General features: G+C 35.5%; 21 protein-coding genes and 1 long non-coding RNA gene across 55 annotated transcripts; 7 read left to right on the forward strand and 15 right to left on the reverse strand.

The window, feature by feature from the left end:
* Positions 1-7,648: 7,648 nt before the first annotated feature.
* On the reverse strand, positions 7,649-8,088 carry LOC125221557. Its single transcript, XR_007176384.1, has 2 exons — positions 7,937-8,088; positions 7,649-7,790 (listed from the first exon to the last, which is right to left on the reverse strand). It is a non-coding gene; the product is annotated as an uncharacterized LOC125221557 (long non-coding RNA).
* A 6,967-nt stretch (positions 8,089-15,055) lies between these two features.
* LOC125218309 (capsanthin/capsorubin synthase, chromoplastic-like) lies at positions 15,056-16,753 on the reverse strand. The gene has a single exon (XM_048119949.1). It carries the CDS (start codon positions 16,651-16,653, stop codon positions 15,169-15,171), a length of 1,485 nt encoding a protein of 494 aa, XP_047975906.1. The 5' UTR covers positions 16,654-16,753; the 3' UTR covers positions 15,056-15,168.
* A 4,015-nt stretch (positions 16,754-20,768) lies between these two features.
* Positions 20,769-23,800, reverse strand: LOC125185323 (vesicle-associated membrane protein 714). Its single transcript, XM_048081847.1, has 4 exons — positions 23,421-23,800; positions 22,911-23,101; positions 21,384-21,547; positions 20,769-21,219 (listed from the first exon to the last, which is right to left on the reverse strand). Exons 1-4 carry the CDS (start codon positions 23,641-23,643, stop codon positions 21,126-21,128), a joined length of 672 nt encoding a protein of 223 aa, XP_047937804.1. The 5' UTR covers positions 23,644-23,800; the 3' UTR covers positions 20,769-21,125.
* Positions 23,801-29,816: 6,016 nt separating this feature from the next.
* LOC125221219 (NAC domain-containing protein 90-like) lies at positions 29,817-30,637 on the reverse strand. Its single transcript, XM_048123347.1, has 3 exons — positions 30,349-30,637; positions 29,987-30,270; positions 29,817-29,852 (listed from the first exon to the last, which is right to left on the reverse strand). Exons 1-3 carry the CDS (start codon positions 30,509-30,511, stop codon positions 29,817-29,819), a joined length of 483 nt encoding a protein of 160 aa, XP_047979304.1. The 5' UTR covers positions 30,512-30,637.
* An 8,255-nt stretch (positions 30,638-38,892) lies between these two features.
* LOC125219926 lies at positions 38,893-39,926 on the reverse strand. The gene is made up of 2 exons (XM_048122019.1): positions 39,762-39,926; positions 38,893-39,494 (listed from the first exon to the last, which is right to left on the reverse strand). Exons 1-2 carry the CDS (start codon positions 39,883-39,885, stop codon positions 39,094-39,096), a joined length of 525 nt encoding a protein of 174 aa, XP_047977976.1. The 5' UTR covers positions 39,886-39,926; the 3' UTR covers positions 38,893-39,093.
* Positions 39,927-42,485: 2,559 nt separating this feature from the next.
* Positions 42,486-46,803, reverse strand: LOC125223624. Of its 14 annotated transcripts, XR_007176747.1 has the most exons (6): positions 46,198-46,286; positions 43,559-43,637; positions 43,435-43,474; positions 43,172-43,298; positions 42,951-43,086; positions 42,486-42,862 (listed from the first exon to the last, which is right to left on the reverse strand). XR_007176747.1 is itself a non-coding variant. In XM_048126850.1 (5 exons), the coding sequence occupies exons 1-2, from the start codon at positions 46,750-46,752 to the stop codon at positions 43,581-43,583; spliced, it is 612 nt and encodes a 203-aa protein (XP_047982807.1). In that variant the 5' UTR covers positions 46,753-46,803; the 3' UTR covers positions 42,509-42,925; positions 43,172-43,298; positions 43,435-43,474; positions 43,559-43,580. The 14 variants fall into 14 exon arrangements, 11 of the variants coding, with proteins under 11 accessions (XP_047982807.1, XP_047982809.1, XP_047982806.1 ...); XM_048126850.1 differs by lacking the exon at positions 42,951-43,086 and having other exon boundaries at positions 42,509-42,925; positions 46,198-46,803; XM_048126852.1 differs by lacking the exon at positions 42,486-42,862 and having other exon boundaries at positions 42,931-43,086; positions 43,172-43,214; positions 46,198-46,803.
* Positions 46,804-48,292: 1,489 nt separating this feature from the next.
* On the reverse strand, positions 48,293-48,974 carry LOC125218461 (germin-like protein 9-3). The gene has a single exon (XM_048120132.1). It carries the CDS (start codon positions 48,972-48,974, stop codon positions 48,360-48,362), a length of 615 nt encoding a protein of 204 aa, XP_047976089.1. The 3' UTR covers positions 48,293-48,359.
* Positions 48,975-53,514: 4,540 nt separating this feature from the next.
* Positions 53,515-57,337, reverse strand: LOC125218325 (rho GTPase-activating protein 5-like). Its single transcript, XM_048119977.1, has 5 exons — positions 56,548-57,337; positions 55,169-55,289; positions 54,882-55,001; positions 54,442-54,672; positions 53,515-54,321 (listed from the first exon to the last, which is right to left on the reverse strand). Exons 1-5 carry the CDS (start codon positions 56,931-56,933, stop codon positions 53,755-53,757), a joined length of 1,425 nt encoding a protein of 474 aa, XP_047975934.1. The 5' UTR covers positions 56,934-57,337; the 3' UTR covers positions 53,515-53,754.
* A 3,211-nt stretch (positions 57,338-60,548) lies between these two features.
* On the forward strand, positions 60,549-65,795 carry LOC125223729 (proline--tRNA ligase, cytoplasmic-like). Its single transcript, XM_048127004.1, has 13 exons — positions 60,549-60,689; positions 60,893-60,995; positions 61,073-61,158; positions 61,460-61,552; positions 61,723-61,839; positions 62,111-62,298; positions 62,591-62,657; positions 63,557-63,679; positions 63,787-63,939; positions 64,527-64,811; positions 64,965-65,183; positions 65,261-65,354; positions 65,478-65,795. Exons 2-13 carry the CDS (start codon positions 60,926-60,928, stop codon positions 65,540-65,542), a joined length of 1,560 nt encoding a protein of 519 aa, XP_047982961.1. The 5' UTR covers positions 60,549-60,689; positions 60,893-60,925; the 3' UTR covers positions 65,543-65,795.
* Positions 65,796-66,431: 636 nt separating this feature from the next.
* On the forward strand, positions 66,432-69,480 carry LOC125185180 (double-stranded RNA-binding protein 1-like). Of its 5 annotated transcripts, none has more exons than XR_007170076.1 (5): positions 66,432-66,585; positions 67,294-67,476; positions 67,706-67,968; positions 68,090-68,887; positions 69,164-69,480. XR_007170076.1 is itself a non-coding variant. In XM_048081676.1 (4 exons), the coding sequence occupies exons 2-4, from the start codon at positions 67,344-67,346 to the stop codon at positions 68,816-68,818; spliced, it is 1,125 nt and encodes a 374-aa protein (XP_047937633.1). In that variant the 5' UTR covers positions 66,432-66,585; positions 67,294-67,343; the 3' UTR covers positions 68,819-69,124. The 5 variants fall into 5 exon arrangements, 3 of the variants coding, with proteins under 3 accessions (XP_047937633.1, XP_047937635.1, XP_047937634.1); XR_007170077.1 differs by having other exon boundaries at positions 69,167-69,480; XM_048081676.1 differs by lacking the exon at positions 69,164-69,480 and having other exon boundaries at positions 68,090-69,124.
* Positions 69,217-69,660, reverse strand: LOC125221220. Its single transcript, XM_048123348.1, has 2 exons — positions 69,528-69,660; positions 69,217-69,395 (listed from the first exon to the last, which is right to left on the reverse strand). Exons 1-2 carry the CDS (start codon positions 69,658-69,660, stop codon positions 69,217-69,219), a joined length of 312 nt encoding a protein of 103 aa, XP_047979305.1.
* A 3,643-nt stretch (positions 69,661-73,303) lies between these two features.
* On the forward strand, positions 73,304-75,546 carry LOC125185663 (probable calcium-binding protein CML48). The gene is made up of 5 exons (XM_048082230.1): positions 73,304-73,806; positions 73,944-73,990; positions 74,881-75,056; positions 75,156-75,174; positions 75,286-75,546. The coding sequence occupies exons 1-5, from the start codon at positions 73,425-73,427 to the stop codon at positions 75,391-75,393; spliced, it is 732 nt and encodes a 243-aa protein (XP_047938187.1). The 5' UTR covers positions 73,304-73,424; the 3' UTR covers positions 75,394-75,546.
* Positions 75,547-76,040: 494 nt separating this feature from the next.
* LOC125224431 (glucan endo-1,3-beta-glucosidase 14-like) lies at positions 76,041-79,088 on the reverse strand. 2 transcript variants are annotated; one of them, XR_007176876.1, is made up of 4 exons: positions 78,814-79,087; positions 77,123-78,153; positions 76,885-77,031; positions 76,041-76,233 (listed from the first exon to the last, which is right to left on the reverse strand). XR_007176876.1 is itself a non-coding variant. In XM_048127833.1 (3 exons), the coding sequence occupies exons 1-3, from the start codon at positions 78,854-78,856 to the stop codon at positions 76,972-76,974; spliced, it is 1,134 nt and encodes a 377-aa protein (XP_047983790.1). In that variant the 5' UTR covers positions 78,857-79,088; the 3' UTR covers positions 76,294-76,971. The 2 variants fall into 2 exon arrangements, 1 of the variants encoding a protein (XP_047983790.1); XM_048127833.1 differs by lacking the exon at positions 76,041-76,233 and having other exon boundaries at positions 76,294-77,031; positions 78,814-79,088.
* A 1,370-nt stretch (positions 79,089-80,458) lies between these two features.
* On the reverse strand, positions 80,459-82,226 carry LOC125218863 (ferredoxin, root R-B1). Its single transcript, XM_048120642.1, has 2 exons — positions 82,025-82,226; positions 80,459-81,031 (listed from the first exon to the last, which is right to left on the reverse strand). The coding sequence occupies exon 2, from the start codon at positions 81,018-81,020 to the stop codon at positions 80,565-80,567; it is 456 nt and encodes a 151-aa protein (XP_047976599.1). The 5' UTR covers positions 81,021-81,031; positions 82,025-82,226; the 3' UTR covers positions 80,459-80,564.
* Positions 82,227-83,575: 1,349 nt separating this feature from the next.
* LOC125224282 (60S ribosomal protein L10a-2) lies at positions 83,576-85,801 on the reverse strand. Its single transcript, XM_048127658.1, has 6 exons — positions 85,729-85,801; positions 85,551-85,584; positions 84,924-85,143; positions 84,453-84,618; positions 83,916-84,121; positions 83,576-83,840 (listed from the first exon to the last, which is right to left on the reverse strand). Exons 2-6 carry the CDS (start codon positions 85,553-85,555, stop codon positions 83,787-83,789), a joined length of 651 nt encoding a protein of 216 aa, XP_047983615.1. The 5' UTR covers positions 85,556-85,584; positions 85,729-85,801; the 3' UTR covers positions 83,576-83,786.
* Positions 85,802-88,296: 2,495 nt separating this feature from the next.
* Positions 88,297-93,189, forward strand: LOC125218634 (transcription factor TGA9-like). 4 transcript variants are annotated; one of them, XM_048120349.1, is made up of 11 exons: positions 88,297-88,325; positions 88,626-88,695; positions 88,894-89,091; positions 89,746-89,790; positions 89,947-90,006; positions 90,092-90,169; positions 90,370-90,418; positions 91,330-91,601; positions 91,679-91,900; positions 92,675-92,817; positions 92,907-93,189. In XM_048120349.1, the coding sequence occupies exons 2-11, from the start codon at positions 88,669-88,671 to the stop codon at positions 92,998-93,000; spliced, it is 1,188 nt and encodes a 395-aa protein (XP_047976306.1). In that variant the 5' UTR covers positions 88,297-88,325; positions 88,626-88,668; the 3' UTR covers positions 93,001-93,189. The 4 variants fall into 4 exon arrangements, with proteins under 4 accessions (XP_047976306.1, XP_047976305.1, XP_047976308.1 ...); XM_048120348.1 differs by lacking the exon at positions 88,297-88,325 and adding an exon at positions 88,399-88,539; XM_048120351.1 differs by lacking the exon at positions 88,297-88,325 and adding an exon at positions 88,399-88,539 and having other exon boundaries at positions 91,492-91,601.
* An 8,175-nt stretch (positions 93,190-101,364) lies between these two features.
* On the reverse strand, positions 101,365-103,389 carry LOC125185375. The gene is made up of 5 exons (XM_048081903.1): positions 103,204-103,389; positions 102,833-103,095; positions 102,318-102,529; positions 101,963-102,224; positions 101,365-101,877 (listed from the first exon to the last, which is right to left on the reverse strand). The coding sequence occupies exons 2-5, from the start codon at positions 103,091-103,093 to the stop codon at positions 101,554-101,556; spliced, it is 1,059 nt and encodes a 352-aa protein (XP_047937860.1). The 5' UTR covers positions 103,094-103,095; positions 103,204-103,389; the 3' UTR covers positions 101,365-101,553.
* Positions 103,390-108,640: 5,251 nt separating this feature from the next.
* On the forward strand, positions 108,641-113,410 carry LOC125222153 (protein ADP-ribosyltransferase PARP3). 2 transcript variants are annotated; one of them, XM_048124633.1, is made up of 18 exons: positions 108,641-108,746; positions 109,209-109,594; positions 109,708-109,903; positions 110,038-110,148; positions 110,238-110,295; positions 110,378-110,447; positions 110,562-110,757; positions 110,831-110,964; positions 111,038-111,275; positions 111,349-111,476; positions 111,558-111,634; positions 111,708-111,868; positions 111,948-112,157; positions 112,235-112,337; positions 112,423-112,505; positions 112,580-112,723; positions 112,825-113,004; positions 113,087-113,410. In XM_048124633.1, the coding sequence occupies exons 1-18, from the start codon at positions 108,741-108,743 to the stop codon at positions 113,156-113,158; spliced, it is 2,553 nt and encodes an 850-aa protein (XP_047980590.1). In that variant the 5' UTR covers positions 108,641-108,740; the 3' UTR covers positions 113,159-113,410. The 2 variants fall into 2 exon arrangements, with proteins under 2 accessions (XP_047980590.1, XP_047980591.1); XM_048124634.1 differs by having other exon boundaries at positions 110,583-110,757.
* Positions 113,411-115,664: 2,254 nt separating this feature from the next.
* Positions 115,665-118,608, reverse strand: LOC125218720. The gene is made up of 5 exons (XM_048120461.1): positions 118,285-118,608; positions 118,077-118,183; positions 116,756-117,260; positions 116,135-116,253; positions 115,665-116,058 (listed from the first exon to the last, which is right to left on the reverse strand). Exons 1-5 carry the CDS (start codon positions 118,543-118,545, stop codon positions 115,860-115,862), a joined length of 1,191 nt encoding a protein of 396 aa, XP_047976418.1. The 5' UTR covers positions 118,546-118,608; the 3' UTR covers positions 115,665-115,859.
* Positions 118,609-120,744: 2,136 nt separating this feature from the next.
* Positions 120,745-124,813, forward strand: LOC125221965 (protein SUPPRESSOR OF K(+) TRANSPORT GROWTH DEFECT 1-like). Of its 8 annotated transcripts, none has more exons than XR_007176445.1 (10): positions 120,751-121,331; positions 121,880-121,985; positions 122,183-122,381; positions 122,957-123,025; positions 123,114-123,188; positions 123,280-123,378; positions 123,500-123,655; positions 123,849-124,037; positions 124,110-124,217; positions 124,422-124,813. XR_007176445.1 is itself a non-coding variant. In XM_048124324.1 (9 exons), exons 1-8 carry the CDS (start codon positions 120,860-120,862, stop codon positions 123,972-123,974), a joined length of 1,302 nt encoding a protein of 433 aa, XP_047980281.1. In that variant the 5' UTR covers positions 120,751-120,859; the 3' UTR covers positions 123,975-123,984; positions 124,110-124,265. The 8 variants fall into 8 exon arrangements, 2 of the variants coding, with proteins under 2 accessions (XP_047980281.1, XP_047980280.1); XR_007176446.1 differs by having other exon boundaries at positions 123,849-124,015; XR_007176444.1 differs by having other exon boundaries at positions 123,849-123,984; positions 124,061-124,217.
* Positions 124,783-127,777, reverse strand: LOC125221964 (pentatricopeptide repeat-containing protein At2g27610). Of its 2 annotated transcripts, XM_048124322.1 has the most exons (2): positions 125,469-127,777; positions 125,133-125,340 (listed from the first exon to the last, which is right to left on the reverse strand). In XM_048124322.1, exons 1-2 carry the CDS (start codon positions 127,638-127,640, stop codon positions 125,263-125,265), a joined length of 2,250 nt encoding a protein of 749 aa, XP_047980279.1. In that variant the 5' UTR covers positions 127,641-127,777; the 3' UTR covers positions 125,133-125,262. The 2 variants fall into 2 exon arrangements, with proteins under 2 accessions (XP_047980278.1, XP_047980279.1); XM_048124321.1 differs by having other exon boundaries at positions 124,783-127,777.
* A 1,343-nt stretch (positions 127,778-129,120) lies between these two features.
* Positions 129,121-135,670, forward strand: LOC125222411 (protein HIRA-like). Of its 4 annotated transcripts, none has more exons than XM_048124995.1 (11): positions 129,121-129,685; positions 130,256-130,531; positions 130,684-130,935; positions 131,024-131,421; positions 131,535-132,522; positions 132,946-133,147; positions 133,257-133,497; positions 133,857-133,979; positions 134,307-134,421; positions 134,841-135,275; positions 135,376-135,670. In XM_048124995.1, the coding sequence occupies exons 1-10, from the start codon at positions 129,578-129,580 to the stop codon at positions 135,258-135,260; spliced, it is 3,123 nt and encodes a 1,040-aa protein (XP_047980952.1). In that variant the 5' UTR covers positions 129,121-129,577; the 3' UTR covers positions 135,261-135,275; positions 135,376-135,670. The 4 variants fall into 4 exon arrangements, with proteins under 4 accessions (XP_047980952.1, XP_047980953.1, XP_047980951.1 ...); XM_048124996.1 differs by having other exon boundaries at positions 131,024-131,139; positions 131,212-131,421; positions 134,841-135,670; XM_048124994.1 differs by having other exon boundaries at positions 134,841-135,670.
* Positions 135,671-136,025: the final 355 nt, after the last annotated feature.

Genomic DNA, 136,025 nt, shown 5'->3' on the forward strand with positions numbered 1-136,025 from the left:
CTGATATCGGTTCACAGTCCGGGAGCCAGTCAGAAGATCCGTGGTTTTGTACTAAAGATCTTCACGAGGAGAAGGCGGCTAGCTATCTTCGATTCTTTTGAGAATCGTCAAGGTATAATGGCTAAACCCTAAGAACAGCATGTTTTAGATTTCATTTAATTTAAAGCATGTGATTATTTGAGTTATGAGCATGATACGTGAGATGATTACGCGAATAGAATTTGTCTAAATAATCCGCTAAATAGATCTGATTATTATGTAATTGATTTATGAATGCGCTTCCGCTGCCAACCCCTTCACATTAGATCATTAATCCTATGACCCAGTTTTGGGCTGCATTTCTTGATTTAAATACATATTTATTTTGATCATCTCCCTATATATATATATATATATATATATATAGGGATGTATTCATATACTTTTCCCATCTTTTGTTCTTTTTCCTTCTTAATCTTGGCCATTCAATTTAAAGATCTAATGGCTGAAAATATATCCTGATTAATATTATTTTATTCCTTAATAAAATCGATAAGGGCCTTTATGGTATAGGATTATGATTCTGTTATGGTAGTTTCCATGATTTCCCCCCTCAATCTTCAACGAAAATACGTTTTAAAATTACAGAAATCTTTCTGGTCTTTCACCGTTTATTCTCTCATCATTCTCCATTGCAGACTTTCGTTGTCATACAATTCCTGGCGAATTTTTTTTTGGTTTTTTCTTCTCGTTCCCTCGATTTCTCTTTTATTATCGTTTGCGGCTTCTTCAACAATGGAAGAAGGTAATCTAATTTGCTTTTATGTTGATGATTAAACTGTTTAGAGAACTTGAAAACCGTTTGGGTGGACTTGTCATTCATTGCTAAAAGGTTTTCTTTGTTGATTATTATCCTTTTTTTCTTATTTTTGATATTAGGGTTTTATTTACGTTTTGTCTTGTTTGATTATTTTGCCCACGTTTTTATTTTTTCCCAAAGGGTTTAGCAATCATTCGGGCTAGGGTGTAGTACGTAGTTAGTGCCACAACCGATTCCAAATTGAACAATTGTAGCTAAGGTCTCAGTGGGTTTAGATATGGACACGGCTAGGGAGTATTTTTTTAACAGATAAACGTAATGTACATATAATACTGTGTAATGGTAATTATTGACTAATTAATGCACGATTTCTTATGTGTAATGTATCTGTTTGCTGAAATCCGTTTGTGGGGAGTTTTAGGTTATTGCACTAAGGTTTTCTTAGACTATTTGTTTATTGTTTTTATACAATATCAGGGTTTAGTTGACGAGTGGTCCTGTTTGCTTGTTTGGCTCACGTTTCAGTTATTCCCCAAGGGTTTAGCAATCCTTGGGGCTAGGGTGTACTACGTATTTAGTACCACAACCGTCTCCAAAGTGAGCGAGTTTAGATATAGTCTCAGCTAGGGTTTAGATATCGACGCGGCTAGGGAGTAGTTTTAACAGATAAACGTAATGTACATATATTACTGTGCAATGGTAATTATTGACTGATTAATGCGCGATTTTTTTGTTTGTGCTTTTATACAATGGTGGTTGTACCTGAATGTTCTCCAGAATTGAAGCCCGTAGTTGGTCAGAAGTTCCAATCACTAGATTTTGCTTCTGCGTTTTACGATGTATATGTCCGTGATGAGATGGGCCATCACGAATCTAGAAATTGCCCACTGCTTAAAGAGATGGCGAACGAGAAAGAGCTTCGTAAGGGCAAGAGGAAATGTTGATGTATTTTGTACCTAAAAAACTTTATTAGTTTTGGTTTTCGGTTTAGTCTTAGTATTCATTTCATTGTCTTAGTGTTATTAATCCTACCACTGTCAACAGTTTATGCATAATAATGTTACATTTTTAGTATGTTAATGTAAATTATTAGTAACGAAGTTGTACATTATTGTTTACAAGCAATTAACTTTATGTACGTAATTATTCGAGTACAGTTCATTATTAGACACATTTTGTACATTACACATAATAACATTGCATTATTAAACTGTTGACGTACATTATTGTACGCAATGACTTAACTTGGTGTACATTATAATTCTGGGACAGTTCATTAATAAGCACATCCAGTACATTATCCATTTAATTTCATCCATTATACAATTTCTATTCTTTTTGTTTTACATTAATAGTAAAATTCAGTTAAGGTATTCTACATTATTTTCTTCATTTTTTCACATTATTAAGCAGTACATTGACATTACTCGGTTCATTACATGCATTATATGTTTTGTGTCTATGACATCATACACTAGTACCAAAATATGCTTATATTAGCAAGAAGTTCCGCATACTATGTATGGTTCAAAACAGACCAAGCAACAAGTCGCCTTTTTTCCCTACCAACATGAGTTATCAAAAAGAAAACCCATAAATGTTTAAAGTAATATAAATAGCGTATCCAATGATTATCCATACGATCACTCCAGCGCCGAAACCCAGTTCATGCACGGCTTCCTTCTGCCGTGGAGTTAGGTTTTTTAAACAGGTAAGGAACTTGGTTGTGGTCCGTCGACAGTAGAGGTGGTCGACTTTCTTTCCCCTTGGCTTCCTAACCTCTGCGTCTTCACGAGAGGTACTAGTCTCGGCCCTTTGCTGCTCAGCCAACCTCTCCCTAAACATTCTAGTATCGCAAGTGGAAGAACATCATCCATCGTTTCGTCAATGTCTAACCTAGGCTGCTTCGCTGCTGCCCAAAAATCAATAATGTATTGCATTAATGCACGATACAAACTGTATAATGTACAAAAGAAAGCACATAATGCACCAATGAATATTACATTCTATCAACCATTGACATTTTATAAAACCGATGCATTTAAAGTAAAACAATAAACATAATGTAGACCACTCCCTACAATAATGTACAAATGCAGCAAATAATGTACAAACTGAATAATGCATAGTATTATCCAAATAATGTAAATAGTAGATGCTGTCTATTTCCTGCTACTAATCCATATATAGAATGAAGAAATAATGCATCAATTCCATTGAAATCATCCATTTAGATTACACACAACCAACAAATAATGATTTCTCTCATTGTGCACCAATCGTTTCATATGCACACCAATTCATGAAACACACAACAGTGACAATAATGCATCCTTTATCCATGGATACAGAGTTACAATGCGCGATTTCTCATCAATAATGTAGCAAACACAACGAAAAATGCATCAGAACATGAGAAACAATTATTAAACCTTCTGACTGTGTTGGTTGACTTTTGAATGGTCTTCCTCGCTTCGTCATTGATGTTTTGCAGTACACAGCAACGAAATCAGTTCAATTCCTACATCCAGTTAGACCAAAATAAGAGATATTACACAATAATCAACCAAATCGTCAATAATGGGAAGAATCGACCACACACTTAACACAAATTAGAAAATTGCAAGAAACCAAAACAAACATAATCGGACATTTACCACATACAACTCAACAATAAACTATAAAATTAACTAATTGACCGAACCCTAGTTCACACGCATACGATTTCATTTTTTTACCAGAAAAATTGATCCAAAAAATTTGTGCATTATTCGAAGAACGAAGTCAATCAATGACTATGCGGTCCAGAAATTGTCAAAAATCGACGCTTACAAGTGTTTTTACCCAAAAATCGAAACATCAAAAATCGAAACTTTAGAAACACGCCTGGTTGTCGAATGCGACGATCACCTTACTTTGGCGGACGAAACCCTCTTTTTGGAGATGACCGGTGATTTTTAATGGACGATTGCATTACTTCAGCGGATGGAGCCCTCGATTTGGAGATGACCGATGATTCTACCATGTTGTTACGGCGACAGACGATGGCGGAAGTTTCTTCTCGACATCAATTTGGGGCGGCTAGGGTTTTTTGTGGAGAGAAGAATTGAGGGAACGTGGTTGATGAGAGAGAGTAGAATGATGGAATGAGAATGGTATGTCAATTAGTTTTTCCAATAAATCCCATAATTATTGTAATCCAGTGTCTTTTTACTCTTATACCCTCATAATGCACAAAATATGACCAATAATGCAACACGGGTTCAGATTCTTAATCTTGATCTTGACCGTCCAAATCTCTAATCTAATGGTTGATATTATGAAGGAAATAGTATCTAAAGGGGTAAAAGGAGTTTAATGTTCCCCTATATATATATATATATATATATATATATATATAGGGTAGTGATAAAATGCAAACTCTAAATATTGTACAAACTCCAAACTATGATCTGGACCGTTAGGAAATATCAACAGATCATGAAATAATAGCAACAAAAAATGTCAACACAATGTCAACGGTTGATGTTGTGTTGAAATTGTGTTGACATTGTATTGATATTGTGTTGATATCGAATCTTGAAATTTTATACTGTGTTGACATTATGTTGATATTGTGTTGAAAAAGTTTGGAGTTTGTATAATATATGAGTTTGCATTTTATCACTACCCTATATATATATATATATATATATATATGAGTAGTGATAAAATGCAAACTTATATATTGTACAAACTCAAAACTCTTCAACACAGCTTCAACACAGTTTCAATACAATATCAACACAGTGTAAAATTTCAAGATTTTAATGTCAACACAGTATCAACACAATATCAACACAACATCAATCATTGACTACCATTGAAATTCTGTTGACATTATCCTGTTGATGCTTTTTTGTGATCTGTTGACATTTTTCAATGGTCCATATCATAGTTTTGAGTTTGTACAATACTTAGAGTTTTCATTTGATCACATTCCTATATATATATATATATATATATATATATATATATATATATATAACGAGAAAGAAAGGAGGTTAGAAGGAGAAATTTTCATCACCCGAAGCATCGGTGGCAGAAAATAACTTAGAGCGTTTGATCCTAACATCCCTGGTGAGGAATGAGTGATCGAGCGAATCCAACAACTGGTGAAGCTAATGGCTATCTGGACAAACTGACATGCCGACTAGGTGGAAGAAGGGAAGGGGAGGATTTGGAGAGTGTAGACTATTGGATTGACCTTAAACTTGTGGGGACAGATGCTTAAAAATCTGAACTAATTCATGCCTATGTGTTTTATTCTATTAAGTGTTTGTTTCTTTTGTATGTCAATAGGATGTCTAGGTCTAGGAGTTTTTTTTTAGTGTGTCGGTCAGGGAATAACCATGCATTGAAATTTGCCTTATTTCTCTTTTTCTTGTCTTTATACTTAAGGACAAGTATGGTTTAAGTGTGAGCAGTTTGATAAGGCTAATTTCATGCATTGGTTATAGGATAAATTTTGTAATTTCCTGGGTCTAACAAGGTTTTATAAGCCAGGTGTGTAGAGAAATCGCCAGCCCCAGAAAGAAGACGAAGATTGTCCTGGAGGAAGAAGCTGGCAGGAAAATGAGCGGAAGAAGGAGGAGTTACTAGACTGAGGAGCATCCGATTGGAGGGCAAAATGGGAATCACATGAACAGTCTAGAAGCTCTATCCACTATAAATAAGAGCATGCGATCAACGTGAAATCATCTCTCTCATTCCATTCGGCTCTTAGCTTAGTTTTCCACTTTTCTCTACACACACTTGAGGGGAAACATTCTGGGGAGGGCACTTTCAGATCTAGTTGTGGTGTAACACCGTCTCTGCGGAAGCGAAGATACAATCATTTACTGTTTTTCGTTTTACATTTCGTATTTCACCGAGTCTTCGCTGTTCGAAGCTCGGTTATGCTTTGTTATTGTTCGCTAGACACTTCGCATTTTGCTATGGATATTTCTATTTGGGTTTCAGTTATGATATTGTTTTTTATTTGTTTGCTTTGGTGGAGATTGTTGGTTGATTTGATTTTGGAGTTTGAATTGATTGGAGATTGTGGTTGATCGGTTGAATCTAGTTGAATCTGTGAAAATCGGAGATGGAAATGGTGCTTTATTGTTGTGGATGGCTTGGATCCGGAGTGGATGAAGCATCCGACGTATAGATCTGTTCGCATTTGCATGGTTGTGATGTTTTGAATTCTGTTTACTTGTTTGCCTCGTCTAGTAGTCATGGATCTGTGCTAGTTTTAGTCGTTTTTTATGTCCATCGGTTTAATTTCGTTAGCCCATGTTTCAATCTTTATTTGCTCTGTTTTTCATCGGTTGTTTCGTGATAAAAATTAGAGAAGATGATGTCGCTGTTAGTTAGTCCTTAGGTTAGTTAATTTGCAGCTTTTTCAGTCGTACTATGCCATTTTGGGGAAATGGTCCCCACGTTTCGCTTTTCGTCTGTCTAGGCTAGCTCAGGAAGTCGTTTACCCAGTTAAGTAATCCTTTTAATTGCTTTTAGTCATTATTCATGTCCCTGCCTAGATCTAGCTGTTAGAGTAGAATATTTCATTTACCCAGTCTAGGAATTAAAGCTCAACCCCAAAAATTGCGTGGCAGCAGCCAAAAATAGTTTCCAGGTCTTTGAACATGTTTTCTTACACATCCGTCTCTGTGGATTCGATCTTTGCTTCCCTGTACTAATCTCTTTAGCTATAGCGGGTTGAGGGTTTTGAAGGGCGAAGGAAGTGATTGTGTGTCCAACGACAAGTTACCCAAGATTCTCTGAGTTCCTAGACCCGGTGTCTAGTGGATTCTCTGGATCGGGAGATTTTATTTTAAACACATCTCGCTTACTCTTCGACTCACTCTTCAATCGTGTGCTGGGTGAGTCCAGTTTGATAATATCCTCCAGAGGTGTTCGAAAAAGGTTTTATTATCCAGAAACTCGGCCGGTTGGAATTTATTCCAGAATAATAAATAAAGATTTTGAACTAGACAACTCTTGGAAAAAGATATTAATTAATTAAAGTCAAATAGCAGACTTAAATTAATTAATGGATATATATATCTTAAACACGGGAAATAATAAATTAAAGAGGTAAAGCTCGGGATTACTCGTAATTTGGGATTGGACGGGCAGTCAATATTATTATTCTATAGTGGATGATAATAATATTCTTTTTGGGCTTATATTAAATTGGGTCTTAATTTAATTAGTAAGAGACCAACAGGTTTGGCCCAAGTCCAACCTCCATGGATCTCTAATCTGGCTCATAATAACTCTATATAAAAGGAGAATAAATAGAAGACTAATTCAATTGATTTTAATCATAAACTTTGGTGCTCCCTCTTTGGGAGTGGACGAAAAATCTATTTTTCACGTGACCGATATTCTGTCTTCTTTCTAGTCAAGTCCTTTTGATTCTAACAAGCTTTTCTGATCAGATTCTGAGTTCGGGATACAAATTAGAAGGTTCGTGGTTGAGTACGAAGAACATCACGTGGAGAAGACGCAAGCAATCGACGATTCTTTGGAGAATCAGATCGGTAATTCTAAACCGTAGAAATTCATGAATTAGGGTTTTGATTCCTTATTTGTGAATTATATGTGTTCTAGCATGCAATTCAATGTTTAGCATGTGATCAATTAATCCCATAATATGTCAAATAGATCCATATGTATGATTTATTTGTGAATGCATGACTTCCGTTGTGCAAGGGGTACCAAAACCCAGCAGCTTAGCCGTATCGGAGGCGTGTAAGTATTATAATTTCCATGGAATATATTGATAGGTTCTACATCACATAAATAGTGATTTAATTAGCAGACTGACAAGAGAAGGGATTTCATTATAACATAGAAAATCCGACTCAATAATCATCATATGCAAATACTACACTTGTGCTGCAAGAATGTATATGTAGGCCGGCATTTTTTATAGAGCCTGAATCTCCACATTATTTCTATAGACCTGCAAAAGAAGAAAAAACAACCATAAGTTATGAAGAATCACAACCACTCAAACTCGGGTCCTCTTTTACGCTGTTCGTTTTCATTGGAGTTGAGTAAAAAAATTATTAATATATACACAAGAAACAAAATGACTTGGTTCCTTACCATTTCAAATAATAACCTAAAAAGCAAGTTCCTCCTCAATAGAGACTCATGTAATCCCTATGTTCTAGCAACTTGCTCATGCTTAAAAAACGAAGGACAAGTAGGGACTTTGTTAAGTAAAATTGTCTATATTGACTTCAAATTTTAGAATAACAAACCAACATATCCTTCCTCTTTCTCCTTTCCTTGGCTTTTCATGGTTTTCTGTTGCGCATCTAAGGCCTGTCTTCCTCCATTGTCTCAACCAATTTTTGTAAATAAAAAAATGGATGTTACAGTTAATAGAAAAGTAGTATACAAAATTAATTTTGAGTGGCAGAACCTAGGCCCCGATTCACTCTTTTCCCAGTCACACACTCCAACTCTACTAGCACTTCTCCCACCTAACAAGACTATGAATTAAGCTCCATGAAGTGGAGATCGAGAGATAGAGAAGACGAAAATTTGGGAGAAAAGAATATTATTTTCTGATATATTTACAAGACAGAGAAAACCATCACCTTATATACTAAGGGTGTATGGTGTAGGTACATCAAGAGTATACAATAAAAACTCCCAAAAATGAGTAACAAATGAAACCTAATTAAGTGACAGTTGGCTCAAGTATCAGAAAGTATATGACTCTATATTTTTCATGCCTTATTCTAATAGGCCCCCTCAAGATGGACTATAAACGGTTGTGAAGTCCATCTTGGACAGCAAATTTTGAAAAGGAGAAGCAGCCAAGGGCTTAGTGAAGATATCAGCAAGCTGTAGAGTGTTGCTAACATGGACTGTTCTGATCACACCCTCAAGTATCTTGTCCCGAACTGTATGACAATCAACCTCTATATGCTTAGTATGTTCATGGAAAACAGGGTTGGAATTAATATGAACTGCCGCCTGGCTATCACAATATAGAGGAACTGACTTGGTCACCTCCAATCCAAAGTCCTTGAGTAAAGCAACAATCCACACCACTTCACAACAAGCAAGGGCCATCGCCCTATATTCTGCCTCCGCTGAAGATCTGGAGACTGTATGTTGCTTCTTCGAACGCCAAGAAATCAGAGAAGTGCCAAGAAACAAGCAAAAACCAGATATTGATCTTCTTGTATCAGGGCAAGCTGCCCAATCCGCATCAGAAAAAATGCTCAAATGTGGATCTGCCTTAGCAGAGTAGAAAAGACCGTGGCCCAAAGTACCTTTCAGATATCTTAGAACTCTCTCACTAGCAAGCATGTGCTCCGAGCACGGTTTTGACAGAAATTGACTAAGCTTGTTTACAGCAAAGGTGATGTCAGGTCGTGTGATACAAAGATACACAAGGCGGCCTATCAATCTTCTATAAGGAGTGGGATCTGGAAGTGGATCCCCTGCATCTTGATGGAGAGACTTGGTAGAATCCATGGGTGTAGAAGATGGCTTGCAGCCAAGTAGACCAGCATCCGAGACCAAATCCAAGGCATATTTGTGTTGAGAAAGAAACACACCAGATTGGTTTCTAGCTATCTCAATCCCAAGAAAATACTTAGGGGTGCCCAGATCTTTGAGCTTGAAGTGAGCTTGCAGAAAAATCTTGAACTCAGTAATCAGATCATTCTCACTACTAGCCACCAAAATGTCATCAACATAGATAACCACACCAAAGAACTTCCCATCTGCTGAATATTTATAAAAATAGGAATGGTCAGAAGCAGATTGAATCAGACCAAAACCAGCCAAAACCTGAGAGAACTTTAGGTACCACTGCCTTGAAGCCTGTTTAAGGCCATACAAAGACTTCTTGAGTTTACAAACCAGCTGACCAGATCCAACCGGTGGATTTTCAATAACCAAACCAGGAGGCAGAGTCATATATATCTCCTCCTCTAGATCACCATACAAAAAGGCATTGTTGATGTCAAGATGAGCTAATTTCCAACCTTTTATGGCTGCCAATGCTAACATTAATTTCACTGTGGTGAGTTTTGCAACAGGTGAGAAGGTATCATGAAAATCAACCCCAGCCTGTTGAGTGAAGCCCTTAGCTACCAAACGAGCTTTATACCTTTCTACAGTAGCATCAGCCTTGAACTTGATCTTGTAAACCCATTTACAAGATATAGGAATCTTTCCAGGAGGTAGGAACGTGATCAACCATGTATCGGTCCTAATCAAAGCCTGCAGTTCATCTTGCATAGCTAACACCCACTCTGGATGTTGTGCTGCTTGTTTATAGGTGGATGGTTCAGTAAGAATGGAAAGAAGAATGATGAATTTGAGATAAGGTTGTGACAGCTTGGCTAAAGAAAAATAGTTAGAGATTGGGTATTTTGAGGTGGAAGTTACTGAATTACAAATGTAATCAGAAAGGTGTGTAGGAGTGTGTATAATTCTTCCTGATTTTGACTGATACGAAGTAGAGGCAGAATCTGGATTATGGGAAGTATTTTGAGGAATGAGAGTATGGTCAGTATGAGGGGAAGAGGTATTTGGAGGATGAGAAATATCAGTAGGAAAGTGAGATGGTGACTGATGTGCAAGAGGAAATTCTGACTCATGAAATGTCACGTTTCTACTGATAAAAATTTCATGTGTGTCCAGGTTCATGACTTTGTACCCTTTATAGCCAGGAGGGTAACCAAGAAACAAGCATTTTACAGCTCTTGGAGTGAACCTGTGCTTGCTTTTATCCAATGTGGAAGCAAAGCAAAGACACCCAAACACTTTCAGATTGGAGTAAGTAGGATTCTTACTGAAAAGCACTTGGAATGGAGTGAAATTGTCTGGAAGCACAGAAGATGGAGTTCGATTTATGAGGAAAGAAGCAGTGAGTATACACTCCCCCCAAAACTCAATAGAGAGATGTGATTGGAACATTAGGCTTCTGGCTACATTGAGAAGGTGTTGGTGTTTTCTTTCCACTCTTGCATTTTGTTGCGGTGTTTCTACACAAGAATGTTGAGAAATAGTCCCATAGGATGAGAGTAAAGAGGTGAGATTAAACTCTGGGGCATTATCACTACGCATGACCTTGATTTTCTTAGAGAACTGAGTGTGAACAGTTGAGAAAAACTGTGTCATTACTGTATGGACCTCTGATTTTTGTGTGAGGAGAAAAGTCCAGACGAAACGTGAGAAGTCATCCACAATGGTTAGGAAATATCTAAATCCATTGTGTGTAGGAGTGGAGATGGCCCCCATACATCACAATGGATCAAATCAAAAATAGCAGATGACTTGAATTCAGAAATCGGAAAAGGAAGCTTCTTCTGTTTTGCTAGAGGACATATCTGGCAATTTGTGAGCTGAGTGTTTGTAGGAGACAAGAATTTAGACAAAACTTTGAGTTTATTCAGAGAAGGATGGCCCAAACGTTGGTGCCAAACATCAAGACTTACAACTGAGTTAACAGAAACATCATGAGAAATGGCAGATACATTATTCTGAGAAGTAGAAGGAAAACTGCTAACTGCATTACTTGGTGAATCAGGGAACTCAAAGATGTATAAGTTGCCAACACGGTTACCCCTCCCAATCACAGTCCCCAGTATAGCTTCCTGAATTTTGAAGCTATTGTGAGTAAATACAACAGTGCAAGAAGTGTGTTGAGTGAGAGCACTAACAGATATTAGGTTAAATGAGAAGGATGGCACATGAAGAACGGAAGAGAGTGTGATGAGAGAAGTGAGTTGGACAGTACCTAGGTGAGTAACAGGAGCAGTATGGCCATTTGGGAGGTTGACAGATGCATTAGCTATTGGAGAGGAAGAGGAAAAGAGAGATTGATCAAAGCAAACATGGTGAGTTGCTCCTGTATCTAAAATCCAAGTAGAAGATCTAGAGCATGAAGATGAAAAAGAATTTATGCAGGGTGAGAAGAAAACTGTACCAGAAAAATTGTTTAATGGCTGAGAGTGACTGACAGAGATGGAGTTGCTAGCCAAAGAAGTGGAGTTATGGAGGTGTTGGCTCTGCAAAAGACTGATAAGCTGTTGATATTGATCAATACTTGGGAGATTCACAACAGCAGATGCAGCAGATGAAGACAAGGGCAAAGGAGAAGCAGATACTGTCTCCTCCACAAAATTAACAGATTTATGTTGATTAGAGGCTGCATTTCCAAATGAGCAGTAGCTTGAGGTGCCTTTCCTCTGCCTTTGCCAAAACCTGGAGGAAAACCATGTAGGAGAAAACATTTCTCCACAGGATGATTAGTCTTACCACAATGAGAACAGTGGAATTTATTCATGCCTCGGCCATAAGAAGAAGTAGCATTAGCAAACGGCTGCTCACTAGGAACAGGAACAACATGAGCAGGAGTAGATATATGAGAGGAGAAGCTTGTACCATCAATGTGTCGTTGCCTCTCTTCCTGAATGACCAGAGCAAAGACCTTAGACAAAGAGGGAAGAGGAACCATAGATAAGATGTGAGATCGAATCTGAGAAAAAGATGGATTTAATCCAATGAGAAATTGCATGGTGCAGTCATGCTCTTGATGCTCATGCCACCGTGTAGCGCTACCACAATTACAACGACCACAGGTGCACCATGAGATCGGCTGAGTACTTTTGAACTCATCCCAAACAATCCTTAGATTTGTAAAATAACCATTGACATCAGAGGTGCCTTGAGAGAGAGACATCAGCTGTTGTTTCAACTGATAGATCCGAGCAGAATCACCGGTAGAAAATCGATCATTCAGATCTGACCAGATTGAATAAGCATCATCGAGGTACATAACACTCGAGCATATTTGAGGAGAAACAGAGTTGCGTATCCAAGAGATTACCATGCTATTGCAGCGAATCCATGGCTGATAGAGAAGATCTTCACGGCCAGGATGCAAAATCGAACCATCAACAAACACTAGCTTGTTTTTGGCAAGGAGAGCAGTGGTGAAAGATCGACTCCAAGCAGGATAATTAGAACCATTGAGCTGATGCGGAACAAGGATAGCTCCCGGGCTATCACTTGGATGAAGATAGTACGGACTAGATGTGTCCTCAGCTGGTGGAGGACGACCACGATCGCCGCGATTGTTCATCGGAGATCGGGAAGAAGATCGGAAAAATAGAGATGAAAAGGAAAATCAAAGAAAATCAGAGATAAATCGCGGAATAATTTTCACTGATACCATAACAAGACTATGAATTAAGCTCCATGAAGTGGAGATCGAGAGATAGAGAAGACGAAAATTTGGGAGAAAAGAATATTATTTTCTGATATATTTACAAGACAGAGAAAACCATCACCTTATATACTAAGGGTGTATGGTGTAGGTACATCAAGAGCATACAATAAAAACTCCCAAAAATGAGTAACAAATGAAACCTAATTAAGTGACAGTTGGCTCAAGTATCAGAAAGTATATGACTCTATATTTTTCATGCCTTATTCTAATACCACCCCCACCGATCACCTCCTGACCTCCTCCCAGCTCCCTCTGCACAAGCACCGCAAATTATAGCCTATCAGCCACCTGTTCGACGAAATGTCACTCACGTGACGTCATCCGGTACATAAATGAAAAGGGATAAGTTAAGTGAAATGACGTCGTTTTAAGGCTCAAAATACGATGCCGTTTCACTACTTGCCTTTCATGCCACATCGATATCTCGGCGTGTCAAGTCAGCTTAAATTTCATCCAATTCGGACAGATGGGACAATTGCGAATTTTCTAAACTTCGTGATTTGTCATTCAGAACAAACTTCGTAATTTTTCAGAAAATTACCCATTTAGATTTTTATTATTGGTGAGTGAAAATATTAGGACTTGGAACTTAACTTTTTCATATACTCCATTGTATATGAGCAAGTTCTGCCGCTACTAGTACTAGTAGCTATTTGTGAGGAAGAAACTTGCACAAATGCACCTTATCTCTTCTCTTCCTCTTGCAATAGGAAGTAAAACCTTCTGTTATGAACCGTGAGAAATGATCTCTTTCCCGCTCCTACAACTAAAGAATTGACATCATATAGTTAATGCATGAACATGGCATCTGGAAAAGATGCCTGGGAAATTAAACCTTTTCTTATGACAGAAAAAAAAGTAATTATAAAATATTATATATAAGGTATATAAGCTTGTAACCTAATTTTAGTATTTTTTTTCTTTTTCTTACTTTACTTTCTCTTACTTTATTTTGTCTACTTTATTCATTCTCTACTTTTTTCTCTCTCTTATTTTTTTTATCTATTTAGTTATCACACTCAATATCCATTTCTTAAACTCCGTGCCGAAAAGTTTCGCCTCAATTATGAGGGAACAGAGGGAGTACTTTGTAGTCCTTTCATCCTACACCATAAGCGAGCCACTTCTTTTGACACAAGATTCATAGCTTATTTATTATGAAACATCCCAAAAAAAAAATGTGACTCGATGAAGCGGAAAGAGTATTTTATTTTTTAGAATTATTTTTCTGGATATGAAGTGGAGTACTACTTTTTATTAAGACTAGAATAGGACTCTTAATTTTGTCTATATAAATAGAGTTTCTCTGTAATTGTAAATTAACCCATGAATTATATAGAGAAATTAGTGATTTGGTATTGTTTCCAATTTCCATGTAGATATATATCTTGCTTTATTAAACTGTATAAAAGATTTTTGCAATAATAACTTTTATATTTGTAATTGTCTGTATCTTTTTAAGATAGAAATAAAATTACTCTACAGTCTACCTAAGTAATTTATGTTTCAACATATCTTCATTTTCAAAATTATTGACAACTGTATATCGAATTGATTCTAAAACTTGTATTCAAATTCATATTCAAATTCAATTACAAACCAGCCGACCACTTCGATAAAATTGCGAGATTTTATATTTGTATCTTAATCCATACTAAAATAAATTACACCTAAACCAACATTAAAAAATGATTAAAAAGAGATTTTAACTCATACTATTAAAAATGATTACACCTAAAGCAGCCAACATTTAAAAATGCCTCCTCTGTCTAATGCACCAGTATCAAGCACGGACTAAGAGCTAGTTTCATAACAGCTAATTTTGCAAGTTGTAAAATTCAACAGATATACCTATGAAGATTTTATTAACTCACCTTGTCATTTATCTATCCAATTTCTATTTTATGGTTCCACTCCTCAATGACAAAACTCACCTGGCAATTAAATTAACACTATCTACATAGAACAAAACAAATTGTAAATTTCACACAACAAAATTCTGACTTTCTTGCAAGCATATATCACAAAACATTTGTATTAATTCAAAAACAAAAAACAAGTATAACCATAAGAGTTAGATGGCCTCAAGGGCCAACTTTCCGACCATTTTAGCCATGGGAACAGGGCATTTTGTGACCATGTCCAACTTAGTAGGAGCTGAAGCATGTCCAAAGAGTGACAACCCCAACGTAACAAGCTCACCAAGAGAGAGTCTTGAGGAAAGAAAACCATGCCACAAGTGAGGATCAAGCTCAAAGAAAGCATCAAAAAAGCTCCTAGTCCCATTCAAATCAAGCTTCAACAATGTCTCCATCCCAAAATTGTAGAATTCCCTCTGACACCTCCTCTCCAGAGGCCACAGCCCATCCCAAGCCCTCTGATAAAGGGCAGTTCCTCGGATCATCCTGGTGGAGCCGAGGCACTCAGCAATGGCCCTCGCAACCAGAGGGGCGAGCGCCATTGTCTGAGCAACCGTGTAGCCAGTTGCAGGATGCACAACCCCGGAGTTGCCCCCAATTGCCATCACACTCTGGGGCATCCGCGGGAGGGGCCCTCCCATCGGGATCAAGCACTTCTCATCCTCAATCACGGCCCTCACACGTATCCCCAACTGCCTCAGCCTCGCCACCATCCTACTCTTCACCTCTGCATACGACAGCACCGGCCTGCTCACCAGCGACGTCTCCTCAAGAAACACCAACTTGGAATCAAAAGGCATCGCATACAAGAAAGTCGGGAGTTTTGAATTGCTAGCGCGTAGCTGCGGCTCGTTTCCAAGATGAGAGTCCCTCCAATCCATCAACACCATCTTGTCCAAATCAAAGGGGTGTTCATCAACCTCAGCCAAGATGCCATGAGCAATCTGAAACCCGGGATTCCTCGGCTTGTCATACTCGGTAAAAGTACTACCAAAACCACTAGCATCGACAATCAAACTAGCCCTCAATTCAGTGCCATCGTCACACAAAACTGACGACTCAAACTCCTCGTGATTCACCTGCCAAACCTTAGCCGTGTGGAATCTCACACCATGTGTTGCACAATCAGACAACAACCTCAATTTCAAGTCTTTCCTATTGACTCTGCCATAAGCACGGTCCAAATACTTGGTTTTTCGTTCATCGATGTGAACACAAGTCATAGGCCACTTTGCATCCAAACAATCCTCTAATCCCAAGCTCTCAAACTCATCAATCCACACACCGTAATTGTTTGGCCACATGGAAAGAGGGGAAGGGTCGAGGCAGCATACCTTGATCCCGCGGCGGGAAACTTGCTCGGCTAGGCGGAGACCGGCCGGACCGGCGCCGATGACGATGACATCGAATTGGGGGCGATCAGCTTGGTTGAACCAGGGAATGTCGAAATCCAAAGACTCCGGTTTTGATTGGGGCTCCAAATCAAGAAAGCTGTTGAATTTGCTGCTTTGAGCGATTTGGCGATCTTTTGTGCGAAGGGTGTGAGGAATTGGATGCCAAGTCGGAGTCTTTGCTGGAAATGAACATGGGTTTGAAGTGGAGAGCAAGGGAGATGGGGTGAGCTTGAGAAGAGATGCCATTAGAGAGAGAGATGAGATGTCAGGCAAATGAAAAAGGTTCCTCGCCTAAAATCTAAATGCAACAGAATCACAAGAAATGAATGCTGCCAAAATGAACAGAAAGGATCCCACAAATTGACTAAAATTTGGGTTAAAATGGATTCTTAAGTTTGGCTATCCAACGAAATGGTGGGCCATCTTCTATACACCAACCCACATTTAATTATAATAAACATTGTATGCTTCGTCGGTATTTAGTGAACAAATGATGTAGCGATTAGGATCTCAAGTTTTTTATTCTGTGACTATAAATAAATTATATAAATAGCATACAAGGTTATTTGTAAATTCTTTTTTTAAACTAAAACACCCAACTTTAAAGAATCGTTTGCATTGTTGCCGTTTTTTTTTTTCAATATTGAAGAGTAGTTACTCGAATTCAATTCAATATGGGGAAATGAAATTGAAAATTGTTAGTCTCCATAGATACTTGGGAATCGTATACAATTTTGGAATCTACCCATTTAATATGATATTTATGTCACATGTATGACTTTTTTATATGAGTAGAGCTTAACAGGCACATTAGCCCGTCATAATATTAAAAAATTATTAAAATTATGCATAATTAATGTCAAATCATTGAAATTTATGCGGCCAAAGAGTAACAATTTTTTAAAAACTAATATGCCCTCAATTCTAAAATAGTTATGTAGATTACCTATTTAGTAGTACTTAGTAGTAGTATCTATTTGTATTCGACCAATAATCCTTCTCCATTTTTTATATGATGGGAAAATTAATAGAACCAACTCAAAGGCACGATGGAAAAAAAAAAAAAGACTTTCTCCTAATCATTTCCCGATGCCGGCATTTGAAAAACATTTAACCATACACTTTCGTTATGTAATTTAATTATTTTGATCAATTTTAACTATACTAATCTTTAATTATTAGTATAAGATTATTTAGTTACCAAACGTGCACTTATTTCTAATCAAACACGTATTTTAATAATTCGAAATGAGGTACTAAAAATTATTCAAATTATTTAATATGTATTGCATAGTTAATTTTGAAGTCTTAAAAAATATGCTCCTGATATTTCATTTCTATTACTCCATTAGTGATTATTTATGTTTAGCTTCCCCTTCACTTGTTTAAACTAATTTAAATTGTAAAATAACTTGGAATAAAATACATATAAATATAACAATATATTGATACAAACACAATTCAATTTTAATTATACTACATATTAATTTATGGTTTAGTTATAGTGAATAATATAGTTATAACCAAAACACATACTATAATATAATATTAATAATAAGTCAAAATAATTCAGATTTTGATTATTTATTAAATTTTAAATTTTATAACTATTCTTCAATATAAAATATATTTAACCTTGGTATTATATCACAACATACTCACTACTAAGGAAATGTAATGCCACGTGATATCTAAAAAGTAATTTTACTTAAACTATTTACATAATTTTTGAGCATGTGTGTCATCAATTTTTTGCAATAGCTTCATATCTGACATTGTTATGTAGAAAAGCAAAAAAGTTGAATTTGAGTTTGAAGTATGCTTGGAGAAATTTTCTACATGAACAGTAAGATTTGGTGTAAAGATTAGAGATGGTCTAAGTTTAAAAACATAATAAATATATAAGTTATAATTTTATAAGTTCAAAAAAACTCACAAGGTATAAAATGATGTCTGAACAAGTTTTAAAATATTTTGAAAATAAATAAATTGTAGGAGTATGAAATAATATGATTAATAATTTTATAAGTGTGAGACATTATATTTATAGATATTAAAAAGCGTGACACATTAAACTTCTACAAAATTGCAAGGAAGTGTTATAGTTATAAACAAATTCTCAATTTGAGTACTTATGTCCCACAAAATTAAATAATCTTTTATAATGTGTTTAGAGGTGGGATTCAATATCTACTAACAATATTTAATTTTTTTTTTTCTTTTTACCTTTCTGTTACCTTATCAATTGTACATTAAAAATTGTGTCCAACTAAAAGTGCATACTCTTGTGGGGTACGTAGGGGGACTATTATATAAAGAAACTTTCCTTTTTTTTCAATTTACTATTCTTTGTTGAATTATGCTGCAATCAATTTGAACTTAAGTTAACTGGATTAATCCCAAATGATAATTACGAAAAATAATTTTATAATTATAATCAATTTTAACTATACTACTACTACTATTTAATTCTATCAACAGAACTTTTTGTAATTAAAGACATGCAATGCAGTAAGCCGCAACAATCATTTAATCTGCCCATAATTAGATAAATACTATTAATTTATTAATTAAAATTTTAATTTTAACTAATTCTTGGTTCAAAATACAGTTATTCATAATAACATAAGTTACAAATATTATAATTAATAAAATTATTATTTTAATATTTTCAAAGAAGATTATTTCAATATTAAAAATATAATATCATATTTTGATATTATCAATTAATTATGTATATATATGCATAATATTGTAATATTATTTCATATATAAAAATAATTATTAATTATATGTATACTGATTAGTGTATACATTGTAGTATTATGTCACTGTTACTAGAAGTATATTCTATACCGTATACAAATATTGTTTTGTTTTATATTCATTTATTAAGTTACTAAAAAAATTGGACAAAATGAATTTTGATTTTTAAGCAAATTAGTGGAGTATAAAATTAATGAGTCCTTAATTTTTATTAATTCCATCTTTCTTTCACTCGATTATTTTTTTACTATTCTCTTATTAAGTAAATTGATATTCATTTAAATTTTATAATTAATTTAATAATCATGAAATTTAATAAATTTTATATTTAAGTGAACAATTTGATATTCAAATGGTAGATCCATACATAGTTGAAATAATTGGATGTTTTATTGATTTTATATTGAACTGATAATTTCAATTAACCTTAAAGTTGTTTGAAAAAGTACAACTTTTAAAAATAAAATTAAAAACACTATTATTAAGATTATATCATAAAGTATAATATAAATAGAAATAAAGGAATAGTAGTAGTAAAAAAAATAGAGTAACAAATTACGTCTAAAAAAGAATGAAATAAGTGAATTAAAAAGAAGTTACAATTAAAGAGAAAGGGTAATATTGCCAAATGAATTAAGCATTAAATGAGATAAATATTTTATTAATATCTAAAAACACCTATATTTACGGAAGCCAGCCACATTATGGTCACATAGACTTATCTTTTTTTATATTTCTCATTCACTACATCGACTGAAATTTGGAGTCTCTAATATGGATACTTTTTAATTAAATAGTACTATATTTAAATATTATAGCTTTCAAAATTTATTATCATATTGGAGATATTCAAAAAAATTATTTTCATATGATATTTGTAATTATTTATAAATTTATTGATATCTAACTTTATTAAGATTTAACTTTTAGTTCAATAATATCAGGTCAGACAATTGATTTAATCGGCCCAAACAATTGAACCGTGGAGCAATAGCATTGTTGATTTGCTTACCAAACCAATTTTTAAAAAGTTGTTTAAAACTATAGGAATAGATTTATCCGCTATGAATTTTAAAATAGATGTTGCATTAAATAAACAAGAGAAGATATAATAAACACGCCGCACTATCCATTAAAACCTCATGAGGCTCAACTAGACGAATAGTCAATTCAAATTTTAGTGTATGATCTGATGATAATTCATTATTATAATAATAAGAGTAAGTTTTCAAAAATACATAAACATGATACAAACGCAAAGGCCTACCTACTAATGTAAACCGTTGGATTGTCTTTCTGAAAGCTAAAATTCTGAAACCACAGTTTGCTACGGTGTTTTGCTCAAAAGCTTTCTATTTTGATTTTTTTTTATTACTAACTATACCCAGTAACAAATCTTCCACCCAATATTCAAGCATGCTCTCTCTACCTACAGTCTATAAGCATTGCCTATGCAAACATGCACTTGTCCATCTTCATCTATAGCTGACATTAAAAATTAGCTGCATATAAAACTCCCCTATAAAATTATTTGCACATACAATTGAAAGCCTTATATTTCAAACGTTAAAACACATGCATAGCTGATTCCCCAATTATGAAACTCCGCTAAGATATATTTCAACAAGTTCAGTTCCACCATATTCACAAACATGTAGACCTTTTACACTTCATTATGTTCTCTGTTATTTTATAAATACACGCAGCTGAAACGGAAAGAAAAAGGCCACCATTTTATGTAGACACGTGAAAGAGGAAGTAAACTGCATCACTGATATTACCATGCTTGTGCATCACACCACTTTACAGCCACAGCAGCAGAAATCAATTAAAATTATCTGGAAACGGCAGTTTCCATTTGCATTCCGACAGAAGCAATCATAAGGCACATGGAGTTTTTGCTGCCATGGTTTGGATATCAAACAGGAGCACCCAATGTAGAACACAACTGTTCATTTTGATCGGCAAGAAGGTAAAGTGATGCCTCCACATGCAACCGCAATTATGAAGTATAGAAGCAGAACAATCAAACACGTCAGCAAGGCCCTGTGAAGCACACAAGATTTTGAGTCAATAGCCATTGGCCACAGAGTTCAACGATCAATGATACATTTCCAATTTGCTTTTAAACAATTTTAACAATTCAGTCTGCACCTAAAACCTAAAAAAGAAGCGTGTAAATTTTTCAGATGATGGCACCGCAAACTTACAATAGCTTGGCATTCTTCATCCATAGAGCTCTACGAAGGCGCTTTGATTGTTTCCTGAAGTGGAATGCACTATCTTGCATTGTTGCTGTTTTGTCAACAAGAAGTTCAATCTTGTCACCTCTCTCTAGAATCTTCTCAATGTTGTCCACTGTGATTGTACGTACCTGAACCAAAATTAAGGTGTCATGTAAAGAAGTGCAAGAACAAGGATGAGGAGGACTGACGTACGGAACAGAACTAGAAGCATATAAGAATATATCTGTGTCGAACTGGCACATTGTATCGAACTGGGTTCACAAAATTAAGGTGCCATGAGAAGAAGTGCAATAACACAGATGAGGAAGATAAACATGCAGAACTTGAAGCATATAAGAGCTCTTTGGATTCATACGTATATAAATAGAAGCATAATGGAACTTCTCTGAATTCATATATCACTCCTAGAATCCTAGATCACAAACTATTAATATTGGATGACCATAGAAAAAATGCAAACAACATGGTATAGAAAAGAAATTGGGTTATCATTTAGACTAGATAAGTATAGAAGATTAGAAGCTAAATTTCAAACAGCTTGGACATCTGTTTATGTATATTTGACAAGTATTTAGAAATTTTGTGGATCTACCTTGACTACTCCAGCTAATTGTTCTGGATGAACTAACACTTATTTCCCATTAAGAACTTAAAAGAATGAAATCATTTTGCATTGACAACAGACATCTATAGAATTTATACATTCAACCACAAACTATCTAGAAAATGATCGATGAAGAAAGATAAAAAATTGAAGACATAAGTGTAAAAAGAAAACAAAGAAACAAGAACCAATGGTGTTGCTAAACAACTATTAGAAATGGGCCACTCACCCCTTAAAAGGCCTTATAAGGAGGAGGGTTATCCATACTTATATAGATGAGCTAGGATCATCACCAAGTCGATGTGGGACAAGATTTAAGAGTTTTATTAACAACTTTCCACATATAGGCACAAGTACATTTTTTTGCAGAAAAGGAGGAAAAATTGTACTCCATCACAAATATTGTTCTTCCCTAACTGTTTTTTCAGCTAGCAATATAAATTACTTACTGATTCTATATTATGCAGTACAAGATCAAAAAAATCAAATCCATAGCTGGGAAGGAATTAGCAGCAAAGCTACTATCTTTTGAAGCAATTTTATCAATCCAAAAACATCGTAATACCATCACCCATTTTTCTCCATGGCAGGTAGTAGAAATAAGGGCACATAATCATAATTGACTTGAAACAAGGACAACTGGAATATCCAAGTCAAAACGGAACACACTTCAGGACATATCTATCAGAATATACTAGGTGTAGACATATGAATCAAAACCTAAACCTGAATACTTAACGCAGTTAACATTCATAACAAAAATGCAGCTGGCTTTTCTACAACATATTCAAAACACACAAACACCTCATTTACATGGCAATTCAATAACGAAATACAGATACAGAATCTTTGCATATTTTCTTTTATTTATGAAGATAAATACTTGCCTCACTAACTTCTGCTCTAACACGGTTGAGCGTATCCGCACTCGGATTACTGGAGAAAAACTCCATTTGCTGGTGCAACACTCTTGAGAATTCATCATTCATAGCATATGCAGGCGCATAAGGAGCCACTCTCCCATAATTCTTCATAAACCTCATGTGAATATCCTCCAAATATGAGAACGGTATCCTTCCTGGATCAAAGCATTACAATAAGCAACCACCTCTCAAATTAACACAGAATTATAGATGCACATAAACCTCCTCATCACTCCATCGCATACTAAAAATTCAACTAATTCAACGCATCAATTTCATTGATCTACATACAGAAAATCATATAGCCCTGTGCAAATCTACAATACGTCATGACCTAGTGTAGTTCACAAAATTCAGCATCTACAAAACCTTAAAATCGATATGGAAGCCTAATTCACGACCTTAGCAGAGCCAGCGGCGCATTAAACTATGAACCAAAAAAAAAAATCACTCGATTTAGAAACAGAGGCTTACTCCCGAAGGTGTCGTTGGCCATACAGAGAAACGTGATGCCATCAGAGCGGAGGATGTGGAAGATGTAACGATCCTGAGAGAAGCACAGCCGCGACTCGGCCGAATCGGTCTCGCTGAGCTTCTCGAGTATCCGCCGTACCACAGCGCCAGTGTTCCCCGTCACAGCGCTGAACTCCGCCAGCACCGTCGTCCCACGAGCTACCACGCCATACAGAATCGCCATCGCCAAATTCCGACGGAACTCTTAGTTACGCGTTACTCTACTGATTGCTGCGCTCCGACGCAGAAGCAATGAGGATTTCGATCGAGTCAAAAGAGGAAGAAGGTGCGGAGGGTTTTGATACAGTTACAGAGGGCTGTGACGGAGAAATTTTGTTATTTTATTATTTAGATTTAAGATTTTAACCACATTGATTTATGCCATATTTGTAATGAAAAATAATCACTTAAATAAAATGATTAAGCCCGATACAATAAACAATAGGATTGGATAGTATTGATGGGCCTCAGTGAAAAGCCCAACAATTCTATTTATTAGCAATACGAACTTTCATTTCCAGTATAATTTGTGAAAAGGTAATTCAAATTTAATGAAGTACATGTAGTTTTAATATATATAATTAAAATATATAAATATATATTGTCGTTATGGGTCATATTCTAATGCTTATAGCACCCTAATCCAAAATCAAGACCAAATCTCAACCCTTAGATTTTAAAATGAGTAGATGAGATTAAATCTTACGAATCTAAATAAATAGTGGACAAAATATCAACAAAGGGGTAATATCGTCATTATGTTATCATATGATAATTTTCTTGAATGTTTTTTTATATCAACATAGTGTCTTACAAATATCAACAATATGACATGAGAATATCAACACTAGTACAAGAAAATATCAACACATATTTATTGAGATTTTTACATGGTTTTATTGAGATTTTTTGATGTATTTGTTGATAAAAATCTGGTTATCAACATTTACGAAAACTAAAATTAAAAAATATCAAATTTCATCATTCGAACGTCGTCGGAACATATGCAATTGGAATCTCGTTGGGATCCTTATAAAATTATCTTTAATTTGATATATTTTTAGCGAAAAAATAATTTAAATCGAGATAGTTACGTAAATTTAAAGTTTTAATATGATTTTAATGAGAGGGAATTGACATTAATACCCTCTAATTTTATTTATTAATTTTCTTAATTAAAAATATAATCCATGTGGCATTATTTCAACCACTAGATCTTCTAATCTAATGGCTAAAATTTAGTCTTAGTTTGGGATTGCTAATTAGTTAACAATTGATCACTCCCCTTGTCGTTATATACCGGATATGCGGTATATATCCGATGTTAGGTACATACCTCATTTTCGGTATACACCGTATGTTCGATATATCGCGGAATACGAAAATCTATACATTTATCGTATCAAAATCTAACGTTGAGGTATCATACTATAAAAAAAATTGTGGTTACCAAAAATTTGATTTTTTTTTTTTTTTTTTTTTTTTTTTTTTGGTAAGGTAAGTGAATATTTCATTATTTTTACCCAGTTGTATTCAAGACCGTGGATTCCCTAATACTCTAGCTAATTTTTGTCTTCGAATTATGATCGGAATTTGTTTCATTGCTTTCAATATCATGGTTTTTGTGGTACTATTTAGAGTGTTATGTTTCTCAAAAAGTTGGAAATATGTAAACCTTATTTTTATTTGTTCCATATCCATATAAACAAATATAGATAGCACTTTCCCTTTCATAGTTGAATTATTATTTTTTATTTGTGATGTTTGTAATAGTTTAATAGTCCCTATGTTTATAAAAACTAGTCTAATTTTGTTATTTTGGAATGTCTATAAAAATATTTCCTCCGTTCCTAAATAATATGCAAATTGGGTTCGGCATGAGTTTTAACGCAAAATTGATAAAGTAAGAGAAAAGTAATTAAAGTATTATTAATGGGAAATAAGTCTCATCTCATTAGAGAGAAAAGAATTTTCAAAATTGGTGTATTTTCTTGTGGGACTAACTAAAAAGGAAAGAGTGCATATTCTTGTGAGACGAAAGGAGTAGTTCCATTTCTATAAATGGAAAGTCTTTTGTCTCATACTTTACTCACTCTTTCTTCTCTCTCGTATACTTTATCTACTTTTTCTTTATATCTCTCTTACTTAATTTACTTTTTCTCCAAATATCTCTTACTCTACAAAATTTTGGTGATAGTTTTTTTTACATAGATAGAGTTTGGATGACAAATTTTCGGATGAAAAAAATGTTGGATGTTGGTGGTAATACTTTTATGTAAAAAGATTGAGCTTTTATAAAATAGAAATCCAACTTTAAAATACTCCTCCATATCTAATAATTTAATGTCTTAATCTACTTTATTCCCATCTATTTTACATACTAAGAGCATCCCCATCCGTGCTCTTAGCTAAGAGTACGGAAGTAGGTCCGGACCCACTTTTACTCCTTATCCTTAGCTAAGAGCACAACATCCACATTCGTGCTCTTAGCTAAGGACAAGCTCAAAAGTCCTACCATTCTATTATTCAATTTAAATAAAAACATTTCTACAATATTAAATTGCATTAAAAATTTAAAATTACATAATTAAAATCCCAAAAAATAAAAATTACATAATTAAAATCTTAAAAAATAAAAATACATAATTAAAATCCTAGAAAATAAAAAAATGCATAATTAAAATCCTACAAATTAAAAATTACACACGTAGAAAACTAGTCCTCTATCCCCAATTGCCTCTTGAGACCCCGGATCATTTGCTCATGTGTTGCAAGTTGATCCGGAGTCATCTTAGACATATCGTCCAAATAGAGTTGACCCAAGAGGGTCCACAACGTGTTGTTCGAGGGTGGAGGAGGCATAAAGGGAGCGGGGGCGGGGGCGGATGGAGTCGAGGCGCGGCGGCGGGTGGTCGCCTTCTTCTTTCCTTGCGGACGGCGGGAACTGCTCGGGCCAGCGTCGGGGCTACCCAAGTTAGTTCCGGCAAGTTGGGTAGCCACATCATCGAAGGCGCCGTCGGATAGGGCTACCGACCTCGACCGTTTGCTGGAGGAGCTGGAGGAGGATGCTACTATGTCGCCTCTATACTTCGGATGTAGTCGCCCCTCCTGCCAACAATCGAGGTACTTGAACGCTTTGAACTCCATGCGTTGGTAGGTCGCCAAGGCGGCAGTGATGATGTGGAGCTCGCTCGTGCCGTTCCCCGCCGACCGTTCTTCCTGGAGGTAATACCCGTGGAACTTACCGATTGTCTCGTTGCATCTGAAGAGGCAATTGCGCACCATACTATCATTGCGATAGATGGTTCCCCCGGGCCAAGTTTCATTGTAAAGACGAGTGATGCGCCACCAATACGTTTCTCCGGTTTGGTTCGTGCCAACTTCCGGATCTTCGGAGACTGCCAAGTAGGCTTTGAACATCGCCATCATCTCACCTGGAGTGTACGGGGTGCGGGTGCCACGAACAGGAGGAGAAGGAGTAGGAGTAGAGCTGTCGCTCCCTCCCGATCCATTCGGGTGCCCACCCGACCCGGAGGCGTTTTGGCCGTGCACCGGGTACGGACGGTAGCCACCCGGAGCTTGCGAACCTTAGGTTTGAGGAGGGGCCGTAAATTGCATTTCCGGACTAGGGAATGAGTCGGAGTCGAACCAATCGTGGTTCCAACCGCGATTGCCGGAGGGGTGATCGCCGGAGCCGGACATTGTGTAGTGTGGTGGGAATTTAGATGAGAGAATATGAGAAAAAAGATGAGAGAATGTAGATGATAGAATAGATGAGAATGTGATTTTTTTTGTGTTGAAGTGGGGGTATTTATAGATGAAAATGTGAATTTTGGGGAAAAAAATTTGAAAAATAAATTAAAAGTGGGTAGAAAACGGATATAATTTTTTGGAAAGTGGGAAAATATTTTTTTTATTTAAAAACATTTTTTTAAATAAATTTTAAATTTAAAAAAAAAAAAAAAAAAAAAGCGAATCTACCAACGGCTATGCCGTTGGCCAATAAGAAGACGTCACGTAGGGCTGCTCAGCGGCACGGACGGATGGATGCCGTTTTGAGCACCGCTGTGGATACTCTAAACATCTCATTCTTAAATTTCGTGTTGAATTTACACACTAAGGCTGTGTTTGGTAGCTTTGTTTCGCCTAGTTAAGAAAATAATTTGGGTTTATTTGTGTGTTTGGTAGTTATGTTACCAAACATAGTAGCCCGTGTTTTGTATCCGGCCCGCACAAAGCCCAACCAAAATCATATGTTTTAATCATATTTATAACTACCCAAAATCCTATGTTATTTATCATGGAAGCCTAGTTAATTGAGCAAAATACAATTATACCCATCAAAATGTCTAATCCTAAATCAAAACTAAAAAGAACGCAGACACCATTCTCTCTTCACAGCAATAGCGATAGAGAATTCTTCCTCAATCTGCCTCCCTCCATTTCTTCCGGCGACTCGAATTCTTCCGGCGACTCAAAAACTTCCGACGACTACATCTCTCCCGTCGGCAGGAATTTCTGAATCAAGGTTAGGATTTTTGTATAAACAATAATGGACAGCCACTGCATCAACAGTTTCTTCATTCCTAAAACTAACTAAACCAAAGAGCATTTGAATACATAAAGCCTACACTGCATTTGAATACATAAATCAGCAAATTAAATTGGAGAAGAATTTCTGAACAAATAATTAATGTTCAACAAGTTTAAAGCAGTATTTCAATACATAATATTGCATAGTTTGATGACGTGAAGCTATAAATCCAATTAACGCAGGGGTTTGTGATTTGGAAGCAGTAAATCGATAATTTAAAAAATGAAATAAGCCATACTTGTTTTAGACACATATGAACAAAATAACGAAGGGTTTGTGAAATGGAAGAAGCAATCTATAAAACTGCTTAGGGGAGCATTAAATCGACAATTGAAAAATGAAATTAGCACACTTGTTTTAGACGGAAATGAGAAAACTCACCGGGTTCTTTGTGATTAAGAATGAACGATATAATACTGCTCAGAAGCAAAGAACTTGTGGTGATAATCTGGGAGCGGCTAGGGAAACATGTGATAGTTTAGTAATTAAATTATATTAATGAGGATAATTTTGGCAATCATAATTTTAATCCTTGCTTATGACTTGTTGTACCAAAGACTACAATAAGATAACTCAAAATTATCTTAATCTACCAAACACCCAATATATGTAAATTAACTAATCGAAACTATGATTACTATCATAATGGTATCATGTGTAGTCGAAACATGACATAGCTACCGAACAAGCCCTAAATATCTCATTCTTAAATTCTTGAACGATTTGAACATTAAATATTCTTATACATTAAACATTAAAAAAAATTTATCTACATAAACTAATAATTCTTTTAATGTTATATTCTTTACTATAATTGTTAATTATAATTATATAATTTTATCATTCTCTAAATTTTAATAATACTTTACTTGTCACTAATATTTTTATTTCCATATAAGGTTCATTATTTACTATAAATAATTATTTTTATAGTATATATTTAATTTATATACTCTATTAATATTAATGAATATTCTTATCTAAAACTAAGTAATGATTCGTATTTAATTATAATATTATTTTACCACATAAATATTTTTGAATTAATATGAACTTTATTTATTTTAACAAATGAAATATTAGTTTTTTTATCCACACTAATTAATAATTTATATATTTGATATTTACTGAATTTATATTATTATATAGAACTAATTATCTATAAGGTTTAATGTTTTGTGATATATTATTAAGTGTATTTTATAATTTACTAAATTTAATAATCCATCCGTTCTTTTATAGTTGAGTCATTTTTCTATTTCGAAAAGTTCCTTCATAGTTGAGGCATTTCCATATATAGTAACATTTTTCTCTTTCTTAGTTTACTCTAGCTCTTACTTTATTATCTCTACTGTATTCACTTTTTACTTTATTCTCTCTCTTAATATTTTATCTATTTGTTTAACACACTCAACATCCCTTCTTAAACCCCCTGCCGAAAAGTTTAACCCCAACTGTGAGGGAACAGAGAGAGTATATTTTTTGTATTATACTCCTTCCGTCCCATAAAAATAAGTGCAATGGGTATGACACGAGAATTTAAAAAAAAATGGTAAAATAAGAGAGAGGAGAAGAATGGTAGTTGAAATAGTGTTAGTGGATAGTGGGACCTATATTATTAAATTGATATAATTTTCCAAAAATGGAATGCACTTTTTTTTGTGGGACAGACAAAAATGGAAAGTGCACATATTTTATGGGACGAAGAGAGTATATATTTAATTATGTATATTTGTAACAGTAAAATGGTTCAACTAATTGGTTTAGAGCATCTCCAATGCACACATTTCGTGCCTCAACTGTAAATAAAAATAATATTGTTTGCATTAGTGTTGTAGACAAAAATATAATATGAAAAAAATAAATCTTTCAAAAATTTGGTGATATTAAGCGCTAATGCCCATAAAAAAATGAGTAAGGGAAGAGTTGATACCATGGGCATGGAAGTAGTGAGATCTTCTTTAATAGCTCTATATTCATTCATTTTCCACTTAGTCTTTCTTCCGGTGGGCGCCTTCCCCTTGTAGAACACCATGCTCTTCTTCACGCCGATCACCTTGTTCTCCGACGAGTACACATAGCTCGGCGACCCTGTCGCTTTCCAGTAGCCGGAGGCGGTGGTGCGGCTGGGACGCCCCCCACGCACCTCCCTCTCCTGTCGTGGCATGAAGAAGAACCACTGCTCCATGTCACCATGGCATAGCTCCCCGCAATGTGCTGCAAAATTAACAATAGTACAATTTTTTTTTAAAAAAATAACGAAATGTTGCGATGATGTCATTGAATTAAATGTACATGGGAGTTGCCACGGATCAAGGCGGTAGATGTCGAGGATTGGTATGACGCGGTGAATGTTGCTGGTTTCATCATCTTCTAATTTAAGCTTGTGGTGAAGATAGAATGAGATGAGCTCTTCTTCTGTTGGGAAAAATCGAAATCCTGTGGCCAATTCTTCCATATTTGTGTTTTATTTTTTATTTTTTTTGCTGATTTGGTATGTTGGGAGTTGCCTGTATGAGAATGAGATGGTTATTAAATAGGTGAGATTATTACCGTGTTAAATTGGAAAATAAGGTGATAGTGAATCTTGCCACGCGGTGTGGGAGAGAAAATATAGATACTGCTGTCCCATCATATTTTTAGATTTAAATTTGCAAGAATTTGGTTTTGGTAAATAATGAATCGGTCAACGTAGGTTATCTCCTACGGCGCCCTTCCCGTTCGCCCGTCGGGGACGGGCGACCCGACGGGCGCCATAGTGGGCGGGAAGGGCGCCCACGCCCGTCCCGAGTGCCCCTGCGATGAGCTCGCCCCTCCCGTCGACGGAGCGAGTGGGACTGGCGCCACTGTGGCGAAGGTCGCCCGTCCCAACTCGGACGTCCGACATATTTTTTTTTTTTTTTTTTTTTTTTTTTAAACTCTATAAATAGGGCTCCTCCAACGTCATTTCATTCACAGCACTTGTGTTGACAAGTTTCTCTCTCTAACCTCTTTTTTCAATTATCTATAATGGCGAGTAGTCGTGCGGGTGGTAGTGGCGGAGGCGCTAGTGATAGTGATGGCTTTAGCGATGATGAATTGGATCTCGCTCGCAGTGCAAGCGGCGATTGATCGACGGATCCTTTCGGATGCATCGTCCTCACGAAATGTACGGCCGCAATCGGCAACCGGCGTACGGGGGCCCCGACATGTTCGACAGGCCCCTCCACATGGGAATCTTCGCCGTCCGGTCGTTTGGGGTTTTACGGGCGTTAGAGCGATATTCGGGATCGATCTTCGACGTCCGGGCCCGAAGACGCAGCTGATTAATAGCAGGGTCGGTGCACGGTTCCCCGGGATGTTCAAGACGATCGTGTAGCCTTTGGGGTGGAGGAACCGCCGTCCTTGGAAGGGGATACCCTTCCGCTTCAAGCCAAGCATCCACGTTGATCCTTGAAGGCGTGGACACCGGGGGTGGATATGGCTACATTTTGGAGTAGCCGGCGAACAACGGCCTCAACGCCCTCCACGTCGCCCTTTTCAACGATAAGGGGCAATGGCATTGGGCCCGCCATCTTCATGCTAACGGCAACCGGCCAACATGGATACTATTTGGCGGGTGGGATATACCCAAACCGCCCGTCCTCTAAACGATGGGGAAAATGCCTTAACCGCTAAAAAAATGTTTTACTGCAACAGCCAATATCAATTAGGCCTGTCAAATTGGGTATCTGCGGATACCCGATCCAAAAATTTCAGGTACCCGATCCCGAATTTCCCAAAATCTAATACCCGATACCCGATCCGAAAATAATTTCGGGTACCCAAATACCCGACTCGGATATCCAGTCCCGAAAAATCGGGTATCCAGTCCCGATTGTGGATTTTTAAAATATTTTTTTAAGAAAATTAACTACAAAATTTTAGAAATATAAACTTTTAGTTTGAATTTAATACAAACTTGAAGTAGTTCGAGTTTTAAGATGAAAAAAAAACTACTACAAATTATTAGAAATAAAAAATTCATAAGTTATAATTTCATAATATAACAATAAAACGATTTCATTTTGGACAAATAAACTTAATTATATTTTGAATATTGATCTAAACGACGTTAACTTATTCAAAATGTATTTTTATTGTCTTACTATCACACTTGATTTTGTCATATTAATTTCAGTTTTAATCATCATAGGACAGATGCCAAAGGTTGAAAAATTACTACTCCGCATTTTTATTCTAATTCGGAAGGTTATGAATTAATCAGAAGACAATAAAAAAAAAATACTTAAATGACAACTATTACTTTATAAATCATGTTGCTTATTACAATATTATTGAGATGAGAAATTATAGGAGTCTGTATCAATATAGTCAAGCAGAAATTCAAATTTACATTTTTTCAAATAATAATAAAATAGATACATAATTTTTTAAATTTAAAAGAAATTAAAAAAATCGGATAATTCGGATAATTTGGATATACCCGATCGGATATCGGGTTACCCGATACCCAATAATCCAAAAATCTTATACCCGAACCCGATCCCGAAACCCGAAAAATCGGGTATCGGGTATCCAATCACCTGATATTTCGGGTTTGGATATCGGGTATCCAATTCCCGATATCCATTTTGACACCCCTAATCAATGTTATTTATTTGGAATATTGGCATATAATATCACGAAACTTTTAAAAAATTGGATTTTTCCCATAAACTTTAAAATTGACAAATAATATCACAAACTTTACCCCTAGTTTGTTTTTTTCCCACCAATGAAAAAATTCTCACAAATAATATTATGATACGAATTTGTTTTCGTAATTTCTCGACAACAATTTTGAGAGCTTCAAGTTTTTCAATCTTTGAAAATAGTTTTTCTTGAAGCACACCCTACAAAATTGTTCTTCAATCTATTAAATAACATGAATTTTTTCATTCATGGGAAAAAACAAACCGGGGGTAAAGTTCGTGATATTATTTGTCAATTTTAAAGTTCGTGAGAAAAACCCAACTTTTTGAAAGTTTCGTGATATTACATGCCAATGTCCCTATTTATTTTTATGGAATATTGGTCTCTAAAATTATAAATTTTGATCAAATTCTGGTATTTATCATAAATTTGAAAATTGGACTAAAATATCACAAACTTTACTTTCCGTATGTTATTTTCAAAACTGATCCAAATAAGATATTTTCGGTAAAAACTTAATCTACGTCGGCAACCACGCAACGTTTATGATATTTTATATACCACTTATTAAGTCCGTGACAAGTAGGATAAAAACCCACGTAGAAAGATACATTAATTTAGTTGTGCCACGTATGATTAAAAAAAAAGGCACATACATTAGTAGGATATGAAGATTGATAGACCAAAATATGTAAAGTTTGTAATATTTTAAATCAATTTCAAAATTTGTTAATGCCAAAATTTAGCCAAAGTTTATAATTTTAAAGATCAATACACTATTTATTTTTTGTATGATTGAATTTTTTGCCAACAGTTATATACTAGTTATATATATAAAAAACAATAGGGCTATATTTGTTGCATAATTTTTTGTCAAATTCTCATCAAAATTATACTACTCAATATTAAATCAACAAATATCCATTTATCAAAGTTTCTTTCATCCGGGTAATATTTTTTCCTTATTTTCATTAGACGATGTTTTTAAGCGATGAAAAAGATGAACTGATGTGCTAAGGAATGTATGTGTGCATATATATATATATATATTAAGGGATATTGGCATCTAATATCACGAAATTTTCAAAAAGTTAGATTTTTCTCACGAACTTTACCTCCAGTTTGTTTTTTCCCATGAATAAAAAAATTCCCCCAAATAATATTATGATACGGATTTGTTTTCGTAATTTCTCGACAACAATTTTGAGAGCTTCAAGTTTTTCAATCTTTGAAGATAGTTTTTCTTGAAGCATACCCTCTAAAATTGTTCTTTAATCTATTAAAATAACATGAATTTTTTTATTCGTGGGAATAAACAAACTGAGGGTAAAGTTCGTAATATTATTTGTCAATTTTAAAGTTCGTGAGAAAAATCCAACTTTTTGAAAGTTTCGTGATATTAGATGTCAATATCCCATATATTAAACATATGTAAACTTTTCTTTATAATATCACTTTTTCAATGGGTTTAGAGTTTAGACTAATTGTCACTTTCTATTTGCGAAGAAAATAAGTACACGACGAAACACACAAACACAGCATTTATGTTAATTAATTGTATATTTAATTAGACTTTTTTCAGATCCAGTACTTGGACAGTTGGACTTATAAAACGAGAATTGATTATCCAAGGTTACTAATTAGTCATCATTGCAGGATAAGTTTAGTTCAAAATCCACTCGTTTGTAGCTACTTAATCGATTGTCAACCATTATGGTTGAACTTGGTGAGGTCCGCAATGACGAGTACATCACATAATCGCAAAATTTGATTTAGAGAAGCATGCAATTTACGTAAACCTAAGGGATCATTTATTTATCGAGAAAATTATGTTATTGGGAATTATAATTCTTGGGAATAAAATCTAAGAAATGGAGTATGATTTATGATAAATTAAATTTTTATGTTTGGAAATATTATGAAAAAATTAAGGATTTTAAACTTATATTAATTTATTAAACTTAATTAATTGATTGACATAATAATTGAATTAACTAATTAACATAATAATAGAAATAAGATTTTTCAATTTAAAAATAAATTAATAAAATACAAATTAAATTAGTCGAACTATAACTTTTATATTATTTTAAAATTTGGTTAATAAGTTACCGATCGATAATCATACGGTATTGTGATTCATAATTTTAATAATTACATTAATATTTATTTAATAATTTATCAATTGATGATAAATAATAAATATAGTAACTATTATTACAATTATAGTTACAGTTATTTATTTTTATTATCACTATTAAGTAGTATCAAAAAAATTAAATTATAGATTTTCTTAATTAATAGTGGTAGTAATTTATAACAAATTAATAATAATAATAATAATAATAATAATAATAATTTTTATTCAGTATTCATAATTATTATAATTACATTTTTTTATCTTAATAAATTATTAAAACAATAATAACAATTAAATTCCGCATATGATCATGATGTCAATATAGTATACTAAATATATCAACATAAGGATATGTATGTCAATATAATTTAATATTAACATTACATATGTATTATATTAATTTATTATGCTTGAATTATTGATATCAACTGTATCGTCGAAATATGTGAAAACGACTCAATATGCAATTAGGATATCATTAAGTAAAATATTTTTCGGATGATTACCTTTAGTTTAATACTCCATGTGTTAGTGAATTTTTTAAATCGAGATAGTTATATGAATTCAAAATAAATAATGCAAAACATAGAGGTATAAATTTTTTGTCAAGATTTTGAAAAGGCTTTTCAAGCCAACTTAAAAAGCAAGCCAGTTAACATTCATATCTCTGCAATAATATTTTGTTCTTCGTTTTGATACTCTGGGGAATAGCTACGTAGATAGTAAATATTTTAGGTTGAAATTATCCAAATAGTTAAAGATCATGTTAAATTATTTAGTTTTGGATAGCTAAATTATAACTAATTAGTTAGTACTTTTTTAGGTGTATATATTAGATCAGGGGTGTGGTCAATTGCTAACTTTCTTAAGTTGCTAACTTGTTAACCCATCAACGCAATGTATTAAAAATGTCAACACATGATTTTATTGAACTTCAATATAATGTGTTGATATTATGTGTTGACATTTTAATGTCACCGTATTGACTTTTTAATACACTGCATTGATGAGTTAGCAGAGTTAGCAACTTAAATAGGTAGCAATATAACGCACACGATCAGATCAATTATGTAAATAACTTAATTTTTTGTTTGATAAAATATTAATTTGTATTTATGTTTTAATTGTGAATGGATAATATTAATTAATAGAAAATCAATAATTACCAAATTATTACCTATGAATATGAGAGAAGGATTTTCTTTATTTAGAAGTTAAAATATTAAACTTGCTGCTCCACAATTCGCTTTAGATGAGGGTAAATGTTTGAGTTAGGTAATCTAGTTTTATTTAGTGCTTAATTATTTAATCGAAGATAATTAGGTAAACTATTTATTTAAAGTCATGTTTTTGTAGATTTGAACTCAAGATCTTGGTCTTGGAATTAACCACTTTACTAATAGGTCAACTCACATAATAACTCTTTCTCTTCGCTGTATTTCCTAAATAAACATGTTCAACTTTGTGGTTGATTAGGTTCACTAATTAACTTGTTATAGATTAAAAACTCTTTTAGTTTAGTAATTTTATATTCATACTTACACTGATGACTGGACGACTTGATCGGTTGATCCAAAATATCATGTATATTAACATGCACTGAATACCAAAATTACGTAAATAAATCTTTATATAGATTAAATGATAAAAGATGTGCATTTCAAAATATGAAGAATAGAAAATAAGTGCTATGATGCGATTGTATTTAATTTTAATTATTTGAATATTATAGTTTAATTTTTATAATATTGTTTATATTTAAATAGTATATTATTTTTAAAAGTTCTTTTTTTCAATTTTAAAATTTAAAATCTTAGCTGGAGTGCTGGACGTCCAAATAATTTACCGTTAAATATATACCGTCTTCGTTCTAATTCAAAACATCAAGAAATAAAAAAAACACATACGAATATTAAGTCAAGTAGTCAATAGAAAGAGTCATGCTGCAGTCTATAGATAAGTTAAAGAGTCATGTATATAACTTCAATATTGGTTCATAAAATTAATAAGAAAAATGAAAAAAAAAAAAAAGGAAATTGAATGCCACAACTATAATAAAACCAATTGAAAAGAGGGATAATAAGACGCGACTTATTCAACGACGACAGTCATAAAGTACACCTTTCGTTGCATAAAGTACATGCTCCACACTATTGCTTGTGATTCATTATTGTGGCTCCCATTTTCTCATAGAATTGATAATTGTTTGTTCAGAGACTAACATGCATGAAATAAGATGTTTTCCATTTACCGACATCATAATCCTACATATCACACAAGCCACACCATATCACACGTACGTACTACCACTTCTTCAAATCCTTGACTATTGGTTGAAATAAAGATAACTTGCCAATTAAGATTGTAGAAGGAATGTAATAATAGTAGTCTTCGTCCTAAGTTATTTACATTGTATTTTATTTTAGGTCATTCCATTTTACCACTTTGGATTATCCACAATTAAAGAACCATGTACTTTTTTCATGACTCAATAGACTCCACTTTCCACTAATTTTTACACATATAATCCATTATAAAACTAATAAGAGTATTAAAAATGGATCCAACTATTTACTTTTCTTCACAAAATTAAACAATTTCTTAAAATCTATGTCAAGTCAAAATGACTATTTAAATGATGGACGAAGTGACTATTAACACTGAGGATACACAAATGAATGGTTTGATCACTTGATGGATGCGAGTGATGTTTCTTTGTGTTTTAGATCCTTCGGGATCATTTCTTGTGTTACTAACAACGCTTCTTTAAGTGTGCAGGATTATTGAAGAAGATGAAGACTCAAGTTCTGTGTTGCACTTGAATTTAGTCTAGGATTCTTCAATTGTAACCTCTTGTACAAGATTAGTGTGTAATTTTAGTATCACTCTTGTATTGGCTTGTATCTCTGAGATTAGCCATCTCAGACCCAATTAATAAAAAGAGGTTCCGGTAATTAGTGAATCCTAAGTGATCTGATCCCTACCATTATTATAATTTTGTATTTGTAATGATTGATTATTGTAGGATGAAGTGTGGGATTATAACTTAAACACAAATGATATAGTTTTTTTCTTCTTATTATTATACAAAAAATGCACAAAATTAAATATAAAAACATCAATTACTATAGTTTTAATGGGTATGTTTGAAATATGATATTGTAGATTGAAGTTTGATAAAAAAAAACAAAATCAACCCAATTTTAAGGTCGTAAAATAAATCTGATATCACGTCCCTAATAGTGTAAGTTAAATATTTAATTAAATTAAATTATTGATTTTAATCATGCCTTATTAGTTATTAATTCAACTAAAAGCGTCCAAATTATAGGACACTCAATGTAGCATGTCATTTCATTGTAAATGTGTATAATCTGGGCCTTATTTATTTTCAGTAGGAGAAGCAGCATTTGAATTAGCAGTTTATTTGGGCCTCTCCAAAAGAGTATACTTCAATACCCGGCAATTTGGCCCATACTATGTAAAAAATAGATATAAATAAAACTTCCACTATAGTCTATCCCTTATAATTTGTAACTATTTGATCCGACACAGATTTTAAGAAATGTAATAGAAAATAGGTTTAAAAAGTTAATGACATGTGGGTAGTACTTTTATATAGTTTTATAATAAAATGTGGATGAGAATAAGTTAGTAGAATATGGAGTTCACTACCAAAAATGATAAAAGTGAAAGGTGATAAATTTTTAGGGACAAACGAAAATGGAAATAAGTAATAAATTTTCAGGGACGGAGGAAGTACATCGTAATGTTATTTGTGGTTTAGTCCGGAGTGGACATTAAAGTAAATCGAACCCTTCTATGATTTTCGTTTTATTTTATTTTTTTCTGAAACTTGGGTTGTAATTTTTACTATATAATTATAAATAACCATTGAACTACAATTTTCAATTTTCTATTTATTTTTTATCTTAATTTTACTAATTTGTCATTAGCCACAATTTAAAGCTAAGGTTGGAGACAATATCGAGAAACAACATAAAAAATTGTAGTAGAAGAAAGAATTGAAGAAGCAAACCACTTTATAAAAGCAGCTACAAACGTCCTACCAGCACAGAAACTTATTGATCATATCTATAACACACAATCAAACACACTCGTCTTTCTCTGACTCAAGCACTTAAATAAACAAACATATGAAAACAACAAACAAACCTGTGTTTCCTTGTCTTAATTATGACAAACACACTAATAATAGTAATTAATTAAGGAATCCCAATTATTGGGATAAATGGGACGTAATAGCTAGATGGTGCTAGACCCCACTCTCTTGGCAAGGGCACATCCACAGTCTTGGAGGAATCAAATCCATTGTCTTTGCCTCCACACCTCCCCTTTGCAGGGCATGCTTTGTAGAAGGTGAGGGGTGTGGCGGTAGTGAAATGGCCTCCCTTTTCCTTGGCACTGGTAATTGCAACGACGGAGTCCTTATTAGATATGTAGAGCTGGTGGGGCCCTCCCATGATCTTGGCCATGCAGTTGGAGGGAGTTGCGGTGGCCGTCTCTGTCCCGTCCGATGGAAGGTCCGTCGTGAAGACGCCGTCTTCCTCGGTGTAGGCCATGGCCAGCTTCTTCACTTTGTCACATTTCACCAAAACTTGAAGTCCTAGTTAATTAGACCAAGAGAGAAAAATAATTACTAAAATGTATGGTTAGTTAATTAACAATAACATAGTTGGTGTTGTCATGTGAAATATAAGAAGTCGCACATCAATCAAGTATAATGACCGTTTTAGTATATTTGTGCCCACTTTAAGCACTTTTTTTATGATGATAGGAATTAGGAGTGTGATAGTAGTAAATTTCATTGTTTATAGAAAACGAAATAAAAATAGATGAACGAATGAATATTAGCAGAAAATTAATGAAGAACCTGAGAGATCGGAGTTGAGAGGGCAGTCGAGACAACGGACCGAGCCCTGGAGGGGTTGAGGTTTGACGAGAGCAACAGCGAGGAAGAATGTGAGTAGAAAAGCAAAAGCTGGAGTGATCGACATTGTTGAAGGAGAAGTGTTATAATGTGAGTAGTAAACAGAAGTGGAAATAGGGTTCATATAAATATAGGAAAGCACACTAAATGAAGGGGCCAAGTGCATGAGTAGGTTGTTGATATCAATAAATATATGCAGTACACCACAACCAGTCATTCCCTTCCCCAATTTATTGTACCATCCATTTTTTCAACTCTCCTGTGCATATCATGTGTGTTGCTTTTTCTTTCTAATTTCACTTCAAATTACATAACACTCTATTTTTCTCCCATCTATTTTCATATACACACATGCAACATCCACTAAAAATTACTCCTTATTGCATATAAATACAAATTATGCATGCATAAACATGTTAAATTCCGTAGAATAAACGAATAATTCACCACCAATGGCATTTTCTTAAATATGAAATCTATTATGTTTATGCTTATGCATGCATATACATTAGTAATACAAAATGTTTGATGCCTACATGAATTATAAAAAATGTTTTATTCGTGTTTAATTTAATACATTTTGTCATATGTGTTTGGATACCGTTAACTCTTTACTTACATGTTGTACAAAACATGAAACAGTAATGAAATTTTTTGGTACTAATATAAAGTAATGAAAAACTTTTTGTACGAACTTGAAACAATAGTAAAGCGTTTTGTACTATACATAGACAAATTAAGAGTTAACGATATCCAAACAAAAATAACGGAACATACGAAAATAAATATGAATGAAATTTATAATTAAACTTTAAACATTTTGTATCAATATGAAACAAATGTGAAATACACTAAATTATTATCATGGTTAATATTTACATGCATAGGTAGCTCGATTTATCGTCGAAATTCGATTGTTATCTTTCAAGGTTTATTTTAAACTTTATTGATGTACATATATATGCTGGTAATGTGTACATAAAGGTAGTGGGAGTGATCAATTGCTAACTGATCATTTAATTGCTAAGTACAACTAATTTAAGGCCATAGGATTTTAGAAAACGTGTGGTCTACAATTTGTCACGTGTAATTTTTATTTTTATTAATTAAATCGAAAAAGATAAAAAAAAAAAAAAACTCCAAATTAGGGTTTTGGATGAAAATGTCAATAGAGTGTTCCGAAAATATCAACTCAATGCTTTGAGAATGTCAACACAATGTTTTAAGAATGTTAACCCGTTGCTTATATTGACATTCTACCTGTATTATATTGACATATTTTATATAGTATGTTGACATTTCTGCAGACTTGTACGAAAAAATTAAAAAAATTTTAATTTTTTTTTCAAATTTTGACGTCGGAACATATGCATGTATGATATCGTTGGAATCCTTATGAAATTATCTTTAATTTGATATATGTTATATGAATTTAAAGTTTTGGGATTTCTTTTAAAAGTTAGTTATAACTAAACATGTAGTTAATTGACATTAATACCCCTATTGATATTTTTTGGAACTAATCCTATGGCCTTATTGACATTTTTCGTATTGACATTTAGGGATTAATGCTCTAAGCCCTTAATTTAAATATCTAATGGTTATTATTTAGTTAACACTCCCCTAAAGTAGTACTCCCTCGGTTTCGCCATAGTTGAGGCGAAACTTTTCGGCACGGAGTTTTAAAAAGGAATATTGGGTGTGTTAAATAAATAGATAAAAAAGTAAGAGAAAGATAAAGGTAGAGAGAATAAAATATAAAGTGAATAAAGTAGAGAGAATAAAGTAAGAGAGAGTAAAGTAAGAAAGATAAAAAAGTTAATACCAAATATGGAAATGACTCAACTATGAAGAAACTTTTCAAAATGGAAAAATGACTCAATTATGAAGAAACGGAGGGAGTAGTATTATACTTCTATCTAACATTGCGTGGTTTTCATGAGTTTTAGTTACTCCATTATTTATTTCCACGAATATTGCTTTGCACTACATGTCTACGTACAATTTCGTTTGCGAATTATGAGTCATGACTGTTGACGTTATTTGAATTCAATAGGTAGTAAAGTGAAAGGAGAAAAAACGTTACATTTATGATTTATCAACCCCCTTTAATTGGGTTTTGATTACTATTCACCCCAATTTTTATTATTTGATGTACTGTGTTCTTTGAATTTATATATAAAACAGTAACTACTTGTACTGGACCCATAACACGTCTAGCAAACACCAAATCTTTTCTAAATTAAAACCAATCCTATACACGTTGATTTTCAGTCGTTTTCGATTACTTCATTAAATAAAAATGCAACAACAATAGCGATTTTAGTAAGTGCACTTAATGTGCCGAAATTAGCAGTGACAAAAAACATAAAAGGAAATAAACTTTTTGCGAAAAAATAGTTATTTGTTTGATTAAAGATCAATAAAATAATATGGTTGTCCAATTATAATTATTTGATTTGATGAATATCGATATGAATTTTCCAACAATTTCAACAGTCAATGAATGTTCATAAACCCCAACGCCAAACCCTGTCCATCACGCCATAACTTTTTTTACTCAGAGGTTGATGCAGTAATTATTATATACGAGATTTATAAAAAAAAAATTGATAGTATGAATTTCACAATGATATTCACACAAAATGCTATAGTAATTTTTTTTTAATTAGAAAAATGCTTGTGAGACTAACAATTCCAGTGTTTTTTATTCAGTCTGGAATTAAAACAAAAATGTAGATAAGAGCTCACAATTATGCTCACTAACAATTCTCACTATCAAACTTGTGACACTCAGATTCGATTCGATTAAATTTGTTAACAAAACTAGGTTGCAGAAGATCCACCTAATGGCATTAAAGTGACTATCTGGTAAAACAAATAATGTGTAAGAAGATGGACCATGGGATTTCCAAGTTCCAACAACCTAGATTTATCAGTGTAATTTTTCATCAGAGATCCTTCAAATCCAGCATTGCATTAAATTCTTTGGTAGTTGGCCACCTATTTTATCTTCCAGGACACCATTCATTTCATCTTCTTGTCTTCTTCAAAGATAAGAGAAGGCCAAGTAACACGACACCAAAATTCGATTTTGTAAATTAAATCTGTGTAAGAAATGAATGTCGTTACCTACACATAAATGTCTGTAGCACAGTACTTGCATCAGCTCAAGACCATCAAGGATTTTGTATTATTTGTCTCATAATTCTATATATTGAAATTGAACCCCTATTGTATAAAACACTGCCTCAGAAACTTATGCGCCCTACACGGGTATTTATCGAACACGAACAGAAACACAATCAGCAATGAAGCAGAAGAGTGAAATTGATACAAAGTTAAACACTTACATTTTCATTGCCACGTCGGTCCAGAAAGGATGTCTAGTTCCAGCTGGGAAATGCCAACCATCTTAGATATATGTTGCCTTCATCCTTGGAAACTAAATTGAAGTGGCAGTTTTTCTAGCTGAAACTTCTATCTTGCTAATTAGTGCTTTCAAACTCACCAAACTATTAATGAGTACTATAGAAGTAAATAGGATCAGAATGAAAGCTAAATCTATGTTCAGATTAAAAAAGTAGAGACAGTTAAATATGTGCTCTGTTGCAACCTGAAATAGTGAAAGTTCAAACACTGGGCTCTGTTGCAACCTGAAATAGTGAAAGTTCAAACACTGGTAAAGTCTTGAATTCAACACTTGAATCGAGTAAGAGTTGTAGAGGGTCATTTCTAACCACACCACCACTACTCTGCTCATCATGAAACAAGGTGTGATTCTCTAATTGAGCAGCGAAAACTAATTGGGCTCCTCTCCTGTTAAAACAATTATTAAATCAAACATACCAAGCCCACATTTGGACTTCTTTCAATGCATTCATTGTGATTTCAACTCAAACCAAAGATTATGGCTCATTTAATAAAGTAGATTGATCATACAGTGACTAGCAATCACATATACAATTAGAAGTACTTCACTTATGTACGAAGCTCGAATATCGGTCACATACCATTCAAGGGAATTTTTGTCAAGCTTACCACTAAAAGAATATAGCTCAAGTTTTAGTTTTTGAATTGACATCATACCAACAAAAAACAACTCTTTCCAGTTATAAGATATATCCAATAACAATCAACAATTTCTAGCAAGTCAATGTAGTTCTGCTAAATTTATACTGATTAACCTTAGACTATTGAGATATCTGATAAATCTGTCTCATTGATATGAAACAAAGGCCAAGACAGCAGGGCAGATATTATTTTCTTGCTTTCTATTGTTTTTTTTTGTGCAAGATTGCTGATCTGGCCAAGTTGCTACCATATGTATTTTTCAGCTCAACCCAAAACTATGGGAATCATCATTAGCAAAACACCTTATCTGTTCCCTGATGGCGTCTGTGGGTACTAGTGGAGAAGGATTGTCGACTTATTTGTTATGCAGAGTAGACGGGAAATAATCAAAGTAAAAAGGAGAGGATAAACAGAGTTTAATAGTAATCTTATCTGTGCTTTCCAGTTGCAGAAAGCAATCAAGGCCTATAAAATTTCAGCAACAATTACAAATAAACGTGCAATCTCCTCAGGCCTAACCATGGTCCACAAATATCAACAACTTCTTAAGGCAAATTAAGACAAGTCTATTGTATAATTTGTATTGCTTCCCTGTCTAATAAAACATGGTCGCTGAAATCATAATTAAGACCAAATTTTGGTATTTTCCTTGGAACTTAAAAAATGGTAAAAAAAACGTGAGTTATGACCTTGTAGCCAATTTCCATGCTTATTATTACAGCCAAATCGAAACTAACGTGACAAATTAAATCTTACGTGCCAATTCATTCTATCAAAAAGACGTTGTTTTGTATATTAAAATAGAAAAAGAATCCAACCAACCCTCCCTCCTCCACCTCACCCTTCTTTCTCTCTCTCCTACTTCTCTCATCCCTTCTTGCACTCCTACATCTCTCGTCCCTTCTTGCAATCCTACAGACACCAACAACAGCAACGCAATGATGAGCATGAGCCCTAGCATAGCTCCACCTCACAAGCCATCACTTTCCCTCTCTCCCAAAACCCACTATAATCCGGTGGTTAAGCTCTCCATCGCTGCCAACCTTTGCCAGCAACTGTCTCGCCGTGGCTGTAGATGTTAGTGTTTCACGACAGTCTTTCTACCAAAATAATGTCTGATTTCAACACAAACACAATGAAAGCATAAATCAGTGCTGCAAATTCCGGAATGGTCTGACCTTCAAATTAACCATAGCTACCAAATGCCATCTAATTTTCCACTTAAGCATGATCCCACTCTTCCTTGTCACCACTCTCCTCTTCTTCCTCATCACACTGCAATTCAAAACTACCCCTCCCTGCTTGCACCGATCACCAAATGCTCCCCAACACTACAGTGTCTGATGACCTATTCAATTACTCAACTCACCATTTCTGCTTCTTTGGCGGAAATCCATCTCTCACGTCCGTTCCTCATCCTCATTCTGCTGCTACAGTTCTACATCTTAGTGATAACCGCCCAAGATCGCTTCTCCATAGTAAGAAACTGGCTACACGGTCAATTTTCGTGATTTTTTTGGCCACATTTTTAGATTGTGAGAGATACCAAGAATTCGGTCATAATTTGTAATTTTAGTGACCAATAGCCCAGAAATCATCAATGATTTGGCATACCTCTACAATGTTTACTCATTAGACAACAAGGCGATTTGCACTTTTTATCCTAATTTTATGGAGAAGAATTGTTTTACTACCAGAAAGAAATAAACATGGATAGGGTGGGTGCCCCTAAATGAAAGGTCCACCGGCAAACTTAAAAAATCATAAGTCCCATCAGTATAAAACTCATGCATGTCTATGGAAACCATGCAGGACACAGTGTTGTTATAGTCGATGATTCAAGAAAATCAGGAAATAAGTCGTGATACCATCAGTATTTATCACTTTTAATTCGACAGATTAAACCTTCAACCAGCTGGACAAGACAAACTTCTTCTATAGGCACAGAACAATAAAACAAACTGAGCAAATTATTGAAATAAACAAACTTAACCTTTCATCAAGAAACAAGTTCAGTTTTCAAGCAAAACATGTAGCAATTGAGTAAGTAAACAAACAAAAAAAGGCCTGCAATGTTAGTGATGAAACATGATTCCAAAGTATAGTGTAATTAAGAGAATTAAATTAACAAAAAAAACATTATTTTTCCACGGGAAAGGATATATATGCATCTAAAAAGTGAGTTGAAGATGGGTAGTATGTACAAGTGAGCCCTAATTATATACAATGAAATCACATGATCCACTTTCAACTAATGAACCAATCAATCAATGAAACCAGTCTTTCGCCAAATAGCATTGCGCACCTGCCGGAGATCCCTCCCTTTCAAAGTCCGTCCAGTCCCCTCCAGCACTGAGCACGCAAGCATCGGCGAATCCCTAGAATTCACCACTTCGTGCGGCGGTAATCTAACTCTGCCATCGTCTTCCTCCTCTCCATCAGAAACGGCGTCGTCCAGCTCATCCGCCCTCCTCCGCAACGCCTCCGGCATCACCGGAATGTTCACCGGCGCCGATTGATGGTAAACCCTCACCCTATCCACTTGCGGCGGCGGCGGCCGTGGAATCATCATCCGAGACGAGGGCGCAATCGAGGCCTTGTGGTTGAAGACGGGGTGGACGTCGTGTTCGGATCTGGATCGGATCTTGATGGTGCCGTTGAGAGCCGACAGGATGCCGTAGTGGTTCCGATGAGTTGGCGGAGGAGGCGAAGAATAGCCCGACGGAGTGCTAAAGATATCGTGCTCGGAGAGCTCAATAGGCGGCGCGGAGGAGGGGGATTGGGGTTGAAGCACCCCGAGGAATCTCTCGGCCGCCTTGTGGTGGCGGCGGAAGGGTGTGGCGCCGCCAATTGGTTCCATTGCAGCGGTTGTGGAATTGGGGGCAGGGCAGGGCAGTATAATTATGTTCCAGGGGGGAATCCGCTGTGTCAGAACTCACCACTATGTTCCGTACGGTCGGTAATTACTGGTTGATTAAAGTCAAAGAATGGAATAATTCTACCACCTATGTATAATCACTCCATTTATGTTATCACAAATTTAAAAGATACTACTCCCTATGAAATATGGAATAGTCAATAGTCATGCATGGAAAGAATAATTATTTCCAATCACTAATTATGGAAAATTCATGCATGAAAAGAATTAATTATGGCTGATTTTCATTAATTAAAAATTAATTAACACAAAATGCACAATTTTGGCGCCGTGCACCACAGTGGGCGTCGCCGGAGCATCCGCACCGCACTGGCAACGCTCCCACGGAGTCTCCTGTCGTCGGCTCTGCCACTCCCACCTACAATGCATAGTAAGTAGTGAATAACTTTTTTTTTTTTTTTTATCTAAAATGATCATGAAATATTTATTACAGATTTTTTAATAGATAAATCTAATACACTTTAATTTAATTATGAATTTATTAAATTACTTTTATTAGTATTATGGAATATGGAATATTCATGCATGGAAAGAATAATTATTTCCAATCACTAATTAAGACTATGACGTGGAGATGATGCATCTCGGCCAGTGTTACATGTTAAAGAATTAGGCATAATAATTGATGATATTCCTATTCTTGGTCTTTCTTTATGTTCTTTCCATCTCAGTAGGTTGAAAACTACATTTGCAAACTTTTGATTGAATACATGTGTGTTCACACTTCACACTCCTTAGTCTGAACTTGCTAAGTTGCATGTGTTCTTTATGTAAAAGCTATTTTCTCCATTACATTTAAAATGACCATTTTATTGAATGATGCAAACAAACTAAAAAATGGTTGAGTATTTTAATCATGAGAAGATATAAACCTTTTTACTACGCTACAGTAAATAACAAGAATGAACATTACAGACTAAAATGATAAAGTAGTTATCTTGAAAGAGACATATGGAGTACTTATTAGTTTAGATAATATACCTACATCTTGATTAAAAGATTTAATTTGAGGTCTAAGCTTGCCGAATCAGGGGTGAACAACGACAACAATAAGCATGAATTTCGACAATCGTGAATCACATGTGATGGAATGAGAGCAAGAAACACTATACATCGATACTCAAATACTAAATTCGACAAATTGAAGGACGAAATTGAATCCCAGATGGAGGCATGGGCTTATAATGAACAGCGGTGTCAGTGAACGTTGTTGGGGATACATTGAAGATATTCATTTTCGAGAATCTCATAGGATAATTTCTGTAAATTTATCAAGAATAATTCCAAATAATATCTAATTTTAGAACGCAAATCGACATTATATTAGGTGCAGTTCTATTACATCTAGTATTTTACTACTTTATTAATATTGGCTCCGAGTATGAAGCTATTGGGATTTATATGTAACAGATCATCAAACGAATACAACAGAGAGCGCAGCACAGTACAGGGTTTAAGGACAGAAATAAAAATAATAGCTCCATTTATTCCACAATAAAAATCAACAAACACACTAGTTTGAACTGGTTCTATCCGTGCAAGCCAGCTTTGAGTTTCTGAATGGTGGCAACATCAGTCTTGAACGACAGAGCCAAAACAGTGTCATCAATGGTGGTGTTAAACAGAGTGTTTGGCAGCGAAACAGTTCCCGCATTCGCACTCCCGAAGGCGGAGATGGCTACGGCCGGATTCTTCGCGTCTGCGTTGTACTGGAAGTGCACCAGTCCTTTCGGAAACACGAAAACATCCCCTTGCTGAAGGTTCTGCGTGTACAGCTTGTTGGTGGAGTCGACGAACCCCACCTCCAGGGAGCCCTGCACGAGGAAGAGGAGCTCAGCCGACCGCGGGTGCGTGTGGACCGGGTTCACCGTGCCCGAGGGGTACATCAGCACCGCGTAGGAGACGCTTTGCCCGTTCAGCGCGGGGAACTGCTCCATGCCGGCCTTGAACACCTTGAATGTCGGAGGGAATGGGGCTGTCACAAGGGGCCGGAACCCGGTGAAGGTGAAGAATCCCCCGTCGGCCGGGGGTGGCGTGTTTAGTGGGAGGATGAAGTCGGTGAGGATGTCGGGATCCCCTGCCGTGGAGCTCTGGATGAGGGCAAGGGCAAGGGCAGCTATGATCAGGAGGATGTTTTTATTCATTGTTGTTTGTTTTGTGTTTCCAAGTTTTGGTTGTTAATTTTGTGTATATTGGTTAGATGAAATAGTAGATTTTATATGTGTGAGGATGAACTTGTGCTATCCGCCGTGGAGATGAATGTGACAAAAATTAGTATTGAGATTATTACAATGTGGAGAGATGGCCTCGGCCAGTCGATGTATTGTGTTTGTAAGAGATTAATTTTGGCATGTGATTTTAAATTATTAATTCTTGAAATTTTTATTTTTTGCTGTTGTCTCCTGACGATGTTTGTAACGTTCAAATATCAAAACAAGTTCAAACTGAAGCCAGTCCAATCAGAGCATTGCTCTCAACGGAGGATTTATAAAACAAATTAAAAGGTACACTACATATCTGAAATCTCAATGGGTTCATTGTGTTGTCAACATTAGCATTCCGAGGGCACCACGCCCTCAGTGTCGCTAGCAGTCGTTGGATCGGGCTGCCCGGTGTCTCGGAAGTTATAGAGGCTGTCCCAGATGAGGGAGCATTGAGTAATCCGGATGGTGTGCTTTCGCTAATAAGAAAATATACACAGTATTTTAGAAGCTACAGTTGAGTGAGATTAGTAAGTAGTATATATGCCTCTATTGCAACATTGTATCTGTGACTCAGTGGCAGATCCAGGTGGGGGCAGTCGCCCCCACCATGCGACTAATTTTCTCTTATCCCGGATGTATATTTTCCACATCCGCCCCCACCGTTGCCTCCGACGTCGGCCTGTTGACCGAAAAAAATAACCATTATCGCCTTATTCATTTACTAAATTAGAATCATCTTGGTATTTAATCTTTCTTGTGTCAATTAGGTCATCGACTTACTTGCACAAGAGATGGAAAATCGTTTCTATGAGGCATCCGCATCCACATACTTGCTAAGTTGTATGGCATGCCTTGATCCAAAAAATGATTTCGCTGCTTTTAATGTTAATAAGCTTGTTTATCTTGCTACTCTTTACCCAAAGGACTTCACATCGACTGAACATACTCAATTGTTTAAACAACTTGAAAATTTTGTTGATGTTGTGAGAAGAGATGCACGATTGAATGGTATTGAAGATTTGGGTACCCTATCTCAGAAGATTGTTGAACCAAGAAAGATAAAGTTTTTTCGTTGGTTATCGTCTGATTGAGTTGGTATTGATTTTACCCGTAGTGACTGCATCTGTTGAAAGAGTATTTTCAGCAATGAAATTTGTCAAGACTGACTTGCGGAATAGGATGGGAGATGAGTGGTTGAATGACAGTTTGGTAGTATACAATGAAAGATCCATTTTTGCTAGTGTTTCTAATGAAAGAATCTTGAAACGTTTTCAAGATATGGATACCCGTAGAAATCAGTTGTCTCGGTTAACAGATGCTAGAGTTACTTGAATTGTAATAGACTTTCATCTTGCTAAAAAAACAAAACATATTGAAGTATTATATTTAATATTTTACTATTTTATTATTTTATTCCGCCCCCACCATTTTTTAATCCTAGATCCGCCACTGTTGTGACTGTTGTTGGTCCTTACGTAGAAGATAGGTGGCATTATGCTTGGATAGAATTGGCCGGAAACTGATATAGAGGGATTTTGTTCCGTGCCTTCTCCACTCCATACATGAATATTTACGATGACATCCGATATATATTAATAATACTACTAGCTAGTTAAATTAATAGATATGAAATTGGACGTGAAAATGTAGCAGAAACATCATACCAAAGCACCTCGACTCGTGTTGTTGCAGCCTGCACCGCAGCTTGAGCTCTGCTTTCTCATTATTATTTCTACATCCAACAGAACTGATGCTCTTGAGACGAAAAATTTGTATGATCTAATAGCCTAGAACATAATCTAAGCATGCACTTATTTTACTACTTATGTTCTATAATTAAGAGTTTTCTTTTATCATTTTCATCTATTCCATAATAATAGTCTTCTTTCATTTGAATTTTAAATAAAAATACACTTCGCATCCCACCAACTGATTTATATATTATTATAAAATTGATAATTATATTACAACTAATACTACTACCACTTACTCGTCATTTTAACTAACTTAAAGTTATTCAATGCAAAAGAAAATCATAGCTTATCAAAATATGTTCTTTGTTTCAAGAATTTCTTAGGAAGTATAGTCCTCTTTTCTTAAGAAATACAACCATATTATTAGGTGGCAAATTATATATTTCTTAATTCCAGTATATCAAGATATTTTTGGAAGGGAGCTAAATATATCTAGATTTAATGATAAAAAGACACTGTTAAAAAATGCAAGTATAACAATATGAGCTTGATGCCGACATCTGTCTCCAAGATCAGTGGAATCAAGCAGAAAGGTTGATTCTTTATCGTGGAGAAAGATGATATTCCCACAGAAAGTAAGCTCAAAATATAAATCTTGTGATGGAATCGATGCACGCAACCTGTCTGTGCAAAGTCCTAGGTGAATACCGCATCCACTTTAACTGTACAGTTTCTGTTCTCACTGCATCAATTAACTAGAACGTATGGACAATTTTAACCCTCCCTACTCCGTATAGAGTGAAAATGATGAAAGGAGACGATTTGTTCTGAAAATAAGGGTATAAATGAGAAGTTTATGAAATTCTAAAATATGACACTGATTCCAGGATAAAATTCAGTTTTCAAATGGGAGACTTGTTCAGAACCTAATGCATAATCATCATCATCTATTTTTTCATTTTTTTCAATCATCATTCATTTTGTTATGTGTTGTGGACTTGTAGTGGATGTGGCCTTTCCAAATCGTATAGGTTGATGTAGAGAAACCCTAGCTAGGCTAGTTGTGGTTGAGTCTATTTAGTACACCTGGCAAAAACTAAAAAAGAGTGTAGATCACCTTGAATTCATACTTGTCAACCACTTGTCAGTGTTTCTAAAGGCCGGAAATTGTTTAAACATATTTTCTGAAGATTTTTATTTTGGATAAGCATCAACTTTCAGTATTAACTACATTAAATTAATTTAAACATACTACTAGCATTCACTAGCTAGATTCGTGGGGAGCTATGGTCGAAAATCGAGTATATATATTAATACATCTAAAAGCAAAAGACAATTAGCTAAAAATATGCGTCCATCAATTCATGTTATCGAGTTTGAATAACAATTTGATTCTATTTCATTTTAGATTCAAATTTGAGAGTGGAGGATCATGGGAGGCAAGCATGTTCAAAAAATTAAATGCAAAATGAGCAGAAAGATGTGTATAATTGTAGTCAGTAATACACCATCTTATTAATATAAATACTCCATAAAAGAGGCAAAATTGAAAAACAGTTGCATATCTTAATTTGTACTAGAAACTATGGTTGATTATGGTTTCCCTGATGAGTTGAGTGGACATGTCGATGGTGTCCCTGAAAGTGCAGCTGCAGACGGCCATGTTGACGGCATGCATGCAGATGCAGGAATGCTAACCTGTTTAAGAATGAACCTCCCATCTTCCCTACACGACTTGAACCACACTCCCGGCTTCCCGTTCCGCCCTATACTAGAAATAGGCTCGCCTCGCCCCGTTCATTCCTCTCTCCATCTATATAACATACATCGTCGTGGCTCCTCAACGTCGTCCAAGCTCTCGAATCCTAATCTCTCCGTGCATAGGGAGAGACTGTCGGAGGAGAAGCTTTTCTTATGGATGTATTGAGAAGAAGGGGTTTCCTTGAAATGCACTGAGTCATCGATATTCTTGTGCTTCAACGGCGAAAGGTCTTCTAGAATGTTCGGACTCTCCCACAATGGCTTCTCCAAGATGTGCTCTATTCCACCGCAGGCTGCCATGCTTTGATACTTTATCTTCTCTCTTCTCTCTCTGTTTTGATTTATATGTTCAACAACTATAAGGTGTGCACAAGAAGGGCATGAGATTGTTGGTGATAAAGTGATTAAATTGACGTTGGAAACAGGATAGGTTCCTTTTCGGATTCTTTAGTGCTCACAACTAATCAAATTCACCATCACCATCTTATCTTCTTTTTTTTTTCTCAACAAAAAATACACTCATTTTTCTAGAAGCTACATCACATGTACTAATATACGCCCTCTCTCCCCTATAAATCCAGAAATTGGTTATTAGTTGTTAGCTTTCTTGCAATTTCCTAATCGCATGACTTGTCCGAAGATTGATTGTGATTGGTTTAGGAAGATAAGCCTGCACACCATTATCACCTCATGATGTTGCTATAAATTTACCAACTTTGGCATGATTTAAACTTGCAGGAAACTGGTATATTTGAAGAGGACCTTTAAACTGCATTACAAGATTTGCATATTATGTAATAATAAAATAATTAGATCTCAGCTTTGGAAATGAAGAAAATATTGGGAATATTCGTGGATAATCCTTCTTGGCTGTTACATGGAGTATATTTTTGGAAAATGATGGCACCAAAAACCAAACCCATTTAATTAAATTTTGCGTGATGTAGCAAAAGTATTTTTAAAGCAAATGGGAGATGTGGATTGCTCTCGGAGAATTGCCAGCAATTAACAGCTAGTGGCTTGGATTGTGGACCAGAATCAAGTAATAGTATTTTTCACACTGGGCACCTTTTGCTTCTAGTCAAGGAACACACATTTCAATTGCGGTTAAAATAGTTAATTTCTACTAACAATAGATACATGGAACAAGTGAAAATCAAAGGGAAGTGTACTAAACAGAAAGACACACATATGACATAACCACAGAGGAGAAAGATTTGAGAATCTAAGTCATGAGATGTTATAGAAACCACCTTCCCTTTCGTTCAACGCCATGCTTCGCATCTTTCCTTTATCGAATTTATCTGGCTCAGATTGCTGGCGCCCTTGCTCAGGTAGTCGGTTTTGCTGGCTGCAGCTTGCTGCTGGATGTTGACGTTGTTCCTTGATTTGGGTGCCGTCTGGCTAGAGTTGTTCGATTGGCTTGGTTTGCTCGCCTTCTTCTCTTCAAGCTGATCCTCTACGACGTTTACTGCAGCACCTGCTTTGTGTTCTTGGGCAGGAGTTTCACAAGACTCACTTCCATCAGATTCTTCACCACACGTTGAGTAGCTGAAATAGTCCTCATCCATTGTGTTTCCGATTTTGTTGGATCTGGGACAACGCTTTGAACGTGCATCATCCGTAACAAAGGCCACGCTCTTCTCTTTATATGACTCGGGAGGGTTTTCATGACCAATCGGATGGCCATTGTCGTCAGAAGGCTTCGTGTGGGGCGTGGAGGCGTGCTGGACGACACGGTCGCCTCTTTCTCGTAGAGTCTTCTCAATAAGAGTCTTGAGGAAGTTCATAACTTGTACAGCATACATCAATGCCGTCAATGGATCGACCATCTGCTTGAGAAAACACCAAGAATGTTACAAATACGCCACCAGATATGAATTAAGATGAATCTTGACCCATGAGATAGTCTTGATATTTGCAGTAGTTGAAAATCAGTATGAAGTGATCACCTGAGTCATGTTGGGGGCAAACACCATTGCGATGTTGCGTGAGTTCATCTTGTTCCGAAGCTCCTCTTGGACGACGTCGGCCATTAGGTTGATCGACCAGTCCAACAGAGCAGCTTCAGTCGGGGGTAGAAGCCTGGCTAGTTCATCGCAGGCCTCTTCTGACTGGCATTGCATCACTTGCTCGGGAGAAAGAGAATCCAATACCCCACGGGGGAGTTCCCGGAACCAAGCCTGCAAGGATCAGATGAAGCATAAGCCTAACACAAGCCAGAAAATAAATTCACTCTACAACATGACACTTCCAGCATACGAATGAGAAACTTTTAACATTTCTACTCTTCTTGCATTCATGAAAGATCATGCTGCTCTAATTCCAACCAACAAGAATCGAAGAAACAAAATCAATCAAGAGGCACCGTCTTCTAGGTAAAGTTAGGTACCTTGATCAAGCCAGCCAAACAGTGCACGTCGATGCCTTCAGGGATAACTCCTCGATTTAATTGGTCCCTAACATACTCCTCTTGGCTGTTTCCTGCAGTTATTCTGAAAATTCCTTCAGCCTGCACATAGGTTCATCGAATAAGAAAGAAGGGCGGTCGTATACATTATAGATACAACCATCAAACTAATTTTTGCCAGCATTTACTCAAGTCGTTGGTGGATAAATACTCTATGAGGTCATTCAATGAAGTACTCATAAACACCAACTGAAACGCAACGGACGCACCTGCAAGCCACCTTGGGAATACATATGCCTCTGCAGAAGCAAGAGGATAGTTGGAATGCTGTTGCCTCGTGGATCATAAGACAGCTGCATTGATTCGGTAGAAACTCCAAAAACAGTGGCACTATCAATGGATTTTTTTACCACAGGAAACTCATTAAGTGTGGATTTCCACAAAAAAACATAGTTTCAAGTGGAACGTAGAGAAAGTGAAGCAACAAGTCGACTAGAATCCATAGGTAGCAGACAGAAGAGAGCATGGTTAAGAATAGAAATAGAGTGTTTTTTTCGAGAAAGTGATAATTTGCTAAATAGAGCATAGGTTTGCATTAAAGGCGACAGGAAGAATGACAACAGCAATCAAACAGTGAAATTACAAAGTCTTTAATTGAACTTTTATACGAAGCTCAAATTGCATATTCTATCGCGATACTTCAAATTTAATTCATTACAATTCCATGCAATAATGAAATATCTAATCTAGCTGTAGATACATTTAATGAACTGCATTATGAGGATTTGTCCATATAATTTATGTATCTTTTCCAACAGCATTGCATACATTCAACAAACTTATTGAGATGGTGACTGTCGCACAACAGACTGCCTTAAAAGGTAAGAAGCAAGACCACCTCTCAAGCTCATTAGGTAGTTTAGAAATAAATGAGACCTAAATGTTGGAAAGTACTTTCAACAGATACATCAATAGTTCCTAGAATAGAAGAACGCTAACCAACCACACACCGATTAATTAAGCAAATCAACTCAACTTCATGAAACCACCCAAAACCAAACTCTATGCAGGGAAGAATGGAATAATCTTTTTTGCCAATATCACCAAAGAGCACAAGCCTATATGGTCCAATTTTTTAGAATACAATATCACAGAGAACTACTCCACAAAGCAACCTCTCATCAAACTTTACATGTCAAATCATAAATCAAGAACTCAAAAAGAACCTTATCATCTTATCACATACTACAAATCAAGCATCCAATTTAAGAAATGGTTATCACACATTGAATTCAACACGAACATAACTGGAAAAAAAAACTATTGGATTCAAGAAAAAGAAGAACCGAACCTTATCCATTACGACCAATCCATCATATAGAAATGGAACCAAACATCAAGATTCAAGATAAGAGACAATTATCACACCTTCACACAAGCATAATTAAAAAATCCACACAAAATTCAAGGGAGGTAAGGACCTCTTATCATATCATATAGTGCCAAGACATCAAGAAAAGAAAAGATCAACATCATTCCGATTCAAGAACATTAAAAACACTATCATATCACATTGGTAGAATCCACACATCAAGATAAGAAAAGATTATCACACATTGACACAAGCAAGATCGGCCTAAGAATGTACCTAGCACTAGGAGCCCTCCTTGGAACCTCAGGCTCAAACTCAACAGGCAAGCCCAAGAAGCCATCAAACCTATCAAAGGTGACATGGTTAACATGCTGCACATCGGTAGGCCAACCTATCTCCATAACCCCACCCCCACCGCTGGAGAAATTGTCTCTGTCCGTTTTGCAAGCCATCCGAAACCTCTTCCTAATGAGGGTCAGCAGGAGTGCTAGAAGAGACAATTGATCTCTCCTATCTTTCTCTCTCACTTTTATTTCTGCCTCCTCTCTCTCTAACTCGTCAGCATATGCCTCCTCTTCCCCAGCATACAACGTGGCATTGTGGGTGGGCGTAGATATTGAAGTGGGGGAGGAGGAAGAAGGGGAATGGAACACCTCTGTCATGGCAACAAGAGTTGAATAGATCAACTAAAAATTGAATCTTTTCAGAAACCCTCTCGTTTTTTTTTTAATTCAAGCAATCGAGTGCTTGCGGTTATTGCAGAATCTACAGGTGGCGGGATTGGATTAAAGAAAGTTTGGGTCTTGGTGGGAATTGGGGGTGAGTTTGGAGGGAAAAAAATTGTTATTTATTTATTTATTATTTAATGTGCAGAGTGGAGTGAGTGGAGTTGGATTGAAGTAATGGTAAAGAAAATGAAGAAGACGTGGGAATCATGAACTGATTTATTTATTCAGCTGGCTGTTTCTGGTTACACTGTTTTTTTTGCAGATGGTTATTGGGATAAGCATTCAAGTGGAAAAAGTATAGAGGGAAAATGAAATTGTGTGGTCTCACCTTGGTGGTTTGGTTTTGGGTGGTGGGGAGGGTAACTGTAAGTAAAGGAGAAGCATATCTTCATAAGTAGAGGTAAGCTGGTTTTTTATGGTCTTAATTAATTATGGGATGAATTTTTTAAGTTATTGGATTTTTCAAATACAAAAAAATTATGGAGTACTAGTATTTTGAAAACTAACAAAATTTATGTCAAAAGTAGTAGTAGTAGTAGTAGTATAACTTATGAATACACCGTTACTCATATTTTAATGGCTCTTTGTTTTGTAGTTAAGTCAAAGTCTGTTAAACCACTCACATTAGTCAATAAATGTTTAATAAGTAGGATTTTAAAATGCGAAATTTTGTACACTTGTTTTATTCGCAACTGGCAATAATTTTTATTATATTTAAATATCAAACAATTTCTTTAACTCAGAATAAATGTTGGTTTATAAAATATAATTAACATATTCTTCCTAAAATAAATTAAATTAACTAATAATACTAGTCAATCTGAAATTATTCTATCTAAACCCTGACATTGTGAGAATTATGCAATTGGTGACGATAGCTGGAATTCTTAATTAGTTAGTACGTTTCTTTCAACAATAATAAATTAATTAGATTATAATGATTTTATCAATACAATATGATATGAAAAAATATTAGTGCATTAGTTAAGGAGCAGAAAGACAAGTGATATGCATCTCACATTCTCAAAGATAATAGTCAACTAATATCAAATTCGCCGCTTTTTTTTTTTGCTTCTATTCTACCAACAAATAAAATCTGATAAGTGGAGTATCAAATAGTTAATGCTCGCTTAAAATATCGAATATTGGGCATTTGATAATCTTACTATTGATTGTGTTTCGTTGGCGAATATTTGATCAATTCATTTCTAAGTGTTTCGTTATCAAATATTGTAGGCATGAATCTATTGGGCTGGTTGATTGTGATCTTGGTAACGCCCAATTTTTTTATTTTGTTCCCACATGTCAGCCCCATATTGACAATTCAGCAGGCCCAATTGCTGATGAGTTCGTGTATATATTAAGGTGGTGTTCGATTTTAAAGATAAAATAATAGTATAATATTAAGATATAATTATTTTAGCCATAGAGAGTAACTATGACTAATTATTGAATTGTGAGATTGAATCTCTCGAACTAAACACATTATAAATTTAATTTTGGGATACAATCTTGCAAACTGAACACGCTAAGTAGAATATATTATAACATTGGTATGGACAATTTTGAAATTATGGCAAATTCATTAACGCGAACCTTCAAAGCATATCCTTTCTGTTTCGGTGTTTTGTTCTTTTATGCTACTAATATGCATCAAATAAAAAGGGGAAGACTCAAATAAGAACATAAAGTTCATTTTCAGAGAAGATGTGTGGCACTGCCAACATTGAGGCCGCGACATGTGACAATACATACCGCCAAAGCTATCGTGTTGGGATGGAATTGTAATCCTCTTAGAGCCTCTCAATTTTTTATAAATTTCTAAAAATAAAACCACTTCCACTTCGCATAAATTGAGTAAAAAATTCATCGTCCCCCAAAAAAATGTCAACCGACGAGGGTTTCACTCATGCAGAAGAGGTTCTCGCCGACCCCACGCCCGGCCCGGAATCCAATCCCGACCCCGTACCCGTACCCGTCACCTCGAAAGAGCTCAAGGTTCGCTCCTTTTTTGAATTTATTAATTTTTATTTATTTGGATTTGAATTAAGTTGAAAATTAGTTTGTTTTTGTTTTTGTTGCAGGAAGAAGGAGAAGAAGCAGACAAGGGCGGTGCAGATAAACTGAAAGCGACGCTTCTGATTTCGGGAGCGGTGGTGGCGGTTATCGGCGCTATTTTTGCTATAGCCAAGAAGATCAAAGAGGCTTGATTTAATTTCATGATGTTTCTACTTATTTTTGTGTTTTTCAATTCGTAATTGTGTTAATGGGCTGTACATTGATGAAGCTCTCCTACTACAATAAAATCGTCATGCTCTCAATCCTGTTTTTTTAATTTCCCTTTCAATTTTTATCTTAGTCGACCAGATTTATTTATGTTTGCTTCTTTTTTCCATTTCGTTTCCGTTTTCAACAAAATGAGTATGTGCGACAATGGACACATGGATATGGATGTCCATTTTAAGGCATAGAATTCGTATAAGATATAAAAACTAAACGATTAATGCAGCCATATCGTGAGTGTTCTTAAAATAATCTACCTTTTCAGCAATATGTGCTAAAATTTTATTTCTTGTGCTCTATGCCTATATGTAGTTCCATGAACACCATTTCATCATTTATAAGATCTAATTTGTAGAAGATTATTTATGATATGATATTAAAGTAAATGGCTGCCTCAAAACTTAAATAAAGATGGAAACCAGATCGTAGTCCCATGTCTTGGAAATATAATTAGAAATGTTAATTTTTATGCCACTGAACTAAAGATTCGTTCATAAAATATGTTATTCTAAAAATGAATATTGTGAAATAAATGTCTGATACAAAATAAATGTGCTAAATTGTTAATAGTGCACATATTATTAAGGATTCGTTTGGTACGTAGATAGAATTACTTAAATAGCTAAAAATCATACTATTAAATTATTTTAATTTTAGATAGCTAAATTATTACTACTAGACAATCTTTAGTATATTAAATTAATTATGTAATTCATTTAATTTCTTACTCTCTTTGTCCCACAATTAATACTCTTATTTTGTCATTTCCATCCGTTTGCTTTTATTATAAATAATAAGTAGGCCTCATATTCCATCAATTTATTTCACTCACATTTTATTATAAAACTAATGTATATAAATGAGATCTATATTTCACTAATTTATTCAACACTTTTTTAAAATTTCTTAAAATACGTGATCAAACCAAATATGACTCATATTGTGCTACTGATGAAGTATTTGGTATATAGATTTCTATTTATATTTTTAAATTGCAAATGAAAAATATTATTTCAATAAAAAAAAAACTTAAACCACCAAATTATCAACACTTGAAATATCAGAATTTTGTTTGCACGGCTACTCATGGTTGAATCAAAGCAAATATTGGTAATTAAAAATGGCAGACGAAAATAAAATTGAAATGGGAGATGGGAAATAAAGTACTCCAGTGGGGAAGCAAAAGGCCCGCAATTTTGGAAAGATTCCAAATTTTCAGTGAAGGCATAATTGAACAAATAGTGTAGCAAATTATTTGAAACTACGTCGTTTCTGGGCACAGCAGAAGTGAACACCTCTGCTTTGACTTTAAAGAATAAGGATTGAAAGTCTAAACCTTCTATTCTCTCTATCGCCTCTACCCCTTCCCTTCCGCGGCGGCGCATCGGCCATTCTTCAGAGAGCACGGTTTGTGCGATTTTCTGATTCAATTTTATGCATCTTTCACTCGTTCCAACCCCTATTCGTTCGCGGCTTGTCATTCCAATTTTACTTGTTGAATGCTTGCGTTTTCCGTTGTGTTTCAATTCATGTTTCCGATTCTGAATGCCGACATAATTTACCGTTTCTTCCAAAAGTTGAATTCGTTTCCGTTTGTATTTTGTGATTAGGAGCTCTAGTGTGAGCTTTCTAAGCATTTCACCATGGGCGGTAAAGATGCCAAGATATCTAAGGATGCCAAGAGTTCTAAAGACGCAACTAGCTCTGCCGCCAGTGAGTACTGTGAAATTATATTGCGAATCTCCATTACTACTCTGCTCAAAATCTCAAATTGTAAGTAATTTATGCAGAGGGGAAGAAGAAGGAAGTGAAGAAAGAGACTGGATTGGGTCTCTCTTATAAGAAGGATGACAACTTCGGAGAATGGTACTCTGAGGTACGACCGTACGAGTATGGCAACATTCTAGTTTAGTGCATCTGCGTTGCTGTACTGTTGGATTTCTGATGTTGGTTCATATATGAAACACAAAACGTTTGATTCTTTTACATAGGGAAGACAATAAAAGGAAACTTTCGTAGCATAGACTGTGTCTTGTATTTGATTATTTCTGTCATGTTGCTTGTGCTCTATAAGTATGCCTTTTATTGTATGATTTGGCCATTAGTTTTCATGGCATAGATTAGAAAACTTGGACTCAAAAGTGATCTGAATTCCTATTGCTTTGAGTTTGGTACAGGTTGTGGTTAATGGGGAAATGATTGAATACTATGACATATCAGGCTGTTACATTCTGCGACCATGGGCAATGTCAATTTGGGAGATTATGCATGTAAGTCTTACATGATCCTCCTCACAAATTTAAATGAAGGTCATAGTTATGTTGGTATCTTGAGTGACAGGATTCACTGAGTAGTCAGTACGCTGCCATATTCATTTAATTTCTCTCATGTTCAACATGACATCCAATGTCTAATTTTCTTTCTAAATATTACTATGCAGAACTTCTTTGATGCTGAGATCAAGAAAATGAATATTAAGAATTGTTACTTCCCTCTGTTTGTCTCATCGACTGTCCTACAGAAAGAGAAGGACCATATAGAGGGGTTTGCTCCAGAGGTAAGAAAACTTCAATTTTGATTCTTCATGAGACCAAACCTTTTCTCTTGTATATTTGGGTATGTTGTAAACGTATGCACTTTTCAGTTCAGTGTACTATTTGGAACAATATATAATGTGGCCATTACCAATGACTAACAGACTGCTCATTCCTGGTTTGGTACTAAATAGTTATTAGCAGTCCACATAATAAAATTTGTTCATGAGTGATTTGTGTGGTTGGTTCACCATCAGTTACAGTATGTTATATCTATTGCTTAATTGTCTCCAGGTTGCATGGGTTACTAAGTCAGGAGAGTCTGAGCTAGAAGTGCCCATTGCTATCCGTCCAACTAGTGAAACGGTCATGTACCCATATTTCTCCAAGTGGATTAGGGGGCACCGTGACTTACCTCTGAGACTTAACCAGTGGTGTAATGTTGTTAGATGGGAATTCAGCAATCCTACACCATTTATCAGGTGCTTACAGTCTTGCATTATAACATGGTTGGATTTTTTTCTTCGTTGTTGGTGTGATGGTTTGCTGGTTACTTTTAGAACTCTACTCTATGTTACTATGTACATCACATTTGGGATTTTAAACTTCTTCTCTGTAGGCTTAAATGGGATTTTAAACTTCTTTTTTTGTAGGCTTAAATGAGATAATGTTAATTTTGTAAGAATTCTCACAGCTCCTACCCTATAATGGGCAATGATTTTGTTGAAAGCTGCCTTTTCATCAGAATATTTAAGATATATTGTGATTTTGTAGGAGTCGTGAATTTCTTTGGCAAGAAGGACATACTGCTTTTGCAACAAAGGAGGAAGCAGATGGCGAGGTAATTTATGGCTTGCTGGATGTCTAGTACTTTCTGATAAATGCAACGGTTACACCATGAAGTGAGTATTTGAAAATAGTACTCCCTCCGTCCCGGAGTATTAGACTCACTTCTTTTGGGCACATGATTTAAGGAATTGATATTTAAATAGTTAAAGTGGAGAGAGTAAAGTATGAGAGATGGAAAAAGTAGGGGAGAGAAGAGAGAAAAAGTAGGTGGAGAATAAAATAAGATAGATGCTTTTTGCTAAAAAAGGAAATGAGTCTAATATGTTGGGACATCCCAAAAGGGAAAGTTGGTCAAAATACCTTGGGACGGAGGGAGTACTATACAAGATCCATGAACCATAGGAATATATATTTTTAATATTATTAAGTGTGAGCTATGATGCCATACTTATATTGTCTCAGGCATAATGTTTCAGTAGGTTGTGGAAATACTTTCTCATGTCATTGTCTCATCTGAGAGATAGCACTGTTTGTATAGGAAGTAATTTATGGCTTGATAGTGTTGCTTGTTTGATACATGAAGTGTAGTTCCCAATCCATTGCTCTGCATTGTTTGTTCTGATAACTGATTCTTAAGCCCAGTGCACTTTCTGGTGTTTTAAGTTTTTTCTCCTGTAAATCACATGGGAGTCAGTCAACACTTTCATTATGACGCAGATGGAAATAATGGGAACAAAGGGTGGATTCATGAAGTTTTTTTAACTCTAAATCATACCCCGTTGGGGTCTTTCCTGTTACACCTATTTTATAGTTCATGTATACATTTGAATAATGATAAAAAGTTCTTTATTCTTGTTTTACTTGATTTGTCTTCATTGAATTATGTCTTCTGGTTGAGAAGATTTGGGTTCTTTTCATGATGTAGCTCTTCTTTGGTTGTCTATTGGTCAGGTGCTTGACATTTTGGAACTATATAGACGCATTTATGAAGAGTTCTTGGCTGTTCCAGTTATTAAGGGCAAGAAAAGTGAGCATGAGAAGTTTGCTGGTGGACTTTATACTACTACTGTTGAGGTCATTATATGTTGTTATTGGATATTACCCTTCCATAATTAAGTTTCAAATTATGCTTGAAGGAGACTTCCCTATTATTTCTGAGTGGTGGCTACCCTTCATGACAGGCATTTGTCCCAAATACTGGCCGGGGTGTGCAAGGGGCAACTTCACACTGTCTGGGTCAAAACTTTGCAAAAATGTTTGAGATTAATTTTGAGAATGAGAAAGGAGAAAGGGCTATGGTCTGGCAGAATTCCTGGGCTTACACTACGAGAACGGTAAATGATCTGATGATTTGTAGTTTTCTTATAATAACAAGGGCGCGCATTTTTCAGTTGTTATGTTCTTGTCATAGTGAGTCTATGCTTGTATACACAAGTCTAATGTCTTCTGTCTTGTCTCATTGACATGGCTCATGATGTGTCTAAAGCATATAACTAATGCTGGTGACCTTCTGCTAGAGGAGCAATTTTTAAAATTCCCCCATCTGCTTCTGCACATATCTTCTCCTAAATAGCTTATATAGAATTTGAGTCTGAAACTGAAATAATGTGGTTTTTACAGAGAAATATTTGGAGATAGATATTAGAATACCATTAATTGGATTGTAAATAAAATGGGTTGTTGTTTCTGCACACAAACTCCTCAAGAAAGTAGTGCCTGATATGAAAAATAAGAGTTTGACAATGGAGGCTTAGATGGAGGAAATTTTGGTTTTGAATTTTTGGGATTTGAGTTTCTACACTTTGTATTCTTACATCGATTACATTGCATATTCAATTTATACTGCAGAGTGGATTTAAGTTTTCATTGCCAGATTGCTCTTGTCCCTCACCCATTTCGCTGTGATGAATTTATGACACAGATTGGGGTGATGATAATGGTTCACGGGGATGATAAAGGCTTGGTGCTACCTCCTAAAGTAGCATCTCTCCAAGTAATTGTAGTCCCTGTGCCTTACAAGGATGCAGACACTAAGGGTATATTTGATGCATGCACATCCACCGTAAAATCCTTGAATGAAGCAGGATTTCGTGCCGAGGCTGATGTTAGAGATAACTATTCTCCTGGATGGAAATATTCTCATTGGGAAATGAAAGGCGTTCCTCTAAGAATTGAAATAGGACCCAAGGACTTAGCAAACAACACGGTACGAAGAGGCCACATCTTGCACTTGTTTTTTGTTTGTATTGCTGTTTTGTCCCTCCTACTAGCCTCCTAATAGTTCATGCTAAGTATAAGCCATACGCCATTTTGTTCTGTTGATGTTCGTTCATACTTTATGGATTTCTCATCTAATCAGGTCCGTGCGGTCCGACGGGATAATTCATCTAAAAATGATGTTCCCATGGCTGATTTGGTCGAGCAAGTTAAAGTGATGCTTGATAATATCCAACAAAGTCTTTTTGATGCTGCCAAGCAAAGACGGGATACCTGCATCCAAACTGTATATAACTGGGAAGAATTTGCAGAAGCACTTTCCAAGAAGAAGATGATTCTGGCCCCATGGTGTGATGAGGAGGTATGATGCGTTACTTTAACGGCGCACAGATGGTGCTACTTCTATATGACCTACATTCATTGTTTTTCTTGCTTCAGGAGGTGGAGAGGGATGTGAAGATGCGCACAAAGGGAGAAATGGGTGCGGCCAAGTCTCTCTGTTCTCCATTCGAACAGCCTGAACTCCCTGAAGGTACTATACTATTCTCATAAGATAAACTGATACTCGTTTAAAGGGGATCTGCGTGGTTAATCTTGTACATAGTCAACACATTAAACCTGATTCCTTTAATTTTGTATTGTTTTTCTTATGCAGGTACCTTGTGCTTCGCATCCGGTAAGCCTGCTAAAAAGTGGACCTACTGGGGAAGAAGTTACTGATTCTATCTGTAACACACATTATCTTCAAACTGGTTGTCAACAAGGATAAGGCAATTTGGTTTTAAGTTGATTTTGGAACACACCTTCGAATATAGCATACAAGTTTTGTTATTTATTCAGATCTTTTGTCGGAAAAAATTGATTGATTAAACTTTGTTCGCTGTATGGATGAAGATTAGTAGACTTCAAAAGTTGCTCCACACTGTTTTTGTCATGTTTGGGGTTGTTTGATATCTACGATATTTATTTGGAAGACATACTCTTTCACTGTTTGTGTGCGTGTGATGTGTATTGATTATTTCCTCTACCCCATTAATTGACACTAATTTTATTTTTTCGTCCGTCCTCAATTAATTGGTACCTTTATTTTTTGCTCTTATATATTTGGTTATGAATCCCATACTCTACTCGTATTTTATTATAAAATTAATAGTATCTTTTTAAGTTAATTACTACTCCGAAAGACGTTAGAATTCAAAGGAATTTTTTCTCAAATTTTACACGAGAAGTTCAGTGCAATAATTAAGGAAGGAATTTTTCATTTACTTAATTTTTTTGTGAGACCAAATAAGCATTGTAATCCTTTTACAAGTTGAATGTATATAGTATGATCATATTTTCAAGGATACAAATGTTAGAAGTTAGTGAACCTCAATTCAAAAATAATGTTCCATTTAAGCAGATTGCTAATCGATTAAATTTTTTGTAGTAGAGATGTAAAAGTGTTCTAATTCACGTGTCTTTTATGTGTAATTTCAAATTTGTAGTCTCGAAACTTATGTGAGTTTTTATTGGTATAATATATATGGATATTGTTAGATAGTATTTGTCATTTTAGAAGTTGATAAGCAATATTGAAATGGGCCTTAATAGATGGGCGTGCAGAATTAGGGCCTATCAGCTCAGATAAACAACAAAGAAAAAGGTACTCCTTAGTGGTGAAAAATGGGCGTTTCTGTTGGTTGCTGCTCACTGCCAATTCCTGAGAACAGCTACCCCTGCCCTTTCCATCTCAGCCTCCGTCGACCCCCACTCCTCTTAATGTAAAGTTTACTTTATTGCCTTCATTTGTGTGTGTACTATGTATTTTTCGTTTGATTTTTTTGGAAAATCATCAAGTATCTCCAAATGGTGTATTAAGTGTTGCTATGTGTATCGGTATTAAGGGTTATGAACGCGTTCAACATGACCAAGCAGTATTTTCTTTTCCTGTTTTTTCTGATTTTTTCTAATGCCTTTATTCTGTTTTTTGTGGATGAGTTGAAATGATCTACCTGATTGAAGTATAGATTAAACTTTTCAAGAGTTCTCAGTGTGGTGTACTAGTCTTGAAATTCAGGGTTCTCCATTTTCGCTGAGTAATTGGAGTTTTTTTTACTGAAGTCCTTTTTCGAATTTAGGGATGTTGGTGATTTGGGAAATTTTAATGGAAAAGGATTAAAGAATTTGGTTGCTTTAGGAAAGACTTTAGGCTTCTCACTCATTCCATCTTGGATTGTTTGCTCTAATCATTGTGCAATGCCCAAATTAAGTAAACTATTGTGATTTGTGAAGATGCATTTGATTTTTTATGTAATCTTGAAAAGTGCACCGTCAAATTGGTGATTTAGAATTTTAGCAAGGATGTTACCAGCCTTGGAGTAATTAAAGAATGACGTATGCCTGCCCTGCCTAGTTGCTTCTTCTTAACTTCTCTTTGAATATTCCTAGATGTTGTGTTTATAGATCTTTAATGGTTGATTGAATTACAGAAAAAAAGGAGTAGTGTCGAACGGGTCAGGACAACCTGAAAGTATTTCAGATGGAAGCTGGTCAGATTGATGTTGATGGTAGTGTTGAGATTGTGACTGGGACATCTTACACGCCTCCAGCCCCTCCAGCTCAGGAGGTCAAGGGCACCAATCAGGAATCACAAGAGAAAGATAAATCTTCAAGTAATATATACTCTTCTTGGCAGTTCATGAGTTTTATGTATAATTTTTTGATGAGTTGCCATGGAACTCTACTAGATATAGTATATGAGAAATGTTATTTGATAATTGTTATGGAATTTTCTTCCTAGCTTTTTTAAAATTCTTAATGGAGTAGTATTTTCTTGATAACAGTTCAAGACTCAAATTCTGATAATGATCTAGATTCTCATGTTCATTGGTGGTTTTCCAGGTGTCTCAAACTGTTATGTCTTTAAGAGCCAACTGCAAGAATATTGTCAGAAAATGGGATTAGTCACTCCAGTTTATGAAACTATCAAGGAAGGCCCTTCTCACGAGCCTATTTTTAAATCAGCTGTTGTTGTGAACAATGTTAGATATGATTCTCTGCCTGGATTTTTCAACCGGAAGGCAGCAGAGCAGTCAGCTGCTGAAGTTGCTCTCATAGAGCTCGCCAAATCCAACAATGTTAATTGCGGGATCTCCCAACCTGTGGTAATTGTCTTATATTGCTTTGTTGCAAATTATAAACATGTTTATATAAAATGGATGATTTGTTGTCTGGTTCCTTTATATTTTTGTAGCCTGCTTGACTTAACTTTTGATTTTATTTCAGCATGAGACGGGCTTGTGCAAGAACTTGTTGCAAGAATATGCTCAAAAGATGAACTATGCCATTCCTGTGTATGACTGCCGTAAGGAAGAGAGAGAAGGCAAAGTGCCCATGTATTCCTGCATTGTTGAAATTGGGAGTATCAAGTATATTGGAGCTTCAGCAGGCACAAAGAAAGAGGCTGAAATAAAAGCTGCCAGGACGGCCTTGCTAGCCATTCAGACTGCAGTGCCCGTCGCCGAAGATCACACCACGGGAAACACCATTTACACCGTTATCCCACACAAAAAGAAGGCATCTGATCTTACAATCAACAGTCAGGAGACTAAAGCATCCCTGAAGCCAAAGAAAGGTCGGATCAAGAAGCAGTATCGGAAGAAGAGGCGGCCTGGGATGAAAGACGATGCTGCTGGAGGTACAGCTCATATGGAGGTCAGTGCAGATGGCCAGGCTGGAGTCGGGTCAACTTCTACAGATGCTGGGAGCTCTGAGACAAATGCTGCTTTTGTTGTTGGAGTTGATACAATTGGACAGGGAGGATTGCAAGTGGATGCAGCTTATAATGTTGACAGTCAAGGCAAAATGAGTGGTGGATTGGATATGCATGAGGAAAGGCAAAGACAAGAGCAGCCGCTTGGTGTCAGCTCCCATGGAGATTCTGGGATGAATACATGCAGTACACACGATGGACATCTGGAAAATGCTGGAGTTCCAGTGACGGATGCTAACTGATTAAGAGAGCTTCTAACCTATGATGTGGATTGCCACCATTGGTGATAGATTTTCATATTTGTCAATTAGGTACTTACTACTATGGAGGGATATGCCCATGAAAACTTGTATCAAAGATCTATTAGGCCATGGATTGAACTTTAGCTTAATCATGGCAGCCTGTATTTTGAATCTTTGATGTCTCTTAGAAATTGTAACAAATTAACTCAGACTTATTCATGTGATTTGCATCAAACAGGCTGTGCACTTTCAGTGACATTTTGAATGGTGAAAAGATTGTATAAAGATCCAAATAGCTTGTGAGTAGCTCTGTTTGCAATCTAACGATACTTGTATTTGGCTCAGCAGAAGATGGTTCATGTTCTATCATCCATGCTGATATTCCAGACCGGCAACTATCATGAATACAGAGATGAGACAGACTGCGCCAGTGTGTACCAGAACACGAGTGGCATAAACGATGGCTGAGCTTGCAGAGGACCAGCATATCTGAACTGTGTGGATTTGGCAATGCAGAAGTTGAGGAACTTGACTCCCAGGGTGACGAGGCACTCGTTCACACTTCTTCTCACAGTTTCTGCAAATGGTGTTATGTAAGCACAATATCATCAGTCTTGATTCATTCTAATTTCTACATTTGTTGAAAATCAAACTATTTACAAATCTTGATCACTTTGGAAACACAAAGTAACATGAATTTGAAGTATACCTTGTGATAATTCAGCAAAAAATGCTGCTAAATTGAGTGCTAGAAGGAACCCAACAAGAACAACAACGTTGTGCCAAGAACTTCTCATTCTCTTCATCTTTTCACAATCAGACTCCAATGAAAATAGCTCCATTGATTATCACTCTTGAATCTTGATAGATTTTTTTTTGTCCTTTTTCTGTAGCAGTGGTTTGTGTGTTAATGAATGAGACTATTTATAGATGGTGGCTTGAGTTGTTGATGATCGAAGCTTGCCCTGGAATTATGACAAAATGTCAACTAGTTCTGTTAAATGATTATGATATTATTGGTATCAATAATAAATATTGCATGTATGCATATAAAAATACTTAGTTCTTGTGCTGCAAGAAGTGGAGTCAACTGTAGGTACAAACATATACTTGGGGGAACGATTCAACTTAATTTCTTCGGTGATTGATCCATTCTCATAACATCATTTGACCTTGGCAGTCATTTGATATAATCTACCTGACCTGAAAGACAGTTGATATAATCTGTGATTGTTGGATACAGTTTTAATAAAATCAATACTACTAAAAATAAAAAAGCTAAAGAATTATTTGTAAATAAAGCATTAATTTGGTTAATCGTAAAAATTAGTCAATTTTTGGTTAATCTCGCGATTTTCAAATAGCGTCAATAATATCATAATTTTAGCGTTTTTTTTCAATTGTTCTGCTGATTTGGACTTGGGGTAAATAGTGTATGATATGGACGCCAAAATACATTAGCTCAATCTTATATTCTTACATACTTAAATCCATGACTTTAACCATAAAAAATAAAAAATAGTCTTATTTTTCATTTTGTGGTATCGTTAAAAATAGTCTCATATAAAAATAAAAAACTTCTCTCATACACGTTATTAACACTCAAGGGCGGATCCAGGAACTCAATATCGTGGGGTCGAACTCGAATCAAACAACAAAAATAATAATAAAATAAATTTTTTAATAAAAAAAATATTAATTTATTTAGGCCCAATGAGTTTTTTTTTTTAATTTGAGAACGACATACTCCCTCCATCCCATAAAAATATGGAAATATTCCATATGATATAACACGAGAATTAAGACAAAATTGATAAAGTAAAAAAGATGAATAGAAGGGTAGTTAAAGTAGTGTTAGTAGATAGTGAGATCCCATTATTATTAGGGGCTTCTTGGTATGAATGAAATGTGATTCTTATTTCCATTCTATTCATTTGCTTAGTGTGATGGAATGAATGATTGAATGGATAAAAATGTAAAAGAAATCCAAGGAAATTGACATTTCATTCCTATCTTCATTTCATCTCATTCCACTCTCATTCCATTCCATCATACCAAGCATGCTTTAAGGGTTAGTGTTTTAATAGTAGTATAAGTTGTAAATAACTTAATGTATATGAGTAATAAATTGTGATAACTTTCTATAAATGGAAATGCCTATATTTTTATAGTAGTAAAAACAAAAAATGAAAAAGTGCACATATTTTTATGGGACGGAGGGAGTATAGTTTTTTTTTTTTACCAAAATTTAGAAAGTATAAAAACAATGTTTGAAATGTTAAATTATAGAACTAAATTTTTTAAAAAATCAAAAAATGATACTTATATTATCATCATTAAATTCAAGTACTGTGCTGAGTTTTAATAAGATAACTTATTAAAATATAATATACAAATCATTCAAAATCTTATTAAGCTTAAATAGATATCAAAATAATTACTTTACTACGTATATTTGAAATAAACAAATAAAGAGTAAATTCTGAGATTAATTTAAAATTAGAATTAATTATCTAATAGAAAGTGCCAGCTAAGCTATTTAAATTTACCTAGTAAATAGAGTACATGGAAAAAAAAATTTAAATTAAATGACTTCTAATTATTGCTTCTCCATTCTAGTCTCTCTCCCACGATGACCATAAACAGAAAAAAGCTTCTTCTTCCCCTCTCTTCATTCACGGTGACTACATTCACTGTGCCGCCTCCATATTCCAGACGTAGTCATCGCCTCACCGCTCATCTCTTGCTCAGTCTCGTTGCCATCTCTCTCTGCGTGGAATAGGTGGGGATTCATGGATGTCGTAGGGCAATGGCGGATCCAGGATATAAAACTCATGGGGTTGGACATAGTGAAAAATATATTACTATATATTTATTTAAATAATTATTATTTTAAAAAGTAAAAATATTTAAATGGAGTAATGTTTTGAAAAAAAAAACACATTAAAATTTAAGTAATACTATTATTTTTTATTATACACTTTAGTTGATTCTTACTAATATCCATATCACAAATTTATGTGAGTTCGGATTGTTTGTATTCTAAAGTATTTTTAAATTTGTGATACGTCATGTAATTTACGAATACTATCGTGTTGATTAACTTTTTTGCCAAAGTACATAGTACTAATATGCAAATACAGAAGACCAATCCTAATAAAATAGAGAAGGGATGACTTAAATTGTACTCCTTTCATCCCACAAGAATATGCACTCTTTCTTTTTTAGTCCGTCCCACCAGAATATACACTTTTTAATTTTGAAAAATCTCTTCTCTCTAATAAGGTGGGACTCATTCTCCACTAACAATACTTTAGTTACTTTTTCTCTCTACATCTCTTACCAATTTTACATTTAAACTCGTGCTGTCTCCAAAGTGCATATTATTTGGGGACGGAGTAAGTAATAAAAAAACTACTCATGTAATAAAATTTGTATTCAATACTTATATTGTATTTTTTGATAACTTAAATAGACTAAATATCCGTAACACCAAATTTGAAAATTGATAAAAATTAAAATACTATGTACATAAATAATGAATATATTTATTCAGTTGTGATGATTTTCATAAAAAATAATTCGATTCAAAAAATTAACTTAATTTGTGGAAGCCCAAATCCCCACATCTTGGCCCAAATCTCAAAAATGAAGACCGAATGAATCTCAAAACACAACGCATTTTCTTCCCCAAACTTCTCTTCTGCAAAAATTCTCACTTCTCCTCTTTCTTTCTTCCAAATTTCTTATCGAAATCTTATCAATTTTTTATTTACGATAATGATGTATATGTATATCTCTTCTCTTCTTTGTTTTCTCTAATTTTTAGTTTTATTGTCTTATCTGCTTCGGTTATGTGGAGAAGGCTACCGTGGGGTCGGAGGCAGGGTTTTTGAGAGTCGGTACGCTGAGTAGTGGTATTTTCCGGTGGTATTCATGGACCCATGGTGGGGTCGGCCGACCCCGCCCGACCCCACCTGGATACGCCGATGTCGTAGGGTCGGAGGCAGCTTTCCGATGGCACTCCGGGGGAGGTGGTGGGGTCCGCCGCTGCTCTATCAACTTTTTTCTTGCTCTCTCATTATTTTAAAATTTTTCTTTAAAACTCGTTTCTACCACTCATGTGACTATTTTTTATGCACGAAAGAAAGGATTATAAATATGCATAAAGGTAATGGATTTTGTCTTCCACATTATATATATACTCTCTCTGTTCTTTATTAATTGCATCATTTTTCCACTTCTGAACGTTTTAAATTAGTTAAGACATTTTTATTTTTGGCAAAAATAAAACTCTCTTCTATTTTATTCTTTTTATTTTATTAATACTATTTTATGATTTTAATATACTATACATTAATTTGTTAAGCTTTACGCCGAAAAGAAATGATCAAAGTTGGAGAGAGTAAAAATGATTCCAAATATAAATAAGTGGGATAATTGATCAAAGTTCCATGTTTTGATTTATAAGTGGGACAATATACTATACATCTCTTTAGAATTGAATTCACTACTCTTGTATATTTATATAGCCTGAGAAAACACATCAATTTGGGGATTATATGTATCCCAATCCAAAGATAAAAAGTAATTGAAAAACGTGGAAATGGCGTCCTACTCCGGCGACAACAAACCATCAGCCCCGCCCGCACCCGACCCGGAAGAGCCCCGGGTCGCCTACCCGTACCAACCGCCCAATTCCTCACCCTATGCTCCGATCAGCGGCTCCTTCGGGTCGGGTTCGTCTCCCCAAGGATACGGCTATTACCACCCTCCTCCCACCACCAACGTTTACAGCTCGTTTCCGCCGGGCACCCACCCCGATGTGATCCGGAGCTTCCAGATGGTGGATACCAACCAAAACGGTTACATTGAGGAGAAGGAGCTCCAACAAGCGCTCTCTTGGAATTACCAGCGATTCAGCCCCAATACTCTCCGTTTGCTTATTTTTCTCTTCCGAGATCCCCGAGAATCCTCTTCCATAATTGGTTGCTTCTTTCTCTTTCATTTTGGAATTTTGATTTCTAGTATTGCTGAGTTGTGTAAATTGTTTGAGTTAGGGTTTTGTGTGAAAATTGGGGGATTGCTTTTTTCATCATGTATTGGTTCTTGGTAAAACTTGCAGGACCGAAAGAGTTTGCTGCTATTTGGAGTTGCCTTGGCCAATGGCGGGTGAGTACAAGTATAATGATAAATCTACTGAAATTAGTATTTGTAGGATATAGTTTTGTTATGGAATGATCGCAATTAATAAAAATGTAGTCTTGATAGATACTGTTTGTTTAACCAAGTAAAGCAACAAGGTTCTCAATAATGGAATGAGAAATGCTAGCATTACCTATTGTGTGCGTATGATTCAATAACCGTGATAGTGTGTTGTTATTTTTACTTCACTTTACTGCTTCCATATCTGTTCTTGAACTTTTATTCATTTTCAGGATTGAATGTTTCCTACCGACTAAATATGTTTTTGTGGCATGCACAAACCTTTTATAGCTACCTAGTTCTGATGATCATATGTGTATGTTCAATATAAATTTGGGAATAGTTGTAGGTGTAATTAGAAAATACTGTATTTGTTTCGTTGCATATCAGATGAATGACTCTGAATTCAAGCTTGATCTATTTTTGTCTAATCGTTTCTAGCGTATAGGTGCAACTAAAAGAGTTAAGTTTCCGAAATGTATTTTATTTACTTTCGAGTCTAAAAATGCACTTGCTAGAACCACCAATATATACATGTGAGCTGCATTTGAGCAAATAGAGAATTAGATATATTGCTGATTTACACATGATTTCTTCATTCAATAAGATATCCTCTGTAACCAGGGAATTTGGAAATAGTGGCATTCACAATTTGATGAATTGTTTAGTAAGCAACCATGGGAAATAGATGAGACTAATGGTCAAATATATTTATATCGACATCTGAGCTTAACCATATCTGCAGATGTCTAACTGTTAATAAAATTACCATTGGACATTTTTTCCTTGGAATCCCCTGGGGTGTGTGAAGGAGTGAGCTGTTTGATGCAATTGTTGACTTCTCTCCATTATTTTAGGCAATTTTTGAAAGATTTGATCGAGATAGGAGTGGTAAAATTGATGCTATGGAACTTAGGGATGCCCTATATAGTCTTGGATATGCAGTGCCACCTTCTGTTCTTCAAGTCTTGATTTCCAGATACGATGATGGCAGCAGGCGTCCGGTAGAGCTAAGTTTTGACAGCTTTGTTGAGTAAGCTCATACTTTTCTTATAAACATACGAAACTATTGGTTTTGTTCCTATTATTTCATCTGGAGCTTAATTGGTTTCTCTTTTTTTTTTTGGTTCAGGGGTGGGATGATTGTAAAGGTGAACAACAATTTCAACGGATCTTCTAACCTTCACATACTCATTGTTTGATTTTCTCTTCAATCTCGAACATGAGATGCCATTCTAAATCGTATTTGAAACCATTTTCAGGGTTTGACAGAAAAATTCAAGGAGAAAGACACGCGTTACACGGGATCAGCGACGCTAACTTACGAGACCTTCATGACCATGATCATCCCTTTCCTCGTTGCAGATTAGTATCTCCATCTCCCCACTACTCTTGATTTTGGTTTTGCATAGAACTGTATAGCTTATTTTGTTTTCTGCTAGAGCTTTGTACATGTATAAGAGAGCAAACTATTGTCTTTACACTTCCATGAGTTATTTTCTTTGAAATTTGTGTTTGGTATAGATTTGTGTTTGCTTGCATATTTTCTTCTTATTTTTTATAAAAAAAATGGTTAACAAGTAATTTGAAACCTGATCTGTTGATACTGTAGTGTTTATTAAATGTTAAGATACTGCCTCAGATCACATCATTAAATGTTTCATTGATGTAACGGAAACCAATTTGCATAAGGACATAGTTTTTTTAATCATCTTTTTGAAGCTCATACCTAAACCTTTGTCTCCCATTCACATTAATGGAGCAGTTACAGCTACTTTCAATTGCATCATAAATACAAGTGACATGTAGATTAGAGGGCATGTTAAGATATACTTTAGTCGGATTCGTTTATTGCAAAGATCGGATTGTAAACGAGCATTAAACGTTCAAGCACAAAACACTGCTACTTTCTTTGTTGGCCCTTGCTAATGTTCAGTTTTCAGCAGCAGCCAAAAGATTTATGGGTGAAAAATGTTGGGATGATAATCAATCAGTTTTTGATTGATGTTAACAAAAATGAACAAAAATACCGAAGCCACAATGTTACTATATATACCTAAACCATCATTTAGTCACAAAGATGACTTTTATTTCTCAGTTTCTATGAATGAATTAGCTGTTGAATAAAACTGTATCTGAATCATATAGTATACAAACAAGTCTTGTATGCCCTTGTATAGTGACAATTCTTTTCAGCTTGTAGTTTTCACCTGCAAAAGCGGAAAATTCAGTCTTCGGAGGCTTCGGTATTTTCCGCCGAACACACCAAATCATAAATATGATTATTATTATTAAGAAGGTTTATTACTGAATCAACTATCCGAACATGCACCCCTATTTTGGTTTGGCAAAACCGACCAAATAACCGAATACACACCCCTAATTATTAAATCACATGTCACGATCCAACTCGGGCTCAAGACGTATGCGAAGAAGAAAAGTAGAGCATCCAAAGATACTCCACAGTCAAGTTGATGCAACATATTCCATTTGAATAAAAGTAGAAAGAGATGATAAAAACACCCAAAATGTGAACCCTAGGTGGGATCACTACTAGAATAGAAACAAAACAGGAACAAATGTGATTGAGGCCCCTTTCAAGATGCAACATCATATGGACTTTTCTAGTGAAAGAGAGGAACCTATCACACTAATATGCATTATTAAATTCAGGATGACAATTGACAGAGACCCCTTATCTACTAAACAATAATGCCAACCAATCTTATCTTATCAAATCACTTAGGTCATCAACAAATTTCATTGTGGTTCATCATATTCTTATCATCTGCATTATTTTCATCTACATTTCCACAGACTTGTATTACTTGAAGGTAATACAAGAACACAATCTTCATTACCTCAGAATTTAATCCAACCCAAAGGATTTTTTCGAAAGCCTCATTGTTCTCTCCATCATCTTCAAACTTGTGATAGGTCCCTTCTTGCTATAGAAAACGCCGAAATAATGCAACGGAAATGAGCAATAAGTACAAGAAATGCATCCCCTGCAAGCAAGAAACAACCAATCAGTCCAAACATGTCATCCATAGCATCATGTACAATACTATACATAAATGTAACTGAATCTAAACTCACATTTCTCTTGGAAGATGAATATTCCATACGAGGAAGGTAGCCTTGGAGTCCAACATTGTACACTGGAGTGCCATCCGGGTAAAACAACCCGTAGTTTCGTTCAGAGACAGGCCCAGGCTTCAAATCCTCATTAAACAGTGCGAACACATAGATGTCGACTGGCACTGATGGCTTAGCCGGGGTGCCTTGATTCTGCTGTATCAGTTTGAGCAAGTTACCGTTATACAGTCTAGCATTCTCCGGGGTAGCCCCTACCTCGTCTGCATCCCCTTTAGACGGCCATCCCGTCTCAGAGACTTTAACCTGTATGTCATTATGCCCCATTGCTTTGATAGCTGCATAAACAGCATCAATCTGTGCAAACAACATGTTGTCATAGTGCAAGTTGGTGTTGGTGTCTATCATTCCCGGGCTAGGCTGGAAAAGCGCGTAGCTAAGTGAGATCTCGTCAGGGCTGTCCTTATAAGCAAAGAAGGGGTAAGCATTTATGAGGAAGGGTGAGTGAGTCTGTGTGTGGAAATTGAGAATGCTTTGGATGTAGTCTGCAAGATCCTCTCTGAATGCACCTGCAGAGGGCGGGAACGAGCTGCTCAAGATCCCGAATGAGTGGGCCGTTGTCACGTATATCTCCTTGTTTAGTCCAAGATTGGTGACAGCAGCATTCACTGACTGCATAGCTGGGAGGAGGTACGACATGAGCTGTGTATTGTTGCCCGTGAGGACCTCGTTACCAACGGTGATGCACTTGATCTTCGTCTGGGATGTGTAGGGCTTCACGTGCTGCTCGACCCAGGCCTGAGCCTGGGCTTGATCGGACATCTTTTGTAGGTACTCGTTGCCTAGCCCGATCACAAACTCTACTTCTGTGTTGGCGAATGCTGACAGCACAGTTGGATCCGCGTCATACAGCTTCACTCTGCTTATGTTGAGAGAGCTCAGGAGGAAGGCCACGCGTGATGGGGCAGGGAGATTGTTCGCAATCTGGCCGTAGTTTATTCCCACTCCGAGACCTCTGATGCTAACAAATGAATCTAACACACACACACACACCCCATCAACTTAGCAAGATTTATTGGTAAATTTAGCAATAGAATGAATCTAACAGTGAGAGAGACAAATAAGTATATTGATCTGATGATAGGAAAATGAATGATTAAAGACTGTCAACTTTGAAACATTTTATTGATAGACTTAGCAAATGGAATGAATCTAAGAGATGTAGAGAGCCTAAGTAGCAATATACTACTAATATTGATGACATGAAAAAGAAATGCAGAAAAACTGTCTACTTTGCAAGAGTTTGTTGCTTAATATGGCAATTAGAAATGCTAGCAATGAATCAAATATACTATCACCAAACAGAAAGTTGCGAAATTAATATCAGCAAACAAAATATATATCAATCACATTAGAATAATGGAAAATAAATCCGTTCTCACTTTTCACCAAGTATCTACTGTCACAACACACTCAATAAATAAACAAAGTAGTAGTAGTATTTTATTTCTAAGATTTGAAAACAAACACACCCTGCTGAATCACTTAAAACATCAAAATCCAAGAATTTAATTCCTCTATTCTTTCTGTTTTCATCATCGTCAATAAAATAAAAATACATCACATGCAAAAACTTATAGATTCAAGATTTCAACAAACTGGAACTAAAAATCCCATATTGAAATGAGAAAAACCTGAAAAAATGAGGAGGAGAAGAACCCTGCAAAGGGTGGCCATAGCCGTATGCCAACTCTCTGAAAATCTGCCACGACACTGCTTTGTTGTTTGATGTCTGTATATATATAATTTATAAGCAGTATAAAAAGAATAAATTAGATTTCACACAGCCAATGTGTGAAAATTTGCTTTCAAATTAAAATGAAAGAAAGCTGCATAGTTGACAAGATTTTTTTTTGAACATGTTTTCCAGTTGTTTATTTCCACGTAAGAGAACTGGACTCATCTGTTTCTGTAATGAAATCTGATTCCAATTTTCTTTTTTCCAACTTTTTGAAGTCTTAATCATAATTGTATGATGAGATAAATTTTTGCACCTGTAAACAGTTGGGCAGATTGAAAGAGCCGAAGGTAGGTGCGGATTCCCGGAAATACCCCTAAATCAAGAATCCACTTTTTTATTTCTTTTTTTCGATTTGGTCCCTTTTTCTAGATTTTATTGTAAAATAAAAAATAATTCTTTAGCATATGCGGTGAGTAGCTAGCTAGTAGCAAGCGAGCAATACCAAAAAAAATTTAAATTCGTATTGAAAAAAAAGTCTACTTTAAATGGCTAGAAATCTCAAAATTGGTAGTAGTATATTTCATCTTAACTTAAACTAATATTTATAAATTATAATTGAACTAGTAGCCATTTTTTCCATGATTTGGAGTCAAATATCTAGTAATAAATCTACTCGTTTAGGTGTATGCCCATAGTATATATGTGAATTTATATTATATGAAACCTTGAGATTAAAGAATCTCAATTACAGAGTAGTATTATTATTTTGGTATGCATATACGGATAGCTGAAGATAATATTTTAGTGATAGACAAGAGGATTTTGCAGTACATAATTTTGTCATACCACTCAATTAAGACACGGTTCTGAAATGGTGGTCTTTATTCTATACATAGAGAATCTACAAACTTACAATTAATGTTGATTGAAGCCTATAATCCTCCATCAAATTTGTCTGTAAGAGTTCGTTTGTTGACTTATGCATATCTCATTTTTGTTCTTTTTTTTGGGAGGAGGGGTTTGCCACCCCAGTCCCCATATAGATGCTGATGAGAGAATTTGAGCATACAGAAGTAAATACACCCACACCTATAAAGTTCGATTTTCTCTTATCATCACAAAAAGACGGCAATAAAATAAAATGCAAATATAGGAAACTTTTACAGCCCCTTTATTCTTATTCTTCTTACATCCCTACAAAAAAAGGATGCCTAAAGTTCATTGGAATTTCTAAACTTCATATTCTTTTGCTTATTTGATTCAAGTTGTATATTTAGATTCTAGGATAAGTTGTTTCTGAATTGGGCCTCTAGATTTTGGCCCATAAAAAATTTCTAATTTATATATCATATCGAGACTCTGGAATTTGCTCAAGTATCTATTTATCTTTCAGATTTCCAGCCGTTTACACCAACTCATGAATTTTGAACACCAACTTCTTTTGTTTTTGTTTTAGAATATATTCAATCTAACGAATCTCCAAACTATACAAACTAGTATTACTAATTTGTCTACTTTTGTAATGGACTATATCTATGTCTAGTGAACACGCCCTTATCTATTTCCAACATAAAAATAGGCACAACAATAAAAAAGAGTTTGCTAACAGAAATTGATCGACAAATCACGATTGGATATTCAACACTACAGCCAGAGAGCATAGTTTCTCTTTTAAATGTCTTGATATCAAAGAGATGATAATTATCAATACAGATCACTTTCCTTGTGTGTGTGAATCACACAGTCTGAAGTCGGGTAGGAAACGCAGGTCAGCAGGTAGCCTTCCTGCATCTGTTTGTCATCAAGAAACGAGCCATCGGACTGGTCAACAGTCCCCGACACCATTTTCCCAGCACAGGTGGAGCAGGCTCCGGCCCTGCACGAGTATGGGAGTTCAACTCCAGCTGACTCAGCAGAGTCAAGGATGTAGCAATCATCAGGTGCGTCAAACTCGCACTCAGCACCGTCTGGTCCAATCAATTTCACCTTGTACACAGCCATGGCAGTAGCTTTGTAGTCAGCCTTTGCCTTCAGGCCAAAGATTCTAGAGGTGCTCTGTAGAGAACCCAAAGAGGATGGGATCTTGATGAAGGCGCTCGTGGTTTGACATCGAGGCACACTTCCAAAGATTGAAACGGTGGGAAGCCTTGCAGTTGCCATGCTATAGTCTCCTGCAAAAGACACTTTTTCAACTCATTGATGCCAGGTGAAATCAAAACTAGAGAGAAAATGCATCAAGGCCGGTAAGGCAGTCTCATATCGCGTTAGCTATGTCAAGATAGGATTAATCAACAAAACTGAAAGTACAATACCAAAATTAAATGCATTCTTTCCATAATCAATTCAATTCTATGCAATCTCCCTAAAGTACAATATAGTATTTGCCAGTTGCGGATGGCCACAGTGGCGGAAGCCACATTTGGTCATCCATTTTAATGCAACGAAGCATTAGATGTTCGGAGCATTATGAAAAGAGCGAGAAAATAGTGCGATGCCCTTCACTCGAAGCTCCAATACAAGATGATTAGCTAATCCAATCTCAAAAGGCATCTTATTCCTACCATACACACGAGTCCTACTTTCACCAAAAATCAAACACACAAGAAGACTGTAAAAGTTTGTACAGCTTACAATCTAAACACGTGTCAAAGACTCAAAGGCTCCAAACTTGCAAAAATCTAAGAAACTTCAAATGTCAACTCCATTGCCAATAATTCACACCACAACCTCTCCAATGCTTTACACTAAAGATGTAGTGAAACACTCTCTACAGCATAATTCATTTAAAATAGCCTCTAATTACGCAGTCATCAGTAAATCAGGCATTAAGGCGACAAAAACTCAATTCACAATCTGAGAAAAACTCCTACGATTCTGCATAGATATGCTAATCAAAATCAGCTCAATCTACCAACAACCAATAATCAGTCCGAAAGAGGAAAAAAAAAGTCGAATTCCAGAGCCAAACACATCGCAATCACACAAACATCAGGCAAAAATCGTAAATCTAATAAAGCACAAAACAAACAATAAATTTAAATCTTCAAAACCAAATAGCAACACACAGGATTCCAAGATCCATGCGTGATCGGAATTGTTTACTGAAATTAAGAAGTGGAGGCAGAGATAAACAGGAGTATGAAAAGTAGGAAGCAGTTTGAAACCTGAAGCTGTGAAGTGAGAGAGAAAAGCGCAGGGTATGGGATCGATGTTTGGTGCAGGCGCAGTAGATATACTCCTTTGAGCGATAGTCAGGTGCCACCAACCTGCTTATTACTTATTAGCTCAGCTCCTTGGTGGAATATTAGGAGTATTCCTTATTCTGAATTTCCTCATACAATTTCTTAGGAATAATTTGTGGAAGTGGGATTCATTTTAGAATTCCTTACATCCCACATAATAACTAAAGCATCAATAAGGGAGTTAATTTATTTTTGTTATAAATAAATAATAAGTATATCTCATATCCAATAAATCTTTCCACTCATATTTTTTATATCATTAAAATGTAAAAATGAGATTCAAATCCCACTATTTTTTTCTACCATTTTTCTTAAATATATTCTATTATAAATTAATACTTATATTATTTTTTTATCCACTTCTTTTTCACTTTTCTTTAAAATTCTTAAAACTCACACCAAAGTCAAATTAAATATAGATTCACCACTTTGTTACTTGAAATTAAATTGCACTCCCTTTGTCTCACTATAAGTGAGTCGTTTCTTTTTGGCCGTTGTTTTGATAAAATGATACTACATGTCTACATCCGTCCCATAATAAGAGTTACACTTTATTTTTACCATAAATGATAAGTAGGTCTTACATTTCACTAACTCACTTCACTCACATTTTATTATAAAATCAATATAAAAAATTGGGTTTCATATTTCACTAACTTTTTCAACCCACTATTCTTTACATTTCTTAAAACTCGTACCACAATAGGAGTAACTCTTATTGTGTTGTAGAGGAGTACTAAAGTGGAGAGAGAGTAAAGTAAGAAAAAGAATAATATAGAAAATAATTGTATTAATATTATTCTCTTGTTTACTTTACTTTCACATCACTCTAACTATTTATTATTTATTAGTATTATTTTTGCAAAACAACGTCCGAATAGAAATTGATCACTCATAATGGGATGAAGGGACTATATTTTAGGTTGGAATATAAAGTCTCGAACAAAAATGGATCTACATCATATTTCCTCTGTCCTTGAAAAATATGAACTACGTTGTATTTCTTTATTAGTTCATCTCTGAGAATTACTATATAAACTTTTTATATTTTGGAACAGTTAAACAACACATTATCTCTACACATCATGATATTTATAATTTATACCATTACACTTCATTCCTTTTTTTTTTTTTTCTATTGATGTGGAACTCACTACTTACACAGTTACACTTCCCTTTTATCTCTATTTCTTACTTTACCAATTATACATTAAAACTTCCCCTTTATCTCTATTTCTTACTTCATCAATTATACATTAAAACTCACGTCAATCCACTCTTTCTCTTGCTTTACCAATTTCTCATTAAAACTCATATTATCAACAAACAGAACTACTATTTGTTTTGGATTATGGACACAGGAAATATATCATACAAAAAACTTATACGGGCATATAACATTCCATTTTCTCATAGTATTAATCAAAATAATTGTTTAGATCTCAACAAAGCAAAAGTAAGATAAGTTAACAGTTGATCAAAACAAGTAGACTAATAAATCCAAGGAACATATTATGAGCAATAATCTGGAGATAAACAATTACTACTACAAAAGAGTATCAATAATAAACCCTTGTTCAATTTCACAAAAAAAAAAAAGCCCAAAAAATTCCCGTTCCTGGGAAGTTTAGAATAGGTTCTTCTGCTCACACAACTTGACTTTCTTCGATAAACAATAAACTTCTTAGAAGATACGTTGTGGCTTTCCCATGGTACTCTTCAAGAACAAGCACCTCACCTGATACCATCACAAAATAAAAAATTATCACATGCGAATTACTACTATCAACAAAAACATGGAAATGGGACTTACATTTTGCCAATTCTTTTTCAAAAGGGAAACAAGGAAGTTGACACTCATTTGCACGTTCTGGAAGATCTGTTTCTCTTCCATGTCAAGGTTACCCACAGCAACACCCATGCAGAGCACCTTCTTCAACTGGAACTTAATTGTGGCCTTTGTCTCGTTCACCTTGGCTTCAAGAGACTCCTGGTGTGTAACAAGAGTAGGGAATTTGCCTGAATCATAATAATCAAAATAATTAACCACAATAATAGCATTCAAACACCTCCCTAAAAATGAGGATATAGATATGTTGAAAATAAAATTAATACAAATTTATGAGCTTATAACTGTGTTCAGATATCAATATTTTGTATCAGACCTATCACAACTGTTCAAGTCAAAAATAAACATACAAAGGAATGAGCATCACTTTAAATTTATAAACTTATGCTGGGCAATGATTTCCAATAAGAAACAGATTAAGGCACCAGATTCAATCAAATTTACACATACAACTATACTCTCGTAAGTAGGACATGCATCGGTCACAGATTAGGTACTTGCCTGCCTTGTTAAGACCAGGTCCCAGGAGACGTGGAATCTGCTTAATAACAGCTTCTGAGGCCAAGAAAGCATGGTACCTCTTTGCTAGCTTCTTCACCAATTTCTTGTTTTTATTCAACTTCTTCAGTGCTTCGACATCCATGGATGCAAGGCCAATCTTCTCTGCCTGAGAAACAATAACAAATCACATCAAAAACAGTGTTAATGAGATATAATTATAGATACAGAATTATAGAGAAACCCATATCAAACTTCCAAGGTAGGAAATTAATCATTTTAGACAAAGTTAGATTTACTAATAAAAACTAATAGTAGCATCGATATTGGGTTGCCTATTGATAATAAAACACCAATATAGAGACAATACATAAACATCATTGATAGATAAACACACAAATACCTTTTATCACATAACAAAACAAACCAAAGCAAACGCAATAGCTAGCAAAATATATAGATAAACTTCCATACCTCCTCCACATGCTGTGCGTCTCCAAGCATGCAGATCTTCATCTTAGGCCTCGGGATATGGGGCAACCTGACAGATCCACTGAAACGCTTGTCCTTTTGGGGGTCATAGTTCTTGAGTCCAATCTGAAGCTCAATGGTCTCTGTGAAGTTGCGCTTCTTTTCCTTAGAATCTGTAACAATCACAGTGATGGCTTCCCTCAACGCCTCACTCTGAAGCTTACTGCAATTACAATGACAGAGAACATCAGCATATTGTTACAACACTTTTCCTATTTCTGAGGAGATAAAAAGAGGGAAGCATGGATTCATATCAACCTCTAATATGATTTTATTTAAATATATAGCTACCGGTGATAATTGTTTTAAGATGATCTACATATCATACAGCCTAAACATGAATTATAGGAGGGCTCTATCGACATGAAACTGGATAAAATCGGAAAACATTCCTAAATCAGAAGAACATCGATCGTATATCAAATTGTTAATCGAGGCTTGAACATAGCTCACTGATCGAACTAGGAGCCAAGTATCTACAGATCGAAAATCGAAAACTCAAAGATAAACCTTGAATGGAATAAAAGTTGAAATAGAAAATCTGAAAACAAAAATGGTGAATCATCTTACCTCATTGTTCACGGTCAATTAGTTTCCCGAATCACTACATGAACATAATGAAAGGGCAAAATTAACCACGGAAATTGAGCTAAGAAATGAATCAGAATGCGAAAAGGAGATACATAAAATTACAAAAAAAAAAAAAAAAAAAAAAAAAAAAAAAAAAAAGTGATGAGAGAATGCGAACCTGAAGAGCGGTGGCTGGAATGACTGAAGAAGCGGGCGAGTGGCGCAGATTCACATAAATATTAACGCACAAACCCTAACAAGGATGCTTATTGGGCTCTTAATTACAGCCCAATCTATAGCCCATTTATGCTTGATAGTTAATACAATTCAAATTTATTTTGGTGGATCGGGTTCTTGGTAACTGAATTTTGGAAATTATTTCCTAAAAAAATTTTAGTACTGCTCTCTTCTCCACTAAAAATTGATAAACTTGTAAATGACATGAATTTAAATATGCAATTAATAAAGTGAGAAAAGAGAAAAAAATAGTTAAATGAGTTGGCATGCAAATTCGGGTATCCTATCCAAACCCGAAAATTCGAGTACCTAACCCAAAATTTCAAAATATCATACCCAAAACCTGACAGCGTACGTGAATACGGGTATCCTAATACCCGATGCAGGTACCCATACACCCGAAATTATTAAATTTCAAATTTATTCTATTTATATAAATTATATTGGGATGAGAATAGAAATTATTAAAAATAACACAATACTACTATTTATTGACTATTATTAAAAGTTTAAACTTCTAACTTTAATGCTTTAACATTCTCTAGATTATGATTCTAAATGTGATTATATAAATTTACCCTACAGGCCGTAGGCCGTATACTAAATAAAAATATTTATCACAAATACATAACGAATCGAGTATTAGTCGGGTACCCTAGTACGAGTTTCGGGTACCCTAAACCCAAAAATATCCTAACATTAACTACCCAATCCGTACCCAAACCCATACCCGAACCCATAATTTTGGGTTTCAGGTACCCAAAACCCAACGAAAACTAAATTTGCACCCCTAGAAATTAGTGTTAGTGGATTGTGGATTATTTTTTATTGGAAAACTTTCCATATTTAGATTTTGTCTAATATTATAGACGACCCAAAATGATAAAACTAGTCTATTGTTTAGGAATGAAGAAAGTACTGTACGATTTTTTTAGTGGTATACTGGTATTGACTTTGAGGATGAAAGGGGATCCTCTGTTGAGGAAATCACAACATGAAAATATTTGTACTATGATTTTTTAGAGTTTTTAAGTTAATGGATATACTCGTTCTACTCACATTGAACATGTTCATATAAACTTGAATTAACCTTTGCTAAATCATAAACAATAAGATTATATTCATACTCATTGAATTAACTCCTACAGCCGTATAGTAAGCTCTAATTCAATTTCTAATTACCAACGTACATGAATTCATTTACATCATCGGTTCAATATTCCTACAAATGCATTGTAAATATTCCTAAACCCTAAATATAAAACGACATGTAAAACAACTTATCCAGGATTCATATGTTGAACACTATACAAATCTCAAAGTTTCTTTATCTATGTTCCTCCTATTAACCAAGTTAAAGAGACTTTGACTAAAAAATGAGAATGATTGAATAATAAAACACATTGGAATAATAATTAAAAGTAAAAAAAAGCACCATTGAATAAGATCATAGATTAACATTAACACATAGAGTCCGTAAATGATACGATCATGGGTGCTGAGCCTCAGGTCACTAGTATGCCGTGAGTCTCAATAGTCTAACTTTATCATTTTGGGACGTCCAATCTACCCATTTTTTATATCTCTAACTTAACCCATTTTTTTCCTTTCTATCTCTTATTTTACCAATTTGTCATTAAAACTCGCATGGTTCACAAATGAGACTATTTTTTATGGACAAAAGGAGTATAATATATTTCTTTAATCTTTACAACGAAAAGAAATGACTGTATTATTATAGAACGGAGGGAGTACTCTTTAAGTTTTCTCTTGCAAATGCTCTGAGTAATTAAAACTAGTATTCCCTACGTCCCATAAAAATATGCGCACTTTTCATTTTCGTCCATCACATAAAAATATTACCAATATTTTCATTTATGAAATACTGTCTTTAAATAATTATTGATATATAGTATCAATTTATTTACAACTTCTACGACTATATAAATTCAATAAATACTAAAAATATGTGGGTCATACACCCTTATTATCCACTATATTATTTTCAAATTAACACTAATAATTTGTGGGTCTAAACTCTTAATATGTGGAATACTTTATATATTGTATAGTAAAATATAGTGTAATTAATTTGTGTTTTATTTCAAATTCACATATTTTGTGAGGGAGGGTGTATTACACACAGCTAGTGAAGTCCATTATTGTAAGTCATTTTAGAGAGGAAGATTGTACCCTCTCACTCCTTTTAAATTAATTACGCAAGAATGCTCTTGAAAACAAGACGATCATGAATGGGCTGAAACTGAGTTTGCATGGCGAGTCACAGAGTCGGTGAATTGTCTGACTCGGGAGCTCAACACCACCACCATATCCCCTACACGATTGCTCACACGCTTCACCACCCCAACAACTCTACTAATCATGTAAGTTCAAAACAAAAAAGATTTCATTTTTCGATTTGGGTTTTACCAAAAGTTCTGACTTTTTATTTCACAAGAAATCAACAAGGCTCACCTTTTGATTTTGGGGAGCTTGAGGAAGCCATTATTCTGCAAGGAGTTAATGACAAAAAACAACGTATGCTACTTACTCTCTTTTACTTTTCATACGTTGATTTGTGTAACCAACTCCCAAGAGAGAGAAACACGTGTCTATAGAAAGAGGGCAAAGGGGTTTCTATTTCCTGCGCAGAAATCATTCTCGGACTAGGGATTTGAATGGCGTGTGCTTCAAATTTGGAAAAAAACCATAACTGCAAAGCTAAAGGAGATTAGCTAGCTTCTAAACCAAAGTTTGAAAGCCAAAAATTTCAGAAATTTCCCTTCTTCAATTTTTATTCAGGCTGATTCTTGAAGATTTTGCTTTGATCTTTTGCAGCCTTAGACACCGAAATCAGGCCTGCAGCAACTCTGGATATGCTATGAGTTTCCAGCAGCATACCACAAGAGTACTCTATATTTACTTCTCCTTTCAATCTTTGACCAACTTTACATTTCTTCTTAATTTATTACACAATCTTTTCAAAACATAGATTTATTCATTGCTGCTGCTGCTCTCTCAATCTTTCATGAGTGTTCTTAAATGTGTTTTGGAGAGTTTTGTAATGAAAGCGATTTTGACTAAAGAATTGTGCCATTTAATACAGGGAAGCTCAAAATCAGGAGAAGGGAGTACTGATTCAGGGTCAGCTGTAAATACACTTTCCAACACCCCCGAGTCTCCTACCGACCACCGTCAGCCACCGCCGCGGCAGATGGACTCTGCCGGTGGGATTGACAGCCCAAGGATAAGTGGCTCCCACTCCCATCCAGCTGCTGCTAAAGCTAAACCAGCCCAAGAAAAGGTCTGCTACACTTTTTCCTAATTCTTGCTTGAATTTCTTCCTATAGCTCCGGAAAAAGCTCGCATCTCTATTGCTTCTATCACTCAATTCCAATTGCTGCAAGAAAGATGTTGGCAAAGGGAACTGCTCCTTCAGATTGCTGAGGGATTTTTCTGATTTTATTCTGACATATAAGGAAAAGCAGAATCTTTACAGTGTTAAGAGTATTGTATTTCTTTTTATCTTTCTTGATCTTATTGTAGCTGTGTGTCATCAATCTCCACGACTGCAGTTTAAGTCCTTGTTCATAATTGCCTACTTTTTCCCATCCCAAGAACTGTAGTTTAATATTTTTTCACAGATAGAAACAATGGAAATCATTAGTAGACATTGTTGCAGTGGTCATCACCTTGTTAAGAAAGAGCTATAAAAATGCCAGCATATAGTATCTTCTAAATAATGACCAACTTGATTTTGTTAATGAAAATTTTAAATTTTTCAAAAGATTCTACCATTGCTGACACGTTACCTTCCTCCCCCATTCCCTAAATCAGAATAGAATACTATAAAGTTCAAAATTTTGCCTTATAAAATTTGTTTGTTCTAGCTGCCACTTCTCGACTCTAGTAAAGTACTAACAATTGTCTCTCTTGAATTTATTTTTAAAAAATGCAGAAAAGAGGGCCTGGTTCTAACTCAGACGAAGTGCTTGATGCTAAGGTGATCAAAACAGCCCACATTATTCACATGCATGCATGAGCTGAAATCTGTAGCCCCACTGAATTTTATAATTTCTATAGATTTTTCTTAATTCCCAAATATGTATTCTTTGAAGATCTTGATCTTGAATTTGTATAAACTTTTTTCTTCTTACAGACATTGAGACGTTTAGCCCAAAATAGGGAAGCAGCTAGGAAGAGCAGACTTAGAAAAAAGGTAAGTTGCAGTTTTATTTGCTCCTTTCTCTTTTTTTCTTCTTAAAACCAAGATTTTGTATCTATATACATGTGTGTTTCTACAGGCCTATGTACAGCAGTTAGAATCAAGCAGGATCAGGCTTGCTCAGATGGAACAAGACCTCCAGAGGGCAAGGTCACAGGTAACAACAGGAGTAACATTTAATCTATTAGTACTAGCAACAAAGAAAAATTAAGACATCTAATGTCCTACTAATATACTCCTACTTATAAAATAAGTGAAGGCTGCCAATCCAAAAACATTAAATAATTAGTGTGTAATTTTCTATTTGATTTTCTTGACTCACTCCCTTTCTCTATTTCTCTATTACTATATTCACAGGGACTTTTCTTAGGAGGAGGTGGGGCTGCAAGTGGGAGTATTAACTCTGGTATCTCTCTACATTTCTCATTTGTGATTTGATTAAACTGCCCTATTGAAGACTTCTTCCCCTTTTCCCATGAATGTTTTAATTAATTCTTGGTGGAGTTTTGTAAAGATGTTTTTTTTAATGCTTTCATCTTTGTTCAGGGGGGAGGAGTTGGTATTTTCCATGTTAGTTAATTCTTGCATTATGGGATCTCTTAAACATAATTGACATTATTAGATCTATCTAATTTCAATCCATTTATGAACAAAAACATCAAATTTGTCTGAATCTTATATTTTCGCCTAGATTTGATGTCCAGTTATGTGGTAAGAAGAGATTTAAAGTCCATATTAGGCCTGTAAAAATTTTCAAGTAAAACAAATTTTTTTTACTTTGATTAGAAGTTTACTGCTTCTTCGAGGCCATGCTAGATTTTAATTACTGTTTCAGGGGAAAAAAAGATTTAAATCAAATAACTGTATGACCAAGTCTGCAACTTTTACCACATGGTATCAAGTGTGTCATTGACTGTGTTGTGTATATTTTTTCCCCTTCCCAGATAGCTGGTTTCTACCTACGTATATGATAATATTTGGAAATTTGGAATATTTTCAGTTCAGTCTTTTGCCTCATCTGTGCCCACAGATATTTGAATTTTGGCCATGAGCCTTTGTACATTTTGCAGAAAGGCTACTTTATAGTTATGTGGATAAACATAAAAAAGCAAAAAACAAAAAACAAAGAATGAAAGAATCATATAAATGTAACCAAAAAAAAGAAGAGAAAAAAAATATGGTAGAGTAGTAGTTAGTGGTTGAGGCTGTCCTTTTGTGCTTTCTTGAGTTGTGTCTTTACTTTGTGTTTGCAACATGCATGGACCCTATGGATTGTGTTTCACAAATCATTATGAAATAATATTATAACTTTCTTAGGTGGGGCAATATTTGATATGGAATATTCAAGATGGCTAGATAATGATCATAGGCACATGTGTGAACTCCGGACTGCATTTCAAGCTCACTTATCCGACGGTGATTTGAGGGTTATAGTTGAGGGATACATTGCTCATTATGACGAGGTCTTTCTCCTAAAAGGTGCCGCTGCCAAATCTGACGTATTCCACCTTATCACTGGAATGTGGACTACACCGGCCGAGAGGTGTTTCCTTTGGATGGGCGGTTTCCGGCCATCCGACCTCATCAAGGTTTAGTTCATCACTCATTTGTCACCATGCACATTTTTTCATTGTTTAATAATCCTTAAAATTTTCTTGATTAGCAGATGTTAATACCGCAATTAGGCCCTTTAACAGAACAGCAATTCATGGGGATTTGCAGCCTCCAGCATTCCTCACAGCAAGCAGAGGAGGCACTTTCACAAGGGTTGGAACAATTGCAGCAATCCTTAGTTGATACCATAGCTAATGGCTCTGTTAATGACAACATGCAACATATGGCCATGGCGTTAGGCAAGCTAGCCAATCTTGAAGGCTTTGTTCGGCAGGTACATATGTCCACACCTGCTTCCGTTTTTTCCGTTTAGATTGATCAAACCCTGAAATTAGATGACTTAACTATGCAAAAGTGGAATTTAGTTTTAATCCCTTATCTAAAGTAGTTTAAAAGTTGAGGTGTTGCGCTTTAAGGACACACCATGTAGTGGTTTGATGCTAAATGTGACTTTATTTAGTGAGATAAGCGATAAGTGATTAGAAAGCAGATGTCGGAAACTGATGCAACTAGAGAAAGTAGTATCATTCCCTTCCTTTTGGCTTTATATTCTGCTTTCTCTTTTAAGTGATGTCTCAACTATACAGTACTTACTTTATAGAGGGATTGGACTTACCTCGTCATGTGGAGTAAATAAATTTTATCTTCGGATCACATAAGTACATATACCTACAACCTTCTTGCATTTGCATAAACAGCATCTCAAAATTGTTGAATTTTAGGTAGCATCCCTTAACTCTTAGAAATGGCCATATTGAATAGGATCAAAAGATATGCCTAGTTAGAAATGGAAAGATTAAATACTTCCTATTCAAGAAACTGAAAGCAATGCCTTAATGAAAGTTGCTTTAGAATGATATGACAAATTAGTCCATTTCTGGTGGAACCCCCACTGATAGTTTTGATGGCTAACAAATCATAGAGGCTCATTTCTTGCAATGACAATGGCTTGTTTGCTTTTATTCCTTCATTAGGTAAACAGTTATAGCTTAAAAATGAACAAATGAGGCCTTGCTGTTGTTGACTCCATTTTCATGCAAAAACACAGGCAGATAATCTAAGGCAACAGACCCTTCATCAGCTGCACCGTTTGCTGACAATCCGGCAAGCTGCACGATGCTTCTTGGTGATAGGAGATTACTATGGCCGGCTACGAGCTCTGAGCTCCCTGTGGGCTTCAAGACCAAGAGAGTAAGACCATTTTGCATAGCAATTGGGGTTCTTGAGATATACTCTTAGTAAAATGTTTTAAATTTCAACTTTTTTGGTATTTTTTTCAGGAGTATGATTGCTGCTGCAGATGATAATTCTTGCCAAACGACGACGGATTTGCAGATGGTGCATTCTTCTCAAAATCACTTCTCAATCTTCTGATTTTTAACATTACCGGGTTTCTTGATAATTATATTAGATTAAATGTGGTGGAGCAGTGAGGTTGTTTAGGGCCACTTTTTCTTAGAAAATTCTCCTATAATTTTGATGTAGCTTTTGGTTTAATGTCTACATACTACAGTGTTCTCTTGTAAATGTATATCAATATTATGCAAATTATTTTTCCCTTCCTTTTTAAAATCACACCTATTCTCTTTGATTATGAAAAATTTACTTTGTCATAATAGCCTCTCTAGGAAAGGAGAATCGATTATGTGAGTCATGTGACAATGTCATGACTGAAAGAAAGACCATGAATTATGTTATAAATCGGTGGGAGAAGTTTTCTTTCTTATTCAATAATTCATATGATAAAGAGGCTACAAATTTATAGACTAGTATTCTATATATATGGTAAACCTAGATTTACATTAATTGCTCTACTCTAATTTATGCATAATATAATCTGGTATTAATCACACAATATTCTCCCAATATTATGCGATCTCATTCCAACACTCCCCCTCAAGCTAAGTGATGGGGTTCCCAATACTTAGCTTGCCCAGTACTTCTTGAAATGTCTTTGAATTTACTGCATTCGTCAAGATATCAGCCAGTTGATCTTCGGACTTGACATAAGGCATTTCCACCACCTTTGCTTCGAGATTCTCCTTTATGAAGTGTCTATCTACTTCCACATGCTTTGTTCTGTCATGTTGTACCGGATTTTCAGAGATACTGATAGCCGCCTTGTTGTCACAAAATAATCTACAAGGAAGGATGGGCCGGAGATCCAACTCTGTCATAAGTCTTCGTAGCCACAACACTTCTGTTAGTCCACTTTTTATTCCCCTGAACTCTGCCTCTGCACTAGAAAGAGCTACTACCTTCTGTTTCTTACTTCTCCATGTCACAAGATTACCTCCTACAAAGGTAAAGTATCCGGCTGTGGACCTTCGGTCATTCGGGTTTCCTGCCCAATCTGCATTAGTAAAACCATGTATCTCCAGGTGACCATGTTTCTCAAACATAAGCCCATGTTCGGTTGTTCCCTTCAAGTACTTGACAATTCTTAACACGGCTTCCCAATGCTCCTCTTGCGGTGAATGCATAAACTGACTTACCACTCCAACTGCATATGCAATGTCAGGTCGTGTATGGGATAGGTAGATAAGCTTACCAACTAGCCTCTGATATCTCCCCCTATCGGTCAACTTCGCGCCTTCCTTCATCTGCAATCCATGATTTTGTACCATAGGAGTATCTGTTGGTTTACAATCAATCATCCCTATCTCGGCCAGCAAGTCGAGTATATACTTTCTCTGATTTATGAAGATTCCCTTTTTCGACCTTAGCACCTCTATCCCTAAGAAGTACTTAAGGAGACCAAGATCTTTCATCTCAAACTCATGGAATAAGTTCTTCCTTAGTTCGGCTATCTCCTCCTCATCATTCCCAGTAATGATCATGTCATCCACACATATAATCAAACATGTAATCTTTCCTCCTCTCTTCTTGATGAACAAAGTATGATCTGAATTACTTTGTTCATACTCGTACTTCTTCATCACTTCTGTAAATCTCCCAAACCACGCTCGTGGTGACTGCTTCAACCCGTATAGTGTCTTCTTGAGTTGGCACACTTCTTTATCTCTGAAATCCCCTGTGAAACCAGACGGTGGTTCCATAAACACTGTCTTAGGTAACTCTCCGTGCAGAAATGCATTTGTGACATTGAACTGATGGAGCGACCAATCCTTATTAGCAGCAATCGAGAATAACACACGTACAGTATTAATCTTAGCAACCGGGGAAAATGTTTCAGCATAATCCACACCATATGTCTGGGTGTACCCTTTCGCCACGAGTCGTGCCTTGTACCTTTCTATTGTTCCATCTGGTCTTCTCTTTATCGTGAACACCCATCTGCACCCGACAGTTCTAGCTCCTTCAGGCAACTTGCTTTTGATCCATGTGTTATTCTTCCTCAGGGCTTTCATTTCAATAAGCATTGCTTCTCTCCACTTCTTATGCTTCATTGCTTCCTCGGCTGTTTGTGGGATTTCATCTTCTTCGTATAGTGCAGCCTCAAATGCACAAGCCATCTTAGTTAGATTTCCTTGCACAAAGTTTGTCACCCCATAACGGCTCTTCTTCCCTATCTTTTCAGGTGAATATCTTTTCGCGGGATCCCCCTTGTACTTCGGAAGGGAAGTAGGTATCTCCCGGTGGTTCCATCCACAGTGTTATTCTCTTCTTGGGTTTCTGTATCAACTGGGTCAGTGATAACTGTATTTTCCACAACATTCGGTTCAGGTATTACCTCGGATATCGTCGGAAGAGGAGTTGGGGGCGGATGAGTCGGTCCTTGTGGTGAGACTTGCTCGGCGGCAGTGACCACCACTGGTTCTGTTGAATCCTCAATCGGGGAGCTTGGCAATGGCACAACCAAACTTAAATAGTCCTCATAATTATTTGGACAACTCTCCCCCTGACTACTAAGGTGGGTGTGATAGAAAAATTCAGTTTCAAGAAAGTTGCAGTTCATGGTGGTAGTGATTTTTCGAGTGGAAGGTCATAGCATCTGTAACCTTTTTGGTTCACCCCGTATCCCACAAAGACGCATTTGGTTGCACACGGTGATAATTTGGTTATCTCGTGTTTTGGGATATGGGTGTAGACAGTACAGCCGAAGACTTTAGGCTGAAGGTTTAGGTGTTCGGGTATTTTGGCCTTTTTGGAGAGGGAATCAAGGGGGGTTTTCATGTTTAGTGTTTTGGTTGGGAGGCGATTAATCAGGTAAACAGATGTAGCAACAGCTTCTGGCCAAAAAAATGTAGGGACTCTGGATTCAATCATTAGGGCTCGGGTCATTTCTAGAATTGTTCGGTTCTTTCGTTCAGCCACCCCATTTTGTTCGGGTGTGTAAGCACATGAGGTTTGGTGGATTACGCCCTTGTCTTTACAAAATTGGGTCATAGCACTGTTCACAAATTCCCTCCCATTATCTGACCTAAGGGTTTGAATTGTGGTGTGAAATTGTGTTTGGACAAGTTTAAAGAAAGAGGTAAATCTATCAAAAACATCAGACTTGTGTTTCAGAAAGTAAATCCATGTCATTCTAGTGCAATCATCAATAAAAAACACAAAATATCTAAAACCATTCCCACCAACAGTGGGTGCAGGACCCCAAACATCAGAGTGTACTAAAGAAAACATAGATTTCACACGAGTATTTGTAGGCTTAAAAGACTGTCTGTGGCTCTTGGCCAAAACACAAGTTTCACATGAAAAATCAGAAGAAATAGAAAGGTTCGGGTAAAGCAATTTAAAGTAACCAGGAGAAGGGTTTCCTAGTCTTCGGTGCCAGAGCCAAGTTTCCTATTTTGTGGATCCGTGAGCCAGCATCGCACTGCCACGTTGAACTATCTCATCCACGTAATAGAGCCCTCGTTTCTTAGTGCCACGCCTAAGAATCCTCTTCGTCTGAATATCCTGTAAAATACAAAAATCGGGGTGCATCAGAAGTGTGCAATTTAGCTCCTTGGTCACGTGACTAATAGACATCAGTCTCTGAGATAAAGTAGGGACATATAAACAGTTCTTAAGCCGAAGTGTAGGAGATATTTCAATTGTTCCCGATCCTTCTACAAAAATTAATTCCCCATTTGCAGTTCTAATATAAGATTTCGTGCCCTCATCAAAATTAATAAAATCATGTCTATCCGAAGTCATGGTATCGGTTGCCCCACAATCAAATATCCAACCCTTTGAGTGTTTATCAACAACATTATGCACGTGAAATGCAGCGGAAGTCTCTAGTAGGGGTGCAAAACGATTTTCAGATACATAATTGGGGTAAGTATGCAATTTTTGAACTGTCCGGGGTCCAATTTCTAATTTCGGGGAGTCTGGGGGCTGAAACTTAAGTGAGTGGGGTCTTTTATGATAATAGCTATTTTCATGGGGTAAAAAACATAATTGTTGAGAGATTAAATTAGGGTTTGGCTTAGAGCCAAACCCGTTACCTCCTTGCGCCGTCTTCTCTGACGATTCCATTCTGCCGGCGAAATTGCCGGCCCCCCTCACATTGCCGCCGGTCGGGTGGCTCTCCTGACGTCCTCCCACTCCTTGTCCAGTCGGTTCCCTCTGGTTTCCGGTATCATTTCGCCGCGGTGGTCCTTCTCCGATGGCCAATTTTGCTTGAGAAGCCCTCGCCTTTTGGCGTTCTTCCCACCATTCCGGGTACCCCAATCTTTTGAAGCACGTCTCCCACGTATGCTTCTGTTTCCCACAGTGGGAACACCACAATTTTGAGGTGTCGGGACGCTGACTTCCCGATCGGCTGGTGGTGGAGGGGCGCGCTGGAGTGTCGCGGTTCTGTGGTCGTTGGTTTTGGGTGTTTGAGCTCTGACCGATTGCTGCGAATCCTTGTCCGATTTCAACCCCAAATGATGAATCGGCATTGCTGCCGTTGGCTTCTCCGGTGGGTGACGGCGATGCCGGTGGCATGATTCGACGTCGAGCCGCCTCCGTCTTCACCCATCTGTAGGCTGCCTCCACTGATGGGGTCGGTTCCTCCTTCAAGATGTCCCTTCGAATTGAATCATACTCCTGATTCAACCCGATCAGAAATTTGATCAATCGTTTCTCATTCGAATGTGTTCGAAACTGACTGATTCCCTTATCACAGCAATCAATCGGCTGTTTTTGGCTTCTGTTGATGCTGATCCACGGCCCGTGGATCCTCCGGTAATAGGTCTCCAGATCAAGGTTTCCCTGTTTGATGTTTATTGCCTTCTCTTCCAGGTCGTAGATGTGGTATTTGTCGGCCTTGTTCTCGAACGTCACAGCGAGACTGTCCCATAGTGCCTTGGCGGTTAGATGGTGTGCGAAATCAGCCACGATATCATTCTCGATGTTGTCAACGATCCACGAGAACACCACCAGATCGTTCTCTTCCCATTCATCGAATCCCTTGCTCCCCGGTTCTGGGGGTTCGTTCCGGATGTATGAATAGGCTCCTCGGCCTCCTATCTTCACCTTGATCAGCCTTGACCATATGGGGTAATTCTTTCCATTCAATTTGAATGCAATCGTGACGCTTTTGCTATTCTTCAAACTGGTTATTTGTTCTGGTTTGTTATCCTCTGTATCTGACATTCGAGAAATGGTATATTTGGCTATGATGAGAATTTTCTGAGCCAAGATCTTTCCTGCTTTGAGGCCATGTTATAAATCGGTGGGAGAAGTTTTCTTTCTTATTCAATAATTCATATGATACAGAGGCTACAAATTTATAGACTAGTATTCTACATATATGGTAAACCTAGATTTACATTAATTGCTCTACTCTAATTTATGCATAATATACTCTGATATTAATTCACACAATATTCTCCCAATATTATGCGATCTCATTCAAACAAATTATTATTAGAGAAATGAGGCAAAATATGTAAAATACATACTTTAAGTCATTTTAGGTTAGATAACACTAAGATAAGGGATATGGAGTATTCTAATCCTAGCAAACAGATAAAATAGTATAATGAGAAATGTTATCCTAATATATGCTTTTGCTATTGTTATTAATATTTGTTTTATTTCATACATTTAATTTCATTTTAGATTTTAAAATTATTATTGACATAATTAATTTTATAAATTAATAAATAATCAATTTTGATCAATTCTTTATGGAGTATATTTATTTGAGTTAATAGAGAAGTATTCTAGTTTTGATTTTTATATAATTTGTAAAGTTAATGATGCTAATGAAAAAAGTTTGAAGTATATACCATAACATTTTCTTTTTAAAGTTAAACAAATGGAGTACTACTTAGGTTTTATTTTTTTAATGAAAATTAAAAATTGATTATTAGTTGGAAGCTTTGCAATAATAAAGTAAAAAACAGTTTCCATAATTCTGCAGAGTTGTTTAAAATCGTCTTTTATTATTTATGTTTTGTAATTTGCTCTATAAATAGTTAGATACTCCATATATTCTGCTAAAAAATTATATACTTCGATTCTTCCTTAGTAGTTTCCAAATCTTTAATGAAAATATTGTCTATTAGTGCATTATTATTTTCGTTTACTAATTGTTGTAGTTGTTTGGTGGATTTCTTAAAGCACAAAAGACGAGCAAATAAAGGAGGAATTCATGTGGAGGTTATGAACATTTGTCTTGTACTCCATATAATTCCTTTCATTCGCTTAAAAAATTATACTATCAAATTCCCTCCTTACAAAAATACATCTTATCAGATCCAAATGAACATTTCATTTTCCAATTGCCACCTAGTGCACTTCGCAAAATTATTGAATTAGAATATGAATATTTAATTAATACAACTTCTTATTTATTTGAAAAAGTAAAAAAAGTAGTGTTGGGGCTACCTATTATGTTCTTATTTAAGCATTCTATCCTATATTATTTATTTTTAAACCGCATGAACTTAATTTTTGTAAAAAATATAGGGAAAAATTGAGCACACAATTAACTTAAAAGAGAAATATATACATGTAGTTATTTTATTCGCGTACTTAATTTATTTAATAAATATAATAATATTTTAATCGTCATTTCAAAAAGGAAAAAGAGTATTCAGTTGAAAAAATGAGAGGTTGTGGGGAAAACTATGCAATTCGTTTCAAAAAAATAAATAAATTATCTTTCCGTTCAATTAATACGTTAAACAAGAATATAGATTAATCACGTAAAAGTATGATATCTTTCTTTCTTTCTTTACTTATTTAAACATTAGTTGCGTGATAATGTAAAACTTGAGCGTATCTGATACTAATATCTTCTAATGGTATCTTGATTTAGTAAATTTGAAATTAACAATCATGATAAACGTGATAGTATTTTCTTCTATTGGGTAAGTTATACTTGTTCCATTTTATGATTTATTCGTGTTTGAAGTCATCAATACTTGTTTTAATCAACAATATTGATTATATACTGAAACTAATGATTAACAACCATTATTCAAACAGTACGAATAAAATATAAATATTAATGTTCGCAGCCTGATTATACCAAATGCAATGTAAAATATTAGCAGCGTTTCCAAATCAAACATAAACAATAATTAATGATCGAATAGAATAACTTATTTGCTAATCATTGGCGGTTAAATTATTTATTTTTGCCGACAACGGTAGACATGAACCCATGATGATATGTTGTTAACAACATAACACATAACGAATGTAACCATCATAAAGGTTTGACTTTTTTAGTATATCTTTAATTTGCATTTAAAAATAGTTCATTAACATATTTTTTCTTCTTCGTTCAAATATACGTAATATTATAGTATTAAATGCTAAAATATGCTTAGTCAAATATAGGTTAACGTGCTAGGAACAATGAAAATATTGCTTGGCAAAACTACATCTCCAAAGGGGAATAGATAATCATATGAGACTTTGTAGTTTTTCAACTAGTTGATGATATGTACAGTTCACCCTTATTCAATAGGCTTCGAAAAAGAAATAAAATTTTATGTGCGCCAGCTGAAAGAATTGAAAACTATAGTCTATATTCTATTTTTTTCATAAATAGTGTAAGTGGGAACGCGACAGATTCTTTGTGAAATAATACAAATGAAATGTAATTTATAAATGTAAACATAATATTTTTTGGTCTTGAACCATAAAACATTCTGGTAGAAATTAGTACTACTACTATAATTTATTTTAATTGAAAGTAATAGCCACAGCATAAATGGTAAACTAATTGTAATTTTCTAAAATTTGAATTCTGTGGCACATCCTATTCAGTGCTACTAATTATAATAACGGTACTAGTACTAATATTTTCAAGTGCAATAAATAATTAGTGCATCATCGCATCTAATTTTTGACTTGGATCTCTTGGTATGACAGTGCTTATTTTTTGGGCCAAGAGATATAATTTTAAGTTACTATTCCTGTGTCTAAGGTTCATCAGATATCACTGATTCAAAAATATTATTGGGCTATATAATAGAGTATTTATTTTCGGTTTTGATAAACGTGGCCTAATCCCATTAGGAACAATTTACAATGAGTTCTGTTTCCTTTTACTTTTTTTTGTTACAAAATAAAGTTATTATAAAAAAGTAAGGTTTATTGATAGAAAATGGGCCCCAGCCCAATATTTATGCACTGCGCAGTGGGCTTATAAGCAAGTGTAGGCCCAGTTAATTTAGCTTAATTATCATAGTGATGGATTTTAATGTGGGTTTGAAAACTTAAATGTTTTGATCAAATTGCCAAAAAGAGAATGATATAAGTAAGTGAATAGAAATATAGAAGAAAAAGTAGAGAATAAACTAAAGCAAGCTGAAGCCAGCTATTATAATCCATAAAACCTTAGATAGAATAGATTCTATATCAAATAATCTCTGTTTGGGATGGTTAACATCAATAACTGCAACTCCATTGACAACCAAAAGTTTTTTGAAACAAATAAATCACTACCAATTATGCAATCTACTTTACAAGATCATCACTGTTGTCATGAACAAGAATGAAAAAAATAATAAAAAAAAATCAAGCAAACTAGCATTGAGGTTTGTACATTTGAGGAGGATCTTCTCCAAGGACAAGAGACCTCAAAATGGCTTCACACACATCAGAATCATAAACCAGCAGATGCCCTCCATCCGGGACTTCATGATAACGAATCCAAGGCAGTTTTCCCGATACGTGCCTCTGCAGCTGAAAAGGCACCACCTTGTCTTCGTACCCTTGCCATATATGCACCGTGCTTTCCTTTTGAGGGTACGGATTGCACAGCTCCAACGGGTCAAAGTCCCACTTGCCAAAGGCAACCACAAAGTCACGGCGTAGGGAGTCAAACACAGCTCGGTCCCTTATCTTGCTCTGCATTGGTACAAAACACACACACACACATCATGATCTACATAGCTCAGATGATTTTCTTTTTCATGTTTATAGGTGATGATACCTGATTTAGCAATTGGTACCCTGGTGTGATCTTCAACACTTCTAAGTCCTTTCGACTGAAGAATGCAGGGTTCCTATCAAGAACAGTCGACGAAGGGAACAATTTCTGTGTCAACCACCAATACAACAATCTTGGAGCATGGCTTGCAACGAAAACAGCCCACCGAGAAAGGCCCATGCGATAGTCATCTCTTGTTAGGTCACTAGGAAGGGATGGCCATTTGTAGTTTATGTAAGGAACTACTAATGCAACACCTGCTAGCCTAAACATCACAAACAGCAAGAAATTAAAAATTGTCCTATATCTCAAACATCAAACCTAATTGGATCAAACAGAGTAACTACATCCACACTACCTGTTTGGTGTTCGTTTAAGGCAACCCCAGATGGGGTAGCACCCCAACGACACCCCAAGCACGAAGAACTTTGATCCCAGCTGCAACTTATCAGCTAGTTCTTCAATGTCAGATGCTTCACTCTTTAATGATCTCTTTGGATTGGGATCACTTTCTCCATATCCAGCCCGGTCGAACAACAGAAGACATATCTTCAACTCCTCAAGTAAATCCTAGAGGATAAAATCAGATCAGCAACCCCCTATATAACTTCTCAATTAACAACAAAAAGAGCTAATTACCCTATCACAACAGAATCAGAAGCAAATATTCAAGTTTCTGCTTTGTAAATAAACTTAATTCACCACAAGAAACCAATATTCTATCTTCACAAGAACAACAAGCTAGAATTCCAACTATGACAAACTACTATTTAACATGAACATGAAAAAAACAAAGTGCATTTACACCTAGAGCAACTTTCCTAAATCCATCATTAATTTAAAACATAATTAAAAGGGGAGAAATAACTCCACCTGAGAAGCCATGAAATTCATTTCTTTAGAGCTACCAAATCCATGAACAACAATAACTCTGTGATTGGACTTATTCATGGGGACTCCTCTCTCTGTGTAAGCCAAGAATCTGCCATCACTGAGCCTGATTCTTTTTGAGCCACAAATTTGAACATCAGTGGATGAAGATTCAGCAGTTTCAGCTGGAGGAGCAGGCAGCGTGGGCTGCTTCGACATCCCCAAACAACCCATCATCAAAATTACCACTTTCTTGAAAACCATTGCTGCCCACAAAGGCCGAAAGAAAAAAAAATGAATCTTTAACTGAAATGAATGTCTAAAAGTAGAGATATACATATGATTCAAGAATGAGATTCTTGCTCTTGGCATACCCGCACAGAGGAGACTCGATCTTCACAGATTCTTGAGTATCTGAGTTTGTCTGAAAATGCAGATAGCTACGACAATAGTTTCAACTTTGGGCCATATAAAATTGTGTATAATCGTTGTTTATCAACTATGGCTTCCAAGATTGAGGAGAAATGTGGGATGAAAGTTGAAACTCAGCTTCCAAGGAATGGTGGGCGCCCCATACCATGCTCTCTCTAGGCAATTAAATGCGTAAAGAAATGGATTAAGGGGTTAAAAATGATTGCTTGAGTGCAGCCTCAACTTCTTAGCTGCAATAAGGCTCATTGCTGTCAATAGTATTTTTTAGGAAGATCGATCAATTTGAAAATTCTGTCAATTCCTTTTGTTTTACTACTAATATTTTCATTGTAACAGATATGAATAGAGAAAAATGTCAAATAAATATTCTCTCCGTCTCGCTTTAGGAGTCCCGGTCACTTTTATACACCCGTTTTGTAAAAATCATAATACATAGTTAAAGTAGAAAAATGGTAAAGTAAGGGAGACAATAATATTATTAAGACTCTTCTCATCATTATTCTATCTTTTACTCTACCATTTTCCGACTTTAACTATTTACTATGATTTTTATAAAACGGGTGTACAAAAGTGACCGAGACTCCTAAAGTGGGACGGAGGGAGTAATTGAAATTGACCTATCTGGTAATTTCCTACATGTTGAGACTTGAGAGTAGGCGACAAACACTTTTGCCAAAATAGATTAGTTGGCTTTGTACTACTACTAATTTTACATCTATTCCTATTTATAGCTTATTTTCCATATTCATTCATCACATGGAACTCTGATTCTGCTTATTACAGTAATTTGTGAGGGGAAAATGCCAACTATGCCCATATTTTCAAAATTTCATTTAATACGAGGTTACAAACTACTCCGTGGTAAATCTTTTTAATTACTAAGTAGTAGGTAGTACTAATTACGGTTGATTGTTCATATGATAGTTTCAATATTTAGTTTTTATTAGTTTTTAATTTTAAAACTAAATTTTTTCAATTTTCCTTAATTCTGCCATTAGTGTATAACATGACATGCTCAATATATATTGTTTGATTCGAATAAAAGAAAAAAAAAACATAAATTTATTTTAATGAAACAAAATCATTTCAATCATAATAAAAAAAAATACCATTAAATACATAGGATAATTAAGAAAAGTTGAAGTTCACAATTTAATAGTAGTATTATATTTTCAACCTTCAAACTCACCAAAGACAAAACTTCATGATTTAATTAGTTATAATCTATTTACGTACTAGTATTTCTTACAAAGAATTCGCTATTTCGTAATTTAAGATTTTAAGTTAATTAATCTATTTAAGAATATTGTTACAATTAATCTTTAGTTCTCGCGTGTCTAAAAACTAACATAACTATGTCAAACGACCCAATTTTATAACAGCATAACCATTTATTTTCTTATATTAGTCCAAACTGATTTATCCAAGCAACAATACTAATCATTTATCAACGTTTACTTGTAAAACTGTTACACTCTTTCCCTGTCAAATTCAATTCGGCTCGGATCAAAGTATATACCTTTCATATTTATCCGAATTCTCAGATCTTATTTATAGAATTATTCCCAGGTCTAAGAATATTCTTCGTGTGGCATTTCTGTGGTTTTTTTTAAATTTTCATTCATAAATAATTATCACATTTTATCTATAATTGTTGTACTTTATGTGGCCCACTGGCTGATTATCTAATGAGAAATGATATCTACTACATATTTTATGTGACCGTTTATATAAGCATAATTCTTTTTGATGAACTCATGAACATTTAACATTATTTATTTTATTTATATGTTTAGTTAATTGCAATATATTAAAAAATATATTAATATTTTTAATTTTATATAATTTATATAAGTCAAAGTTTGAATTGATCATTTTTTGTTATTTTATTCATTTATTTGACGTTATAAATTTTTTTAATATTATATAATCAAATTATTTATCATTGTTCATTTTATAGAAATCAAACAATTCGTGCGCTTATTTGTTATTACCTCCGTCCACCAAAATTTGTCCCACTTTGACCCGACACGGTTTTTAATAAATGTAATGGAAAGTGAGTTGAAAAAGTTAGGGGATTGTGGGTCCTATTTTTATATATTAGTTTTATATAAAATATGAGTACGAATGAGTTATTGGAATATGGGGTCCACTGCCAAAAATGGTAAAAATGAAATGAGATAAATTTTAGGGAACAGACGGAAATGAAAAAATGGGACAAATTTTGGTGGACGGAGGTAGTAGAATTTTTTGATGTTATAGAAAACAAACAAATAAATTTTTGCTATTTTATTTATTTATTTGAATTTATAGAAACAAACAATTCGAACTTTGATTTTATAAATAATACTCCTTGAACATACATCAAATGAATATAATGATAAAAGATGTTTATTAAATACTGCTACTAATAAGTATTTAATGGACTTAATATTAGTAGAACAACGAACGTAGTTAGTGGGGAACTTATTTTTTATTCATTAAAGATGATCATATTTCTTCTTTAACAGAGTATTAAATTTTATTTTGGTCCGTCATAATGCTTGATAAAGGAATTATAGAGGTGAAAAGAATGTTCATTGTTGGTCGAATAAAAGGAACATAGTGGGCTCTGAAAGTCCAGAGTCTCTTTTCATCATCTCGTCGCTCAAAATATTTAGGACACTTTATTTGTTTGATGGGAATGGCCGAATAGCAATGCCAATGGCAATGAGAAATTAGTAGAGAAAATGACACTTTGAATTTTAACAATTTTATTTTTCTATATTTAAGCAATACTATTAAAATTTTAGAATGTATATTTGATTTAAGAGTTAACTATATAAATGATACCTGATCTTTATTTTATATCGTTTTTGGTACCCAGTCACAAAAATAACCCTTAATATCAAATATGTGATTTTTTTGTTATGGAGAATATTTTTAGAAATTTTCATTAAATTATAGCAAACATGTGATTATTTTTTTCTTCTCTTCTTTCTTTTTCCTCCATTTTCTTTCTTTTTTATAAATCAAGAACAAATCACCTAATTAAATGAATTATTTAAAATAATTAAATCAATTAAATATTTTTTATTGAATTATTTTACACTCATTTTAGGGTTGAAACACCTAACTAAAAATATTCAACTCTTAATATCATTATGAATACAATTCACAATTTAAAATTTTTATTAAAACTGTATTGATTAGTTATTAATTTAATATAAAATGATAATAATAATTACTTATATAATATTGTGTGATTCATATTTTAAATAATTATACTATAATTATTTATTAAATTCAACTAATTTTTAGTATTATAACAATAATATATTACAATAATTAAATATAATTATAACTATAATTACAATTAAGTATATTTGAATGATATTAAAAATAAATTAAAAAATAATTTATAACATCAAAATAATAATATTAATATTGATTAATAATAATAGTATAAAGAGTAAGAAAAATGAGAGAAGATATTATAATATCACTTTTGGTACTTAATTTTGTGTATACTCAAAATAACCTCTAAGACATAAATGAGAATATGTATTTGTTTAGAGAGTATTTTGGGGTGAAAATTGCATCAGGTACCAAAAATGTGATTTATATGTACCAAAAAAAATAAAAATAAAGATCAGGTACCATTTATGTGCGAAAGTGAAAGATCAAGTACCATTTATATAGTTCACTATTGATTTAAATACTAAACTAAGTATAATTAATTAGTAAATTGTTAATATTATAATCATAATTATTATTATAAATAACATAATTATAAGTATATTGTAACGATAGTTATTTATTATATTAAAACTAAGTACTCACTTGGTCCGAAAATAGTTGAGTCTTTTTTTTAACATGTTTTAGGAAAATAATACTCCCTCCGTCTCACTATAGTTGAGTCATTTTACCATTTCGGGAAGTTTCTTCATAGTTGAGTCGTTTCCTTATATAGTAACTTTTTCATCTTTCTTACTTTACTCTCTCTTACTATTTTATTCTCTCTACTTTATTCACTTTATACTTTATTTTCTCTACCTTTTTTCTCTTTTACTTTTTTCTCTATTTATTTAACACACCCAACATTACTTTCTAAAATTCCGTGCCGAAAAATCACGTGCAAAATGAATGATTCAACTATCTTAGGACAGAGAGGGTATAATAATAATAATAATAAAAAAATATGTAAGATTATATTTTATTAAATACTTAAATATGTAAGAATCCTTAAAAATAGAAAAAAAATTACTTTAAAAAAATATGATAAATAGAATTTATAAAGTTGAAATACTGCTTCTAATTTATTCCTGAAAGTTTATTTATTCTAGTCCCGAAAGTTCATTTATTAACTATCTTTCTCAGCCTCTCTTTTACTTTACTGATTATGCATTAATTTTCGTGTCATTAAAAATGCACATATTTTGTTGGGACGGAAGAAATAATATATGACGGACGGTACAATTCCTCATGAAATTGACATCCGACTTGATACTTCCACATACTACTAATTAATACTCAGGGACTGTATATTTGTGGCGAAACATAGAGCACAGAGAGTGAAATAAGTTTGACGAGAGAAGTGATGGAAACATGTTACATCCAACAGATTTACCCAAAATTACCGGTTAAAATATAAAGAAATTTAGTTGAAAATACACAGAATTGGGTGAAAACTTTGGGTGGAAAAATATTACTCGGGATTAATTTAGTTAATTCATATATGTTATGAGAGAAATAATAAGAAAAAAAGAAGAAAAAATAGAAATTAACTCAAAAATTCTTTATTTTGAAAAATTCGCATGTCTCAATTTCATATTTTTAACGGTCATTGAATTTAATCTAAAATTTTAAAAGATCTACGAACTGATTTTTTTTCAAAAATCTCTTAATTTTGTTACGTGCATTTAAAATAAAATTGTATAAATTCTGGTACTAATGTAGTGGTGGATTGTATTTGTAGCTAGTGAAAGGATGTCTATATTCAATAGCTAAAAGTCACTTTCAGTCGCGCAACAATTTTGGAGTTCCAATAAATCGGTGAATAATCCACACGTGCCGCCCAACCGCAGAAAATTGAACCAGTGATCTCATTCATCCCCAATAATAGGAAATTTTGTTCCTGATGCTAAGTGCAATTGTGCAAAACCTAAGCCACTTACTACATCATGCTGCAGATTGCTAAGGTACAACTCCTCAAAGCGCGGGGAACAACACGCAGCACTTGTCACGAAGCATGTCTACTGCAGCTGAGCATCTTGTAGTCGTGGCAAACCGCAGTACACCTGTTGTATTGTGATAAAGACACGCAGTCGCTCGGCTTTCCGAGGTCAGCTCCCGCCACCGACATCCCTGTCTATAAAGAAATTGGCATAACTCGGAATTTGTATTTTGCTACCACAATTTCATTTTGTTCCCTTTTTTTTCTGCTGTTTGGGTTTAAAATTTGTGGTTAGGAGGAGAGACTAACTGAAGTTGTTGGAAAATGAAGGTTTTGTTCTGTTTCTGCTTGCATGTTGTGTTATCTATAATCATGATTCTTATCTGATGAAGAAATGTGAAATAGTTTTAGGGTTTGTGTATGTATGATTAATTCGACCGTTGGGATTGAGTATGATTTCATTTGGAGCAATATTATTTGGTTAATAGGAGTTGTTGGTTTAGACAAATTATTTTTCTTGGAAATTTTTGAGTATTATGCAAACTGAGTGCTTTTATATGCTCACCATTTAATTTTAGTAGCTGATGATTTTTCTTGGTATCCATGAGTCTGGATTTGGCAATTGAACTCTCGAAAAGGAGCATGCATTATAAGCAATTAGTTGAGTTTAGCTAGATTCGGAGTATAAATTTGTGATTATGCCTTGCAGAAAATGATGATTGCAAGTAAATTGATGTACGTAGTAGGTTAATTGTCTTAATTTGCTCAAGAGTGTGTTATTGCAAATTTAAGGTTCATGAGACTAGATCACACGCTTATTCCTCTGGAAATGAGGAAAAGGTGGCCACTAGGAAGCAAAAGGCTGAGGCCAAAGCAAGTGAAGGAGAATCTGAGCATTCACCAAAGAAGGCCAAAACAGACCCCGAGGAGAGAACCAAGGACGTGAAGAAGGAAAAAATTGGGAATGAGGGAAGCGCCAAGGAAGTGAAGAAGGAAAAAACGAAGACCGAAAAGGGCGAGGAAAATGGGAGTGAGAGGTCGACTGAGGAGATCATAGCAGAGTTTGAGAAGTTCTGTAAGGAAACGAGCGAGCATCTATCAATCAAGCAGATGCGGGAGATTCTTGAGGCAAATGGCCAAGATGCGGGTGAATCGGATGATGCTGTAGTTCCTAAATGGTAAGTGATTGTAGTTTTTTTCCCTCTCTTTTCTTGGGTGAAAAATATGGACGAGATCTTTCTTTCATGGAATTCTAGTTATTTTACAAGCGGTGCTTTATATTCAAATGCAGTCAAGATGTCCTATTTTATGGGCCGTTAGACGATTGTCCTGTTTGTGGTGGCACTTTGAAGATCTCCGACCGGAACTTTAAATGCTCAGGTGTATATACTGAGTGGTCTACCTGCACTTTTACAACTAAAGATCCTCCCAGAAGGAATGAGCCGACTAAACTGCCGGACTCTGTCAAGGATTCCCATGTTGCTGAAGTAAATTTCTTGTTCATTACCTTGTTTGAATCTGATTTATAGTGGACTGTCTCTGAAAATTGATTCTTTGTGACGTAGTTTCTGAACAAGCACCAAGATCCTATATCTCTAAATTGTTTTTTGTTTGGATGTAGTTGCTGAAAAAGCACCAAGATCCTAAATCTCGCCCTCGCCCAGTTTTACCTACTGAAAAACCTTTGAAGGGAATGATGATTTGTCTGGCAGGCCGTTTGACACGTACACATGTATGTGCTTTAGTTCTCTGACCCAACTCTTGGTGTCTTGCCGCTTGTCTACTGATTTTTTGTATTTATATTCCCTTTGTCCGTTGCAGCAATATTGGAAGTCAAAGATTGAGAAGGCTGGAGGGAAAGTTGCCAACTCAGTGATGGGTACTTATATTAGAGAGCTTGCTAGTTTATTACACTGTGATGTTGCATTTGGATACTAAGTAGGGTGTGTGCTACTTTGCAGGGGTGTCTTGCCTCGTCGTGTCTCCAGCTGAGCGGGAACGTGGTGGCTCTTCCAAGTTGACTGAAGCAATGTAAGAGTTCTTTAGCATTTTGTAAGAGTTCTTTAGCATTTCATTTTATTGGTCTGTTGATAGGTCTTGGGAGTTCAAAGGATTTGATGCTTGTGATTTTACTTTGAATTCGAGTATTTGTACATATGATTTCAGGGAAAAGGGAATACCAGTAGTACGTGAAGCTTGGTTAAGAGACAGTATTGAAAAGGAGGAGCCACAACCTCTTGGATCCTATGACATCGCTAGCGATATTTCTGTAGGTGGAAAAGGCATACCCTTGTATCAGCAAGATCCTTCTGAGGAGGCTCTTGAAACCATTACATCTGAGGTATTTGTTGGGTTGTTCTTGCTTATCTGGTTTTGATAGCATAGCTTGACTCGTAGATTGTTTGGAACTTCAGCTTAAGGTATATGGAAAGAGAGGCGTGCATAAGGACACAAAATTGCAAGATGTTGGTGGGCAAATTTTAGAGAAGGATGGAATCTTGTACAATTGCGCCTTTACCCTTTCGGATAAAGGGGCAGGCTTAAACGAGTATGGATCTTATCTCTGGCTTACCATTGTCAATTTCTATTCTATTACTTGCTGATGAATTGATCCAACATAGGTATTGCATTATGCAACTGATTACGGTACCTGAGGGTCAGCTTTACATGTACTACAAGAAGGGCAGGATAGGTAATCTAGATGGAGTGGACGAGAAGTTGGAGGAGCGGGGTAATGTTGATGGTGCAATCCAAGAGTTTGCCAAACTATTTGAAGGGGTGACTGGTAACAAGTTCGAACCATGGGAGAGAGAGAAGAAGATACAAAAGAGACTTATGAAGTTATTCCCCATTGACATGGTGCGTTCTTATACCAAGATACTGTAAAATTGATTGTATTTAAGAATATAATGTAAGGTAATGTGGTGTATAGGACGATGGAGTTGAGGTGAGACATGGGGGTCTGGGATTGAGACAACTTGGCACGGCCGCACTGCACTGCAAACTGGAGCCAAAGGTTGCAAAGTTCATGAAGGTCCTGTGTAGTCAAGAGATTTACAGGTATATTCATGATTAGCCAACATGGATACCAACTTGTCACATTCTTATAATGAGGGTGCTAAGGTGTAATTCTTAATGCAGGTATGCTATGATGGAAATGGGGTTGGATTTTCCGGAGTTGCCTCTGGGAATGGTTACTGAGATGCACTTGAAAAGATGTAAGAGCTTCTCAGACTCTTGCTTTAATTTCTTTATTATTGGTCACATTTTTTACTGTATAGTGATGCCCAGGTGAGGATACTCTACATGAATTTGCAGAGATTTTAAGGACGAACATAGAGACGGGGCCGAAAAGGGATGCCTTATGGGCCAATTTTAGCCAGCGAGTCTTCACTCTTCTGCCTAGCACCAGACCCTATGTTTTCCGGGATTTCACAGACATAGCTGACCATGTTAGCACTTTCAACAAAGGTCACACTAGAAATATATTATCTCTGACTTTCTGATCCTCATTGAAAAAGAACATTGCAGGCAGCAGCTGCAGTGGAAACGATCAGAGATATAAATGTGGCTTCACGACTCATAGGCGATATGTCTGGTTCTACACTAGATGATCCTCTGTTTGAACGTTATAAAAAGTTGGGATGCTCTATTTCTCCGATTGAAAAGGACAGTGATGACTACAAGATGGTAGCCAATTATTTGGAGAAAACCTACGAGCCTATTAAAGTTGGGGAAATTGTAAGTTCATGACTCTCTTAAGTGCTAGTATCAGCAGTACAAAGAATCATTGTGATCACAAGTTGCATCTTTTCCAGAGTTACGGAGTATCAATCGAGGATGTCTTTGCAGTTGAAGTGAGCGCTGGCCCCTCCTTCGATGAAATCAAGAAGCTACCAAATAAAGTCTTGCTATGGTGTGGTGAGTGTTAGAGAAGTTTACACATTGTTTGATTGCATAGTACTGCGGTGTAGGGTCCTCGAGTCCTAAGCTTATTTCTTGTTAGGTACCCGAAGTTCCAATCTGTTGCGGCATTTGGAGAAGAGTTTCTTACCTTCGGTGTGTTTTCTGCCTGTTGCTGGATACATGGTAAGGTTGCTAGAATTAGTGAAAGCATGTTATGGTTGTAAGTTGTTGACGCTGATGCTTGTATCTGTGGTTAGTTTGGGAGGGCGATAGTCTGCTCAGATGCCGCAGCAGAAGCGGCCAGGTATGGTTTCACGGCAGTCGATAGGCCAGAGGGATTTCTTGTGTTGGCAGTTGCATCTTTAGGCGAACAAGTTACAGAGCTAGAAGGTGCTCCAAAGGTATTACTGTTACTATTTATCATCTGCTTGTTTACATCTGCTTATTTGTGTCATTTTTATCACGTTGTTGTCGTCTAATCAAATGACACGTGGCCCTGAAGGATGCGGCAGAACTAGAAGAGAAGAAACACGGGGTGATTGGGCGAGGGAGGAAGAAGACAGATGAGTCGGAGCATACTGTGTGGAATGATGTGAAGGTGCCCTGCGGTAAGCTAGTCCCTTCGGAGCACAAGGACAGCCCTCTGGAGTACAACGAGTATGCTGTCTATGACCCACAACAGGTGATGCCCCAGCAATCGAACCTTGGCCTGATAGTGAACAATGAATATATTCTAAATGCATGTGGTGGTGTTTGTTGTTCAGGTGAGTATAAGGTTCTTGGTGGCTGTGAAGTTTGAGGAGCAGGACGTCCAGTATGATGCTGCTTCGCCCTGAGCTCCAGAACTCGAGAGTAGGGCTCTACTATCCGTAGCTAAATATATAAGTACATGTTTTTGTTCTGTTGTCTCCTTTTAGATGGGGGGAAGTGGGTAAATTTTGGGTGCATAGTGTTTAAGGGTGAGGTGATGACATGTCTTTGCTTGTTTATAGATGGCATCACCTGAAAATGGATGGCTGTTTGTTCAGGTCATTTAGATGCATATATGAATTCGTATCAATGTTCAACTATCATATTTTATGTTCTTAGTTTCTTTGGATATACCTATAATTGCTGCCTTCTCTCTCAGAACGTTCAGAGTTCCTTCTCTCCTTGCGAAGAAGCTGACATTATAACATTAAGAACATGTGCAAAAACTCTTTTAGTTTCACTTTACATTAGCAATGCAAGACAACAGAAATAACCTCACCCCTTCAATTTACAGTAGAAGACATTTTAGGGTGTTTCTTTCTGTGTGTGTGTATGTATTACTATGATTCTATTTTTAATAAATATACCTGAATAATCCTGGAAAGAAGAAACAAGTGCTGGAAAATGAAAAGCTACAGAATTTAAGGCTTCAATAGGGATGGTGGATCAGATTAAATTGTTTCCATATACTATTAAATTGGTGTGTTCAGTTAATCATAAATTTAAGGCATGATTTGTTTGTTGAGAGGGATATTCTTTAGCGGTTTGCAAATTTTATCATAAATGTACAAGAAAGCTACACTTTCAACCAAGCATCAATACTATAGTACTCATATTCTTCAGCGGCGGAGCGCATGCAGGATTTTGACGTTGGGGGGTTCAATCTCCTGTAGGGTATTTTTTTAGTCAATGTAATCAAGTGACATTATTAAGATGCGAGATGAGTAATGAGATAATTAAGTTAAATAATGATGTATATATAAGCTGAATTTTTTTTTGCATAATAATAGTTGTAGAGAAATAAAAATTCATCATAGAAAATAGCCAGAAGAAAATTTGAAATTGCCAATTATTCTAATACAAGAATTTTTTGGGTGTAATGGCAGTAAGATAAAAAATAGCATAAAAATACTAGTAAAAGTACAATTAAAAATATTAAAATACCAACCAAACTTGAAAAGAATCGTACACTGCCTTTCGAAGATGCTAGACTTTGATATTTCCTCCGTCTCCGATTAAGAGTCACACTTTGACCAAACATAAGTTTTAAGAAATATAAAGAAAAGTTAGTTGAAAAAGATAGTAGACGTGAGATCTATTTTTTTATATTAATTTTATAATAAAATGTGAGTGAATTGAGTTAGTAGAATGTGGGACCTACTTACTATTTATGGTAAAAATGAATTGTGACTCTTAATTGGAGACGAACCGAAATGAAAAAGTGTGACTCTTAATCGGGGACGGAGGGAGTACTTACCAACCAAGCTTGACGGGAACATAAAATTGGCAAGGAAAATGAATCCAGGGAATTTGATTTCTAACCATTTTACTTTCCAGTGTTTGGAAAATATTAAGATTTTAAATTAAAAACTAAAACAAACACAAAAATTTAAAATTTAAGAAATTAGATTACTTTCTTAACTTATCAAGGTACCCCAGCCTCTTGAATTGACCATCCCTCCGTCGAACTTCATAGAACTGATACTCGGCCAGTCGGCCTCATAATTATGAATTCAGGTTAGTATGTTCATTTCATTAAATCTTTTGTACTTCCAGAAAAATTCATTAAGTAGCTTTTATTTAAAAAAGAACACCTAAAACCAAAAATAAAGTTCCGCCTGAAATTCAGTGAAAGATTACAATGGAGAATACCATGTCATATATTTATAATCCACGAAATAGAACAAGAATCTTATTCCAAAATCTTTCACTTGCCCTAGTTATAATAAGATTGAATTTTTTTTTAACTTCCCTATGTTTACAACCTTCTATCTATACGACTATAATAAAATATTTTTCATGAATTTTTTATTTATTTATTATATACAGCCATGGTATTATTTAACTCACGGAAAATTCATTATTAATGAATATAACATAAAACTTCTTAAAGCATGACTAAAACATATTTCTATTTTTTTAATATTTTAATATTGAGCTGCGTTAGTGTGCTAACTAATTTACAGTAATAACTAATAACTTTCAATTCAGTGTATTAAAATTATCAACACAAAGACATAATTATATCAATACATGTAAATTTTAAACAAATATAAATACAAATATTACCAATATCAAAATTTGAGAGCATTTTAGTGATTTTAAAAACAATATTATTCAACTAAAAATACTTCTATTTTAATAATATATATTTCAAAAATATATAATCTGAAGTGGTGACGAATCGGTTAGGATGCGATTAAATGTTTTATTTGACGTTTTAGATGGTTATAAAAGTAAATAAAATTTAAATTTGTATATATCTCTCATATATGCATTCAAAATTTTGTCAAACAGATAACAAATAACTAAAATCCGACCCTAATAATTTTAAGATTTGATGTTAACAGAACAAATAACACCAACAAAATATATCAAGGGAATGTCAACTGTTGACGTGGTGACGACATGATTTTATAATAGTTCCAATTGCATTCATGTTATTTCGACAATAGTCTATTGCATAAAACAAGCAAATGAAGAAATTAAATAACCAAAATCATGACCATGTCTTTCTCCAGCTTCAAGGGACCCAAACAAGCAAGAAGGTACTTATTTGCTTACCGGCTATGCAACAGCGACGACATAAGCGTTCCAAGAATCCTGTTGCTGGAAGCTCGTAGCCTCTTCGTACTTTATATCTCGTCCGGCTGAGAACCCATCCGTGCGCCTAATTTGTCCGCTGTCAGGCATACTACGTATCCAAAAGTGAACTGAGCTGAATCCGGCCTCTTGCAAGCAATCTTTCACTTCTGGCAACGACCATCTAGAAAAAGTATAGAGTTCAGGAATGACAGCATGTGCTATTTTTAACCTCATTAACTGGATAGAACCGAGCTTACAGTCTCCAGCTGTAGCTAAATGCATGTCGAATCTTCCTTTTCTGCTTGTGGAGGTTGTAATGTAGACTGATTCTCGTTTTCCTTTGAATTATGTCGAATTCCGCTTGCTCCCAGACATACTGTAAAGGGACATGATACGGGGTGATAAGAATAATGATTCTGGTGAAAAAATTTCTGTCCGGCCTATTTTAGCATAAACCAGTTCAAGAGTTGGGGATACCTGAATTGGGTGAAATAAGTCCGATGAGACTATGATAAACAGATCACAAACATAACATTTTTCATGCTATGTTCTTTATGGAGGCCTCATAATTATGTGAGATGTTTAGGTTTTTTCTATAAGCAGAACTCAACATATCTCTACAAAGTGCCCACTTTCGAAAATGTAACTTGACTTGGTAGGCAACGCAAGTGTGATTCGCCTAGCAAAATAACTAATTTGGATTTCCTAATTTGTCATGTTTTGAGCTGAAGGTGAGAATACACATGGTGAGGTAGCTTAAGTACTACTTCAGGTTTGGAATATGCAATCATAACACGAATGTCGAGGCTAAACTTGACATATAAAGAATGCATGCTCCTTGAATAAAAGTAAAGTTTTTAGGATTAGGAATGACTTACAGTAAAATTTGGAAATCTCCTCTGAAGCCGTAGCACACCCTCTGAAGATGTGCCTCCGTATAAATCCATGACAAATATACCACCTTTCCGGCTGAGGGTATTGAGTGCATGCTTGAAGTACAAAATCAGCTCTTTACGACTGTGCAGGCAGCAGCAACTGTAGTTAAAAGCACACACTATGTCCCTGGGAGGCAATTGAACATCGTTTAAGGACTTGGCATCTTGGACGGCCTTAGCGCTCTCCTCTAGACAAGAACTAGTTGTGCCGTCCACTGACTCACCTTCATTATCTTCCAAAGTCATTTTCTGCAAAATCTCATCAGGGCTAAAGTTAACCAATTTTGATTCGAGAGGTTGCAAGACATTTCCGTGAAACAGGGATATTCTGGAGCGAATATCAGGCCCAATTCTGTTGACATTGTTCTCCAGACACCAGTCCAGTGCCTCGACGTCTAAATCTAAGCCTACAGCAGTTCTTCTAGCATCACCATGAAGCCATTCTATGCTGGCAAATGCATAAGACAGGAAGGATTACATCCTTATTGCAGCCACACGTGACAAGCAAATATTAATAATGAGTGCTACCAAACCGAATAAATGAGAAGCATGAAAAAACTTCCTAAATTGACAGATTGGTACACTGGTTGATAGAAAGCCAATTTGGAGGCAACAAAAACTAGTAACTACATGAATTAACAACAAGTGAAGCTTATTACTCCCTCCGTCCCACAAAAGATGTCACACTTGTGGGACGGCACAAGATTTTAGGAGGTTTTGCTTTGTGTGTTAAATGGAGAGAGAAAATATAATTTTTATATTCATGTGAGAGAGAACTTTTTCCAAAAATGGAAATGTGACATCTTTTATGGGACAAACTAAAAAGGAAAGTGTGACATCTATTATGAGACGGAGGGAGTACATAATAATAGCAGTAGTACGAGTTAGCACTTCCATACATACAGCAATGCTTCTCTTGTATAGTAGCTACAACAATAACATGATAACATCATATATGCATGACCAGAAGCAAAATTACCAAATTTACAACTAAGCCTTCTCACCACCTCTAAATCCAAAGAAGTGGTGAGCATAAAACCATCTTGGCTGGTTAGCCCGTCATCTACTCGAGAACAATGCCAAATCGAATGTAATGCAATGCATAGTAGTATAGTACTATTACAAGCTTGGCAACAATTAAGTAATTCATTCCATTTTCTGGTGAAGCACCCTCAGTATTTATCACATCACACAGCACACTGAACAAAACAAATTTTCCTCAAATAAATCAATTACCAAGAAAAGCAAGATTTATATGGAGTACCTCAAAAGAGCAGTGCCACAAAAGTCTTCTTGTAAATGGAGGGGCGCCCTCCCACCCACATACATCAAAAAGAACTTCTGAAGATAGCTTATATCCCCTTTTGGCGACTGCAATTCAAGCAACACATATAATTCCATCTAATGCAAGAATCACTTAAACAATGCATTTAAAGAAATCAAGCTCTGCTTTGGCTTGCAAAATGGTTCACCTGCACGGACTGTTGATAAAGAGAGAATTTTGAGGGCAGCCCACTGTCGATTTCGGCACTTATCTCAGAACCCTCATCGTTTTCTTGAATATCCTCTTCTTCGTCTTCTTCTTCCTGCGATTCTGGGTCGGAATCGGAGAGAGCGGAAGGAGGGTTTAACGGGTACTCATTAATCTCTCCCTCTTCATTGTCTTGGAGAAGGTAGGATGATTTTTTCCCTCGGCGGTGATTGGCGGTTTGCTTCTTCCCGTGTTTTCCCATTTCCGTCAACTTGGGTTCGAAAGGCGGCAGTATGCAGCTGGGACTGAATTAATGCTTACAAGTGTCCAGCTTTTTAGAGGGTTTAATAGGTTGAGCTATGGGGTGGGATCCCCTGTGCTAAAAACCTATGCTTACTGCTCAATATGCTCCATTAAATACGATTTAAAAATTTAAGATAGTTAAAAATAATATTTACATTTCAAATTAAAATACATTTAGTGGTATACAACGTATAGCTCATTTTCAAAACTCTAAATTTGCATGGTTCTCTACTGACAAATCGTGCGTATTAAGTCATTATCGGTTTAACGATACAATCCAATAAGGACAAACTTGATAAAGACATGTTAGAAAACCCCAAATCCAAACACGAACTCGACATGCTACCCTCATACCCGAACCCGATACGAACACTATACAAATTTTTTATGATGGACATAAAATCAGTCCTATTGTTCCCACATAAAATCAGCTACTGCATTTCGAAGTTCATGATTGACATTTTTATTTCGTATTTGTCATTCGAATTGAATAGTCTTGAATCTTGATATTGTATATTTCCATTTTTCGTGATCTCACCTTCTTGCTGTGGTGCTTCTCTAACAACTTCAACTGGAAAACTAAGGTTAGCACATCCTCAATTATTATGCTATGCAATATTATAGTACTTCATTCATTCCACATAAATATGTGCATTTTCTATTTTTATCTGTTCCATAAAAATATGGACATTTCCATTTATGTAAAGTTATCCCAATTTGTTATCCATATACATTATTTATAATTTAAACTATCATTAAAACAATAATAAAATGACCGTCGCACTATCCACTAACACGACTTTAACTACATTTCTCCATCTCTTTTATTTTAGTAATTTTATCTTAATTCATGTGGTACTATAATATGTCCATATTTTCGTGAGAATCATTAAATAGCGCAATATTTCTTTATCTTAATAAAGCATTGCCGCTGCTACGGCTGTGAAATGTGCTTGGAGGACAATCAAACAAATAATATTGATAGGATTGGTTAGGTTAATTTAAATCAAGATATTATCTCAACGACTCTACCTGCATTGCGCCACCTCTTTAGGTTGTTCTTCTTCTTTTATGCAAGCTCATTCTCTCTATACTTTTTCTTCTTGTATTTTCAGGTATCAACAAAGTAATTTTTAATCTATTTTGAGTTTTGTGATACTACTTTGTAAATGTTGTAAGTAATCTTGCGCAACGAAATGCATAGCCGATTACAAAGCGCCTCGCATAGCCCATTGCATATGCATTGTGTAATTTGCACCCTTGTCTGTATAAGTTGTTGAGACCACTTTAGTGTTTTTACGAAATTATATATATCTATATATTTTATAGTGTTTTATTTAATATTTTATTTTTCTTATTAAACTTAAAATGTTTTTCTTTTTGAATTGTTAGAAAAGTTTTCCTCTTTAATAAAACAACATCTTACCTTTTCATTTATTTTATTTACTTTTTCTACGTCAAACTTATAAAACAGAATGTACTACAAAAATGGTCCATATACTATGGGTTTATCTCGCCCATAGTCTCTGAACTTTAAAAATATCGTCAGACATCCATGGATTAAGGATTTATCTCAAAAATGGTCATATTTCACTGTTTTCGGTCGAAAATACCCTTTTGGAGGATTTGGGCAATTTGGTCATTTTACACTTTTAACATTTTAAATATGATATTATTTCAGTTAAGTACTCCACTAAATATGATATTATTAAAAAAATTATCATTTTTCTTCTCTTTTGTCATCATTCACTTTGTTTTTTTATTTCAATATTAGATTTAATTTTACAAAATTAATTTTTAAATTTTAACTTTTAGATATCAATAAATTTTTTTAAATATCAATAAATATTTGAAATTTATAGTGTCCATGAAATAAAGAAACAAAGTGGGGGATGACAAAAGGGAAGAAGAATGATAATTTTGACATAATATTAATACATAATTGAAATAATATAAGATTTAAAATGTTAAAAGTGTAAAAAGACAAAATTGCCCAAACCCCAAAAGATTATTTTCAAGCGAAAACAGTAAAAAATGATTATTTTCGAAATAAACCCTTAGTGCAGGACTATGAGTGAGATAAACCCATCCTCGAATTAGCAAAGCGTGTAACTATCGTAGCCAATCCAAAATTCCCAACTTTCAACTCAACCTTCAATCCAAGAAAACCCCAATTTTGTTCTTTTATTCTTTCAATATATCATCTTTCCATTCACCACAACCCCACGCGAATTCGAACGCCAGAAAAGCTCAATTATTTATGATCGCCGACGATGTATAGCAATTTCAAGGAGCAAGCGATCGAGTATGTCTGGCAGGCAGTCGCCGAGGACAACGCCGGAAATTATGCCAAGGCCTTCCCGCTGTATATGAACGCGCTGGAGTATTTCAGGACGCACCTCAAGTACGAGAAAAACCCTAAGATCAAGGAGGCCATCACACAGAAGTTCACCGAGTACTTGCGCCGGGCGGAGGAGATCCGCGGCGTGCTCGACGAGGGAGGATCGGGCCCCGCCGCGAATGGCGATGCGGCCGTGGCGACGCGGCCAAAGTCCAAGCCCAAGGACGGGAAGGACGGTGAGGGAGAGGATGGCGATAAGGAGAAGCTTCGGGCGGGGTTGAACTCGGCTATTGTTAGGGAGAAGCCTAATGTTAAGTGGAATGATGTGGCTGGATTGGAGAGCGCGAAGCAGGCACTGCAGGAGGCTGTGATTCTCCCCGTGAAGTTCCCGCAGTTTTTTACTGGTATAATTTCACGATTGTGTTTTGATGTGTCTGCATCCAAGGAGTGTAATGTGTGATAAGTGATTGCTTTGTGGTGGTGTTTGTGTGTTACCTGGTTAATATCTATCCTTTTCACAGGTTGTTGTGGCTTTGAACTGTAAATATGCGCTTTTCTGAAGAAAATTTGGTTGAAAGCATAATTTTGGGGGGCCTGTGGTTTAGGGTAACTGGTGACATGGCTGTGAGTTCTAATTGATTGAATTGTTTTTGTTCAGTGAGTGTATTTCATAATTACCTGCCTGCTTAAGTTATAGATTTTGAGATGCTTTCTTCTTATGTTGTTTTCATTCTTACAATGGACAATAGTATGAGGGAGACTAGATCATAGAGTTGGTTTATCCTTGTCGAATAAACATTTAACCTTTCGTTCGTATTAATACTGGTACACAACTTCAAGAGTTCTATTTTGTACCATGTATACGGAAGAGGAAGCACATTCAGTTTGGAGCATGGCCATTTAATGTATGCCCAGCTTGTTATACTTAATGTGCTTCTCTTTGTGTGTTTAGGTAAGAGGCGCCCTTGGAGGGCTTTTCTTTTGTATGGTCCTCCTGGAACAGGAAAGTCATACTTGGCCAAGGCTGTTGCCACTGAAGCTGACTCCACGTTTTTCAGGTCATTTGTCTTCCTCGATATTTGTATTTTCTGCTTGCCGTTCGTAGATAAATGGATGTGAACTTAGCATTGTTACTTGAAAAATCTGTTATCCAGTTTTGTGAAAAGGCGTGCATATGTTCAAACTTTTTTTTTATTCATTTTCAATGATCAAGTAGATGTAAAATTAGTAAGTGGCGTATGCTCTTTCCTTTCAGTGTTTCTTCTTCAGACTTGGTTTCAAAATGGATGGGTGAAAGTGAAAAGCTAGTCTCTAATCTCTTCCAAATGGCACGTGAAAGTTCTCCCTCGATCATATTTATTGATGAAATAGATTCCCTCTGTGGACAGCGTGGAGAAGGAAATGAAAGTGAAGCATCTAGGCGAATCAAAACAGAATTGCTTGTGCAGATGCAGGTAATTGTAGTTCAAGCTCCAGAGGATTGATTTTCATGCCCAGCAATGACATTCCTATCATTATTCGTTCATGAACATGGATACCAATTTTTTACCTCTGAACTTGCTGCTTCATTAGATATGACTTTGGAACTTGTTGATTGGCTTCAGACCTCTAATCTCTAAATGAAATATTATTTTTGTACATTTTGAGTTATCTAATTATTGCTACATTTGAGATATTTGGAAATGGCATGTCATTATTGCAAGTTAGGTCTATGTTGAAGATTCCGTTTTATTTTAGGTTATTAGAACCAAAGTTAGGGAGGTTTTATATGGATTTTTTCATTCATTACTATCCTGGATTTCTTGTTGGTCTCCGTCGTTACAAACATTCTATATCAACTTGGGAACATTGTTTTATGCCATGTTCAGCTTACAATGTATTTAGAAGATAATTAATTTTATATTCCTACGATTCTTATCTCTCTCCTGCACCCTTTGATATTTTTTCTGTGGTGGTTTTGATTTGCCTATATCATTAGAAATGAACTTTTGACAAATTTCCAGTTCTATTTTTGTCTTAAATACATCAGGGGGTGGGACACAATGATGACAAAGTTCTTGTTCTTGCTGCCACTAATACTCCTTATGCTCTTGATCAGGTAATAGTTAGTTGCATACTGATGGTAGAAAATGGATATTTTTCATTCAACTTCATTATTTTTGTATTCATATATTTATTTCCTATAGGCTATAAGGCGGCGGTTTGACAAGCGTATTTATATCCCACTACCAGATGTGAAGGCACGTCAGCACATGTTCAAGGTAAGAAGCATTCTTTCATCTCACTAATGGAACTGTAACTAGAATTATTTATTGAGGATTAAAATAATCTTGTGGCCTGTTACACTTGCAGGTGCATTTAGGAGATACACCAAATAACTTGAACGATAGAGACTTTGAAAGCCTAGCTCGTAAGACAGAAGGTTTTTCTGGTTCGGATATTGCTGTTTGTGTAAGTCTGGATCTAAAATGATGTTTAGATAAGCTCTGTGCTATATTTTGAGTGCTGCCGTTGTCATTTAAACCTGCACATATCTGTTTATGACTCAGAATGATGTGAATGACTTTAATAGGTTAAGGACGTCTTATTTGAGCCTGTACGAAAAACACAAGATGCAATGTTCTTCGTTAAGACACCTAGTGGTGCATGGGTGCCATGTGGACCTAAGCAACCAGGTGCCATCCAGATAACTATGCAGGAGCTTGCTGCAAAAGGACTTGCTGCACAGGTATCAACTTTAGTGGAAGCATATGTGTATATTGTAGTCTGTGTAAAACATAATGATGTTACAATGCAAGTAAATGTATGTCGGTATAGTTGTAATCTATTAACAGAAATCTATTTAGATGTATGTATTTCTGTTTGAGCCTCTTTCTCCTCATTAGAAACTAAATGTTCTCTATACCGTCCTGCTTTTGTAGATCAACCCACCTCCTATATCAAAAACAGACTTTGACAAGGTGCTTGCAAGGCAAAGACCAACTGTGAGCAAATCTGATCTCGATGTGCATGAGAGATTCACAAAGGAATTTGGCGAGGAAGGCTAACGAACTTGAGGTGCTTTAGCCTGCTACAACTTGTGTACCTGGTGACTTTTTGTATATTACTACGTATGATTTTTTACTGCATTCAGATTAGCTCATCAAAGGGGAAAGGTTAGATGACTTTTCATTTTCCTCCAGCATTGGGCCAGAAAATGAGCCGACGCTTCTCAAATTGCTGTACTTATGTTATGTACAAACATTAAAACTACTCCAACAAACGATGTCAATATGGTGTGTTCATGTGAGGTAACTAAATGCGGTGGCATTACATGATGGCTTTTTTCTTCTTCCCCATTGACTTATTAAGTTCCAATTCTGGTCATCTTATTATAATTATTAGTACTAGTTTGGCTTTGCATATGGATTGGCACTTCGTCATTCCATATTTGTGTTTAGAAAGAGATTCATACTCATATATCATAAATTTGTAATGATAGATGGCATCTGCAGGTGACATTTTATCCTCGTGGTACAATTGATATCATTCCACCAGCAAAGTGATGGAGATGAGACTGCTGTTGCATGTCGTTGTTCCTCCATTTTTCATGTTTTTCTGATCAACAATGGTTGATGATGGTCATGATGGAGGACGCCACAAAGTCTTATGAACTTATTCTGCTATGGCTAGAAGAGACTCAACAAAAATCATAGCATAAGTTGTTAGATTAGAACAAACCAGTAATTGACAAAATAAAATCATATGTAAATGGGATCTCTCTCTCTCTGTCTCAATTGCTCCAAATGGATGTCACTACAAACTTATGGTGATATGTTGATACATGGACTACTATTTACACTATTGTATTCCAGCTCATATAAATGTAACCAAGTTTCTAATAAAATTCAGTATGTAATTTATATTTTCCACACGAAATGATACTTGACAAAAAAAAAAAAGAAAAAGAGAGAAACACAAAAAAGGAGGGAATCTAGTTTACAAACATCTATACCTATGTTTTTCAACATAGAAATAGCAGAACCGAGCATAGACTAAACCGCATATCTAAAACTCTCCCTAAATTCCTTATTGCTTGTAAATTTTTAAAAGTGCTACCAGTAATCCCCACAAGAACACAAGCCTTTGCTAAAGTGGTGGAATCTATTTGAATCCCTTACAATAATTTCTCTGGCTTCTATTCTTGAAATTAGCTTAATCACCGTATGGCAGTCACCACAGACCCTGAGGTTCTTTATGATCCGTATCGGAACGCCATGAGGTAGTGAAATCAATCCGAAGGCAATAGCCAGCCTCTCACTGTGCCGAGAGAGGATGGATTCTTTCTGTTCCTCTTCAATATCGTGAAGCACGTAATTTGTATCTGGCTGATATCCCGCATCCCTCAAACGAACGCCCAATTCTCCAAGTTTCCTATAAATTTGATCAGATAGAGGATGTGAAACGTCGCTAGCCATAAAAGCATACGTCTTTTTCTTCACTTCAATCCAGCTATAGCCAGTTTCTTTTCTAACTTTCCTATCATCCATCAGTTTTCTCACTTTTGACCTATCTTGCCAGTTTCCTGAGGCAGCATATAAGTTAGCTAACAAAACATATGCAGCCGAGTCATGTGGTTTACAAGAAATGAGTTTTTCAGCTGCAAATTTCCCCATCTCTATATTTCGATGAACTCGGCATGCAGCCAAAAGAGTGCGCCAAACAGTTGGACCAGCAGGAAACGGCATTCCAGTAATAAGCGCCATAGCTTTGTCTAACATCCCAGCTCTGCTGTACAAATCAACCATGCACGAATATATCTCCATGGTGGGAGAAATGTGAAGTTTGTTTACCATCATATCAAAATATGCTTCACCTTCACTTACCAATCCTGTGTGGGTGCAGGCAGAAATTACACCGATAAATGTGATGTCATCCATCTCTAAGTTCCTCTTTTGCATTTCCTTAAACACACCGAGTGCTTTTTCCCCATAACCATGTTGTGCATACCCCGAGATCATCGAGTTCCAGGAAACTAAGTCTCTTTCCTGCTGCCTCTTGAAGACTTGATTGGCACTCTCAATATCCCCTTTTTTGGCATACATAGTAACAAGGGCACTGCTTACAATTAGAGTGTTGTTGTAGCCAGATTTGATTGAGCTTGCATGAAACTGCTTTCCTTGATCTGTAGCTGCCGACTGTGTCGCACATGCGTTTATTATAGTAGAGAAAGTGAACTCATTTGGCCAGGCACCTTCCTTGGCTAACTGACCATAAAACCTTACAGCTCCCTCAGTATCGTCTTGCTGAGCATACGCAACTAACATTGCAGACCAAGCAACAATGTCCTTCTCTTCTATTTGCCGAAAAACTTTCCCTGCATCATCAGTCTTGCTTATTTTAATATACGCGTTAAGCAATGCTGTTCCTACTGAAGGTGAGTTTGAGTAATTGGTTTTGATGATCTCCGCATGCACCTGAGACAAAGAATTAGCTGGAAGAGCTGCAAGAATTGTAGAATAAGTGTAGTGATTAGGCCTCACGGCTTCTCTTCGCATCTGGAGAAACATATCGGTTGCTTCTAATGTTCGACCATTTTTCATGTATCCTCCAATAATCGCTGTCCATGACACCACACTTTGAACTGTGCCTATCAATGAAAACATCTTCATTGCATCATCCATCTCACGTCCTTTCGTGTAGCACGCCATGAGAGCTGTTCTGACATTGTCGAAACTACCAAACCCACGCCTGACGGCCTGGCAGTGGATCTGCCGGGCAAAACCTATTTCTTTAAGGTTGGAACAAAGCTTAAGAGCAGTGGCAAAAGTTGTTTCTGTGAACTCTACACCAGCAACCCTCATTCTATAGAACAGCCCAAAGGCATCCAAGTCGAACCCGTTCATCATAAGACCTGCAATCATCCCATTCCAAGAGACTGCATCCCTACAGTCAGTTCCGTCAAACACACACCTAGCCTCTCTACTCATTCCAGACTTTGAATACAGACTAACCAAAGCATTCCCCACCTCCCGGCTTGAATCAAACCCGTTCTTGACAGTCATACCGTGCAACTGAGCTCCAACCCCTACTGCACCTTCATCTGCCAAAGCACCAAGAACAGTGGCAAATGTGAAAGGATTAGGTTTGACACCCTCAGATTTCATCAAGCTGAAAACTTGTACGACCTTTCGGGTCATCCTTTTGATAGCATAGCCCGTAAGCAACGAAGTCCAAGTCACTACATTCTTCACCCTGATCTCATCAAACACTCTCTTCCCATCATCCAAATTTCCATTCTTGATATGCATATCAACAAGAGAGGTTCCGACACTGACATCCTTAAAGAACCCATTTTTAAAACTCTGGCAATGTATCTGCCTACCAAAATCATAATCTTGCAAGCTCGTAGAAGCCTTTAAAATGCAAGATAAGCTGCTCCCATCAGCCGAAACACCGGAGCGATTCATAAACGCGTATGTTTCCAACGCCTTTTGATTCAGGCCATCGCGCGAGTAATCGAACAGCAAATGGTTGTAATACGAAACATCTCTCTGCCGAAATTCATCAAACGGGTTCTGCGCGTTCTTGAAACGTGAAAACTCCGACGACCCTTGGGAGTTTTCTGAACCCACTACAACTGACGAAGAGTGGAAGTAGTTAAAGCATCGAAATATGCAGGCAAATTTGGACAGATGCTTGAGATTCTTTGCACATGACCTACGGATTATCATGGCAGTTTTTGATTTATACTATTATCCCCAGAAGATCTATCTCAAAATTAGAATAGAGAGAGTAATAATTGGCAGACATCAATGTAAAGATTGATGTGGTAGAAACGCTTCTCAAAATCAGTCAATGTAGCTGGAACTCAGAGGCCTGGTCATGAACTCTGCTGAGCTGAGCTACGAGGTTCGGTTGAAAACCCAATTTTACCCTCCATATTTTACTTTCCACATAAGCGAATAAAAACTCAATAAAATTTTTGGGAAAGTTGTCATTTATTAGAACACAATTTTTGATTAATTTATATTTTTTAGCTTATAAAAGTAGCTAATTAAGGTTGTAACTTTTATACCAGACAATCAAGATTTTGATAAAATTGTAACTTTTGTAAAATTTTTTTTATGTATTAACTAATTAATTAATAATTATTTAAAATTCAAACATTATAATAAAATAATGCTAAATTTATCCAAAAGTTAACTAAAATTATGATTTAAAATACAATTTTTTTTAAAATTTTAATTATATGAGATAATTGAGAAATGTGCAACGTTATTATTTAAGTAGCTACTTTTGTAAATTATGAGATGACCATAATTCAATAAAAGTAATGATATTTTTTTTAAAAAAAATTGTACTATGTTGGTTTTATAAAAATAAAGAATTTGAGTTCATCATGAGGTTTGGTACTACAAAATTAAAATAATATGAGAGATGTGAATAAAAAAGTGATTGAAATTTGTCAAAAATAAAAAATGAATTGATCTTGTGGGACACGTCAAATTGAAAGAGAGATATGATTTTTAAGGGATGAAGGACAAACTTGTCGAAAATAAAATTGAACTAATTTTATGGGACACACCAAATTAGAAATGTAAGATGGTTTTTATTGCGGATGAAAGGAGTTTATAACTCACCAAATTTTATTTAGTGCTATTAAATTATTAATTGTGAATTCTCCAAATCGGGAATGGTAAAGTCTGGATAAAAATTTCTTAATAAAAATATAATTTTGAATGGTGGCTGTAGTTGTTGTGATTATATCATGACTAATATAATTGATTTTAAATAAATAAGTGACTATATTAGTACTAATTGATTTACAATTAATTTTTTTAAATTTATTGTGACTTTTGTACTTTCGTCATTATATCTTTATTAATTACATATTAATAATCTAAAATCAATCACCATAATATAAACCATGCTAATTTTATCTGGACGTTAACAAAAATTACTTAAATAATAAATTTCATCAAAATTTTAACGTTATGGGATAATTAAGAAATAATATGGAGTAATAATTATAGTATAGTTAATAAGTTATTTTTATAAATTATGTGACTAAAAAACAGAAGTAAATCAAATACTAATAGATTCGCCCCCCTTTTCAGGGTTTATGGTGCACTCTGTTATTATGTGAACAAATTGGACCGTTAATATCTTTGAAAAATTTGGCCTGTCTTTTCTTCCTGATTTTTGCACTGAATTACTTTACCGACACAAATTCTTAGTAGGGTTTTTTCTCTGGTCACCATAGTTTCAACACCTTTCCTAATTTCCCAATCTCAAACTTTCACTTTAATTTTTCTATCCACTAATTAATTTCCAATTACTGGAAAACGTTTACTTTTTTTCCTTTTTACCCCCTGTTTGAAATTGGCAAGGAATATTCCGCCGAATACTAATTTCGAATTTCATGCTCTGATGAATTTGTTCGATACTTGAATTGAATTTCTGGGCTTGAGGGCGTTACCAGTTTACGGAATTTTGCGCCTTTTTCACTGTTCTATGCTCTCATTAGGGTCTGTTTGAGTTGCAAGGCATGAACTTAGTTGGAATTTCAGGGTTTTAAGTGCGAGAGAGAAAAACCCTTGTTCAATTCTCTACTGTTCCCCTAAAATTAATTACGTTTCTGAGGTGAAGTTTGTCGGAGTGATTAAAGATGATCGCGGAGAAACCTAGTTGGATTAAGCATGGCACCTCTCAGATATTCTCCATTGATATTCAGCCTGGTGGCCTCAGGTTTGCCACTGGTGGTGGTGATCATAAGGCACGTTAATTCCTCTCTAATGTATTCTTTATCTCTAAACTGCAGTTTTGAAGTTCAGCATTCTTTTTAGCTGCTAGTGATCTGTTAAATATTGGAACTTGGAAGTTAAAGTTGCGGCGTAATGAGACAGTACGAACATTCACAGTGTTAATGCATTCTTGGAATATGATGTTTGATGTTCAATCAAATGATTCTAAAGCAGTGTGACCTGTTTTACAATGTAGTCAAATTGACGTAGTCATGGAGAACTTTTATGAATCTTGGACCAGCAAGTATCTTTGGACCTGCAGAGAATGTGATCAAGAAAACTTATCCTGAGGGGCATTCTGTGGATTACAACTATTAGGAGTATTTTGTTTATTGACATATATACAGACTACAGTAGGCTGATATGTGTTTGAACTTGTAATCTACAATGTCAAATCACAGATGAATTCGTGGTTTATCATTTTAGTGTTCCCATTTGTTGTGTCTGAATTTGGAATGATACAATTACTCTAGTTGCTTCTGACATATTATAGTGAAATTCTGCTGGACCTCTCTTTATATTGTGATCCATGAATTTTTCAGGTTCACATTTGGAACACAAAATATGCTGGCAGAGAGAAGCAAAATGATGATTCAGCTTCAAAGCTTCTTGCAACACTGCGGGATCATTTTGGGTCTGTTAACTGTGTTAGATGGGCTAAGCACGGAAGGTATATTGCATCTGGATCAGATGATCAAGTTATTCTAGTTCATGAGCGGAAGCCTGGCTCGGGAACCGCAGAGTTTGGCAGTGGAGAGCCGCCTGATGTTGAGAACTGGAAAGTTACGATGACTTTGAGAGGTCACACTGCTGATGTGGTAATACAAGTTCCATAAAGATATTTTGGCTTACAATGTCATATCATTGTGTTTGTTGGTAGCTAAATCTTGTAGGGATTGCCACCTTTTGTTCATTATGATTGGGTGTGTGCTCTAATCATTGTGTTGATTTTCTTCTATGCTTAAAGTAGGTGGATCTTAATTGGTCTCCTGATGACTCAACATTGGCCAGTGGGAGTCTGGACAATACCATTCATGTTTGGGACATGAGTACCGGAATCTGCACTGCAGTTCTTCGTGGTCATTCTAGTCTTGTAAAAGGTGTAGCCTGGGATCCTATTGGGTCATTTATAGCTAGTCAATCGGATGACAAGACTGTCATAATATGGCGAACAAGTGATTGGAGCCTTGTTCATAGAACTGATGGTCACTGGGCTAAATCTGTAAGTCAACAAATGGCGGTAAAAAATATAATTGTTCATTTTCCTTCTACCCGCCATTTACATGCTATATTTGAATTTTTATTTTCAGCTTGGTTCCACCTTCTTCAGACGGCTTGGCTGGTCACCGTGCGGACATTTTATAACAACGACACATGGTTTTCAGAAGCCCAGGCATTCTGCACCTGTTCTCGAGAGAGGGGAATGGTCTGCCACGTTTGACTTTTTAGGACATAGTGCACCAATCATTGTTGCTAAGTTCAATCATTCAATGTTTAGGAGGACTCCGTCCAATTCCGAGGACTTAAAAACTTCATTGGTTGGTTGGAGCAATGGTTCCTCAAAGGTTGAAGGAAAAGAATTACAGCCATATAATGTTATTGCAATAGGAAGTCAGGACCGCACCATAACTGTGTGGACTACAGTTAGCCCTAGACCTCTTTTTGTGGCTAAGCATTTCTTCGCTCAAAGTGTGGTGGACCTCACCTGGTAACTTAAATTCAGCATGCATTTCTTATTCCTCTAGTTATGCTGTCTTTGTTATTATTTACATTCTGGTCATACATGCACTTACCAGTTTCTCAATTTTCCTGTGATTACAGGAGCCCTGACGGGTACTCAATATTTGCTTGTTCCTTGGATGGGACAGTTGCGACATTTCATTTTGATGCGAGTGAAATTGGATATAAATTAACTGATGCTGAACTAGATGATTTTAAGAGGAATCGCTATGGCGATGCCAGAGGTCGTCAGGGTAACTTAGCTGAGACTCCAGCTCAGTTGTTGCTTGAAGCAGCATCTGTGAAGCAAACTCTGAGTAAGAAGATACGTGCAGTTGTTCCAGAGAGTCAGGCATCTTTGAGACCTTCTGTTGATTTAGGGGTTACTAAAAAAATTAATAAGACTGTTGTAAATGATAGAAAGAAAACTGATGATGCTATCGGTGATGTGTCGAACAAGGTGGTCTCTGCTCGGATGTCAAATCCTGTAAATCAGAAAGAATATAGACGCCCTGATGGTCGGAAAAGGATAATACCAGAAGCAGTTGGTGTTACTGCCCATCACGAGAGAACATCTATTGGTGATCACTCAGAAGGTCTTCAGTTAGTTGTGAATTCTTTAGATCATAACAAGGATAATAATGGAGAGATATATACTGGTAATGGTACTCGAGAAGGTTCAATAAGAAGGGTTATAGGTGGGAGTGCCGATATAATAGAGCGTTCTGGTCTCACTGCTAGAGCATCTATTAGTGAGAACTTGATTATTGAGAAGGTTCCAGCCTCTGGGAGTAAAAAAACATGCACTAATGTCGAGCATGTTAGTCAACTACCTTCTGGCAGTATTCTTTCAATACAAGTATTTGAAAAGAAACAAGGGGAAGATGCAATTTGCTTAGAAGCCCGTCCAAGAGAGCATGCAGTTAATGACGTTTTGGGAGCAGGAAACACTTTAATGATCAGAGAAACAGAACTTTCCTGTACACGAGGCTCTCAGAATCTTTGGTCTGATAGGATCTCTGGGAAGGTCACTGTCTTGTCTGGAAATTCGAACTTCTGGGCTGTTGGTTGTGAAGATGGATCACTCCAGGTTTGTAACTTCAGGTCCCAGTTCCACGTTATTGAAGATTTCTTATGCAATGCATTCTATATGGTTATATAGTTTGCCCCTCGTTCTTCCGTTTCATACCCAAAGTTCATATGTTATGGGCTTACAATAATGGCGTACTTACATGCTGTTAGCTATTAAGAATAATATCTTTTCAAATGTCCATTATGTCGCTACAAAAAAGTACAGAAATAGTACTATATGCAAACTATTTGCAGAATGTTTCAATGTCATTTGATCTGTGCCAATGTCCTTGGATTAGGGATTATGGTTTCTGTTTCTGTAATAATTCAGTGTCTACAACACATGTGAACCTAGTTTGTCGTGCACACTTTTTTTCCCCACATGAATGATGTGATGAATATCTGCTCTATTTATTGATTGGAAATATTCATCATTGTGAAGGTTTACACAAGATGTGGGAGGCGTGCCATGCCAACCCTGATGATGGGTTCTGGAGCAGTATTTATTGATTGCGATGAATTCTGGAAGTTGTTAGTTGTCACAAGGAAGGCGTCCTTGTATGTGTGGGATCTTTTCAACAAGACATGTCTACTTCAGGATTCCTTAGCTTCACTGGTAACTACAGACCTAAAATCTGATGCTGGTAAGCATGAAATCTAATTTTTAACTGTATAGCTGAAACTGTAGCTGTTTGATTTTGTTAATCATGTAAGAATATAATTCTAATGTTTCTCTTCTTCTTGTTCATCTAGGTACTGTCAAAGTTATATCTGCAAAACTATCCACATCTGGATCTCCCCTTGTTGTCTTGGCTACACGCCATGCGTATCTTTTTGACATGAGTCTTAAGTGTTGGCTGAGAGTTGCAGATGATTGTTTTCCTGCATCAAATTTCTCTAGCTCATGGACCCTAGGTTCGGCACTTAACGGTGAGCTGGCTGCATTACAGGTTGATGTCCGGAAATACCTGGCACGGAAACCAGGGTGGAGCAGGTTTGTACGCAATGTTTATTTCTTTAAACAGTTTTCCATGAAATTTGTCTGCCTTTCAATGAAGATAAATGTCTGGCTTTTCATTTAATTGGTTGCTGACCTGACTCACCTTTAGAAACATTCAGGAAAAAAGCAATTGTGTGCAAATGTCACTTTTATTGACCTGTTATTTAGCATAGTTTTTGACAAATTTATGTGAAGATACCAGCGTTGGAATTTTCCTTTTACAGATAATGTTCTTTTGTTTTGTTATTAGCATGCCATGCTTCTTGGTTTCATACATGATTTTTTGTGTCTCTTCTATTTAAACCTTATAATGTTTTGCATATCATTCACCTTGGGATGTTATTGTAATATAGAGTGACTGATGATGGAATGCAAACGCGTGCTCATTTGGAAGCTCAGCTGGCATCTGCTTTGGCTTTGAATTCTCCCAATGAATATCGCCAATGTCTTCTGTCGTATATTCGCTTTTTAGCAAGGTATGTTGTACTGTTTCTACTTGTCAACACTACCTGTAAGATCTCCCTGTGGTAGTTGATAGTAAGTCTCAGGATAAATATATTTGTTATTTTTTATTTTCCTTCATAGTGAGCATAATATTCGTGATAGACTGATAGTGGTATGGCCAAAACAGGAAGAAAAAAAAGAAGAGATTGTTGTGTTTCAGTTTCTAGCTGTTGATAGCCTAATATAGAGAACAATTATAAGTGGAAATTTTAGGAATAGGATTATGCCAATTAGTACTTACTATGCATCATTTTATGCTTGTAACACATTTCATAGCCTTACTGTTTTGGTAAATGCAGAGAGGCAGATGAGTCCCGCCTAAGAGAAGTTTGTGAGAACTTCCTTGGACCCCCAATTGGAATGACTGAATCTGGATCGGATGCAAAATCACCAGTGTGGGACCCTTCTATTCTTGTAAGGCCCCTTTTTTTATGAACATTGTTTATTTCAACACAGTTTTTCTACTGAACAAGCCAGAAAATGGCTTGAGATTTCTCATTTGTTTCTCTGTTGATTGGTTGCTGTCGAGTATTTTTTTTTTTGCCATGCGGTCTTCATCAGTTTCTTTGGTGATGCATAAATCTTCTTTTTCCCTTATTTTCATGAATCCGAGATAGAGCCGCTTGCAAAGCAATGTGACACTATTTTTTTCCAGATCATGATGTCATCTACTACTGAAATAGATTTGCGATATATGCTTGTTTCTTTTTTAGTAGTATTTGCCATGCCCTAAAAGATAATTATGATCAGTTAACATGCAGAAAAACGGGAACGAAAAGGTTACTTGTATGTGAATACATCTTTTGATTTGCTTTTCTCTATTGGTTTATCAGGGTATGGATAAGCACAAGCTTCTCCGCGAAGACATTCTTCCGGCTATGGCATCCAACAGAAAAGTCCAACGGTTACTCAACGAGTTCATGGATCTCCTTTCTGAATACGCCACCATTGAGACAAACTCTGAGCAGAAGAATCCACCACAACCGACTTCACCATCCCAGCCCACAAAAGATGCAATAGAGAGAAAAGATTGTTATCCAGCAGCCACTTGTGAGAATGTTCTTGAGCCAGCTGTTACCACAGCGGATCCTACTCTGCAGGATACTGATGAAATGGATGTTGTGACAACGACGAGAGAATCTCAAGCAGATTCTGTTAAAACTACGTCACAAACAACAGATCAAATGAATATAGACATCCCTGCCTCAGATCAAGTGGAAAATGCTGCGCCATCTGCAAAACAAGACTCTTGATCTTGGCTTCAAAACGTCCGTTTCTGCTGACCAAATACTTGATCATAATGCCGATTACCTGTCTTTATCTGCTCTGCTCGCAGATCTAAGAATTTTGACCTGACTCATGTCGTAGATTATGGTGATTATCTGCTCGTGATCTACACGAGCTTCTGCATTTGAAGCTCCAGCTGATTGAGGTACTTGAGAAGACTAGATCTGCTTCATCCTTATTTAATCTAGTTTCTTCTAATTGTTATACATCCAACTAATTTTTCTATGTAAAGTTGATTGCGTTAGGCTTCCCCATTTTCAAGTAGGTTGTAAAGTAAATTCTACTCTAAATCTTGCCGTGAGTGAGATATGTCTCTAAAACGCATAATTTTGGCTGATTAAGTCATCCTCCCTACGACAAGGGAAGCATTCTGCAACCTATGTGTTTTTGCAGTGTTTCTTTCACTTTTCATCTGAATTGGTTTCAAAAATTTAATGTCTGAATTGTCAGCATAGGAAATTTGAAATTGCTGAGCTTCTTCCTAACATTAGTTTACATTTGCTCAATAACTTGTTGGGTCGTACAAGATTTTAAATTAACATAAATAATTGTAGTACAGAGTTCTTGACTTTTTTCTAATTGTTCAATAACTTGTTGGGTACTAATTTTTGAATTTCTAGGCTCAACATCACATGCATTATATTTACAGCTCAATCAATCAGTTTTGGCAAAGTATAGATCGCCGAATGCTAACAAATATTGCTCACCTAACGCCATTACTTAACCACATT

Source organism: Salvia hispanica, chromosome 4, assembly GCF_023119035.1.
Source record: "Salvia hispanica cultivar TCC Black 2014 chromosome 4, UniMelb_Shisp_WGS_1.0, whole genome shotgun sequence".
Taxonomy (NCBI): domain Eukaryota; kingdom Viridiplantae; phylum Streptophyta; class Magnoliopsida; order Lamiales; family Lamiaceae; genus Salvia; species Salvia hispanica.

What these genes read in the sequence shown, in the direction of transcription:
- LOC125218309 (XM_048119949.1), bottom strand. Translation starts at nt 16,653, where the DNA reads ATGGCATCTCTTCTCAAGCTCACCCCATCTCCCTTGCTCTCCACTTCA.
- LOC125185323 (XM_048081847.1), bottom strand. Translation starts at nt 23,643, where the DNA reads ATGGCGATTCTGTATGGCGTGGTAGCTCGTGGGACGACGGTGCTGGCG. An exon ending in GGCCAACGACACCTTCGGGA is followed by an intron (nt 23,102 to 23,420) that starts GTAAGCCTCTGT and finishes GCTTTGATCCAG; the next exon opens with GAAGGATACCGTTCTCATAT. An exon ending in TTAGAGCAGAAGTTAGTGAG is followed by an intron (nt 21,548 to 22,910) that starts GCAAGTATTTAT and finishes ATTTTGGTTCAG; the next exon opens with GTACGTACAATCACAGTGGA.
- LOC125221219 (XM_048123347.1), bottom strand. Translation starts at nt 30,511, where the DNA reads ATGGAAGAATTGGCCACAGGATTTCGATTTTTCCCAACAGAAGAAGAG. An exon ending in TGATCCGTGGCAACTCCCAT is followed by an intron (nt 30,271 to 30,348) that starts GTACATTTAATT and finishes TTAATTTTGCAG; the next exon opens with CACATTGCGGGGAGCTATGC. An exon ending in TCACTACTTCCATGCCCATG is followed by an intron (nt 29,853 to 29,986) that starts GTATCAACTCTT and finishes TTTTATTTACAG; the next exon opens with TTGAGGCACGAAATGTGTGC.
- LOC125219926 (XM_048122019.1), bottom strand. Translation starts at nt 39,885, where the DNA reads ATGTCGATCACTCCAGCTTTTGCTTTTCTACTCACATTCTTCCTCGCT. An exon ending in TCTCAACTCCGATCTCTCAG is followed by an intron (nt 39,495 to 39,761) that starts GTTCTTCATTAA and finishes CTAATTAACTAG; the next exon opens with GACTTCAAGTTTTGGTGAAA.
- LOC125223624 (XM_048126850.1), bottom strand. Translation starts at nt 46,752, where the DNA reads ATGGAACCAATTGGCGGCGCCACACCCTTCCGCCGCCACCACAAGGCG. An exon ending in AAGGGAGGGATCTCCGGCAG is followed by an intron (nt 43,638 to 46,197) that starts GTGCGCAATGCT and finishes TTGTTTTAACAG; the next exon opens with GAGAGGAGCCCAATTAGTTT.
- LOC125218461 (XM_048120132.1), bottom strand. Translation starts at nt 48,974, where the DNA reads ATGAATAAAAACATCCTCCTGATCATAGCTGCCCTTGCCCTTGCCCTC.
- LOC125218325 (XM_048119977.1), bottom strand. Translation starts at nt 56,933, where the DNA reads ATGACAGAGGTGTTCCATTCCCCTTCTTCCTCCTCCCCCACTTCAATA. An exon ending in GTTTGGCTGGCTTGATCAAG is followed by an intron (nt 54,673 to 54,881) that starts GTACCTAACTTT and finishes TGATCCTTGCAG; the next exon opens with GCTTGGTTCCGGGAACTCCC. An exon ending in TTGCCCCCAACATGACTCAG is followed by an intron (nt 54,322 to 54,441) that starts GTGATCACTTCA and finishes TTTCTCAAGCAG; the next exon opens with ATGGTCGATCCATTGACGGC.
- LOC125223729 (XM_048127004.1), top strand. Translation starts at nt 60,926, where the DNA reads ATGGGCGGTAAAGATGCCAAGATATCTAAGGATGCCAAGAGTTCTAAA. An exon ending in GGGCTTACACTACGAGAACG is followed by an intron (nt 63,940 to 64,526) that starts GTAAATGATCTG and finishes TTTATGACACAG; the next exon opens with ATTGGGGTGATGATAATGGT. An exon ending in CCCCATGGTGTGATGAGGAG is followed by an intron (nt 65,184 to 65,260) that starts GTATGATGCGTT and finishes TTCTTGCTTCAG; the next exon opens with GAGGTGGAGAGGGATGTGAA.
- LOC125185180 (XM_048081676.1), top strand. Translation starts at nt 67,344, where the DNA reads ATGGAAGCTGGTCAGATTGATGTTGATGGTAGTGTTGAGATTGTGACT. An exon ending in AGAGAAAGATAAATCTTCAA is followed by an intron (nt 67,477 to 67,705) that starts GTAATATATACT and finishes GTGGTTTTCCAG; the next exon opens with GTGTCTCAAACTGTTATGTC. An exon ending in GCGGGATCTCCCAACCTGTG is followed by an intron (nt 67,969 to 68,089) that starts GTAATTGTCTTA and finishes ATTTTATTTCAG; the next exon opens with CATGAGACGGGCTTGTGCAA.
- LOC125221220 (XM_048123348.1), bottom strand. Translation starts at nt 69,660, where the DNA reads ATGGAGCTATTTTCATTGGAGTCTGATTGTGAAAAGATGAAGAGAATG. An exon ending in TTTTGCTGAATTATCACAAG is followed by an intron (nt 69,396 to 69,527) that starts GTATACTTCAAA and finishes CACCATTTGCAG; the next exon opens with AAACTGTGAGAAGAAGTGTG.
- LOC125185663 (XM_048082230.1), top strand. Translation starts at nt 73,425, where the DNA reads ATGGCGTCCTACTCCGGCGACAACAAACCATCAGCCCCGCCCGCACCC. An exon ending in AGAATCCTCTTCCATAATTG is followed by an intron (nt 73,807 to 73,943) that starts GTTGCTTCTTTC and finishes TAAAACTTGCAG; the next exon opens with GACCGAAAGAGTTTGCTGCT. An exon ending in GTTGCCTTGGCCAATGGCGG is followed by an intron (nt 73,991 to 74,880) that starts GTGAGTACAAGT and finishes CCATTATTTTAG; the next exon opens with GCAATTTTTGAAAGATTTGA.
- LOC125224431 (XM_048127833.1), bottom strand. Translation starts at nt 78,856, where the DNA reads ATGGCCACCCTTTGCAGGGTTCTTCTCCTCCTCATTTTTTCAG. An exon ending in TCTCCTCCTCATTTTTTCAG is followed by an intron (nt 78,154 to 78,813) that starts GTTTTTCTCATT and finishes TGTGTGTGTTAG; the next exon opens with ATTCATTTGTTAGCATCAGA. An exon ending in ATTCATCTTCCAAGAGAAAT is followed by an intron (nt 77,032 to 77,122) that starts GTGAGTTTAGAT and finishes TCTTGCTTGCAG; the next exon opens with GGGATGCATTTCTTGTACTT.
- LOC125218863 (XM_048120642.1), bottom strand. Translation starts at nt 81,020, where the DNA reads ATGGCAACTGCAAGGCTTCCCACCGTTTCAATCTTTGGAAGTGTGCCT.
- LOC125224282 (XM_048127658.1), bottom strand. An exon ending in ACCTGGTCTTAACAAGGCAG is followed by an intron (nt 84,122 to 84,452) that starts GCAAGTACCTAA and finishes ATTATGATTCAG; the next exon opens with GCAAATTCCCTACTCTTGTT. An exon ending in TGAAAAAGAATTGGCAAAAT is followed by an intron (nt 83,841 to 83,915) that starts GTAAGTCCCATT and finishes TGATGGTATCAG; the next exon opens with GTGAGGTGCTTGTTCTTGAA.
- LOC125218634 (XM_048120349.1), top strand. Translation starts at nt 88,669, where the DNA reads ATGAGTTTCCAGCAGCATACCACAAGA. An exon ending in TCCAGCAGCATACCACAAGA is followed by an intron (nt 88,696 to 88,893) that starts GTACTCTATATT and finishes CATTTAATACAG; the next exon opens with GGAAGCTCAAAATCAGGAGA. An exon ending in GGCCATCCGACCTCATCAAG is followed by an intron (nt 91,602 to 91,678) that starts GTTTAGTTCATC and finishes CTTGATTAGCAG; the next exon opens with ATGTTAATACCGCAATTAGG.
- LOC125185375 (XM_048081903.1), bottom strand. Translation starts at nt 103,093, where the DNA reads ATGGTTTTCAAGAAAGTGGTAATTTTGATGATGGGTTGTTTGGGGATG. An exon ending in CTTAAACGAACACCAAACAG is followed by an intron (nt 102,225 to 102,317) that starts GTAGTGTGGATG and finishes TGTGATGTTTAG; the next exon opens with GCTAGCAGGTGTTGCATTAG. An exon ending in GGTACCAATTGCTAAATCAG is followed by an intron (nt 101,878 to 101,962) that starts GTATCATCACCT and finishes GTACCAATGCAG; the next exon opens with AGCAAGATAAGGGACCGAGC.
- LOC125222153 (XM_048124633.1), top strand. An exon ending in GCCGTTTGACACGTACACAT is followed by an intron (nt 110,149 to 110,237) that starts GTATGTGCTTTA and finishes TGTCCGTTGCAG; the next exon opens with CAATATTGGAAGTCAAAGAT. An exon ending in CTGTCTATGACCCACAACAG is followed by an intron (nt 113,005 to 113,086) that starts GTGATGCCCCAG and finishes TTTGTTGTTCAG; the next exon opens with GTGAGTATAAGGTTCTTGGT.
- LOC125218720 (XM_048120461.1), bottom strand. Translation starts at nt 118,545, where the DNA reads ATGGGAAAACACGGGAAGAAGCAAACCGCCAATCACCGCCGAGGGAAA. An exon ending in TTTATCAACAGTCCGTGCAG is followed by an intron (nt 118,184 to 118,284) that starts GTGAACCATTTT and finishes CTTGAATTGCAG; the next exon opens with TCGCCAAAAGGGGATATAAG. An exon ending in TTTAGCTACAGCTGGAGACT is followed by an intron (nt 116,059 to 116,134) that starts GTAAGCTCGGTT and finishes TACTTTTTCTAG; the next exon opens with ATGGTCGTTGCCAGAAGTGA.
- LOC125221965 (XM_048124323.1), top strand. Translation starts at nt 120,860, where the DNA reads ATGTATAGCAATTTCAAGGAGCAAGCGATCGAGTATGTCTGGCAGGCA. An exon ending in GCTGACTCCACGTTTTTCAG is followed by an intron (nt 121,986 to 122,182) that starts GTCATTTGTCTT and finishes CTTTCCTTTCAG; the next exon opens with TGTTTCTTCTTCAGACTTGG. An exon ending in GTTCGGATATTGCTGTTTGT is followed by an intron (nt 123,379 to 123,499) that starts GTAAGTCTGGAT and finishes TGACTTTAATAG; the next exon opens with GTTAAGGACGTCTTATTTGA.
- LOC125221964 (XM_048124321.1), bottom strand. Translation starts at nt 127,640, where the DNA reads ATGATAATCCGTAGGTCATGTGCAAAGAATCTCAAGCATCTGTCCAAA.
- LOC125222411 (XM_048124994.1), top strand. Translation starts at nt 129,578, where the DNA reads ATGATCGCGGAGAAACCTAGTTGGATTAAGCATGGCACCTCTCAGATA. An exon ending in CTGGTGGTGGTGATCATAAG is followed by an intron (nt 129,686 to 130,255) that starts GCACGTTAATTC and finishes TGAATTTTTCAG; the next exon opens with GTTCACATTTGGAACACAAA. An exon ending in GTGAAGATGGATCACTCCAG is followed by an intron (nt 132,523 to 132,945) that starts GTTTGTAACTTC and finishes ATCATTGTGAAG; the next exon opens with GTTTACACAAGATGTGGGAG.